This window comes from Elephas maximus, chromosome 2, assembly GCF_024166365.1.
Source record: "Elephas maximus indicus isolate mEleMax1 chromosome 2, mEleMax1 primary haplotype, whole genome shotgun sequence".
Taxonomy (NCBI): domain Eukaryota; kingdom Metazoa; phylum Chordata; class Mammalia; order Proboscidea; family Elephantidae; genus Elephas; species Elephas maximus.
In genome coordinates this window covers 26455196-26599374 of record NC_064820.1, presented here as the reverse complement: position 1 = coordinate 26599374, position 144179 = coordinate 26455196, and positions in this window count along the sequence as shown.

Here is a 144179-nt window from a genome sequence, read left to right as displayed (position 1 = left end):
GGAGAGGAAACCCTGGAGGTGTAGTGGTTAAGAGCTGGACTACTAACCAAAAGGTTGGCAGTTTGAATCCACCAGGTGCTCCTTGGAAACCTTATGGGGCAGTTGTAGTCTGTCCTACAGGGTCACTATGAGTCTGAATAGACTCCATGACAATGAGTTTAGTTTTTTTTTTTTTTTTTTAGTAAAGGAAGGAGAAGAAGACAAAGAAGAAGGAGGTGGTGGAGGCATGGACAGGAAAGAGGAAACAGGAGGAAGGGGAGCAGCAGCAGTAGGGTCAGGGGCAAGAGAAGAAGAAGCAGTTACATGTTCTAGCCTGCTCCCTGAGTGCACATAAATCCAGGGACATGAAAGAGGAGAGCTTCCAATATTCTGGTGACTGGCTTATTTATTTCTTCTAAATTGATAGTCAGATACCCTTTGTTGAGCCTTTGGGCATATTTATAAACTGAAACCCTACTCTCTAAAAAGAGTGATACTTGTTTTATGAACACTTGCGCAGCAACTAAATTGCTAAAACATAAAATTATAATACTGGCTCAATTACTACCTTTACTCATACGCTGAGAACCTGCTTGTTTGTTTTCTCCTAGTTTTATTATAGAAACAACATTAATAGTTCATACTGGGTTTTTAGAAGAAGGTAATGCAGACATGGAAGGTGCAATCTTCATATTCCTTCTAGAATATGAGCTAATAAAACCATTATAAGATAAAGGTGCATGAAAACCAATCTTACGACTGATACTTTTTGTCTATTGACACTTTTTCTTTTCTTTTTATTATTATTATTTTTGTATGATTGTCTTTCTGAAGAAGTGGATGGAAAAAATAGATGTTAAATATCCATTTAGAGAGAAAAATGTAAAGATAATAAATAATGACTGATGAGAAAAAGTCATAGATTTTAAGGCTTTCCTAATACCCCTAATACTGAGCCAAATGATACATGCTTCTATCCACGAGCTGGGTTATTATAAATGCTAATATATTTCAATACATTTAGAGTAGGTCCCTTGTGGTACTTGGGCATGCTAAAGTGATTACAGATGTTATATTTGAGAATACATTAGCGATGCAGTTTTGTAGTTCTAATTTACATTAGTTGTTCCGCTTAGAGAGTGAGTTGTTTTAGGTAAACAATCAGGTTTTCTTGGTCAGTAAAAGAAATTGTAAGCCTTGTCACAACTTCTTAAAAATACAGCTGCCTTCTTTGATAAGTATTATATAGATGATACTGAAAGATAGAAAAGAAATTTGGAATATTATCAGATCTTCAATGTGTTTTCTGCTACCTAGACAGAGATGTTAACAGTCTAATTTGCCTAAATTATCTCTTGGTGCTGAAGATACAATCTTATGCTCACCATTCCATTAACTGCCTATGATCTGTGGACTTGTTTACACTTTCTCTAGTTCCTTCTGGGCTGCCTCCTCACCTCAGCCTACACAGTCTGGAACTGCTTCAGGCTTATTACTGTGATGTAGGAAGTTATTAAAATATGTTAATTTACTTGACTGAGCCAACTTTAAATTAAGCCCTTATAAGTTCCTGCCTTCCAGGCTGTCCACAACTATATAACACCTGGAACAAGATATTATTCTGTGATGAAATAGTTACTTAGGAAAGAAAAAAAAAAATATGTATATATATATATACATATATATATATATATGGCTTTCTCTTGTAAGTGCCACCGTTCTTTCTGTATAGATTCTATAATTTAAGGAAAACCAGTGGTAGGTAACATGTACGGAAATGCTTGCTCCAGGTCAGGCACTGTCCTAGTTATGTTGCCTGTTCTGTGATTACTCCATCTTACTGGTGAGGGCTGACTGGTTGAATAATTTTGTGTTGTAGTAGTGCTAATCAGTATCAGAGCCCAGACTCCTCCCAGGCAGTCTGGCTCCATGTTCCATGCTCTCAGCCAATATAATATACAGCTGTTTAATTGTTATGACTGGTAGAAAAAATGAACATTTCTTCCATGTTTGAATGTTATTCTCTATTGGTCTCCTTTCCATGATTTTTCAGTATCAATACAATTGAGTAAATGTGATTCTAGTAAACTACAGGTAAAGGCTTAGTTTCGTTCCTTTGGAAAGTGAGGGGTAAGTGAACAATCACTTTAAGAAGTTAATGGTCTTGATCAGATTTCAGTTTTAGAAAGGGAACTGTGCTGTGGTGACTAGAAAAGGATTGGAAAGTGTACCTTAGAGCACATAATCTTAAAATCTCTCTACTCCAAATTCTCACCTCTATCCCCATCTTCTGTTTCCCAGTGTCCTCCCTCCCTGCTTTCTCAGTTACTCTTCTTTGAGGATATTGCTTAAAGGTGGTTCTGGGTTGTGCAAAGATTAATGTGCTTGGCTACTGAAAGGTTGGAAGTTCAAGTCCAACCAAATGTTCTTCAGAAGAAAAGCCTGATCATGTACCTCCAAAAACTCAGCCACTGAAAACCCTGTGGAGCAGAGTTCTACTCTTATGCACACGGGGTTTGCCACGAGTCAGAATTAACTCAACAGCAACTGGTTTATAAGGGCACTGGGTATGTCTTTATTCATCCTAATTTCTGTTGAAGAGGAAGACCCTCAGCGATATGGTTTGACAAGTGGCTGCAACAATGGGCTTAAGCATAGCAACAATTGTGAGGATGGAGCAGGACCAGGCAGCGTTTCATTCTGTTGTGCATAGGGTCTCTATGAGTTGGAACTGACTCGATGGCACCTAACAACAACAGCAACAATTCCTGGTGTGCTCTTCAAAATATCTAGTAAATGGTGGAAATAGGTGTTTGAGTTTCTAACACAAATGTGAAGTTTTCCTTCCCTACCCCACCCTTTCAGATTGCAGAAGTGTGCATGGACTGGCTCTCTGGGATATGGGAAAGGAGCCAATGGTGAAGTTTAGAGGCCAGGTGGCTGGACATGGCTGTCATCCATCAGGAAGTCTCCTGGCTTCAGGACTGTAGCAGGGTCCAAGATACCCCTGCTCTGGCAAGCATTATCTTTTAAGTTTGTGTATAGTAGAAGGAGGGATTTAGATTTATGTATAACAGAAGGAGGGGTATTCCCATGGAAACAAAGTGAAATCTGAACTTTTGGGGGCTCTGAGCTGTAGCTGTTTAACAAAATGTTAAGAAGTGTCTCAAAGCTACACAGACCCATAGAAGCTCAATATCAGTTCCATTTATATCTCTACTTCTGAGTGCACAAAAAGCAATCAGCAAACATTTACGGAAGGATAAAAAAGAAGAAGAGAAGGAGAGAGAGATGAAAAAGGAGGAAGAGAAATATTCTACCAAATTCCAAGAAATAAGGAATAAAAATGGCTCCATCAAATGCTTAAGCACAATGTCCATGAGTATAAAAGCATGCTAAAGACTGGCTCAGGTTCTTTATTTCTGCAGCTCCGTATTAATGCGAAGTCCCAGTTTTATTCTCCCTGCTCTGCCCCTTGGATGGACTGGGCCAGTATTTTGTTAACTATGAATGAATATAAATCTGGTTTTCAGAATTCTATAGCCACAGAAAACATTTTTTTTTCAAGTAAAATTTTATCTGAAATGTAAATATATCTGCTTTGAGTGCTTGTCTCTGGTTGCAAACACACTCTGACATATTGGGAATGTGAGGAATCCTTGGGTGGTGTTATGGATTGAATTGTTCCCCCACATAAGGTGTATGGAAGTTCTGTCCCCTGTACATGTAAATAGGAACCTGCTTGGAAATAAGGGTTTTCTTTTTTTTTTTAGTTATATTAGGATTCCGTAGGTGGCATAAAGGGTCAATGTGTTTAGATGCTAACTGAAACGTTGTTAGTTGGAATCCACCCAAAGACACCTCAGAAGAAAAGCCTGGGGATCCACTTCTGAAAAAAATCTACTCTTATACTCGTGGGATTGGCTTGAGTTGGAATCGGCCCTATTACAACTAGTTTAACTGGTTTTAGTTGTGTTAATGAGGTCATCCCTGAGGAAGGTCAATCTAAAACTTAAACACTTCTGAGTGGTTTGTTATAAAAAGAACAGAATAGACAGACACACACAGTGAAGACAAACACCATGTGAGAACTCATCTAAAGGCAAAAAAAAAAAAAAAAAGCCAAGGATTGTTGACAGACACCAGAAACTAAGAGAGAGACCCACTGAAGGAATTGACACAGCTGAGAACTTGAGTGGAACTTTTAGCCTCCGGATACACATTTATATTCTTTGAAGCCACTCACTTCTGATATTTTTTGTAAGTAAGACAAGTGTTGGGACATTAATGCCAGAAACTAGAATAAATATGGCAGAGCACACTGACTGTAAGAAATCATGTTTCTAGCCTGAGTTTGGGAAATGCATAGTATGATATTTTCACTCTACTTAGTAGCATTTGATCTAGTCAGACGGGAAATGAAAGTTAAAAGTAATCTCAGGAGGGCAACTCTAGGAAACCAAGATAAAGGCTTTTTAAGGAAACAAAATTTGGGAACACATATAATGGAAGAAATCCATTATACAGAATTTGAGATAAGACAGTATTTATCAATATTAATTCATTTTTTATAAAACATTAAAGAGAGAGAACCTACTGTGTGTTGAAGATACAGACTTAATAGACAAAGATGCTGTCTCTATGACATCTGCCTTCTGGATGGGAAGACAGACTGCATGGAGCTAAACCTAAATAATTTTCACAAGATAAAGTTGTAATACATTTTGTGAAGAAAACAATATTTAGAAAAATGGAAGGGGATATAAAATAAAAGCTAGAATTGTAAAGGGTGATGAACTTCAGAAAAGATGTCTATTAGATGCTTACAGTGGAAGTGACACTGGATCAGAGAAATGAAGACTACCATGAAGCACGTCAAGCAAAGATCCGGGAATAAGTAGAGAAAGTTAGCTGGGCATACCTGTCGAAGAGCAAGAGAGCCAATGTTGCTGGAAAAGAAAGAGCAAGGAGAAAGAAAGGAATGAGATCAGAAAATATACTATATGGCCTTCTGAATGACATTGTAAGGATTGATATTCTGATGAATGACTTCATTTAGATTGATGTTATTTTGAGACTGACAGGTTACCACTGTGTTTTGTAAATGTATCACACATGTATCCATAAGAATGTGACATTAAATGGTTCCAAAACCCTGCAAATTTTTCCTATGTAAATCCCTGTAGAATTACATTGTATATTTTTAAAATTTTCTAGTTATAGAAATGTATAAATAGGTTTATAATAGGCAATATATTATTAAATCCTCAAGTTAAAAGCAGTTCAAATTTGTATGTGGCACAAAATATGGATCATAGTGGAAAGTAATATTTTAAGTAGTGTTTAAATTCCTCTGTAGCCCATGGAAAAAAAACACTTCAACAAATATTCCCCTGAGAACACACACACACACACACACACACACACACACACACACTGCAGGGAAATGGTTTTCTCTTTTTATATGGCCTTTCTGGCCCTAGGTTTCTAGTTCTGCCAAGAAGATTTCTATACCACTGTCTTGCAAATGGATTTGACAATTTACTATGCAAATAAGATATGTAAGACTTGTGGGGATTGGTAGATTACTATGCAAATAAGGTGACTGTGGCCTAACTGGAAACCCTGGTGGCATAATGTTTAAGAGCTTGACTGCTAACCAAAGGTCAGCAATTCAAATCCACCAGCTGCTCATTGGAAACCCTATGGGGCAGTTCTACTCTGTCCTATAAGGTCATTATGAGTCGTAACCGACTCGACGGCAATGGGTTTTTTTAACGGGTCTCCTACCTAGGGAATTGGTCAGTTTTGCCACCCTGCTAGGCTTAAAAGGGCCAATCCCATAGAGGTTGAGGGGTTCCTCACAGCCATGATAAGGAAGAGCCAGGAGGGGAGCACATCCTTTGGATATGGAGCCCTGCACTGAGAACCTTCTAGACCCAGGAGACAGAGAGCTGTAACAATGCAGATGGCAGGAGATGATGAAAGATGGCATGCAATGGTGCAAGGTGTCATGTGCAGTGAGAACCAGGAGATCAGTACAAGATGGCTTTGGTGGGCTTTCTGGCCCACAGAGTGAGGTGGCTGCAGTAGGCTTGTGGACCCATGGAGTGAGACAGCTGAGTGCATTCAGGCAGGAGGCCTGATGGCAGGGTTGGGTGCCTCACTTGATGGTACCTGAAAGAGCTGTAACACTTGCCTGAGCAGGGCCTGGCAACAGAGGCCTGAGTACAGCCTGTCTGTGGGCACAGCCATGAAGGAGCTGAGAGCTCTTTTGTTGGAAGCTGTGATGATCGAGGAACTGTATCCTGTCACCTGAGTTCCTCTTACTTCCAAGTTGACCCTGATTTTGAACTATAGCCTGTTTAAAAAAAAAAAAAAAAAACAACCTGTTGCCTCAACAACTCGACTCATAGTGACCCCATAGGACAGGGTAGGACTACCCACAGGGTTTTCAAGGAGTGGCTGGTAGATTTGAACTGCTGACCTTTTGGTTAGTAGCCAAGCTCTTAACCTCTACACCACCAGCACTCCTTGTAACCTGTTACTTCCCTAATAGATACCATTATCCTGAGTATGGTCTGTGAGTTCTGTGTGGCCATTGCAACGAATTTTCAAACCCAAGAGAGTAGCAGGGAGTGCTTGGGCGGACACCTGGTGTCAGAATTGGTAAAAAGGTTGGAGAGTGGAAGTATGTCTGATCACCTCACAAGAATTAGCTTTGGGCTGATGTTGATTTCCTTACTTCCTCCTGAAGTCTGACGCCACTGTGTTATACACATACTCACACATGCACATAGTTCCTCCATATGTATTTAACACACTGTGAGTTGTATTTTGGAGTCTGTGAATAGCTCAAACAGTTAAGCACTCAACTACAAAACAGAAGGTTGGAGTTTTAAAATTCTTCAGAGGTACCTCTGAAGAAAGCCCGATGGTCTGCTTCTGAAAGGCCACAGTCTTGAAAACCTATGAAGTGTAGTTCTGCTCTACACACATGGGGTTGCCGTGCATTGAAATCAATGAGATGGCAGTGGGTGTGGTTGTCTGTTTGGTATTATAATTTATAATGGTCCATGCAATAAGGGACAACACTGATGATACTAAGAAGTTAATAAAATATGATTACTAAATGAAAAAGCAAAACAAAACGAAGATGGCCCCAGTCTAGCTAGGACCAGTCCAATGAAAAGTATAGGATAATGTATAGAAAAAGTAAATTTTGAATAGGAATTAATGAAAACCAGAATTGTGTTTATTCAGGAAGTTAGTAGGCTAAAGTGAGAACTTTTGTATTTTCTTTAATATTACAAAAGAGGTTTTTGGGGGGAAATGAGACTTGAACAATGTACTTAATTTTTAATGGAATTCCTGTTTTCTTGATATAATTTTAAATTCAAGGAATACTAATGCCTACAGGGTCGCTATGAGTTGGAATCGACTTGCTGGCACTGGGTTTGGTTTGGTTGTTTTTAATGCCCATCTGGAGCCCTGGTAGTGCAGTGGTTAAGCGTTTGTCTGCTAACCAAAAGATCGTCAGTTCGAATCCACCAACTGCTCCTTGGAAACCCTATGGGGCAGTCGTACTCTGTCCTATAGGGTCCCTAGAAGTCAGAATCGAATTGACGGCAAAGGGTTTTGTTTGGCTTAATGCCTATCTACAAGGCTTTCTGTGTGAGTAAGTAGAAAAACCAAGAAGTTTTTTTTTTTTTGACCCTTACCCCCTGCCCTTGACCTTGCATTCTTCCCTTGGGGATTGCTCCCTCTGAGGTCACAGCCAGTCTCTAAAGTTGTTTTTGATTCTGATTTGTGGAGGGAGGAGATGTTCACCAGGAAAAAAATTTAAAGCACAGCTTATAAAACTTCATTCAAATCTTACACAACAGAATCTAAACTTGTTTAGTCTTTTGCATTTCAAGGAGAGCTCGTGTGGCACAATATCATTGATGGTGACACTTAATTGAGTGCCTAGTGCTTTCTGAAGAGAAATTTGATTTCAGTGACTTAGATGGGGCCATACTGTGTCTTATAGCATGCACGCATTGATCCACCTTGGCCAAGTATACAAGTTCATGTTGGAAATTTCTGGAAGGGTAGGTATAATCCCTGGATTCAAGGAATTTACTAACATTCTGTTTATCAAGGATCATATGGAGTAAACATGCAGATTTTAAATAAAAATATCACAGCTTACAGCATTTGTGATGATAGTGTGTTAAAATAGAATTATATAATTTTATAATTAAAATGGACCTGAAGGAGAACAAAACACTTCTAGAACTGAACCTTTAATTTTAGAAGTGATTTATTATTATTTTTTTTTTTTAAGAAAGGCAATAAGAGTAAGCCCCATGCAAGGACAATATATTACTGGTCATTATTTTCATGTTTGTTTCTTTTTTTTCTTTCTTTAAATGTGTATTTTATCTTTTGTGAAATCAAACAGTGCTTTATAATTAGTTCTTGCTCAGTAAAGAAATTTAATGCAATTAATTTGTTAAATGTAGGGAAGTCTCCTCCAAAACCTGAATTCATAACATTCATGTTTTACCTAAAAATTTCTAGGAAGTCTCTAGTCTATGATACTTGGATAATTGGAATTAAATTATGTATGTTTATATAGGTATGTATGTATATATATATATACACACACACGTGTGTATATATATGTATATAATACATATGCATTTATATTATATCACATGTATATAATAAGCCTAGATACATAAATGTATAATTGTACAAATTAACAAGAGCACAATGTAATAATTTAAAAAAAAATTCTGAAAACAACCTGAGTTTCTTCTAGAGGAGCACTAAAACAGCTTTTAGTGGCTCACGTAGAAATACCTACCTGCTTGTCAGAAATACTACTGCATTTTTTTAATTCGGTACATGAGCCAAACAAGATATTTAATGAATCTTGGAGAGAGATGTTTTGTGCTGAGGAGGAATGAGTTACAATTTTGTACCCTCTGTTTTCATTGTTCAGTTGGAAAAAAAAAAAAAAATTGTATCTCAAAACTATGCCGACAGTCCTGTGGATGTAAAGTGTTGGTTTCACGTTCTGTTTTTCTGAGCAAGGACTGAGGTCAGTACTGAGTTCTGAAGTTTCTGGACTTGTCTAAAGACCATTTTAATAGAGCTCCCAATAAAATACAGTATAGTATAGTTCTTGAATCCACTTTTATTCTTTCGGTGAAAGTGAGGTAAAGCATTTATTTAAAAATAAGATGATAACAAGAATGTCCACACATTGTGAAGGATATAATTAGTGTCACCAAGCAACTTGTGTCAAAATTGTTGAACGGGAACCTAAACTGCTGTGTAAACCTTCAATGAAAACACAGTAAAATAGTATTAAAATAATAATATAAAAAAAAAAGACAAGAAGAAAACTGTTTATCCCTCACAGTATTCAATTTAAAAAATTATGTCTTCATATATATATATACACAGTAAAATAGTATTAAAATAATAATATAAAAAAAAGACAAGAAGAAAACTGTTTATCCCTCACAGTATTCAATTTAAAAAATTATGTCTTCATATATATATACACACACACATATATATGGAATTGATGTTAACCTGATACTTCTACAAATCCAATATACCAAACCTTGTTTTCTGCACAATTTTTAAATGAGTTCAGAGTAGAGATTTGAAAAGCTTGTTACTGTCTGGGAAAAAAAAATATATATATATATAATCCCCAGGGAAAAGAAATTAGAGGAAAAAGAAATTCTGTGCATAAAATCATGTTCCGCAAACTATTTTAGTGAAAGAAATGAAATAATATGGGATTTTCTTGTTGTATTTAAGTAGAGAGGATAAACAGTGACTTTCATTTAATTGACTAATACTGGTGTATTTCTGTCAGAAGAGTTCAAGGAAGGAAAATATTGACATCTTGTAGTCATTTAGGTATTAAATATTAAGGAAAAATACTTATTTTATTTTTCACACACATTAGGACTTTTTAGCAACTGAACTTTGACTTAACTAGTTAGAATCTCAGGACAAGACATAAGTTATATGCCATTTCCTTGATTTAGTTCCTCTGAGAGACAAGTTGTGTTTAAATTGTTAGAGATCCTAATTGGAGGACCTATTTAAAAAAAAAAAAAGTTTTCTCTAAAAGTTTTTCTATAACTCTCCATTGTCTATATAACTTATCAGTTATTAAATTTGGGTACTGACAGATTTACTATTTAGCCATAAAAATTAAATGCCATGTCAGAGAGGAGAGAGGTTATCTTCATTTCTTACAAATATTTGAAACAGTTTAAGTGCAAGAAAGCTGCAGGTGCAGGTCATAGAAATAGTATCTCATTCTCTCATTATGCTTAGTACACGTGCATACGATCACCAAGATGATCATACTTCTATACTAAAGAAAAATATTATTGTTGTTCTTGTTGTTGTTGCATGCCACCGAGTTGGTTCTGACTCATAGCGACCCTATGTACAACAGAAGGAAATACTGCCCGGTCCTGGGCCATGCTCACAATTGTCGTTATGTTTGAGCCCATTGTTGCAGCCAGTGTGTCAATCCATGTCTTTAAGGGTCTTCCTTTTTTTTTTTCTGGCCCCTTATTTTACCAAGCTCAATGTCCTTCTCCAGGGACTGATCACTCCTGATAGCATGTCCAAAGTACGTTAGATAAAATCTTGCCATCCTTGCTTCTACGGAGCAATCTCGCTGTATTTTTTCCAAGACAGATTTGTTTGTTCTTCTGTCAAAAAGCGTAAAACTCTTATAAATTCTTGGCTGGACACTCAAATAGCTGGTTGGGTCTCAAAGAAATGTAATAAATTCTAAAATAAGGTAAAGAGTGCATAAAATGAAAATTAAAATGCAAAGCATTTTTATTGTGCTTCTTTAATCTCATCCTGACCCCATAACAGGATTTTTATAGTGGTTTAGGTGTCTAAGGGCTATCAGGATTTATGTAGGATTCAAAGAGTCATTAGAATCTGGAGATAAATCCATTATTTTGATTTTTTTCCCCCAACATTGTAGTAATTAGTCAAAGCTTCCTGTATTAAACTAGCCATTTAACGTTTAAATATAAAATTAGATAGAAATAAAGTCACTTTCAAAATGGTATATTTTCTGGACACTGAAGAAGATAAACAGTGATAGTAAGTCTGTGTGGAGGAATGGGAACTTTTCACCCACGTAAGGTTAATACAGGACACAACTGGTGCTTCATGAAGAGATGAAGTAAGACACAGTATGTCCCAATCTAAGTCATCAAAATAGAATTCCTCTTCAGAAAGCACTAGCTACTAAGTGTCACAGTCAATAGTATTGTGGAGCACAAGCTCTCCTCGAGGTGCAAAAGACTAAATAAGTTTAGGGTCTGTTGTGTATCATTTTAGGGTCTATTCTATATCATTTTTTGGTTTATTAAGTGGAGTTGCCCTGATCAGCCCCACTTAATAAACCAAAAGAATATATAAAATCATGTGTCATAAGAAATGCACTTAACTATAGATAAAGATTGCTGACCCTATCCCCACATCTAATCACACCACACACACACACACACATTCACCAACCACCAATAGTCAATCAATAACTAATCCAAATTGTCCCAAATAGAATGGACTCAATCAATATTTTTGAAGTAAACTGAATTGATTCCACTTCTGCACTTGGGGGGGGAAAAAACCTTCATCCTTACACAAGTTCAGGATGTCTTTGATTATCTTAACTAAGGAGACTAAAACGTAATGAAAAACACCATCTCTCCATAAAGCACCAGTTAGTCCAATAATTTTCTAGGCTTTGATCTATAGTAGACATGCCTGTAAAAACGTGCCTGAACCATACGTGGTAGGACTTCAGAAACAGACATCAGTGGCAGCCCAGTCACAGAATCTCAACTTTTCCTGGTGTATTTTGTATTTGTTAAGCTACATTCCTATTTATGGATTCATAGACTTTATTCTTGTTGTTATGTTGCTGCTGTGTCTTGATAAAACAAACAACAAATGTAATTTAGAGTACCTCTAAGATAAATAACTAAGAGTATTAGTTTCTCAATTCCTGAAGATATTGGAGTAAGAATATAGATTACACCAAACTCGCTTGAAATTCCTCTTCTGTCTGTATGACATCATATTATGTTTATTATATTGTATTGTATTGTATTGTTATATTTATTATATTATATATTTTTTATATTTATTGCATTATATTTATTGTATTATATTTATTATATTATATTATATTTATTTTATTATATCAATCATATATCATATTGTGTTGTGTCATGTCATGTTTTGTCACATTGTGTTACATTGCATTACATTATATTATATGTGTATAAATACCTGTATTAGGTTCCTAGGGCTGCCATAGTAAAGTATCTCAAACTTGGTGGCTAAAAACAACAGAAATTTAACCTCTCACAGTTCAGGAAGCTAGAAGTGCAAAATCAGGTTGTAGGCAGGACCATGATTCCTTTGAGAATCTGGGTGGAATCCTTTCTTGCCTCTTCCTAGCTTCTAGTGGTGTCTGTCATTCCTTGGCATTTCTTGGTTTGCAAATGCATCATGGCATTTTCTGCCTTTGTACTCAAACAAGGTTCTTCCCTCTGATAACTTTTACGACACCTCTGGCTTAAGATCCGAAAGATCAGAAGGATGGTGAGACCACATTTTCATAGTCGATATCCATGCTGGAAATCAAGATCAAGTGAGCTTTTGCCCTTCTTCTCTACGGGAGGTTTCTGTCCTTCCTGAATTCACCTTAGGACAGCTATGTTACCTTTTGACAGGTGTACTCTTCCAATCAAACTTCCCGTCTGGCATTGTCTCTGGATCTGGTCACGCCCAGCTGCTACAACCTCATGCGTGGTGCTAGAAGCAAGGGTTCTACCAAGGTTGACTTGATCTTGAAATGACCATTGTCAACTTGATACAAAATGTCAGGGTGCTGTCACACTTGAGTGATATAGCATGTGTAAGTACCTCAAGGTGTGTTTTGCATACCATATGGGCTCATGAAGCCCTGGTGGTGAAGTGGTTAAGAGCTCGGCTACTAACCAAAAAGTCAGGAGTTTGAATCCACCAGCTGCTCCTTGGAAACCCTATGGGGCAATTCTGTTCTGTCCTATAGGGTCACTATGAGTTGGAATAAACTCATTGGGAGCTGGTTTTTTGGTATAGGCTCTTTAAACATTACTTTTCTTGCTTTACTTTCTTTTCCAAGGCAAATGAAAAACAGCCTGTTTGGGGCAACAAATGATTACATATAATTTACAGTTTGGAGGGCAGTTAATTTCTGAAATATTTTTCTTGTACACTAGCAAGCCTTAAAATTCGCTTATTAAAAGGAAATGAGTTAGTAAAAAAAAATATACAAATATGTGACAAATTAAGTAGCAATTCTGTTTTTTTTTAATGTCTTCTGGTGGTTTCTTTCATAATTTTAGAAAATGTGTATGCTCTATTTCTTATGTTCTAAATATTCAAAAATTATCAATTAAATCTGGCCTAGGAAAAATGTAAAGATTAATATCATTTCTTCTACCTATTTTCTTCTCTACACAATGTTTGATATTTATAATCAATCCTATTTTTGTATTGGTAACCTCTACAACTTCAAGTATATGCATGTAGACATTTGGTTGTTGTTATTGTTGTTTTATAAACTTCTGATGTCTTTTTTGAAATATCCACACTGTACGATGAGAGCACTGTAGTCCCTAGCTTTTTGTTCCAACTTTTTTTTACTCTTTAAATTTTGCCAGTTAGTCTTTTACAAAATTAATTTTATTAACATTTATACTCCTTGAAGCAACCTTAAGCATATGATCTAACCATGCCAAAAATATTAAAACAGCAACAACAGCAACAGAGGACATGATTATATTACTGTGTTTATGTGAATTGTTCCATTTTGGAAGAAAGAATGTAAGAAAATACATTTCTTTCTATACTAGCCCAATTTTGTGATCCCGGCAATAGTATGTTCTTTTACTCGGCCTTCTAGGAGGTTTCTCTGAGTTTAGTTTTTCCCTTCAATTCTTTAAAAAATTATATATATGTATGTATATGTGTATACATACATAAAGATATATATAAACCAAAACCCAGCCTGTTGCCATTTAGTCAATTCCTACTCATAGCGACCCTATAAGACAGAGTAGAACTGCCCCATAGGGTTTCCAAGGAATAGGTGGTGAATTTGAACTGGTGATCTTTTGGCCAGCAGTTGACCTCTTAACTACTGTGCTACCAGGGCTATATATATGTTTGTATATATGCATATATATACATGTATAATCCATTATATATATATATATACATATATATATATAATCCATTGTTGCTGTTGTTAGGTACCATCAAGTTGATTCCTACCTCATAGTGATGCTATGTACAACAGAATAAAACACTGCCTGATTCTGTGCCATCCACACAATCACAGTTATGCTAGAGCACGTTGTTGCAACTACTGTGTCAGTTCAACTCATTGAGAGTCTTCCTCTTTTTCAGTGATCCTCTACCCAGCATGCTGTCCTTCTCCAGGTCTTGATCCCTCCTGATAATATGTCCAAAGTATGCAAAATTAGGCCTTGCCATCCTTGCTTCCAAGGAGCACTCAGGCTGTACTTCTAGCCTCCACGACTATGAGAGAATAAAATTCTGTTTGTTGAAGCCATCCACTTGTGGTATTTCTATTGTGGCAGCACTAGATAACTAAGACTGAGATGATTATTCCATTCATTAGATTTTTTTCTTAAGTATTTCTTAATATAAGAATTAAAAAAAAGTGGTCTCTGTATTATTATTCTGTATTATCTCTCTTTCCTTTGGGGTCAATTTTTTTGTTTGCATACCTTGATATTTTCCTGGTGCTTCTGGATAATTCTTTCACATTAAAGAAGAAGGGCTATGTAAATGGCTTATCTTCCCTCTGCTAAGTGAAATCATTTTCTACTTTGATCTGTATATTGTTTGACTCTTTTCCTTTGCCTGTTACTTTCATAAGAAAAATAAAATCAATCCCATTTTGCAATTTCCAGAAAGTCTTCAATCTTTCACTTTCTTTGCTTATATGCCTTTTTTGTTTATTAAAAATCTGTGTACATTTCTTTCAAGCATTTTTGCCATACTTATTCAATATGTGTGCTTTAATCTGTATGCTGAGCAAATAATCTGAGAAGCTGGATTTAAGAGGAATAATGTGGCATCAAGATTGGAAGAAGACTCATTAACACCCAGTGATACACACAATCTTGTTGCTGAAAACCAAAAAGACCAGCACTTAATGATGAAGGTCAAAAACTACGGCATTCAGTATGGATTATACTTCAACATAAAGAAAACACAAATCCTCACAACTGGACCAATAAGCAACATCATGATAAACAAAGAAAAGATTGAAGTTGTCAAGGATTTCATTTTACTTGGGTCCACAAGTAACACCCATGTAAGCAGCAGTCAAGGAATCAAAGGATGTGTTGCAAATCTGCTGCAAAAGACTTCTCTAAAGTGCTGGACAATGAATAAGGAAGATTTAAGAAGCGATGCTTTTGAATTATGGTATTGGTGAATAATATTGAATATACTGTGGATTGCCAGAATGAATGAGAATGAATCTGTCTTGGCTGAAGTACAACCAGGAAGCTCCTTGGAAGCGAGGATAGTGAGAACTCTTCTCAAGTACTTTGGACATGTTGTCAGGAGGGACCAGTCCCTGGAGAAGGACATCATACTTGGTAAAGTAGAGAGTCAGCAAAGAAGAGAAAGATCCTCAATGAGATGAATTGACACAGGGGCTGCAACAATGGGCTCAACCATAAAAATGAATGTGAGGATGGTGCAGGACTGGGCAGTGTTTAGTGCTTTTATACATAGGATGCTATGAGTGGGAACCAGCTTGATGGCACCTAACAACATGCTTATTTTGTTGATTATCAGAAGAGTTAAAAAAGATAATTTTCTCTTTAGACAGGAAATAAGATTGGTCATGTCTTCATATATTTTGTTTCCTATTTTATCATATTCACCTCAATAAATAGACTTTATTTCTTTTTGATCCCCAGAACTTTTGTTTTTGCATCATCACCTCATTGGTTCATTTACATTATAATTATAAAAAATCTCTTTTTGCATTACTTATTCAGTCTTATAATTTGAATTTTAGAGGTGTTGCAATTATTACGTGCTCAGCTGCTAACCAAAATATTGTCAGTTGGAACTGACTAGCTGCTCTGGGGAAGAAAGATAGCAATCTGCTTCTGTAAAGACTTATGAAACCCTATGAGGCAGTTCTACTCTGTCCTGTAGGGTCACTATGAGGCAGAATTGGACTTGGTGGCAGTGGGTTTGGTTTTTTTGGTATATTTCCTTATTTTTCTCCAGTTAGAAAATCAATCCATTCATGTGTTTTTAATCCAAAGGTGTCTATACTTAATAAAGATTTAACCTTTATCAGTCATGATACTTTATACTAGAATTAGAGGAAGAAAAATTCCCATTTCCTAAATTGGAGTGGCTCACCCAGATGTGATTCTTATAAAATACTTGACAGAGTGCTATCTCAGATTGTGGCTCTCTCCATGTAATTTAGAGATCCTGTGTTCCAAATTCTATTTAGCTCCCTCTTGACTTCAGTTTCCTTTGGCAAAAACTGCTGCTCTCATCTTTTTATACAACTCACTTAACTCAAAGTTGAAAGTGAATTTTTGCCTGAATGTATTAAATAGCCTTCATATTCTGAGAACCTTCATGCATAATGTGAATCCCCAACAGATCAAAAAAAAAAAAAAAAAGGATGATGAAATAGTTCCAAATATTTCAGAGGGGGAAAAAAAGTCATCACAGATTTTATTCTCTTTTTTTTTTTTTTGGCAGAGATCTAACTTGTCCTATAAATAGGATGAAAATACATATACACACACACACACATATGTAAGTACATGTGTATATATATACACATATACATATACTCTCCTTTGCTAGGTTAGGATGTTTGAAGGGAAAATGGGATTTTTTTTATGCCTACATCTGGGTAAGGAGGAAGTGTTTTCCTGGCTGAATGTCCTTTGTCTAAGATATTTATGCTTTTATACAACTTAGCCCAAATAAACCACATTTTCTTGCTGTTTGACTGTTAAATGTCTCCAGATAGGACAGCGTTTACAGAAGTTAATTTGAAGCTCAAAAGAGTTATTAAAAAAATTGCCAAAGTGTTCAAAACATTTATTTTCAACCAAAGCTGTTTAGGAATTTAAAGTACATAGGCTTTCATCAATTGATGTTTCTTCTTTATTTTATATGCAAAGAGTTTTTTTTTCTTTATTTTATATGCAAAGAATGAGTTGAAATATGACAAACGGCACAAATATAAAGTGTTACCATCTTTGTGTCTCTTGTGGCAACAGAATATCAACTAGCCTGCACCAGTGCACCAGGTTGAAAACCGTTAGTTATGAGCAAAATAGCACTCTGCTCTAGCAAGCATACAATTCACTTTGCTGTTTAAGACTAAGGAGAGCAATTTGTTGATTCTTTGAAAATCCAGTTACATAAGTGTAGAAATCACCAGTTTTCTAAGATACTCTAATATAAAATAAATTAAACGTCTTTATAAAGGGGATTACCCAAAACATACTAACCTTTGAAAAACATTCATTTTTTTTTCCTAAATTACCTTCTTTTATAATAATTTTTGGTGGGATTGATTTCATTTTTCTTGTGCTTCTCAGGCAATACTAAATTTGTAATGATACTTTTTATTGTAGAATTCTTTTTACAACATTTAATTAATTATATAGCTTATGGGAAGAAAAATTACTCAGTTGTGTTTATATAAGTAGAGATAACTGAATTGATTTGTTTCCTTAAGTTAATTTAAAACTGACTATATCCATATGAATTATCACGGAAGCAAAGTTTTCTGTTGGCGATGACCATGGGTAATCATGAATTAATGCATTAGTACTAGGTCGGTATTTCCAAGATTAACTTTCTGAATTTAATATCTCAAAGGATCTATTTAATGCAAGCCAAAGAACCAAAAACATATTGAATGAGAAAAGAGAAGAAAACAAAACAAAACCTTACTTGGGGCTTAAAAGAGCTTTATAGATTATATCATATATGATGCAATATATAAAAAACTGGAAAGCTCCTTTGATTGACAACCTAGAGATATTTCGTAATCGAAGGTCAATAACACTTTATGAGAAACACCTTGCCAAAAACTGTAAGGAGCTACCAGTGGCAAGTGCTAGCCTTGCTTGCCTTTGAAATGTTTCCTTTGTGACTGTGTGCACAGCTGCCTTAACTTTCCAACTGTTAAAATTTGCAGAAGTGCTGAGAGGAAAACATGGAAATTTTTCCATGTTGAACATTACAAACAATTAAAAAGAGATAAAATCTAGCACCACCAAATGCCTCTCTTTTTGTAATGAGTGTTTGGTTGGCTCCTTTTAGTTTATTTATGTATTTATTTTAGAATAAAACAAAAGGATTCATAGCACCAGTCCAAAATGGTTTGTGTAAATTTGTGTTGAAAATATAGGTAGTTTGGGATATTTCTAATGTATCTTGATGGAGTAGAATGTAATCAAGATTTTTTTTTTTTTACTGTGGCTCTTATTTTCTTTTTTGTTATTTGGTATTTTATTGGTATTTCTGCACAATCTAGCTAGTGGTTTCTATGACCTTTGAGTTGTTTTGTGAGGAAAAATTACTTTTCTGCCAGTTTCACTATTAAGAGTAGAAGAATAATGAATCTACTCCTAGTTTCCCAGCACACAGGATTCGAGGCAATGACTTTAGAGGGAATGGGAGGAGAGAAGTAAGGAGGAGGAGGAAAGAAAGAGAACTGTGTAAGGCAGTTACATTAGCAGGGGGGAAAAAAAAAATAGAATACCTGGGAATGAACGGTCTTTGTTTTCACCTTTCCCATTACTGATTATCATTTCTTAAAAAGTTAATAATTTTATAATACTTTAGACATTGCCTGTTACTTTCCAGTCATATTAAATAAAGTCTCTCTCTTCCATCCTCTTTCCTTAAAAAAAAAAAAAATTACACACCTCATTTTATAAAATAAGGAAATAAGCACTCATTACATTACCTGTAGTTTCTGATTTTCAGACCTTTAACACTTTAATTGGATGTTCTTATTTTAATCCTGCAATATATTGTTTTCAAATGTTTCATATATATTAATGAGAGACTTTTAAATTTCTCTTCAGTTTCCTAAATCTTCATGATCTCCTTGAGCACTAGTTTTTGTTTCTTTACCTCTTTATTTTTACATTTTTTTTTTCATATTGCAGTTTTTTCTCCAATCATTAGTCATACTACGCTGTCTCTTCACATTTAGGAATAAAGCCACATAAAGTTTCACGCTTGCTGGGCAAGGCTTACTCCTGCAGTCTTCGCCTTGTAGTGGGCAGGTGAGGAGATGGATCGTACTGCTGGGTGTCTTCCCAAATGCCAGAAGACAAGGACTTTATGCCCAGTAACCAAAGCCAAACCAAATCTGTTGGCATCAAGTTGATTCCAACTCATGTTGACCCCAAGTGTTGCAGAGTAAAACTGAACTCCATAGGGTTTTCTTGGCTGTTACCTTTCAGAAGCAGATTACTAGGACTTTCTTCCATAGCCCCTCTGTGTGGGTTCAAACCACTAACTTTTAGGTTGCTGGTCAAATGCAAACTGTGTCACCCAAGGATTTTTACACACAGTAGCTACCTTATTTTCTCTAGATAATTCTTTTAACATATTTGTTGAACTTCTTTTTATTTATTTGAGGAAATGCTAGTCTACCTGCAATCAGAAATAAGAAGCATGATAGCTCCATATATTCACTTTAAATTAATCTTTCTCTTTTAGCACTACTGTCCATTCCCACTTTCCCTTATACTTGCTATGTCTGCCTCAAAAGCTGCGTTCAGTGCTTCTGTTCTACCTCCTTGTTTCTTGCGTAGTGCCTGGAGGCACGACGATTGGTCTCCATTCACCTGGAGCAATCAAGGAAGAGGGAGAGTCAGAAATACGAGAAGGATATGGAATGTGTGGCTAATTGCTTCTATAAACAGCTGCCTCCTTTTCCATGAGACCAGAAGAACTGATGGTACCTGGCTACCATCACTGAACATTTTGATCAAAGATTCTATAGAAAAATCATGATCGAATGGGGAAAACGCAGTACACAGTTTTGAATTGTCATGGACTTCAGACATTCTGGAGCCATGGAGGCTGCGTGAACCCCTGAAACTATTGCCTAAGGATACTTTTAACATTAAACCAAAATATCCCCTGAAGCCTTCTTAAAACCAAACAGTGCTTTAACTTAACTAGTAAAGAATGTCTACCTTGAGAATTGTATTCTTTCAAGACTGATCTGTATGGAAACAATCTGACAACAGCAACAAGAAAGATTAGATAAGAAACTTACTCAGGGGGCAGTGAGTTCATGTTAATGAGGGAGGAAAACTCAGAAAAAAGAGGGTGAGAGTGGTTGTGCATCTCAGAATGTAATCAGTGTCCCTGAGTTGAACATGTAGAAACTGTTGAATTGGTGTATATTTTGTTGTGTATGTTCTCAACAACAACAACAAAGTAAAAATAAATCAATAAAAGCCTTTCTGACTGTCTTCTCTGAAGCCGGCAACACTTTGTCTTTCTGGAAGAAGTGAAGAACTAAAGGTCGGATATTCTTCCCACACACCAATTTTTATGGTATTTTTAAAGAGATGACATTTTAATTTCAGTATACATAGTGCTGCCTTGATTGTGTGGTTGGCTTGACTGTGAATACGTGATGTAAATGGCAAATCCATGTAACAATTTAATTTGGAGCTGTTGAGTTTATTGATCTCTGGTTGTTTCCCTATGGAAACAATCATGGGTTTATGTTCTCTCCATTTATATTGTATAATTTTTGAAAGAATATATGAATTAGGTTATTTATGCCAATTTGAAGCCATAGAGTTTTCACTCTCTCTTTACCTGAAAGGAGTGAGAGGAGGTAGGAGTTATAAGATGTAGATAAGATTAAAGTGGGGAGTTGGGTAGCAAAGATGGTACATTGACTTCAGAGGCTAGCAATGGGGAATTTTGATTTAATCTGCTGAAACCAGCAGCACCCCATGCTAGGTAAAGTCATAAATCACCTATATAATTTTTTCAAGGTAAATGTGAATAAAATATGCTTTCTTTGGGTAAACAGTTTTTTTTGTTTGTTTTTAATTTTAATAATAGTGCTGTAATTCTATGATTAACAGCTCTTCTCAGGGTAATAGCTAGATAATGACAATTAACTCCATGTATTTAGAATTAAAGTCCTTGCTTGATTTCTGCTTTTATTTCTTCTCTGTGGTAAATGACTTATAGCACAGCATGAATATATAAAATAAATAAGGGAATATCGGCATGCAATTAAACAGAGCTGTTTTTTTGTAGCAACAGTTACTGTATACTAGTGGGCATTATTACATGGTTAAATAGCCTGTTACAGTAAGCATTCTTTTCTCAGACGACGATATACCAAAACCCATTGCCATCACGCCAATTCCGACTCATAGTGACCCTATAGGACAGAATAGAACTGCCCCATAGGGTTTCTGAGGAGCGGCTGGTGGATTCGAACTGCTGACCTTTTGGTTAGCAGCTGATCTCCTAACCATTGTGCAAGATATACTGGGTAGTAATGGCTGCTTTTAATGAGATGTCAGCTATCCAGTAGTTTCAGTCATTGAAATAACCTTCATATTATAATCATCTCTTTGTCAAGAATTAACTCACTGTATAAAGATATCAATGTACCTTTCATGTGCCAGACAGGGTACTAGGGTTTAGAGATGACTATAGGTCCGAAAACAATATCTTTTCTATTTTAGGATTCTTTATTCAGGATTATATACACATAGAAAATAGTGGTTGACGTCAAAATGTCTGACATCCAAAGGGAAAGAGAGATTATATGCAGATGGCAGTAAAACTGAAGATAAACTTGAACATATCTACTCTTTGAAAGTAATTACTTCTCGTACAAGTAGTGTTACATTGCTAAGAGATGAGTTTTCTAGTTTTTAAGTCATCATATTAAATATTGTAATGTCTTTAGGGTATTAGCTTAATGATGCCTTACCAAATTAGGAGAATTTAATTATACTTCAAGTTAAAATGTATAATATTAGAAAATATTTCCTGGTTTATCTTTTGTTTTTAGGCAAAAAGTTATATCTTTTTATAGGTTTTGTAAACATTTCTTTGAGAAAACAACAAATATAAATGCCTAGGCATTAAAAAATAAAAGGTAGCCAACAAGAAGAGACCAAGAAAAATATAAAATTTTAAAAATCAGAGGAAAAAATAGAAAAAAAACAAGTACATGTGTTTTTTCCCATGTTTTATCTTTTTTAGTTATTAGCTAAAAAAAAAAAAAATTTTAGCTACTCTGCTCTAAACCTTAATTTCAGAATCAACCCTGCTCTCTGCCTCTCTGTCTGTCTCTTTCTTCATCGCTCTCTCTTTTCTTTAATTATTATATACAAATTTTACTCACCCTCCAGTATATCACTAACCATGGGATAAGAAATCCATAAACATACATATTGGAATGCAATGGGATAAATGGCTATAAGCAATCTGTAAAAAATGTTAATCGAAAATGGAAGTGCGAGGGAATCTTTTCAGATGACTATTAAGGAGACCATTTGGTTTGCTAAGTAGTGAAAAGTGAGTAAATTAAAAAAAATAAGGGTATCTAATTCATGAAAATTTAGAATATAGAGCCTGGCATGTTCAAAAACAGCAAGGCATGTTGGGTGGAAAAACTTAAACCTGGAAGGATAAATTTGAAAATAATGTGAAACATCTTATAAACACTTCTCCCATTTGTATACTCAAAGTCCCTACATAATAAAATGACTATGACAGTTATTTACACCTGAAATGAAAGCTCAAATAACTGAGAGAGACACTGCTTCCTCCAGAAAATCACCTTGGGTTATGTCTGCGTCTGGGTGACCTGTGAATCCCAAGTTGTGTCCATAGGTGAATTAGTCACATTTTAGGAAAGAATGGCAAAGGACTACCAGAAGAAACTACAAAAAAGGCATAGTAGCAGTAATATTTGAAACATACATGTAATGTTAAGATTTTGATATCAAATAAAACTATCATAGAAATCCTGTTGATGAATATATTTGAAGTTATATTTTTGCAAAAATGTATCTCTGGCCTCAAATAAATGAATTGCCTTATCTAATGATGTCCATTCCATACTACTGTTGCTATTTTACGTAAATAACAATTTTTTTTATTATTATTACTGTTTTGTAATGGGCTAAGAAAGCAAATTCTCTCTTTGCAAAGGAGTTTGACCTTTGGTTGACTGTATGTGTCCCAGATGACTTATGAGGTCACGTGTTTTTTCTTGGCAACATTGTTTATAATAAATATGATCACTATTTGGGAAATTACATTTGGATTGACAGGATTGCCCTGACATGGGTTTATCTTAAAATAGGGACCCTTGTAAGCCACACAGCCCTTCTAGGGACCCTGGAAGCTCTGTCTCTGAAGTGGTTAAAAGAGATATTTGTTTCCGGGGGCCACGAAAATTTAGGGCAAGGCAATTCCCACATTTGCCCTTGAGTATTTGTATCCTTCCTCCTGAGCTGTTCTACCCATCTCTGTGGAGTAGAATCCAATTCATAGTGACCCTAGGAGTAGCTGGTGGATTCAAACTGCTGACCTCTTGGTTAGCAGCCGAGTTCTTAACCACTGAGCCACCAGGGCCCCTGGGATGTTCTATGGGGCATCTAATGTTGGTAAGCTGTGTTCCTGAGCTACACCTTCTGAACTGATGATGCCAAGTGTAACTAGAGAAGTCTTAGAAGCCTGAATATTTGGCTGAGCCCAAGAAGGTCCACCAAGGGTAGTGTTTAACAGTTTCACATTTGTAGCTTTCTGTAATGGTGATAATAAATTGTATCATCTTCAGGGGGTCTTGGCACCTTTATCGTTACGGTTTGATCTAAATCAGGTATTTACTACATGTCAGGACCTGTACTAAAATCTTTCCTTTGGTTTTTCAATTTAACCTTCACAACAATTCAAGCAAATCATCCTATTATTACCCTGACTTTGTTGTTGCTGGGTGCCAACAAGTTGATCTGTGACTTGCAGCATTCCCAGGTGAGAGAATAGAGCTGTCCCATAGGGTTTGCTAGGCTGTAAGCTTTGTGGCAGTGGATCACCAGGTGCTTCTCCTGCGGACCAGCTGAGTAGGTTTGAAACGCCATTCGGTTAGCAACAGATTGCTTAACCACTGCTTCACTAGGGCCCCTTATCTTTACGGTTTAGGAAACCAAGCCCCTAAACGTTGACTAATGTGCCCTAGCCTGCATGCCGGTATGTTGCACAGCCAGCATTTTTTTGTTATAAATGAGTTTACATTCAGGTGCAATTATCACCTAAAAGCGTTTGAACATCTAAGCATACATAAGCACTACCCACACGTATTAAAGAAGCAAGCTTAGATTTGTATGTCTTTGCCTTGATTACTTGAAATGCTGATGGAAATGGGGCTTAATACTGTTGAACACTGCTATGGTCTAGTCATTGTCTGCAGTATTCCAAGCGTTTAAATATATCAGCACAATTCTCACGGTAGGTATCTAAGGTAGTAGAAATAACTCCTTATTTACAAAATAGGAAACTGCAGTTTCAAGGTATCAAGAAACTAGCCCCAAATCACATAGAAAATGAGAGGCAGGCCTAGATTATTCATGTTAATTCATTCATTTATCAAAGATTTATTGACTATTATACTGGATAGTATAATCTAGATGTTTTTCTAGGTGTCAGGGACATCTGGCTGAAGCATAGTCAAGGGAGAATGGATAGAATGGTGGTGTGTGTATATATATATATATATATTCCAATCATTTATTACCAGTCTTCTAGAACTACATAGCAACTACTTGATTAATTGTAACTAATACATTGTTTCAGTATTTCCTTCTTCACTGGCAGACAGCTAATGTACAAAATTAATGGTTCATGTAACACTGTTTTCTTAGTTAACTTACAAACAAATCAGCTTTCTAGAAAAAAGAACAGCTGATACAAAAATTTTAATAAATATCTTGACTATGATGTATATTAATTGGGATTTGAGACTGTAAACATAACCACCTTGAGGGGGTCCAGTGACAGAGAGGTAAATTTATATATAATTTCACCTTTAGAATTGAGACCATATTCACAGGTGCTTAGGTTTGGGTTCCTCAAAAACAAACCCTGAGACATGTATTTGGTTTTTAATGGTTTTGGGGCAGGGAGGCAATTCCTGGTAGCACTATGGGGCACTAGAAAAGTGAGACAGGGAAGGGGGGCAGTCAGTGAAGCGTACTTTAATAAACAGATTATCACTATGAGAAACTGTGACTCGGTCTGCCTGGCAACCGTCTAAGAGACGTTGAGGAACTAGCTTCGTAATTTGCTAACTGAGGGACAAGTGTTCTGGGATATTTATTTACTCTCTCCTGCCTCTCAATGATTGCCCTATCCCAAAACTGAGTCAGATATGATGTAGGAAGATACACAAGAAGCATTCACTCTGGAGACTGTCGGAAAGTAACCCTTAAAGTAATTTAAGGAGCTATGGGAGAGACTCCTACAACTGGGCTACAACTGTTTAGTTCATCGATTCTACTATTATGATCTTTCACTTTATATACCCAGAACCCAGTCATAGTGACCCTATAGGGCAGAGTAGAACTGCCCCACAGAGTTTCCAAGGAGCGCCTGGCAGATTCGAGCTGCCTACCCTTTGGTTAGCAGCCGTAGCACTTAACCACTACGCCACCAGGGTTTCCTCACTTTGTATAGCAGATTGTTAATGAAAAAACAATCAAAATCAGCACCTCTAAATTACAAAGGGTTTTTGAACTTGAGAAGGGTTGGATATACTGCTTTGATTGTACATGGAGGAACACAGAAATACCCTGTGAAGTTTTAGACCACACGATCCAGGCAGAATATGGAAGAACTGTAGATGAGATATACTAAAGCAATACTTTCTACACATTCCAGTTTTATCTGCCGCTTTTATGGGGTGAGCCAAAATGAGACCAGTATATGTATGTAAATAAGCCTTGTCACCTATGTTAACATATTTTACACATTTTGGTCAATTGATATATTTTGTGTGTACCTGAGGTCTTTAAGGTTATTATGAGACTGTATTGAGTAACAGATTAAAAAGAAAATAATAAGTTGACCTATCATGTAGATTTTTTAATAAGTCATAGATTCAGAAGGGGACGTGGCATTTATTAAACAGGCTCAGAGAAGTTCAAATTGAAGATCAGATTAATTTTGCAAGTTGATCGACAGATAATTAAAAGAACCTATTTTTCAGTATTTGAATCCAATTTAGTTATTTGTCTGTAAAAACAACTTCGTGTTAGGTTAATACGGGGGATAGTTGTAAAGATTCAAAGGGAAAAGCGGTGCTGAAGAACCTGGTTTTCAGTCATCACATTATTTGTTGTTGCAATCCACCACGCAATGTTTTTTTCCACTGGATTATTTTTTCTGTGAATTCCCTTAATGCAGTCATAACAGTTACTTATTTTAAACACTGCATATACTATAATTGATGTTAATTAACATACTATCAAAACATATTGAACACAATTTGATGTATTAATTGATAAATTACAAAAAGGCATTTCTTTATTTTTATCCCATGATGCACTATTTGATAGCCCTAGAATATTTTGCCACATATTTTAATTTTCTCTCAAATTCGAAATGCTGTGCAAGTGGGAAAGACAAGTACAATTTACTAACATTATCTCATCAGTAAGATGCTATAGTTTACCAGCTATAAGAATAGTAGATTATCTGATAATGTCCTTTTGAAAACAAATCAGTTCTGCGCAGAGGAGAAACGAAACTGACAGATAATTAACACATTTGTTCTCTCATCATTCTGAATCTTCCATCAGTCATTGAGAAGGTGTGTTACTAGCTTCTCCAGAGAGATATTCTCCTGTATCTCGGTATTATCAATTTTGAGACCTAAGTGTGACTATGTAACAATTCTCTTGTTTGTATAACCAGCAGCTGTTGGCAAGTTGGTTCTGACTCATGGAAACCCCGCATGTTGCTAAGGAAAACTCTGGTCTATACAGTTATCAATAGTGTGATTTTTTGGAAGTGGATCATCAGATCTTTCTTCTAGGCACCTCTGGGTGGATTCGAACCATCAACCTTGGGTCATAGCCGAACACTTAACCAATTATAAAAAATTATACCACCCAGTAATTTCTCCTATTCAGTTTTGCTACATGATTTTGTCTTGACTTCTTAATTAAAACAGTTTTTTCTGAGTTGAACTTTCCTTAGGGCACTGTTTTCTGCCTCTGTTCAATAAGATAGCCCCAAAATAGACACGCACCATTTGAAATGAGTCAGTGTGATGTAAAATGCAAAACTTCTCTCCTAACGCACCACCATTCCAAGCACTTTACATTCCCATTTTCAAAAGAGATCTATGCTATAAACAGACAGATAGATAGATGGGTAGATAGATAGGCAGAAAGATAGGTAGGTAGATAGATTCTCAGATGGAGAGAGATTGATAGGTCGGGCAAATAATCAAATAGGTTAGCTTATTTGTTTTGTATTTGTTTGAGATCAAGGTAAGATAAATAGCCTTGCCTCTTGTAATACTTTGAAATATGCAAATGTTAAGATTATAAGTGGGGCTCTAGAAAATAAATTTACTTTCACACGCTATGCAGAGGCTTTCAGTGTGTTATTAAGTATGTGTTTACCTATGGATCGTAGGTTTTGTGTGTTTTCTCGCACAGCACATTGCACTTTCTTCCTTCTTGACTTCATGGAAGTTACCCTTTTACTAAATTGATATGTTCAGCTGCAACAGAATGTTATCTCATGTCATGTGCTCTGTGATTTATAACAGAATTCACTACAACGCTTGCCGAAAGTTAAAAGAAAAATGCTTTCTCTAGGTGTACGATCAAGGTGTCACAACGATTTTCCAGACAGGTTATTATATAATATTATCTAAATTAAGCTGTATGTATCTATAAAAGTCCTATGACTGGTTTATGCATATGTAAAACGTCATGAAATAAAATTATCTGAAAAATTTTCACAAATCTTTGTATTACTCTCCTCACAGTTGCTGTTGCTTGCATAATTGACGCACATTAATAAACACCCTTATTTCATTTACTTTAGAATGAACAGCATGAATATATCGAGCAAAATAGGAAATTTGTCGTTTTCTGACATAACGCATCTAGACAGTGTTTTACTGATCTTATTATGTAACTCACTTGTATATTTAATGAAACATAAATCTTCTAAATAATTTTTTACCAATAAGTTATTTTGTTGAGAAAATTCTTCCTGATCCTGTTTTCTTGTAATTTACCAGTTATATGTAAGTATGAAGAAGTCAAATAAATGAGAAAATAGAATGAGTTTAATTATATTTTACATATTATACATTGCTCTTGCACATAGAAAAGGCTATGTTTTATGGATCAAGACATAATTATTAAGGATTACGCATATGCTATCTCCTGGATAGATCCTTATTTTTTGCTATACTCACCAACTTGTCTAAATACATATGGTCTGAGAGTACAAATTATAGATGCTGTTACCCTTATTTCAATCTTAGTATAGAGTTTGCCGTGACCCTGTTATTACTGTTTCCCCTGAGTGTTCTGAATTATCTAGGGATCTATATTATAACGATTTTATCTGTCTTTCCCTCTCCCTACATGTCTGTTAGTATATTAGTTCTTGTCACACAGTTTCAAACAATTTCATGGCTCCAAGTGGCAAAAGCATGACCTGCCGTAACTAAAGCTAAAGATAGCTCTAGCTGATTAAATGCCGTTGCAGCGCTCGCTGTCTACATATTCAGGATAACCCAAGAACATTCTGTATAGGCAGAGTGGCTTCAGCATTGATGGGTATTGAGCTGCCACCGGATGATGGCTTCTTTAACTCCTTTGAACTACATTGCTCTAAGTGCCTCGTATAATAGCCTAATAAATTTAAGGTTAGGAATCCATCCTCCCACTTTACACACACATTCACCTCAAAGGTAGGGAGAAGCACCTTGTAAATCCACATCTGAGTCATATGTTTCACAAGAGGGTGAGTGACTGACAAATTTGAGCTGTATTTTGTGTGTGTCTATATGTGTGTGTATGTGTGTATGCAGATGAGCATAGGACTTTTGGCCACATCTTAGTAGAATGCAGTTTACATAGGCCCACCTCTACTCTAAAAAGGAAGGCCCCCTGTACCCTTTCCTTCCAAGGGGACACATAGGAGGCTCTGATCACTGTGATCACTCTGTGGGAGGAAAGAGAAGTTTTATAATACGTGACAGCACAGGATATACCCACTGGACTCAGTATGTAGACCAAAAATGAATGAGACGAGGCTCTAAATTTATGGATCCTATTTTACTTTTCATACAGAATGTGATGGGTCTTGACATTGTAGGAAAAGACCTGGCCTTGCTATAAAGTGAGAGGATCTGAAACCATTCTATGAAGTTAGCTGTTGGTATCAAGCAATTATATTTCATTTTGTGTGGAACTCATATATCTTCATCAGTTATCTTCATATCATTGTTTTGGCTGTTTAATTTTTCATTAAATTGTGAACTATAGGAATCATTGTTAGTGAACACTATCTAATTCCATGCTATACATTATTGGGGAGCCCTGGTGGTGCAGTGGTTAAGAGATTGACTGCTAACCAAAAGGTCAGCAGTTCAAATTCATCAGCTGCTTCTTGGAAACCCTATGGGGCAGTTCGACTCAGTCTTATAGTGTCACTATGAGTCGGAACGACAAGACAACAATAAGTTTTTTGTGTGTGTGTGTGTGTGGTGTGCATCATTGGAAGGTAGTCATGGTTAGTGGGGCACTACCTAGGGGAAGGAGAAACAAAAAGGCAATACTAGAAAAAGAAAGTGAAGCATCCATTTTGGCAGCAGGGCTTTGAACCAGTTGACTCTGAATTTGCTTTCCTAACAAGTTCCCTACTGAGAATTTACACTTCCACCCCAGATGTACTGTATCAGAATCTACATTTTAACAAGATCACTGGGTAATTCTTATGTATAACTTCCTGGGAACTTGTTAGAAATGCAAATTCTCAGTAGGGGTTTGAAGCAGAATGAACGTTGGAAGCCCCATTGGCAGGGCTCCATGTGCTGCAGAAATGAATGAAGTGGAAGCAGTTCCATTTTTGCCTCACTGTTGTTGTTTTTTTCTACTACTCCTTGATAACTTTGCTTTTTAATATTTTATATTTTGGATGGGAGAGAGGGACATCTTTATCTTTAGCACATTACAGGACTGCTCCAGGACTGAATACCAGGAGTTACTTACGACAAAAACAATGACAACAACAAAATATATATATATATACATGTATTTACACATATACATACATATATATGTCAATAACATAACTATATTGATTCATTTTATTTAAACAAAACTGGCCATATTGTATGAAATATGTTTATAGATATCAATATTGATACATAGAGAGAAAGAGAGAATCTCTTAGGATTAGATATTTGAACCATCATGAAATTGTAATTGATCCTAAAAATTGTTTAATTCAACATCTTTTTTTGAAGCTAGTGGCTCAGAGGTCCAGTTGGGTGAACTTACTTAGCGTGACAGAGCTAGGTTATAGCAGCCGTATGATGAGAACCTAGGTTGTCTGTGCGTCTTTTATTATCTCTCCTTGTATCTGTGGTTTCCCAGAGGCCAAGAATGTCACAACATTTACCCCTTGGATGTAATTTTAATAATAACTTTTATTTTTCTTCTGATAGTTCATTATTAGCAACACTACTGAACCCAGTGTCCATGCTCAATGAATATTCGTCTAAGGGATCTTAGTTTAATTTTTAACATAAATGATTGCTTTGAAATAGTCACCAAATATTCATAAATCAATCATTGATTGGTGCAGATTGACCTGAAAATTTTGAATTTTCGCTGTCCAATATCAATTTAATTTCTCAATTTATCAGGTTTTCTAGTGGGCTTTTTAAATAAATATTAATAGGAAAAATACATTACTGAATTCAAACAAACAAAGTGAAAGAAAACAAGACTAAACCTGCTGCCATGGAGTTGATTCCGACTCATAGCAGACAGAGTACAACTGCCACACAGGGAAGCAGACTGCAACGTCTTTCTCCCACAGAGCAGCTGGTCCCGACCCCTGACATTTAGGTTAGCAGCCAACTGCTTAACCACTGCACCACCGGAGCTGGTAAACTAAAAGTAGTGTGTGCGAAAACAGAAGAATGCCGATGTCACCTTACTGGAGTACGGTCCACCCAGGTTTAGTTATTGTCACAAATGTATAATTTCTTTTTTTTTATTTGAATAATATTAAAAAGTTTGTTAGTGTTTTACATATTTTGGGTGTATTATCTCATTTGACCCTTTTATAAACCCACTATTTAGTATGCAGTAGGCATTCTTATCCCCATTTGGTAATTCAGGGACAAGGGCTAAAGGCTAAGTTACTGACCTTAAGTTCCAAAGTTAACTAGATATAAACCAAAAATCAAACCATTGCTCTCAATTCTGACTCATACCGACTCTATAGGACAGACTAGAACTGCCCATAGGCTGGTGGATTCAAACTGCTGATTTTTGGGTTAGCAGCCAAGCTCTTAGTCACTGCACCACCAGGGATCCTAACTAGATACAGAGATTGAGAATGAACAAAATTCTCATGACTCCAATTTTAATGCTCTTTTCCCTTAATTGAGAAATTATGGAACTTATAGACAGGGATTTTTTTTTTTTTTAACTTACCGAATAAATTACTAATGAAATTACCTTCTTATCTAGGAAGACACACACAAGAAATACATTTTGAACCAAGCATACTCATTACTATTTGCATACCTAGATGCTACTATCAAAAATTTTCAATGCCAACGAACATAAAATTGAAGCCAAGTGTCTGTGAGTTGCACACAGACATTAGCAGAGTGCTGTAATCTGTGTCATAGGCATCATTAACCTAAGCAATTAAGTTCAATGTCCTAGTTTCTGTAGACAAGTGCTACTATTTTTGGAATTTTTCTTCATTTCTTGCATTGCTTGGTCACTCTTGCACCTCATGAGAAAAGAGAATCACATTTACGTTAATTCTTTCAAAGATTCCCCACTGCAACCAAAGGGTGATAAATGTGAACTGTCGCCGTAATTAAGTCAAAGTGCTCCTTTTAAAGAAGCTCCACTTTGAAAACGCCATTGCTAAAGGTGTTACTTGAAATCCAAACTGATCATTAACTTCAGGGCCATTTCTGGAGACTCTCCTAGTGATTACAAATCACTGAAATTGGTTTATGGCTACACTAATATACCCTAAAATAACTTAGTAGAAGTCATGATTGAACAGCCGCTTGGCAATCTGAGCCATTTTCTTTTTTCACACACTTATTTCCTACCCATTACACTCCAGGAGGTTATTTGTTGGATTTCAGTGACAACATGTATAATTTTTGACTCAATTTTTTCTTTTTTTTTTTTTTTTGCTTTTAGAAATAGGTGGAGTTTACACAGTATGAAGTTATGTCATCAGGACATCAGGGAAAAGATAGTAATATTATCTTTCCTTATTCTCAACCATAAATAAATATTATTCTGCACAGTTGCTAAGATAGTTTAAATATTATAAATTAAAACCATGACCAGAGGAGTACTGGTTCTTAAAAATAGTGTGGTAGTCAGTCTTCTAAGGCAAATACCACTTAGCCAAACTCAGCAAAGTCATCTGTACAAGAAACATGAGGGCAATAAAGCTCTTCTTTGGTGAGGTTGTACTCTAATTAAACAAAGAAAAGTAATGCCCATGAATCCATTGTGCTCACCTTAAAAGAAATGCACAAGTGAGTTATAGTGTTGACGCAGGCTGCAAGACCTAGAAGGGTCAGAAAAATCCTGGTTCTAGTCCTAATTTTGCCAGATGTGAATTTTAGAAAAAATTGAAACCTTAGATTCTAGATTACTTACTTGTCATTTGGAGGCATGTAGATCTTGAGATTCAGAGTTTTTAGGATTTTAAAATGATAAGAGGGCACGTACAAGGAAGATCCTCAATAAGATGGATTGACACAGTGGCTCCAACAATGGGCTCAAGGATAAAAAGGATTGTGAGGATGGCGCAGGACCGGGCAGTGTTTTGTTCTGTTGTACCTAGGGTGGCTATGAGTCAGAACCAACTTGATGGCACCTAACAACAACAACACAAAGTATCTTACAGAATATACAGTGGGCTGTGGGACAGCACCATTCAGCCAGATGCATTAACATTTCTGCAGTGAACCATGAGTAATCTCACTAAGGAGACACTTTTCACTCTGGAATGGCCTTACAATCAGGCTTTGCCAACAAATGAGTTCGTGTCAAATGTTGAAAATATCCTTTGGCCTTCAGGATGTTTGGGATATTAGAATTTTAGATAAAATATCGGTAGCCTGCACAATGCAGTTTGAGAATTCTAACATTGTGTCTATTTGAGATGCCAGAGCTCTGAATCATTTCATTGAACATTGGGCACTTCCTCTCATGCTTCATGGGTAAGTTACGAGGCAAAAAGCAGGAAATGAGTCTTTGGCAAACTGCCAAAGCCCTGCCGCAGCTGCATGTCCAGGTGGAATTTTATGGGGTTTTAACAGAAGAAGTGTCACACAAACATTGACACCATTGTCTTCTCCCTGCCAGAGGTGGGATAGTTGATGACTTAGTAGGCAAGATAGCTAAAATTAATCCTCCAGGCAGAAAAGGCTCTTGCACAGGACTTATTAGTCACTCTTCAATATGTATACCTAAATACCAGCAACCAAAGTCTTCCTAGGAGATCAAGAGATTGAGCAGTCGCTCTTCCTTACTAAGATAATGTTACCAGTAAGAGTGATCTCATGTTTTGCAAGTCAACTGACAAATATTTAATATGTGGACACAGCAGGTCATGAGTCCCAGGTATGAATAATTAATTGAAATATTGACAATAATATATGACACACACACATTTATGTAACTCATCCTAAGGTTTGCTTAACAGAATTAGCACTTTAAAAAAAAATTATGCATCTTTGTATCTTTTCATTAAGTAAGCTTCCTTGAAACCTAGTGGAGAGATAGATGTAAAGCTTATACGCTTGAGCCTGGCTTTACACAACAAATGTATTCTTCCAATTTGAGTGCATTTGGAATTGTATTTTAATTTTACCAGAGTAACAAGGTACTGAAAGTGATCTTGTGTGAATCGTTCTGCTCTTAATGCATATAACCACTCTGAAAGAACTGTAGACTTAGAATTTTACAAATGGATATATTTAAAAAAAAAAAGAGAGAGAGAGAATAGCGATTCCTGTATCAAAAAATAGCTTCAAAGGAAATTCTTTATACTCTATGGTGACTAAATGTGAAAGACAGCTGCTTTTATATTTTGGTAGATACATACTTCCTGTTCTTTTGTTCTAAAAACTGAGTATAACAAAACTGTTGCCGTCAAGTCGATTCCAACTCATGGCGACCCTATAGGACAGAGTTGAATTGCCATGCAGGGTTTTCAAGGAGCAGCTAGTGGATTAGAACTGCTGATCTTTTGGTTAGCAGCTGAATGCTACCCACTGCACTCCCAGGGCTCCAAAAAATTATTATTAGAGAAATGTAAATAGCCAAACCAAAACGTAATAAAACCCTTGAAAGTGGCTTATTTGAAATTAAGCTGAAATTATACTCCCTGCAATTTTATATAGTTTTCTACTGGAATTAGATAATTAATAAAGTGATATCAGATTAACTCCTATAAATGTACATACACTTTGGTATCTGATATCAGCATGTATGTATACATGGGCATATCCGTATTTCAACTACGTTGTGTGATAGTTTGATAATTTAAAATATAAACTTGCTCTAAGTTGACAAAATAAGTGTTTGGTCTTTGTCAATCAACACCCACATCTTTTGTAGTTCACTTGGAATATTGGCTTCAAAACAAGAACTCACGGTAGAACATCTCATTGACATTCAGGAGGAAAATAGTGCTGACAGAATGTTACAAGAACTAGAGTGGACCCAGGCCAAGAGAGTAAATTAAAAGCAGTCTGATGGCTGTCTTAACATTTTACAAGGCAAGCAATATGATCAAGTTGTTGAGCTGACATCATAAAGTCATTTGAAACCAAGACTAGGTTCTGTTTCAGACACACAATTTTTATAACCTTGCTACTTTGATTAAATGGTTCATCTCTGAAGCTTTAGAAAGTAGGGCATCTATATAGATTGCATACACACAGCCCACTCCTTCACTCACACAGACATCTCATATCAACCCTCAAGGACAAATGAGCAAACTTTTTCTGGAATTGAATTTCAGCACCGCCTCATTTATTTGGCCACTTATCTGGATCTTGGTTTATAAACATCACATATTTACACCAAACTGTGACATGTATTTTCCTACAATACATCATCTTGACAGCACAAAGTGTGTGGAGAAGCAAAGGATATGGCCAGCTCTGCCATTTTACACAGGAATATTTTTCAGCACCCTACTCTGGAAAAATCTTCTATTTCATCAATCCTTTATTCACTCATTTATTCATTCTTTAACTGATGACATGTTCAAAAAATGACTAATTCACTCTTTAACTCAGTGCACATTTATTATGCACTTGCTGTGTCCATAGGCCCCTTGCATGGCCATGTCCAGGCATGCCCTCTCCTCTTATGGAGCCCACTTCAGTGAAGTATCTCTTATTGAGATCACATACTTTATGTTTATTCAAGAACGAGGACTTCTAATTGTCCAATTCATGCCTTCACCTATTCATTCAACAAATATTTGTGTAGATGTTACATGTAAGGCCTTTTTGGTTAGCAGACTATCAATACCTATATGCATCATTTGTTCCTCTAATGACCTCCCTGAAAGTTTGTTTATGCAAGTTTTGCTTATACCTGTGCACAGATCTGCTTAGCACCTATGTGTTGTAATATTATTGTTATTGTCCACAGCCTTTATAGTTAACGCATTAGTCCAACTATTGACTGGACCAGTGCTCCTTCCCTGTAGCACGGTGCCTGGAGCTGTGCTGTTCCTCCAAAGTTTGGCTTTCTGAAAGCAACCTGATAAATATATCAATTGAACATCAGCATTGCATAAGTATATTTACAAAAGTACCAGTCTGTGATAGATTGGAATTAAAAGCAAACAAACAAACAAAAAAATGGATGCTTCACTAAAGATAGTTTGAGAAATACTGTTCTGGACTAGTGATTCTTAAATAGGTGTGATTTTACCCCCCCACCCAGGGACATTTCACAATGTTTGGAGACATTTTGGGTTATTGCAACATGGGAAGAATGCTCCTGGCATCTGGTGAATAGAGGCCAGTGGTGCTGCCAAACATTCTATAATATGCAAGGTAGTCCCACAACAAAGAATTATTGAGACTGCGTCTTACATACTTTGGACATGTTGTCAGGAGTGATCAGTCCCTGGAGAAGGACATCATGCTTGGCAAGGACATCAGGGTCAGTGGAAAAGAGGAAGACCCTTAATGAGGTGGATTGACACAGTGGCTGCAACAATGAGCTCAAGCATAACAACGATTGTAAGGATGGCTCAGGACCAGGCAGTGTTTCATTCTGTTGTGCATAGGGTTGCTCTGAGTCAGAACTGACTAGAGGGCATCTAACAACAACAACAACAACATGTTAATGGTGCCATGGTTGAAAAGCCGTTAGTGTAGACTACTAAACACAGCAGCCATTCCCAGCCTTAAAGTCTTAAGAAGTGATACCGCTGTATTAAATTCTTTTGAGACTTCATAAACACATTATTTTTTATTTAGAGTCAATCTTTCTCTTAACACAAGTGGAGTAAATTTAAGCTTGCTTCTTTTTCTCTTTAAGTATCGCTCTTCAGGGAATCTTCAATATGTCATCACAATGTGACAGTAAAATCCCCAACCAGTTGACAGTAAGATATAAAGATCATTTCTTTACCAATATTTAATCTCATTACATTTAAAGTTTTGCTTGATGTGCATATTACTAAAAGTTTCAGCCTGCCCTAATGCTCATTTTCTATTAATGAAACAGTAAGAAAATGTCTGTGTCTCAAGGTCATAATAAAAGGTACTGTTTTGGTCTCCATGATTCAGAAGGAAAGGCCTTTGGTATGTCAGCTCTGATGGGGTCAAAGCCCAAGGGTTAGGACTTTAATCTTTTTAATGAATTGTGAATATTCCTTTGAAAATGCAGTGTTATTTCTACAGGTCACACAAGAGGCCATTTAGATCATGAAAATCATAAAAAAGGAAAGCTAAGAAGTCTTTGTACAGTCAAGTGGATTCAGAACAGAGCTAAGCATTGGAATGTGTAGCTTAAAGTTCATACAATTAACCTTCAATGTAAATGAAAAAATAAAAAGGCAAGATTCTGGGATAAATTAAGCTTTTGCATGCTAATATGGTAATATTAGCTCTGCATGCTTTCTATATTCATATATTATGGTATATAGTCTATGTAGTTTCTAGGAAAGCGGGAGGGTTTAGGATGGGACTTTTGGTATAATTCATCCTTTATCAACATCATTTAGGATATTGGCTGGCACAACACACTAGCATCATTATCAACAAAATAACTGCTCTATCAGAAACTGTAAAACACCTTTAAAAGTATCTAGCTATGGAATTATCTCTGCTCTTGATAATAATAATGTTAATAATGATAATGACAACAACAATAATTGCTCACATTTCTGGACCACAGGCTATATGTTAATCACTATTTAATTTCGTATTACAGTCCTCATATCAATCATAAAAACTAGGTACTCTGAAAATCCTTTTTGTATGGAAAGAAACTTAAACACAGAATGATGAGATTGCTTACCCAAGATCAGAGCTAGTGCAAAGGTACTTAGGGTTAGGATGGGGGTAAAGTTCAAACTAAGCACGAAGCAAAATTGTCGCTTGAGAACCAAACCAGTTGTTGTCCAGTCAATTCCAATTCATGTGTTTCAGAGTAGAACTGTGCTCTGTAGGGTTTCATGGCTGTGACATTTTAGAAGCAGATCGCCAGACATTTCTTCTGAGGTGCCTCTGGGTAGAGGTGTTTTACAGGTTCTCATAAATTGGTTAATTTGTCGATAATGATGCTAATGGTCTTTTCTTTCTCTCCTGCTTTTTAATGAATTTTGCCTTCTTTATGTATGTTGTCCCGGATGTCATTCCGCAACTCACCTGGTCTAAGTCATTAGTGTTAAATGTGTCAAATCTATTCTTGAAATGGTCACCAAATTCAGAAGGAATATACTCAAGGTTGTACTTTGGCTCTCATGGCCTGGTTTTAATGTTCTTCAACTTCACCTTGAACTTACATATGAGCAACAAATGGTCTGTTCCACAGTAGGCCTCTAGCCTTGTTCTAATTGATGATACTGAGCTTTTTCCATTGTCTCTTTCCACAGATAAGTCTATTTGATTCCTGTCATTTCCATCTGGTGAGGTCTACATGCATAGTCACCATTTATGTTATTAAAAAAAGGTATTTGCAATGAAGAAGTCATTGGTCTTGCAAAATATGATCATGTGAGCTCTGGTGTCCTTTCAGTTACCAAAGTTCACTGTTCCAACTTTCAATCCTCCTTCTTTGTTTCCAGCTTTTGCATTCCAATCACCAGTAATTGTCAATGCATCTTGATTGTATGTTTGATCAATTTCAGGCTGCAGAAGTTGGTAAAAACCTTTAATTTCCTCCTATTTGACATTATTGGTTGGCCTATAAGTTTGAATAGCAGTTGTATTAAACAGTTGTACTAAAATGGTCTGGTTCGAAAGAATCATGAAATGTATATTATTAAAGTTAATAAAGATAATGAGAATATATAACAGTACAGTTTTAATGAAAAGTCCTTTCCCTTTTTTTGGTATTGTTATAGATTGAATTTTTTCCCCAAAAAATATCTGTCAACTTGGCTAAGCTATGATTCCCAGTACTGCGTGATTATCCTCCATTTTGTGATCTGATGTATTTATTCTATATGTTATAAATCCTAACCCCTATGATGTTAATGAGGCAGAACTAGAGGCTATTATGTTAATGAGGAAAGAAGAAATCTACAGGATTAGGTTGTAACTTCAGTCAATCTCTTTTGAAATATAAAAGAGAGAAGTGAGCAGAGAGGAGAGAATCTCTATCACCAAGAAGGATCCCTGCACTGAGAAACCCTTAGACCCATGAAGATTGATCACAAGGGCCTTCCCTCAGAGCCAACAGAGACAAAAAGCCTTCAATTGGAGCTGGCACCCTGAATTTGGACTTCTAGTCTCATAGACTGTGACAGAATAAATATCGGTTTGTTAAAGCCATCCACTTGTGGTATTTTTCTTATACCAGCACTAGATACCTAAGACAGAATTTGGTACCAGTAGAATATGGTGCTGTTCTGACAGATAACTACAATGTGGAAGCAGTTTTGGAATTGAGTAATATGTAGAGGCTGGAAGAATTTTTTAAGTGCCTAGATTGCCTTGAAGAAACTGTTGGTGGAACTATGGAATCAAGGGCAAGTGTGGTAAGAACTCAGAAGGAAGCAAAGAGAACTGTAACACTGGAGATGGCACAGATGGAGAGAAGTAGCAGCTTACAAGTGGCAGCAGCCAAACCAGGAAACCAGAGTGAGAGAGCCTGGGAGCCAGCCCACGGAAAAAGAGAACTGATGCCTTTGTACAAGAGGTTTCCTGGTGGAGTGGGGCGCCTCCGGGCACTAGTGGTTGGAGCTAAGCTTGCCAACCCAAGGAACAAGAGAGCTGAGTGACTTCTGGCTAAAGCTTACTGGGGGAGTGGGGTGCCTCCAGTTACTTATTGGTGGAGCTAAAGAGCTTTGGAGCACTTGCCCCAACAGTGCAGACTGCGGGCCAGCCCAAGAGTCCAAAGCAACAAAAGACCAAGGAACAAGAAAACAGACAATAAAGAGACAAGGAACACTAGGAACAGAGCTGCCTTAATCTCAAAGGGTAGAGCCATAACCTCTGAGGTCTCAAAGGGTAGAGCCATGGCCCCTGAGGCTTCAAAGAGTAGGGCCACAGCCTCCTAGGTTTCAAAGAGTCAGATCGTCACGAATATGCTTCTGGAATGTGGAGCTGTAGGTCATGAGTCCCAGCAGGGTGGGGCCAGATCCATTGCCCAAAGCTGAGGGGGCAGGGCTGTTATGCACAGGTGGCAAAAGAACGAGGCTTGCTGGGGGTGTGGGGACAGGGTCGGCACTCTAATGGTCTAGAAGAATGCTGCCAGCCAAATGTTAGGGAGCAGAGTTGTCGCTCTAGTGGGTTTGGAAGGCAGAGCTGAAGCTCAGGGCTGAGGGACTTCCACCCAGAATCTGGAGAGTGTGGCCAATACCCAGAATCTGCAGGGCAGGGCTGTTGTCTAAATGGTCTCAGAGAAGAGAGGATTATTTTCAAGCCTGGAGAGCTAATGTGTTCTGCTGACTTTCTTGGTGCCTTTTATCCCTTCTTTCCCTCCAATTTCACGTATTTGTAGTGGAAATGTTTAGCTTATGCCTGTTCCACTATTGTATATTGGAAGCAGCTAACTTGTATTCTAGATTTTACAGATAAAGAGGAATTTTGCCCCAGAATGGAATTTGTACTTGAGTTCATTCAAGACTTTTGGGTTGGTATGATTGGGTGAATGTGTTTTACATGTGGCAAGGACATGAATTTTGGAGGGGCAAAGGGTACAATGTTATGAATTGAGTTGTGTCCCTCCCAAAATGTGTGTCAACTTAACTAGGCTATGATTCCCAGTATTGTGTGATTGTCCTCCATTTTGTGATCTGATGTAATTATCGTATGTGTTGTAAATCCCAACCTCTATGATGTTAACGAGACAGAATTAGAGGTAGTTATGTTAATGAACCAGGAAGCTGTCTACAGGCTTAAGTTATGTTTTCAGTCAATCTTTTTTGAATTGTAAAGGAGAGTAGCAAGCAGAGAGAAGAGGGACCTCATATCAACAAGAAAGAAGAGCTGGGAGCAAAAGTGCCCTTTATACCCAAGGTCCCTGCACTGAGAATCTCCTAGACCAAGGGAAGATTGATGACAAGATTGATATCAAGGACCTTCCCCCAGAGCCTAATGAGAGAGAAAGCTTTCTGCTGCAGTTGGCATGCTGAATTCGGACTTCTAGACTCCTGAATACATTTCTCTTTGTTAAAGCCATCTACTTGTGGTATTTCTGTTATAGCAGCACTAGATAATGAAGACAGTTATTTAACTGTTAATTACCTTGTTTCAATTATCCGAAGTTCTGTGACAAACCACCCCAAAACTTAGTAGCTTAAAAGAGCAATAATTTATTATTTCTTAATTATTATGTGGATCTCATGATTCTATGACTAGAGAATTTAGGCAATGCTCAAAGGGGTAGATTTTATGTGACATGGGGTCTTGGTTTCATTCAAAAGCCAGGAACCTAATACTCCCCCCGCATGATTTGTCTTTCTCCTCTCTTTCTCCCCTACCCTCCAGCTTTCTCTCTACATGGTGTCTTATTCAGTAGCCTCTCTTGGAATTGCTGATAGCATGGTGGCTGGACTCTAAGAAGAGGAAGTAGAGGCTGCCACTTCTATTTAGGTTGTGCTCAGAAATCCCAGGATGTCAGTTCTGCTGCTATCTATTGCTCAAAAGTGACTTGGGAGGTCAGACTAGATTCAACAAGAAGGAAAATGGCTTCTGTTCCTTAACATAACAGCATATGCATATGCCATCTATTCAATGTTTTATAACAATTTTTAGAATCAATAATGAAGAACGGTTTAATGGTCTTGAACATGAATAAATTATGAGGAGAAGCAAGATAACTGAGAATTTCTATCACACATTTTATATATTACTTAGCTTGAAGAAATTTTTACAAAAGCAAGGACTAGAAATTGTTCAACTTCAAATATAAGAAATATGAATATTTCAGGAGGTAGCATGTAATCAAGAACTGATGGTACTGAAAGAAGAACTCCAGGCTTCATTGAAGGCATTGGTAAAAAATAAGGCTCCAGGAACTGAAAAAATACCAATTTAGATGTTTCTACAAATGAATGCAATACTGGAAGCATATACTCGTCTATGCCAAAAAAATTGGAAGATAACTCTCTGGCCAATCAACTGCAAGAGATCCATATTTATGCCTATTCCAAAGAAAGGCGAATTGAATGTGGAAATTATTGAACAATATCATGAGTATCATATGCAAGCAATATTTTGCTGAAGATAATTCAAAAATGGTTGCAGCAGTACCTTGACAGGAAACTTCTAGAAATTCAAGCCAGATTCAGATGAGGACATGGAATGAGAAATATCACCCCTGATGTCAAATGGATCTTGGCTGAAAACCGAGATGATGAGAAAGACGTTTACCTGGGGTTTATTGACTATGTAAAGGCATTCAACTTCATGGATCATAACAAATTATGAATAATGTTACAAAGAAAGGGAATTCCAGAACACTTAATTGTGCTCACGAAAAACCAGAGAAAGTAGTTTGAGCAGAACAAGGGGATACTGTGTGGTTTAAAGTTAGGAAGGTGTATTTCTGGGTTATACTCTTTCACCATACTTTTCAATTTGTATGCTGAGTGAAGAATTTGAGAAGCTGGACTATATGAAGAAGACTTTGGCATCAGGATTGAAGGAAGACTAATTTGCAACCTGTGATATGCAGGTGACACAACCTGGCTTGCTGAAAGCAAAAATGACTTGAAGCACTTACTGATGAAGATTAAAGAACACGGGATTACACCTGAACATAAAGAAAACAAAAATTCTTACAACTGGACCAATAAGTATCATGATAGAGAAAATTCTTGTCAAGGATTTTATTTCACATGGATCCACAATCCCATGGGAGCAACAGTCAAGAAATCAAATGACATATTCCATTGGGCAAATCTGGTGCAAAACACCTCTTTAAAGTGTTAAAAAGGAAAGACGTCACTTTAAGGACTAAGGTGCACCTGACTCAAGCCATGGTACTTTTAGTCACTTTGAGTGTATGAGAAAGCTGGACAGTGAATAGGGGAGACCAGAGAAGAACTGACACCTTTGAATTATGGTTCTGGTGAAGAATATTGACTATACCGTGAACTGCCAGAAGAACAAACAAATCTTTCTTGGAAGAAGTACAGCCAGTGTGCTCCTCAGAAGCAAGGATAGTTAGACATGGTCTCACTTACTTTGGGCATGTTATCAGGAGGGACCAGTCCCTGGAGAAGGACATCATGCTTGGTAAAGTAGGTAGTCAATGAAAATGAGGAAGTCCCTCAACAAGGTATTTTGACACAATGGCTGCAACAAGGAGCTCAAACATAGCAACTAATTGGCACAGAACCAGGCAGTGTTTTGTTCTGTTTTACATAGGGTCACTATGAGTCAGAACTAAATCAATGACATCTAACAAAAACAATATATGTATGTATATATTTTTGAAATATATACATACACATATATATGTGTAATAATATATATTAATCTAAATAAATGCCTGATCTGAATTTTAACTCTTAAAAGTTTTCCATAGTTTTTTTTTTTTTTTTTCCTCATGTATCTTGGAATATCCTAACAGCCCAGAGATTTTCAGCTGTACTCAGTATAACCCTTATGGTTTCTTGCAGTTAGCATAGGGGCTCCATTTTTGAATTCTAAACCAAACCTACATTTCCATGAGGGGACTATACCATCATCTTTTATATTTATTGGTTTTTCAATAAATATTTTCTTTTAATGAATTACTTACCTTTAAAAACATGGATAAAATCACATAACTTATACTTGGAGGGAGTTTTGGTGGTTTAGTGGTTAAGAGCTATGACTGCAAACTAAAAGGTAAACAGTTCAAATCCACCAGCTGCTCCTTGGGAAACCTACTGTGTCCTATAGGGTTGGTATGAGCCATCATTGACTCAAAGGCAACAAGTTTTTATACTTGAAGATGCTGAATTCTTGATATATTCCCTGATTTATCCCAAGTCAAATAGCAAGACCATAAGAAATATACAGAAAGCAAGTTTCTTGATTCTGAATTTTTTCATCTTCAAAACCATAAATTTTCTTTATTGTAACTGGTATATTATAACATTAGCAGTCTCGTAGAAGGAATCAATACTTGTAAGAATGATAAGAAGACATAGAACAGGGTTTCTCAGCCTTGGCACTACTGGTATTTTTGGCCAGATAACTGTTCTAGGGGGCTGTCTTGTGCACTGTGGGAGGTTTAGTGGCATCCCTGGCTTCTATACACTGGATTTTTGCAAGATCTCCCTTCTTGTTTTGACAAGTATCTCCAGACTTTGCTAAACATCCTCCTGGAGGTCAAAGTTGTCCCCAGGTGACAACCCCTGGTATGAAATGAGTAAATTTGAAAAAATAGTTAAGGGTTGAGGGAAAAAAAAAAAAGAAATGACAGTAGAAAGAGCACAATTCCCGTGAATATAAATTTCATTTAATAATTTAAATAGTAAAAGTATTCTCAGTGTAGACACTATTAGAGTTTCAAAGAACATAGTGATTTGCCCTGTATATTGTTGTACTATGATAATAATATTTTAATTTAATGGCTTTTTATCTTACTTTTTTTTGTTATTGAATTAAATAATGGCACTATGCAATACATAAGATATGCTTATTATTCAGTATTTGAAAACTTTAATTATTTACTTAGTTCTCCATCGATATAAACATGCTGCAGGGGCTTTGTGAAACTTTAGATTTACAGTTTCCAAGAATTCTAGCTCTTTGGAGTACCCGTTTAAGGTTTTAGCTATACCACGTTACTATCAAGTCACGTCTGAGACTTTGGAAACCAGAAGTCATCAAAAAAAAGTTAAGTCTAAGAAAGACTCAGCATACTATAGTTTTAAAAGTCAAAGCCAGGTCTATCCTTCCCCATGGTGAAATTAAACCAAGTCTTAATTCAGCAGAAATTTAAATTAGCCGAATTAGAGCTTAAATAAGTTATTTTTGAACTCTAGGAGGCCTACTTAAAAAAAAAAAAAAAGGAAGAAAGAAAAAAGTAAACTTTGTGTTTTCTAGCTTAGTTGAAACTAGATTTTTCAAATATTGCTACATTCTACTTATTAGAGACTTAAACTGTTGGGTCACAACATGATATGGAATATATATCATTTGACCATCACAGTTTTATGTATCAAAGAAAAACCAGACTGTAATTCCTCTATTGGAAACCCTGGTGGTGTAGTGGTTAGGTGCTACAGCTGCTAACCAAAGGTCAGCAGTTTGAATCTGCCAGGTGCTCCTTGGCAGATTCAAACTCTATAGGGCAGCTCTGGTCTGTCCTCTAGGGTCGCTACGAGTCAGAATAGACTCGACGGCACTGGGTTTAGTGTTTTGATTTTGGTTAACTCCTCTGTTGCATATGTCATCGTCAAACAAGTAACATCTTAGTATGAACAAAGGTAGCCTTGAGGACATACAGTAAGTGGGGACCATTTATAGAAGGTCAACATGTAATTGTGCCAGTGTGAGTCCAGCAGTGACAGTGGGATGTATGAGTAAATCACAGGTAATCTGTCCTCTTTTTTCTACCTTCTCTTATATTCTGTTTCTCATTATGCACTTCTAACCAGTTCTTTCTGATTTGTCTCTCAAAGCCCCTGAGCTATTGACCCCTTCTTGCACATTCGAGTACTCAGGAGATTCTCTCAATGGCCCCTGTTCTCAAGATACTTCCCAACCCTAAGCCTTACCAGGTGGCCCAGAATCCAGAGACTCTCTGTTGCAAAGTCTTCAGGGACATGGAGTTGCAAGCCTTGTGTCATTGGTAAAAAAAAAAAAAAAAAAAAAAAATTTTTTGGTGAGAGTAGGTTTATTCTTGACCAGGGAGACTCAGAGGGAATTACAGGTCTAGTTACTTCCCATACAGCTTTCAATTTTTCTTTTTTTTATACCTATATATATACTTACATTAGAACGTACCAGTTACCCCATCCTTGGGTCTTTTGGAGCTTCTTTGTCATGAGCTGGACTTCTTTTCATCTTCAGTATCTGCAGCCTCAGTATTATATTTCTTTTGTATGCTGAAACCTTTATCACTGCCCCATCTGTTTCCTAGGTTACCAGTGTTACTGTTTTCTTCTCCTCTTTCTGACCTGTGGGCTTATGTCCTTGTTTCATTTTACTAGTTTTTCAGGAGGAAGTAGAAATGAATATGTATTCATACAACCATGATTAATTGGAAATCTCCAAGAAAATTTGGAAGAGAATTGCAAAGGTTTATTTAAAGGGTTTTATAATTACATGATATTAGGTATGATTAGAGGTTTTTTGAAAGGCAGAACACAACTCAAAGGTCCTCACATAGATGAAAGAATTCTTTGTTACCTACACCTCTAAAAGAAAGAAGGCTGCCACACAGGGGCACACAGGAGTTTGCACTGTAGAACAGGGTGACAGCAAGCTGGAGTTGTAGGAGGCAGTTCATCTATGGTAAGAAAGATGGAGTTAGCTAGGTTTCAAGGACTTCCTGTGCATTGGATAGTTTGAATAATTTTCAGCCTCAGTGGTTAAGAGCTATGGCTGCTAACTAAAGGTCAGTAGTTCAAATCCACCAGCAGCTCCTTGGGAGCCCTTACGGTGTTGCGAATCGGAGTCAACTTGACTGCAACGAGTTTGGTCTTGGTTTTGGGTGGCATAGGAGCTTTTCCTAGTTGTTTGATAACTGGCCCCAGAGCAATTAGGGTGGTTGCAAAGTGGCCCCAGGGTGTGAGAATCCTATATATTAAATGGTTGAGATGTAGATTCCATCAGCTGCTGAAGAAGGGGAACTGACAGATTTTAGCTACAGCCTCAAAACTCGGTCAAGATTCCATAACAAAAACAAAACTATATTTCTTAAGTTAATATGACTTCTAACTTCAGTAGAAATTTACTCTTATGAGTATTTGAGCTTGGTTTTATTTTGGAATGTAAAGAAATTAAAGAAAATTAAGAAAGTTACTATTTGCTATGTTGATTGGCTCAGTTTAAAAAAAAAAATTGCCATTGGGTTGACTCCAACCCAGTTATCTTTTTCAATTTACATGATCTGTTACCAGTTTTTATAGCAACAATAATAGATACATATTTTATACTAATAATATATCGGTATTAATGCATCCTGATTGTATATTCGATCAATTCCAGACTGCAGAAATTGGTAAAAACCTTCAATTTCTTCATCTTTGGCCTTAGTGGTTGGTGCATACATTTGAGGAATGGTCGTATTAGCTGGTCTTCCTTGTAGACATATGGATATGATTCTATTACTGACAGCATTGTACTTCAGGATAGATGTTGAAAAGTTCATTTTTTTTTTAAATTAATTTTTATTAAGCTTCAAGTGAACATTTACCATTACAATCAGTCTGTCACATGTAAGTTTACATACATCTTACTCCCTTCTCCCACTTGCTCTCCCCCTATTGAGTCAGCCCTTTCAGTCTCTCGTTTCGTGCCAATTTTGCCATCTTCCCTCTCTCTCTATCTTCCCATCCCCCCTCCAGTCAAGAGTTGCCAACACAATCTCAAGTGTCCACCTGATATAATTAGCTCACTCTTCATCAGCATCTCTCTCCCCCCCGCTGACCAGTCCTTTTCATGCCTGATGAGTTGTCTTCGGGGATGGTTCCTGTCCTGTGCCATCAGAAGTTCTGGGGAGCATTGCCTCCGGGATTCCTCTAGTCGCAGTCATACTATTAAGTATGGTCTTTTTATGAGAATTTGGGGTCTGTATCCCATTGGTCTTCTGCTCCCTCAGGAGTTGTCTGTTGTGCTCCCTGATAGGGCAGACATCGATTGTGGCGGGGCACCAACTAGTTCTTCTGGTCTCAGGATAATGTAGGTCTCTGGTTCATGTGGCCCTTTCTGTTTCTTGGGTTCTTAGTTGTCGTGTGACCTTGGTGTTCTTCCTTTGCCTTTGCTCCAGGTGGGTTGAGACCAATTGATGTATCTTAGGTGGCCGCTTGTTGGCATTTAGGACCCCAGGCGCCACAATTCAAAGTGGGATGCAGAATGTTTTCATAATAGAATTGTTTTGCCCATTGACTTAGAAGTCCCCGCAAACCATGTTCCCCAGACCCCAGCCCCTGCTCCACTGATCTTTAAAGCTTTCATTTTATCCCGGAAACCTCTTTGCTTTTAATCCAGTCCAATTAGGCTGACCTTCCTTGTATTCAGTGTTGTCTTTCCCTTCACCCAAAGCAGTTCTTATCTACTAACTGATCAATAAAAAACTCTCTCCCTCCCTCCCTCCCTCCCCCCTTTGTAACCACAAAAGTATGTGTTCTTCTCCGTTTTTTCTATTTCTCAAGATCTTATAATAGTGGTCTTGTACAATATTTGTCCTTTTGGCTCTGACTCATTTCGCTCAGCACAATGCCTTCCAGATTCCTCCATGTTATGAAATGTTTCAGAGATTCGTCACTGTTCTTTATCGATGCGTAGTATTCCACTGTGTGAATATACCACAATTTATTTACCCATTCATCCGTTGATGGACACCTTGGTTGCTTCCAGCTTTTTGCTATTGTAAACAGAGCTGCAATAAACATGGGTGTGCATATATCTGTTTGTGTGAAGGCTCCTGTATCTCTAGGGTGTATTCCGAGGAGTGGGATTTCTGAGTTGTATGGTAGTTCTATTTCTAACTGTTTAAGATAATGCCAGATGGATTTCCAAAGTGGTTGTACCATTTTACAATCCCACCAGCAGTGTATGAGAGTTCCAATCTCTCCGCAGCCTCTCCAACATTTATTATTTTGTGTTTTTTGGATTAATGCCAGTCTAGTTGGTGTGAGATGCAATCTCATCGTAGTTTTAATTTGCATTTCTCTAATGGCTAATGATCGGGAGCATTTTCTCATGTGTCTGTTGGCTGCCTGAATATCTTCTTTAGTGAAATGTGTGTTCATATCCTTTGCCCACTTCTTGATTGGGTTGTTTGTCTTTTTGTGGTTGAGTTTTGACAGAATCATGTAGATTTTAGAGATCAGGCGCTGGTCTGAGATGTCATAGCTGAATATTCTTTCCCAGTCTGTAGGTGGTCTTTTTACTCTTTTGGTGAAGTCTTTAGATGAGCATAGGTGTTTGATTTTTAGGAGCTCCCAGTTACCTGGTTTCTCTTCATCATTTTTGGTAATGTTTTGTATTCTGTTTATGCCCTGTATAGGGCTCCTAGGGTTGTCCCTATTTTTTCTTCCATGATCTTTATCGTTTTAGTCTTTATGTTTAGGTCTTTGATCCACTTGGAGTTAGTTTTTATGCATGGTGTGAGGTATGGGTCCTGTTTCATTTTTTTGCAAATGGATATCCAGTTATGCCAGCACCATTTGTTAAAAAGACTATCATTTCCCCAATTGACTGACACTGGTCCTTTTTCAAATATCAGCTGCTCATACATGGATGGATTTATATCTGGGTTCTCAATTCTGTTCCATTGGTCTATGTGCCTGTTGTTGTACCAGTACCAGGCTGTTTTGACTACTGTAGCTGTATAATAGGTTCTGAAATCAGGTAGAGTGAGGCCTCCCACTTTCTTCTTCTTTTTCAGTAATGCTTTGCTTATCCGGGGGTTCTTTCCCTTCCATATGAAATTAGTGATTTGTTTCTCTATCCCCTTAAAATATGACATTGGTATTTGGATTGGAAGTGCATTATATGTATAGAGGGCTTTTGGTAGAATAGACATTTTTACTATGTTAAGTCTTCCTATCCATGAGCAGGGTATGTTTTTCCACTTAAGTATGTCCTTTTGAATTTCTTGTAGCAGAGTTTTATAGTTTTCTTTGTATAGGTCTTTAACATCCTTGGTAAGATTTATTCCTAAGTATTTTATCTTCTTGGGGGCTACTGTGAATGGTATTGATTTGGTTATTTCCTCTTCGGTGTTCTTTTTGTTGATGTAGAGGAATCCAAGTGATTTTTGTATGTTTATTTTATAACCTGAGACTCTGCCAAACTCTTCTATTAGTTTCAGTAGTTTTCTGGAGGATTCTTTAGGGTTTTCCACGTATACGATCATGTCATCTGCAAATAGTGATAGCTTTACTTCCTCCTTGCCCATCTGGATACCCTTTATTTCTTTGTCTAGCCTAATTGCCCTGGCTAGGACTTCAAGCACGATGTTGAATAAGAGTGGTGATAAAGGGCATCCTTGTCTGATTCCCGTTCTCAAGGGAAATGCTTTCAGGTTCTCTCCATTTAGAGTGATATTGGCTGTTGGCTTTGCATAGATGCCCTTTATTATGTTGAGAAATTTTCCTTCAGTTCCTATTTTGGTAAGAGTTTTTATCATAAATGGGTGTTGAATTTTGTCAAATGCCTTTTCTGCATCAATTGATAAGATCATGTGGTTTTTATCTTTTGTTTTATTTATGTGATGGATTACATTAATAGTTTTTCTGATATTAAACCAGCCTTGCATACCTGGTATAAATCCCACTTGATCAGGGTGAATTATTTTTTTGATGTGTTGTTGGATTCTATTGGCTAGAATTTTGTTGAGGATTTTTGCATCTATGTTCATGAGGGATATAAGTCTAAAATTTTCTTTTTTTGTAATGTCTTTACCTGGTTTTGGTATCAGGGAGATGGTAGCTTCATAGAATGAGTTGGGTAGTATTCTGTCTTTTTCTATGCTTTGAAATACCTTCAGTAGTAGTGGTGTTAAGTCTTCTCTGAAGGTTTGTTAGAACTCTGCAGTGAAGCCGTCCGGGCCAGGACTTTTTTTTTGTTGGAAGTTTTTTGATTACCGTTTCAATCTCTTTTTTTGTTATGGGTCTATTTAGTTGTTCTACTTCTGAATGTGTTAGTTTAGGTAGGTAGTATTTTTCCAAGAATTTATCCATTTCTTCTAGGTTTTCAAATTTGTTAGAGTACAATTTTTCATAGTAATCTGAAATGATTCTTTTAATTTCATTTGGCTCTGTTGTGATGTGGTCCTTCTCATTTCTTATTTGGGTTATTTGTTTCCTTTCCTGTATTTCTTTAGTCAGTCTAGCCAATGGTTTATCAATCTTGTTAATTTTTTCAAAGAACCAGCTTTTGGCTTTGTTAATTCTTTCAATTGTTTTTCTGTTCTCTAATTCATTTAGTTCAGCTCTAATTTTTATTATTTGTTTTCTTCTGGTGGCTGATGGGTTCTTTTGTTGCTCACTTTCTATTTGTTCAAGTTGTCAGGACAGTTCTCTGATTTTGGCTCTTTCTTCTTTTTGTATGTGTGCATTTATCGATATAAATTGGCCTTTGAGCACTGCTTTTGTTGTGTTCCAGAGGTTTTGATAGGAAGTATTTTCATTCTCGTTGCTTTCTAAAAATTTCCTTATTCCCTCCTTGATGTCTTCTACAACCCAGTCTTTTTTCAGGAGGGTATTGTTCATTTTCCAAGTATTTGATTTCTTTTCCCTAGTTTTTCTGTTATTGATTTCTAGCTTCATTGCCTTGTGGTCTGAGAAGATGCTTTGTAATATTTCGATGTTTTGGATTCTGCAAAGATTTGTTTTATGACCTAATATGTGGTCTATTCTAGAGAATGTTCCATGTGCACTAGAAAAAAAAGTATATTTTGCAGCAGTTGGGTGGAGGGTTCTGTATGAGTCAATGAGGTCAAGTTGGTTGATTGTTGTAAGTAGGTCTTCCGTGTCTCTATTGAGCTTCTTATTGGATGTCCTTTCCTTCTCCGAAAGTGGTGTGTTGAAGTCTCCTACTATAAATGTGGAGGTATCTATCTCGCTTTTCAATTCTGTTAAAATTTGATTTATGTATCTTGCAGCCCTGTCACTGGGTGCATAAATATTTAATATGGTTATGTCTTCCTGATCAATTGTCCCTTTTATCATTATATAGTGTCCTTCTTTATCCTTTGTGGAGGATTTAAGTCTAAAGTCTATTTTGTCAGAAATTAATATTGCTACTCCTCTTCTTTTTTGCTTATTGTTTGCTTGATATATTTTTTTCCATCCTTTGAGTTTTAGTTTGTTTGTGTCTCTAAGTCTAAGGTGTTTCTCTTGTAGGCAGCATATAGATGGATCGTGTTTCTTTATGCAGTCCATGACTCTCTGTCTCTTTATTGGTGCATTTAGTCCATTTACATTCAGTGTAATTATAGATAAATAAGTTTTTAGCACTGTCATTTTGATGCCTTTTCACGTGGGTTGTTGGCCATTTCATTTTTCCACATACTTTTTTGTGCTGAGACGGTTTTCTTAGTAGATTGTGAGATCCTCTTTTTCATAATGTTTAACTTTATGTTAGTTGAGTCATTACGTTTTTCTTGGCTTTTTTCTTGAGTTATGGAATTGATATTCCTTTTTGTGGTTACCTTTCTATTTACCCCTATTTTTCTAAGTAAAAACCTAACTTGTATCCTTCTATATCGCCTTGTATCACTCTCCATCTGGCAGTTCAATGCCTCCTATACTTAGTCCCTCTTTTTGATTATTGTGATCGTTTTTCTATTGATTTCCATGATTCCCTGTTATGTGTATTATTTTGTTTATTTATTTATTTATTAGAATTAATCTTAATTTGTTTGTTTTTGTGCTTTCCCTATTTGAGTTGTGTTGATATCAGGACGTTCTGTTTTGTGACCTTGTATTGTGCTGGTACCTGATATTATTGGTCATCCGGCCAAACAATCTCCTTTAGCATTTCTTGCAGTCTTGGTTTAGTTTTTGCAAATTCTCTAAACTTGTGTTTATCTGTAAATATCTTAATTTCTCCTTCATATTTCAGAGAGATTTTTGCTGTGTATATGATCCTTGGTTGGCAGTTTTTCTCCTTCAGTGCTCTGTATACGTCGTCCCATTCCCTTCTTGCCTGCATGGTTTCTGCTGAGTAGTCTGAACTTATTCTTATTGATTCTCCCTTGAAGGAAACCTTTCTTTTCTCCCTGGCTGCTTTTAAAATTTTCTCTTTATCTTTGGTTTTGCAAGTTTGATGATAATATGTCTTGGTGTTTTTCTTTTTGGATCAATCTTAAATGAGTTTCGATGAGCATCTTGGATAGATATCCTTTCGTCTTTCATGATGTCAGGGAAGTTTTGTGTCAGGAGTTCTTCAACTATTTTCTCTGTGTTTTCTGCCCCCCCTCCCTGTTCTGGGACTCCAATCACTCGCAAGTTATCCTTTTTGATAGAGTTCCACATGATTCTTAGGGTTTCTTCATTTTTTTTAATTCTTTTATCTGATTTTTTTTTCAGCTATGTTGGTGTTGATTCCCTGGTCCTCCAGAAATCCCAGTCTACATTCTAATTGCTCGAGTCTGCTCCTCTGACTTCCTATTGCATTGTCTAATTCTGTAATTTTATTGTTAATCTTTTGGATTTCTACATGCTGTCTCTCTATGGATTCTTGCAACTTATTAATTTTTCCACTATGTTCTTGAATAATCTTTTTGAGTTCTTCAACAGTTTTATCAGTGTGTTCCTTGGCTTTTTCTGCATTTATCCTAATTTCATTTGTGATGTCTTTAAGCATTCTGTAAATTAGTTTTTTATATTCTGTATCTGATAATTCCAAGATTGTATCTTCATTTGGGAAAGATTTTGATTCTTTTGTTTGGGGGGTTGGAGAAGCTGTCATGGTCTGTTTCTTTATGTGGTTTGATATGGACTGCTGTCTCCGAGCCATCACTGGGAAACTAGTTTTTCCAGGTAATCAGCTAAAAAAAAAATGCAGTCGGATCCCTATCTGAATTCTCCCTCTGGCTCAGGGTATTCGGATGTTAATGGAGCCGCCTGGGGAGGGTGGGGGAGGGATCAGAGAGCTAGGAGTGTAGCACCTCAGAATATAGAGCTGATTCCCGCGTTCACGCTCCACCCCGCGCCTGCCAATATCCAGGCGGGACGGCTCCCTGGCTGGGACGCTGCTCTCCCTGCTCCAAGACCAGTCACTTCCTCCCGGGGACTTCTCCCTCTGGTGCGCCGCACCACTTACGTGAACTGGGTGGGTGTCACCCGCACGAACAGCTGGGCCCGCCCCCGGGGTCGCTTTAGGGAAATATAGCTGATCCCCACGCTCATGCCACGCCAGCTTCCCGCCAAACTCCCGGCGGGACCGCTCCCCGGCTGGGACGCTGCTCTCCCCGCTCCAAGATCAGTCACTGCCTGCCGGGTGCTTCTCCTACTGGGTGCGCCAGCCCACGCCAACCAGCTAGGCTCCCTCCCGGGATGAGTTCGGGGGGTAGGGCTGGGCCCCTTGTCTGTGCCGTCTGCCCCCCTGGGCTCTGCCCCAGATCGGGCTCTGAAGTTCACCTGCCTGGTACGCTGGCTCCTGGTTCTGAAAACGATCGCTGTCTGCCCGTATTTGTTTGTTCTCCGTCTCTAAGTCTGTGTTTGTTGTTCAGAGTTCGTAGATTGTTATGAGATCGATTCACTTGTTTTTCCGAGTCTTCGTTGCAAGAGGGATCCACAGTAGCGTCCACCTAGTCCGCCATCTTGGCCCCCTGAAAAGTTCATTTTGATGATGAATGCAACACCACTCCTTTTTGAGTTTTCATCCTGGCATAGTAGGCTCTATGATCGTCTAATTCAAAATGACCAAATACCAGTCCATTTCAGCTGACTAATGCCTAGGATATAGATCAGTGTTAATATTAGCACCTAGGGAAATAGTGACAATTATGATAATAATGGAAACCCTGGTGGTGTAATGGTTAAGATCTACAGCTGCTAACCAAAAGGTCGGCAGTTCAAATTCACCAGGTGCTCCGTGGAAACTCTATGGGGCAGTTCTACTCTATCCTATAGGGTTGCTATGAGTCAAAAACGACTCGATGGCAGTGGGTTGTTTTTTTTTTTTTATGATAATACTATTATAAATCAAATAATCTTTTACGCACATAATGCATCTTCTAGAGCCCTGGTGGCACAGTGTTTAAAAGAGTGGCTGCTAACCAAAAGATGGGCAGTTCAAATACATCAGGTGCTTCTTGGAAACTCTATGGGGTCAGCTGTACTGGGTCCTATAAAGTCACTACGAGTCGGAATCCACTCCACGGCAATGGATTAATGGGTAATGTATATTCTAATTTCAGGGTGGTATCTCCCCAGGTACATCTCATGTTTTGCCTATGAATGTACTGAGGATTAGAGTACAAATATTCAGTAGATATATGTTAATGAATGTCAACATCTATATTAATGAATGTAGTGTCTACAACAGACATTCAAATCTAAAGTATTTAAAACTTGCAGTGCAATTGATTTGTCCTCCTTTCATAGTTTATAGGCTATTGCTATATTGGTATCAGATTAAGGAATCATCTTGTTTTCTCAAGTCTATCTTTCAGTTGTAGGAATATAAGATGGAAAACACTGATGAATACTAAAGAGATATGTACTAAGATGACACTGTAACATCCATAACAGCCCTCATTCCCCTAAAGAAGTTCAACTTCCAGAAAACTATTGTATAGATCATGGTGTGATTAGACAGGAAAATAGAATTGAATTGAAACTATTTGTCTTTAACACATATGGCCAATCACTTTTATGTAATGGGAGACACAGACGTAATAGGGAAGAAAAAATAAGAGTGAAAATATTAAAGGGCTACAGGTAATTTTCTAAAACAGATACATTCACAAAAATTTTCACAAAATGTACATGTGAATCCATTTAAAAACACTCCAGGAGAAATATTAAAATTCTGTCAAGAAGAAAATAATTGTTAACAACAATTTTAACTGGGATTAAAAAAGAAAAGAGCCCTGGTGGAGCAGTGGTTAAAGTGCTTGGCTGCTAGTTGAAAAGTCAGCAGCTCAAAGCCCCACCATGGGAGAAAGATGTGGCAGTCTGCTTCCATAAAGTTTACAGCCTTGGAAACCCTATGGGGCAGTTCTACTGCAAACTATAGGGTCTCTATAAGTCAGAACCAACTCAGTGGCAATGGGTTTTTGTTGTGGTTGTTGTTGTTCAGAAAAAAAAAAAAAAATTAATTACTTTGATAACCTGGTAATAAATATGCCTATAGATTAACAAAAACAAACAAAACAAACCAAACCTGTTGCTGTCAAGTCGACTCCAGCTCATAGTGACTCTATAGGACAGAGTAGAACTACCCCATAGAATTTCCAAGGAGCTGCTGGTGGATCTGAACTGCTGACTTTTTAGTTAGCAGTGTGGCTCTTAAACACTATGCCACCAGGGTTTCCATCTATAAATTATCATGGGGTAATTAAAAAGCTCGAGAGGGACTACTTAATGCTTTATTTCCACGACCACAAATATTAGCAAAATGCAAGTGTCTTTTTCTCACTGGTAATAGAACTTTGAATTTGAAAGTGTATTCTTATTTTTATCACCAATGTTAGTTTTAAAATACTTAAGAAAACCACTCATCCATGTCTGCCAAAGTTCAATTTATGCCATTAAACCTAGCTATTTTTCACTACAAAAGGAATTGCATTTTAAAGTTCAAATTTAGCAAACTGAGCATTTTAATGAAGCAGGCATTTCTAGTGGGCCAAGTTTCTTCAAAGAAAGAATATTTCTATGCTCTTAGCAAAATATTAGACATCTTTCAACTCTGCCCTTCTCAAAACATCTGAAGACAATATATTTTAATGGACTTGAAAACAATTTCCTGTCTTTCCTTTCAAAGGAGTCCATTTAAAGTGTCTCTACCTAATGTGTAAGTTAAGCATATAGAAAAAAGAATTGGGACAAAATGAAAAGCCTATATGCTCTCATCATTACTTTTCTAATGCTACCCATTTCTACAGTTGCATTTCCTGGAATAAAGATGAGTTACTTACAAATTCAGGTTTTTATTTATGACCCCATGCCCACAAGGCAAGACCCATCCTTCAGAAGGAACTTACTGTTTGGTGGTTTGATTTTTATGTAAAACTGCTTTAACATGCATCTTTGTTTAGTAACACCTAATAATTTGAAGCAGGGATGACAGCATTCTAGTTTGAAAGAGTAAGTGTTATGGATTGAATTGTGTCCCACCAAAATACCTGTTTGAATCCTAACCCCTATACCTACAGATATAATTCCATTTGGGAATAGAGTTTTCTTTGTTAAGTTAATGGATCCACAGGGAGTGGGAGCAGGGTGTGTCCTAAACCTAATCACTTCTGAGTTATAAAAAAAGCAGAGTAGACACAGAGATAAGCACAAATTGGGGTGGGGGGAATGATAGATGCTGCTTGAAGATTGCTAAGGAACCCAGGAAAGCTGAGACTACAGGGCTGAGACAAGGATCTTACCTCAAAGCTGACAGAGAGCTTTCACCTAGAGCCAGTGCCCTGAATTCCGACTTCTAGCCTTCTAAACTTGAGAACATACTTTTCTGCTCTTTAGGGTAGCTGTGAGTCAAAATTGACTCAAGGGCATCTTTTTTTTTTTTTTTTAAATAGCCACCTGCTTGTGATATTTCTGTTATAACAGCCCTAAGAACTAAGAGAGCCACTTCTACAAGTGATACAGAAATTGAAACCTAACAGCTTAATAGAATATTTCTTTTTGTGTGTGTGTGTATGTGTGCATGTGTATGTGTGTTTCATCTTGTCTTTGAGGTGTCCCAGTTACTTTTGCCTAGAACTTTCTCCAGGTAATGGGTTTCACAGTCAGCAATCTATGAGTCAGTGGAGGGTTTTTCCCTCTGACTTTGTGTTGTTAAATCCTGAGATAGAATGATGTTTTTGCAATAAAATGGAGAGCAACGACTTTTCTTCCTTAATCCTGGTTTATATAAGCAGATGAAGCACAGGTGCCAGCAGACAGTTTGACTGGTGCTGAGAAAAGATGTTCAGTGTCTCTAATGGAACACCCGGGTCTAAAGGAGGATAAGGTTTTTCATAAACTTTCCCTCAAATTCAAGCTCACTCAATCTTCAGTTTGTTGAGTGGGGCTGGGACTGCCTTCTGGATCCTTTCTTGTGCCCTTTGTGGTTAATAATGGTCATGAAGATGTTTGGTTTCTCAAGTTCTTTCTTAATAAAAAATAAGTAATTGGTGTAGATAAAAATAACATATTGAGTCAATGGCATATAAAATTAAAGTTTACGATTGCTTAAAAACCCTTTGACATTCTGGTCATTTCATTTTTGAACTTTATATTATGTCGAACTCAGTGGATAAGCCTCTTACTTCTACTTGAGAATGAGAATAATATTCAGCATATATATGAATAATTATTGACTTGGCTTATAAAAAGTTATGAATGTGTGATTTATCTGGAGGAGGACTATAGTGAAATATCAAGTTATTTTCTATAATTTGTTACTAACTTTATAATTTTAGCAAAAGATTTGTATATATATATATAAATACAAACATATGCATATACACATAAACAAACACATATATACATATATAGAATATAAAATATGAATTTGAAGTACCTGTAAAAGGATCTATAAAAACTATAAAATTCAATGGTTCACAAAATACGCAAGCCTTTATTTCTCTGAACAGGTTCTAAGCTGTACATAATACACATTTTTATGGACAGATGATTAAATATGGCAGTCAACATAAAATAAGATTATTATCTAAATCCGAAAGCTGTTTTTATGAGTGAATGGTGTAAGTTGACATTTTATTTTGGAGTATTTTTTTTTATTCCTGAAGTGTTTTTTTTGCATTTCTTTTTGTAAACAAAGCTTGTATTTTGCAAATTTTTTAAGATCAAACTTGTATATAAAATACAAATTATAGATTAACACATACTAGACAATTTTTTTTTTTTTTTTTTTTTTTAGAATTAATGAAGGAATGAGTAAAGGGCTCCTTGGCTTTGAAAAAGAGAGATTTATGTGGGCCACTAGAAGGACCCTAGGGTATACATATGGAATGGAACTTAGAATAGAAACGGGCTCTATCACCAATAGTTTAAAAAAAAAAAAATTCTGTCCATTTGCTTGGATTTTATCTAGATTATGGATGGCTAATTCTCACAACATCCAAGAATCTGTAGTCCAGAGGGAATTTATTTTTGACTTAACTACGTATGCTCACTCTCTTAGGCTGGGTTCTCTAGAAAACAAAACCATAAAGCATATAAATATATATAGAGAGAGATTTACATAAAGGAAAGGGCTCATGTGATTGTAGAGGCTGGAGCATCCTAAGACCGTGGAGCAGGATAGAGGCTCCTCCTGCATCACACAGCTGCAGGGACTGGCAAACCCAAGATCAACAGGTGGGAGAGAAAGGCTCTTGCTCATAGGCTGTGAAGATTGAAGAATTCCAAGCTCAGCAGGCAAAACTGCAAGGCTGCAAGACTTCTCCTGATTCACATAGCTGCAGGGGCTGGCAAACCGAAGATTTGCAGATTGGAGAGCAGAAGCCAGCTGTAGGATCCAGAGCAGGCAAAAGCCAAAATGTCTACTTATATTCGGAGGTAGGCCACACACTCAAGGAAATTCCCTTTCAACAGATTGACTAGTCAGTGCAGATCCCACCATGGTGGTGATCACATATAAACACAGAATCATGGCACAACCAAGTTGGTGCACAATCTTAACCATCACTCACCAACCCTGGGTAATTACCTTTAACACTGGTTTTGGACAGTCTCCTCTTAGGCTAGATCAGATGCAATACCTCACCTTTCCATACCCAGTCTAAGCTCTACCCATTATCTAGACAGAAGCCAAGCCAAGCCTGATGTGGGGCCTATAGTCAGAGAAAGTTTAATAAAGTAAGAAAGACAGAGAAAGAGAGAGTGGTAGAGAGAAGGGAAGTGGGAAATGTAGAGAGCGATGATAACTGGCATGTATAATATAATGGCCTTAGTCATATCTGAGAACATCTTTCATGTACTCTTCTAACTACCTATTCTCCAAAAACCATACCATTAGCCCATTTAATTAGAAACCAGCTTCTCAAGGTCATGCTGTTGTTTATTGATTCCTGATGTGGATGGCTTAATTTTTAAACCAATATTCCCTGCCTCTCTTACCAAGTTTTGGCCATGTGATTTACTTCGTACCATAAAATATGTAATGCAGCATGTGTCACTGTGTGGACATGTAATATGGGCAAGATGTCTTGAGGTCAGAAATAACTGTAATTTGAAGACCTTTGTTACTGCAATATAGCCTGGTATATTTTGACTGACACTGGAGCATTGCTGCCTTTTCCAGGTTTCTCATGTGACTCAATACTCTCAGTTCAATATAAAGACAAATCAATTGTCCTTTTACACTCTATCTCAAAAAAGGAAAAATTCATTGAGTATTTAAAATATACAATGCACTTGTTTACATGTTGCATGGTGAATAAAGCAGAGTTTGGCATTCACTTTAAAATACATTAGAAAATATTAGATGACAAAGCACAGACATAGCATGAGATGCACAAAGTGGTGATTCCAAAGGCAAACAGATTGTATCCAACTGGGGAATTATAGAGAAAGGAATCACAGAGGAGCTAAAACTTGGCATGGGTAATGAAGGACAGGGGAAATTTTTAAGTGCTATAAATCATAAACCCCGTGTGTGTGTTTGTTGTACTGTGGGGGCTTGTGTGTTGCTGTGATGCTGGAAGCTATGCCACTGGTATTCAGATACCAGCAGGGTCACCCATGGAGGACAGGTTTCAGCTGAGCTTCAAGACTAAGACAGGCTAGGAGAAGGACCTGGCAGTCTACTTCTGAAAAGCATTAGCCAGTGAAAACCTCATGAATAGCAGTGGAACATTGTCTGATATAGTGCTGGAAGATGAGCCCCCCAGGTTGGAAGACACTCAAAAGATGACTGGGGAAGAGCTGCCTCCTCAAAGTAGAGTTGACCTTAATGATGTCGATGGAGTAAAGATTTCAGAACCTTCATAGCTAATGTGGCACGACTCAAATGAGAGTCGTGCCACAGCTGCAAACATCCATTAATAATCAGAACCTGGAATGTACAAAGTATGAATCTAGGAAAATTGGAAATTATCAAAAATGAAATGGAATGCATAAACATTGATATCCTAGGCATTAGTGAGCTGAAATGGACTGGTATTGGCCATTTTGAATTGGACTATCATATAGTCTATTATGCTGGGAATGACAACTCAAAGAGGAATGGTGTCACATTCATCATCAAAAAGAACATTTCAAGATCTATTCTGAAGTACAATGCTGTCAGTGATAGGATAATATCTATACACCTACAAGGAAGACCAGTTAATACGACTATTATTCAAATTTACGCACCAACCACTAAGGCCAAAAATAAAGAAATAGAAGATTTTTATCAGCTGCTGCAGTCTGAATTTGATCGAACACACAATCAAGATGCATATTACTGGTGATTGGAATGTGAAAGTTGGAAACAAAGAAGAAGGATCAGTAGTTGGAAAATATGGCCTAGGTGATAGAAACAATGCTGGAGATCGAATGACAAAATTTTGCAAGACCAGCGACTTCTTCATTGCAAAGACCTTCTTTCACCAACATAAACGGTGACTGTACACATGGGCCTTACCAGATGGAACGCACAGAAATCAAATTGACTACATCTGTGGAAAAAGATGATGGAAAAGCTCAATATCATCAGTCAGAACAAGGCCAGGGGCCAACTATGGAACAGACCATCAATTGCTCATATGCAAGTTCAAGCTGAAACTGAAGAAAATCAGAGCAAGTCCAGGAGAGCCAAAATATGACCTTGAGTATATCACACCTGGTTTTAGAGACCATCTAAACAACAGATTTGACACATTGAACAGTAGTGACCGAAGACCAAACGAGTTGTGGAATGACATCAAGGACATCATCCATGAAGAAAGTAAGAGGTCATTGAAAAGACAGAAAAGAAAGAAAAGACCAAGATGGATGTCAGAGGATACTCTGAAACTTGCTCTTGAGCATCGAGCAGCTAAAGCAAAAGGAAGAACTGATGAAGTAAAAGAACTGAACAGAAGATTTCAAAGAGCCTTTCGAGAAGACAAAGTATTATAATGACATGTGCAAAGAGCTGGAGGTGGAAAACCAAAAGGGAAGAACACTCTCAGTGTTTCTTAAGCTGAAAGAACTGAAGAACAAAACTCAAGCCTCGAGTTGCAATTGTGAAGGATTCCATGGGGAAAATATTAAACGATGCAGAAAGCATCAAAAGAAGATGGAAGGAATACACAGAGTCATTATACCAAAAAGAATTAGTCGATACTCAACCATTTCAAGAGGTGACATATGATCAGGAACCGATGGTACTGAAGGAAGAAGTCCAAGCTGCTCTGAAGGCATTGGTGAAAAACAAGGCTCCAGGAATTGATGGAATATCAATTGAGAGGTTTCAACAAACAGATGCAGCACTGGAGGTGCTCACTCGACTATGCCAAGAAATATGGAAGACAGCTTCCTGGCCAACTGACTGGAAGAGACCCATATTTATGCCTATTCCCAAGAAAGGTGACCCAACCAAATGTGGAAATTATAGAACAACATCATTAATATTACACGCAAGCAAAATTTTGCTGAAGATCATTCAAAAGTGGCTGCAGCAGTATATCAACAGGGAACTGTCAGAAAATCAGGCTGGTTTCAGAAGAGGACGTGGAACCAGGGATATCTTTGCTGATGTCAGATGGATCCTGGCTGAAAGCAGAGAATACCAGAAGGATGTTTACTTGTGTTTTACTGACTATGCAAAGACATTTGACTGTGTGAATCATAACAAACTATGGATAACACTGTGAAGAATGGGAATTCCAGAACACTTTATTGTGCTCATGAGGAACCTTTACATAGATCAAGAGGCAGTTGTTCGGACAGAACAAGGGGATACCTATTGGTTTAAATTCAGGAAAGGTGTGCGTCAGGGTTGTATTCTTTCACCATACCTATTTAATCTGTATGCTGAACAAATAACCCGAGAAGCTGGACTATATGAAGAAGAACGGGGCATCAGGATTGGAGGAAGACTCATTAACAACCTGCATTATGCAGATGACACAACCTTGCTTGCTGAAAGTGAAGAGGACCTGCAGCACTTACTAATGAAGGTCAAAGACCACAGCCTTCAGTATGGATTGCACCTCAACATAAAGAAAACCAAAATCCTCACAACTGGACCAATGAGCAACATCATGATAAACGGAGAAAAGACTGAAGTTGTCAAGGATTTCATTTTAGTTGGATCCACAATCAACAACCATGGAAGCAGCAGTCAAGAAATCAAAAGACGCATTGCATTGGGTAAATCTGCTGCAAAGGACCTCTTTAAAGTGTTGGAAAGCAAAGATGTCACCCTGAAGACTAAGGTGCACCTGACCCAAGCCCTGGTATATTCGATCACATCTTATGCATGTGAAAGCTGGACAATGAATAAGGAAGACAGAAGAAGAGTTGATGGTTTTGAATTGTGGTGTTGGCAAAGAATATTGAATATACCATGGACTGCCAGAAGAACAAACAAATCTGTCTTGGAAGAAGTGCGACCAGAATGCTCCTTAGGGGCAAGGATGGCGAAACTGCATCTTACATACTTTGGACATGTTGTCAGAAGGGATCAGTCCCTGGAGAAGGACATCATGCTTGGCAGAGTACAGGGCCAGCAGAAAAGTGGAAGACCCTGAACCAGCTGGATTGACACAGTGGTTGCAACAATGAGTTCAAGCATAACAGCGATTGTAAGGATGGCGCAGGACCGGGCAGTGTTTCGTTCTGTTGTGCATGGGGTCGCTATGAGTCTGAACTGACTCGACGGCACCTAACAACAACAACAAGTCATAAAGGATGCATAGAACATTTTGGGTGACGGAAACAATGAGAACAAATTTTAGAAATGAGGTAGTATAGCTCACTTCAGCTTGAGAGTGATGAGTCTTAAAAATAAAATCGAGCTTGTAATCTAGGACATAAGCTAGACAGACATAGACATCAGACAAGAAGAGAATACATGTAGTCCCTGATTTTTGTTGGGATTCCGTTCCCAACTCTGTCTTAAGTTGGTTCTGACGTAAGTTGAATACTTAATTTTCTTGTAGTTTTCATTATTATTGCCATTTATTATCAGTATCTTTATAAATCTGATCTTTATTTGTCTTTGGCAGTTGACATGAGAATAATAACATTAGCACATTATGAGCAGCAATATTATTTGAAGTACATAATACTAAAAATAAGACGTACCAAAAAGAAAGAAAACTTAGAAAGTAGTAAATGCAGTTCATAAGTCATGTTACGTCATAAGTCAAGAACTGCTTGTATTTAATTAAATAGAATAATAAGACAATAAAAAACAATTGAGGGAAAGAGAGTTAATATGATGAGAACTAAAATTGAAGAACATAATATGATAGTCCTATTTAGAATGGCTTAATTGTTAAAAGTGGAGAGAAACGTGAAGAGGGTAATAGAGTTGATAGTAAAATGGGTGTCATTAGGACTGACCTACAGAAGCAATAGGGGATGAAAGGAGACATTAAATACGGATGATATTTTACAGTGCAGCATACATTATTTGACATTTGGGAAATTAAAATATGAGAAAGGGTGAGACAAGGAAAAGAAAGAGAGGCAGAGAGAGAGAGAGAAAAAATAACAGCTTAAGATAACTGAAATTTAATCCATGGGTGATTATAAAAATTTGGTTCCCTTAGTGGGTATGTTTGGGGTGAGTTTGTGTTAGGTCATATCGTGTTTCAATGGATAGTCATGTATTCAGGGAGAGATGTCAAACAGCCTGTTGACCATGGAAGGAAGAGAGAGAAGCTGAAGCACATAGAGCATATAAAGCATATATAGAATCCGCTTAGAATAAACAATATTCTAATATATGGAAGTAGTTGAGATTCCCAGGACAGAAAGTATAAAGAGAAAACAAATATGACATAAAGTCAGCAGTAGACACTACTGCAAAAGAAAGCAGAAATTAAAAGGGAGCAGCCACTGAAGGAGTTCAGGAAAAGGACAAAGGAAAAGCAAGGTCAAGAAAGAGTGTTGCGAATCAAAAAGGGGAGTGACAAGATGACTTGCCACAGAGATATTCAGGAGAACAAGTGCTAAGGCCTATCAAGAGGGATTTTCCCCAAAATTTCTGGGAACTCTTGAGAAATCAATTTCAGTATACAAATGCTGGCAGAAGCTAGGGGTATATGGGTCATGATGTGTGAGTGGACAGTATAGTTGCTCCAAGGCATAGACTAATTTTTCAAGAGATTTTTCATTAGAAGAAATGGGTTGTTGTTGTTATTGTTAGTTTCGGTTGAGTTGATTCTGACTTTTGGAGACCCCTTGTGTGCAGAATAGAACTGTTCCTAAGGGTTATCAAGGCTGTGACCATGCAGAAGCAGATCGCCAGACCTGTCTTCTGAGGTGCCTCTGGGTGGGTTTGAACCACCAACCATTTGATTAACAGTAGTAGTCCAGTGCTATTTGTGCCACCCAGGGGCTTCTGAAGAAATGGGGAACAACTGGAAAATAATATGAGGGATTAGAGGGTTAAAATCAGGCTAGAAGAGATCAATCTGTGTGTGTAGTCTGAGAACAAGAAACCAGCAGAGTGGGAGAAACATAACCATGGTTTTACTATGATCCTGGGGGTAGTGGGTTAGAATCAAGAAGGCTGTACAGGTGGCTTGAGGAAGCAGAAGCGAGATTGTTTAGGAGAGAAGACAAAAGTAGGTAAGGAATAAAACAATTCAAAGCTATCTGAGGTGAGAAGGAGTGAAGTTAAAAATAGTTATCTAAGATGGTTTTATCGTTCAGTGATTTTTTTTTTTTTACTGATGGCACTGGGGTGGGGTACACTGCTGAGGCTAAGGGGGGCTTGGAGAAAAGCTGAGTTTGGAAAACAGTGGAAATGAAATATAGAGAATGCTAACTAGTTGGAATCGACTTGACGGCACTGGGTTTTTTTTGTTGTTTGTTTTTTAACTAGCTGTAGGAAACACTGGTGGCTTAGTGGTTAAGTGCTACAGCTGCTAACTAAAGGGCCGGCAGTTTGAACCCACCAGGTGCTCCTTGGAAACTCTATGAGGCAGTTCTGCTCTGTCCTACAGGGTCACTATGAGTCAGAATCAACTCCACGGCACTGGGTTTGTTTTTTTTTTTTTAACTAGCTGTGAGAGCAAACTCAAGGTAAGCAGCAGAAATTGACAGCAGCTGCAAATAGCAAGTAGCTTTCCCAGGCAATGCTTGAGTAGACTAGGAACAGTATTCAACAATGTACCTAGTTGAGTAGTATGTAGGGAAAACACACAGACTATGGAATCAGAGTTAAAATTGATATCTGTTCATCCAATTTAATTTACAACCAGTGTGACCTTGGTCAGTTTATGTATTCTTGCTGAACTTCAGGTTCCAAATCTGTAAACTGGGGATAATACTTCCATCCTTGTGTGCTTGTTTTACTATCACTGAATATGAGTAAAAGACCTACAACTATAGTGCTAGTCTAATATTTAGTCATCTTCAAATGGCAACTGTGTCTTATCATAACTCAAAAGAATGACTCTATAATTGTGAAATCTTTAGTAGTTCAGGCAGTTGATAGCAAGGGTAATTTGGAGAATGTCGCACTTTCTCGATTCACTTAAGGACACACCACATTAATTATTGTTAGTTACAACTAATAGGCAATCTTGGACTATAAATATCAAGTCCTTCCCAGCAACTTCCTGCCAATTTTGTTGTGTTCTATGAAATTAACTTTTGAGTAATGCATCCTTAAAATTAGTCTTAAGTTGGCAAAAGACCCAATTCTGAAGACATTAAGTTCACTCTAGCTCAGAAGTTTGCAATCTGCAACCTGTAGGACGATCGCACTGGCAATGTCTTTTTGTAAGTAAAGTTTCACTGGAACGTAGCCAGGCTCCTCATTTAAGCATCATCTACAGTTGCTTTCACACTACGACAGCGGAGTGGATTAGTTGCAAAAGAGACTGTATGGCTTGTGAAGCCTAAAATATTTAATATCTGCTTCTTTACAGAAAGGTTGATTGAGTCCTGCTCTGGGTAATAAGTTAATATTGCTATTAAAATAGTGTTAAAAGGTCATAGGTCACCATTCTAATAGATACCATTTATATTTATTCTTGAGACATTCATACCCATTTTTAGTGTGCTATATAATACATGGATCTTTTTTATTCACCTGGAAGTTGATTGAGGGTGTGTGTTACATGTCCTTTGCATATTTTTTAAAAAATAATTGATCATAAATACAGATTTCAAAATGTGAATATTGCTCCTATTTCTTTTTTGCTTATTACATTCAAAGAAGAAAATGTTAAACATTATATACACAAACTTGAGAACTACCATGAGACTAACAAAAAGATATGTTTAAAAATGTAATTTATATGTATTATCAATAGAAAGTATTATTAAATATTAACATAAGCAAATACTAATTTCTATACAAAAATGGTTTCCCTCACACACTTGATTCAATTGCCCATTAAGTCACAAACAAAAATGAAGTTTGAAATACTAACTGATAAAAGTGGAAACAGAACACTTACTACAGGCAGTTTTCTTTTTAATGAGCTCTCTGTTACCGGAAGCGTATTTGGGACATGAATAACATCATCGTCTCTCATTCCCCTACCTCCTCTCAAGATAGAGAACTACTATCTGTTAAAGGGAATATGCTCTGGTAAGAAAGAGCAAGGATAAGGATAGCAGGTTAGTTGGTCCCACAAATAATACAACAAAGTCAAATGTACGTAAAGGATAGACAAGAGAATTTCACCGTAAATAACACAAACCAAGTGCTTTCCTTTTTTTTATAATAAGACAGGAAATCCTGGTGGTGCAGTGTTTAAGAGCTATGGCTGCTAACCAAAAGACTGGCAGTTCAAATCCACCAGGTGTCCCTTGGAAACTTTATGGGGTAATTCTACTCTGTCCTATAGGGTCACTATGAGTCAGAATTGACTCGAAGGCAATGGGTTTTTTAATAACAAAACAACACAGAACCTGGTGGCGCAGTGGTTAAGAGCTCAGCTGCTAACCAAAAGGTTAGCAATTCAAACCCATGCCTCTCCTTGGAAACCCAATGTCCTATAGGGTCACTATGAGTCAGAATAGACTTGATGGTAATGTTTTGTTTTGTTTTCATAATCTAGTTCATGCTTATCTGTCAGATATTCATTATATACCTTAGTCACACATGCAATTATCTACAAATAACTACAACGGACTGGTGAAAACACAGACTAAGAAGTCTTGTTTGCTTAGTATGAGGATCACAGGTGAGTCACACATTTTACTCACTGTTCAGTTGACATTATTAACTAAAGCCCTGCCGTGTTGAGTTCCTACACACATCTGTACATGTTCTCTCCCTTTCTCTCTTTGTAAATAATAATTCTCCAGCAAATAAATGTGACTCGATATGTTTTTCTATGCTTTAAGCCAGCCAGGGAATATATTAAGCTGCATGACTTCATTATTCATACAAGCATTCATGCAATGCGATGTAAATTGTTTTCTTAATGGAACCTCCATAATTGTTCTTAGGGTTAGCTGAATCTAGCTTATTTTTTCCTTATAATAGATGTCCTTATGCATAATGTCTAAAAAAAATCAGTTTCATTGCAAAATGTCACATGCTTATTTAGCTATTTCTGTTCACCTATGGAATTATAATCTGTAGATATACCAATCCCTGCCTAATGAAAATGTTATGACTCCATAATATGAATGCAAATTGGATATAGGTGAAAAAAAGAAAATGCCATGTAATCAGATGAAGGCTATATAGCATCATATCTATTTGCATTGTGGGTTTTGCTTTTCTGGGACAGTCTGAGCTTTCCTTCCTCATTCAGAGGCTTGCTTAAGTGTTTTTAATCTATGGACAGACCAATGTTTCTTCCCCTAAATCACATGACTAAAATGTAATTTAATATCCTTTGTTCGTAACCCTTTTTTCATCATATAAGGTAAACTGTAACAAAATATTTTTATCTTTCTTCAACACAAAGAAGAAAAAAGCATGGGCAGTATTGTATAAGGACAATTACATTATACTTTGAGCCAGATTCAGAAGAGGACGTGGAAGGAGAAATATCATGGTGACGTCAGATAGATCATGGCTGAATGCAGAATACCAGAAAGATACTTACCTCGGTTTTATCAACTACACAAAAAGCATTTGACTCTGTGAATCATAACAAATTATGGATAACATTACAAAGAATGGGAATTTCAGAACACTTAATCATGTTCATATGGAACCTGTACATGGATCAAGAGGCAGTAATTTGAACAGAACAAGTGGGTACTGCATGGTTTAAAATTGGAAAACACGTGTTGAAGGCTTGTATCCTTTCACCTTACTTATTCAATCTGTATGCTGAGCAAGTTATCCAAGAAGAACAATGTAAAGAAGAACATAGCATCAGAATTAGAAGGCTCATTAACACCATGCATTATGCAGATGACACAATCTTGCTTGCTGAAAGTAAAAACAATTTGAAGCACTTACAGATGAAGGTCAAAGGATATAGCTTTCAATATGGATTATTCTGGAACATGATTAGCACAAAAATCCACATAAATGGACCAACTTCATAATAAATAGTGCAGAAACGGAAGTTGTCGAGGATTTCGTTCAACTTTGATCAACAATCAATGCCCATGGAAGCAGCAGTCATGAAATTCAACAACATATTGCATTGGGAAAATTTGCTGCAAAAGACCTTTTTAAAGTATTAAAAAAGCAAAGATGACAACTAAGATGCACCTGATCCAAGCCATGATCTTTTTCAGTTGCCTCATATTTATGTGAAAACTGGACAATGAAAAGTGAAGATCAAAGGAGAACTTATATATTTGAATTGTTTTGTTGGAGAAAAATTTCGAATATACCTGAACTGCCAGAAGAACAAACAAATCTGTCTCAAAGGAAGTACAGACAAAATGCTCCTTAGAAGTGAGACTGATGAGGCTTCATCTTGCATACTTTGGACACATCATCAGGAAAGGCAAATCACTAGAGAATGACATCATGTTTGATAAAGTCAAAGATCAGCAAAAACAAGAGGAAACATCCATGAGATGGATTGAGAAGGTGGCTGCAACAATGGGCTCAGACAAACCAAAGATTGTGAAGATGGTGCAGGACTGGGGAATGCCTTGTTCTGTTATACCTAAAGTGGCCATGAGTCGAAGCAGACTTAATGACAACTAACAGCAGCATAATGTGTCGAGTGTTCTATATTCAAGGCATCCTAATTTACAAACATTCTGTTGCACTCAAGCCTTACCACAACTGCGTGAACTATATAATATATCCATTTTATACAGAAGGAAAATGAGATTTGAGCTATACAGTAAAGTATTGTTGATTTGCAATTGAATTACAGTTTTATGTAACATTAAACACTGTGCTTCAAGACAGTCTATTATTCTGACTTCAAATTTCACTACTGCCATATTTTTTTGAAGGGAATCAAAAACAATTATGGGTACAGAGAAGTCTGTAAGTTGGAGATGATGTTGGTAAGTGGAAGATGAGTGGAAATAGAAGAATTCCTCTACATATCATCAGTATTCACACTAATTTAGAAATTTTTGTTGTTGTTTTTAGGTGCCATTGAGTCAGTTCCAACTTATAGCTACCCCATGTATAATAGAACAACAACAACAAAATGCCCAGCCCTGCACCATCCTCACAATTGTTGCTATGCTTGAGTCCACTGTTGCAGCCATTGTGTCAGTCCATCTCATTGAGGGTCTTCCTCTTTTTCGATGACTCTTCCCCTTACCAAGCATGATGTCCTCCAATATAGAACTTTACATGCATTATAATGAATAAAAATGTTAATGATGAAGATATAGAACTTAAATAAAAAACAAGTTCAACTGAGCAGCACTGCCCTTTAGGCCTTGTCAAGTGGGGTCCCTGTCCTAGACCCTAGGGCTCACATGGCCTCTTCCAGTGCCTGAGTCCAGCTGAGGTTGGAAGTATGTCAGAACAGGGTACTGCAGGTCTGGTCCCACATAAATCCCAGTCACAAAAAGCATCTACCTCAAAGTTTTCTGTCTCTTTGGTGGGATGCACCTCTTGACGCTGGCACCCAGGATGATCACCCCATGTCCTCTGCAGGGTTCAGGCCTCATGTCAGACCGTTCTTCTTCTTCTCCAAGGATGTACACTATTACTCAATGATACCAATCTTTCTCTTTCTTTCTATCAATGTAGTGGTAACATGCTACCCTGAACTTTTCTTAAATTATCCTGAACAGGAGGTTAGGCCAATGAGACTGCTCTTGCTCTATCACACGCCTTACCCACCCTTCCCTTACGTTGTACAGTGCAGAAGGCGAGGATGATGTCGACACTGAAAAAGATCACTTTCTAGGAACGCAGCACCTATGGGCTAAAGAGTCCAAGTAAAAGCAGAGCTGGAAGATACATTGTTCTTAGTCTGTGCTATAAAATTCCAAACAGTAAATTTTATATGACCAGAAAAAAAAAAAAAAAAAGATCTTTCACGTTTTCTTACATATTCTGGGGGAGACTTGAATTCATGGTTATCATAATCAAAGCACAGAAGTAAGTTTGGAGACAGCCATGGGAATTCAGTATTCATGGAAAGCACAATGGATGAGGAATGATATCACTTGCATTAAATCAATGACATTAGGGAAATGCAGACAAAACATGTATATTACTTTAATACCAACAAGTTCCAAAGAGCCATGTCATTGTGAGTAATGCAGGTTTTTGTTTTTTCTTCTTGAGGGGCAACAAATGAAATTAACCACGAATGACGCATTTAGCAATAAGGAACACAAAAACATGATTCCTGGACCTGAACAGAAAGCAGTGATGCCTGGAAAGTAGGAAGAACCTTCACATGCTCTGGTTGTTCAATAAACGAATACATTAATACCCCTTCTCTAACCTAAATCATCATCAGCAAATCACAATACCTCAGATGAGCCCATGGATTTTGTAGTATAATTATTAATCAAATTGTTTATGTAGACCTGAACCCCGCATAAATACCTGTCTGGTTGCTTTACACCCTAGGGGCAGCCCTATGAAGCAGTCGCTGTGGGAAATGACCATGAAAGCTGATTGAAATATGAAATATTTGCTGGGCAGCATGGAGACCTGGTTGAGGTTGGAGAGCAGGCATTTGTAATAGCGCCAGTCTTAGAAATTTGTGAGGTATTTTCTCCTCCAGCTTCCAGCTGTTTGGTTACTGCAATAGGAAAGCCTCATATTTGGATAGGTCAAATGTAGAAATTTCCTAGGAAAATGCAAATGGAGAAGCAAAAATCAAGGAAGTAGATGGTAGAGAGAAGAGAGTAGTTAACTCATGACCTGTGATGCTATGACTAATCAGGGAAAATAATAAACTCAAGAAAAATTAAATGGTCTGGTATCCTCTGCAAAATGTGGCAGCTGACAGGGGCTTTTTATTTTGATTTGGCTTTGCAGATCACCACTTCATTTTGCAATGTTTCAGCAGCCACATGGCTTCAGGCAAACCATGTAGCATCACTCCCTGTCTGGTATTCCGGTGTTTGTGTTGAAGCCACTCCCAGACCTCAGAGCAAGTCTTCATTTCCATACTTTTGACCATCTTAGTCCTTCATTCTAAAATCTACTCCCATTTTTCTCCTCTCTCTAAAAAACACTGCCTTTTAAGATTTACTTCAAATGTTTCGACATTTTGTAAAAAATTGAATTCCATTTGCTGTGTCATAGTTAATTTTTTCACCCTTTGTATCTCTATTAAAACCCATTGCCATGGAGTCAGTTTCAACTCCTGGGGACCCCGTGTGTGCGGACTGGAACTATACACCATAGGATTTTCAAGGCTGTGACCTTTGGGAAGCAGATTGCTAGGCCTTTCTTTTGAAGCACCTCTGGGTGGGTTCAAACTGATAACCTTTTGGTTAGTAGTTGAGAACTTAGCCATTTACACCACACAGGGACTCCTTAATCTTCTAGAATCTCCATTATAGGCTTGCAGTGTTGTGTTTCACATATTTGCCTATGCATCAATTTTATCTTACATTTTGTGGTTTCCCTGAGGACAGATATTATGTCTAATTCATTTCCCTATTTCATGTCCCCTCTGTATTAAATAGTTTGCTGAATGATTAAATAAATGAATAATGAAAGTAATACATGAAGAACAAACACAAAAGAATCTTCTCTCTCTATGGCTTATGCTTCTTTTATTAAATAAGAGGATAGAGCTGGATGGAAGCTACTGTGTCTTAATGTATTAATAAGTATTAATGTATGATTTGAAATATATGCTCTTTTAAAGTCCACATAACTTTCCAGAAATACATACGAGTAAAACAATAAAACACAATGAATATCATACTTTTATGCAAATAACACATAGCCTCTGCATTTGTATGCCAACCACTCCATAAGCATGCTATGCTAATTTTTTTACAAGACCATAAAAACTGAAATAATGGGTAACTATAATTTTATAGAATTCAATCCTATTAAACTTGTTGTTAATTTCATAGATTTAAAGAGGTTTTTAATTTTAATAGATTATTTTATCCATGTACAGTGTTTCAAAATCATTTAGTTTAGCAAAGTTTTCTACAGTTTCATGGCTGATGACATTAACATTTTACAAATGCACCTTAATATTTGTTATTATAAGGCTTTTCATGTAAATATAATATAACGTGTTATCACACTGATAAATGAAAAAGCATAGAACTTAATTCTATGGATTTTCTAGGGAATTAAATGTTACAGTTGTATACAGCAAATTTTTAAATATATTTTTGGCTGTTAGGTGCCTGCGAGTTGATTCCAACTCGTAGTGACCTTATGGAAAACAGAACAAAACACTACATGGTCCTTTGCCATCCTCACATTCACTGCTATGTTTGAGCCCATTGTTGCAGCCACTGTTTTAGTTCATCTTGTTGAGGATCTTCCTCTTTTTCACCAACAAGCTGCCAAAAACATTATTTCTCTCCAGGGACTGGTCCCTCCTAATATCAGGTCCGAAATAAGTGACAAGAAGCCTTGCCATTCTCACTTCTAAAGAGCATTCTGGCTCTACTTCTTCCAAGACAGATTTGTTCATTCTTCTGGAGGTCCATGGTATAGTCAGTGTTCTTCACCAGCACCATAATTCAAAGGCATCAATTCTTCTTCGATCTTCCTTATTCATTGTCTAGCTTTTGCATGTGTATGAGGCCATAGAGGATACCCTGACTTAGGTCAGCCATACCTTATTCCTCAAGGTGACATCTTAGGTTCTTAAAGCTTTAAAGAGGTCTTTTGCAGCAGATTTGCTCAATGCAATATGTCATTTGATTTCTTGACTGATGCTTCCATGGGTGTTAATTGTGGATCCAACTGAAATGAAACCTTGACAACTTCAATTTTTTTTTTTTACTGTTTATCATGATGTTGCTTATTGGTTCAGTTGTGATGATTATTGTTTTCTTTATGTAGAGGTGCAAATCATACTGAAGGCCGTAATCTTTGATCTTCATCAGTAAGTGCTTCAATCCCTCTTTACTTTGAGCAAACAAGGTTGTTTCATTTGCATATCAAAGGTTGTTAGCGAGTCTTCCTCCAATTCTGATGCTGCTTTCTTCTTCATACAGTCCATGTTCTTAGAGTATTTGTTCAGCATAGAGATCGAATAAGTGTGGTGAAAGGATACAACCCTGGTACATGCCTTTCCTGTTTTTAAGCCACACAGTATGCCCTTGTTCTGTTTGAAAATGACCTCTTGGTCTATGTACAGGTGCCTCATGAGCATAATTAAGTGTTTTCAATGTTGTACATAATTTGTTATAATCCACCCAGTGGAACGCCTTTATATAGTCACTAAAGCACAAGTAAACATCTTTCTGGCACTCTTTACTTTCAGCCCAGATCCATCTGACATCAGCGATCATATCCCTGGTTCCATGTCTTCTTCTGAATATAGCTTGAATTTCTGACAGTTCCTTGTCAATGTACTACTGCAACAATTGAATTATCTTCAGCAAAATTTTGCTTGCATGTGATTTTAATGATATATTTTTCAATAATTTCTACATTCTGTTCCACCTTTCTTTGAAATGGGCCCAAATATGGATCTTTTCCAGTCCATTGGCCAGGTAGCTGTCTTCCAAATTGCTTGATATAGATGAGTGAGTACTTCCAGCACCGCATCTCTTTGTTGAATCATCTCATTTGGTATTCCATCAATTCCTGAAGCCTTGTTTTTGACCAGTGACTTCAGAGCAGCTTGGACTTCTTCCTTCAATACCATTGGTTGTTGATCATATGCTACCTCCTGAAATGGCTGAATATCAAACAATTTCTTTGGGTACAGTGACTTTGTGTATTCTAACCATCTTCTTTTGATGGTTCCAGTGACGTTCAATATTTTTCTCTTAGAATCTTTCAGTATTGCAACTCATGGCTTGGATTTTTTCCTCAATTCTTTCAGCCTGAGATATGCTGAGTGTGTTCTAGGTTTTCTAACTCCAAATCTCTGCACATTTCATTATAATCTTTTATCTTCTCAAGCCACCCTTTAAAATCTTCTGTTCAGCTCTTTTACTTCATCATTTGCTTTAGATACTGTAGTTTCTGTTTTCTTAGTGATATCTCATACATTGCTTTTCTGATTATTAGTGGAAGTTTTTCAGTTGTTTCTTCCCATTTTGAGTGGTGCCACATCAACTGATGAAGCTCCTGAAAGCTTGACTCCACCCAAGCACGTCATCAAGGTTGACTCTACTTTGAGGAGGCAACTCTTCCCCAGTGGAATTTTGAGGGCCTTCTAACCTGAGGGACTCGTGTTCTGGCACTATATCAGACAATATTTTACTACTATTCATAAGATTATCACTGGCCAACTTTTTCAGAAGTAAGCCACCAGATTCTTCTTCCTAGTATGTCTTATTCTGGAACCTCTGCTAACCTGTCCACCATGGGTGACTCTGTTATTTGAAATACCATTGACACAGCTTCCAACATCACGGCAACACACAAGCAGCTACATTACAACAAATTGATTGAGAAGACAAAATATTTAAGCAATTTGTACAATTACAAATATTATCTCTTTTTGTATGCATTTTAAAAGAAATATTCCCCAAAATTTATATTTTTATTTAGAAAATATGAAGTATTTTAAAATAATTTTAGATTTAGTGACTTTATCTTTCCATCTGTATATAGCACTAATACTGTTTTATGATATATATATTTGAATATTTTCCCTACTGTTATGTAATTTTACTAAGGTCATTTTAGAAAATAAAAATACATTTTAAAATTACCCATAATTCAATGGCCAAACAGCATATTTTATCTTTCTGTAGTATGATTGATATTGTGCAAGTGGTTATGCGCTTGATTAACAGCTGGAAGGTTGGCAGCTCAAACCTACCAAAAATCTCCTTGAAAGACAGCCCCTGGCAATGTGCTTCTGCAGGGTCGTAGCCTTGAAAACAATGTAGAGCAGTTCTACTCTGCACACATGGGGTCACCATGAGTAAGAATCAACAGAACAGAAAAAACAGCAACATAACATTTTTACTCTCATGTATCTTTTTTTTTTTTTTCTGTCCATTTAACTTGAATGCCTTCTTGATGTTTCTCTTAGCGTCTGTCTTCAGAGGCCTAGTGAAGGGGTGACAGAGGGTGACATGTATCCCTGGGTGCAAGTCAAACAGGGTGCCAGATAACGCACAGAATGACATTCTGAAGTACCACAAATATGAAAGGCAGCTGATTGAGGCAACTGAACCAGAGAGGGGAAGGTGATTCTGTGGACCTGTTCCCGCTACCAATATCTATTCATCTTCAAATTGGAGGGAGTGCAGCTTAAAATTGCCCCTGGGCACTCAAATTGAGATAGACACAGCTTAGAAATAGCTCCTGAGTGCTGATTACCCTCACTACACCTCTATCTTTCTTTATATTCTGCCTTCCACTTTCACATTTTTGTAGTTAATTTAGTGACTATACCAAAGTTCCAACTTTATTAATATTACCTGATGTGTTTACAGTTCTAAAATATAGTTTTGTAATTAGCAATATCCAGATTTAAAATATAAAAATAAAATGCTTCCTATTAAGTAGGAAATACCATTTTTCTACTTCCTGGATATTAATATAATTGTTGCTGTGCGCCCTCCAGTCGATTCCAACTCATAGTGACTCATAAGGTTTCCAAGAGACAGATGGTGGATTAGAACTGCTGACCCTTTTGTTTGCAGACTGAGCTCTTAACCACTTTGCCACCAGGGCATCATATATCTTAATATAATAGTGCCATTTTTTCTTTTCCCTTTCACAATTTCTGTATCTGTTTATAGAAATATCTGTAATTTTTGTCCTTAAGTGTTTGATTTGTTTGGTTTATGCCTAGGAATCGGAGTGTTGGGTTTTCTGATAAGCATGATAATTCACGTTTTTGGAATAGTGCTAAATTATTTGCAGGAGAGTTGAAACAGTTTGTATTTTCTCCAGTATGGTATGAGTGTTCAAATTTTGCCCCACATTCTCAACACTAGCTATTTTAGACATTTTATTTTTGCCAACCAAAGTGATAAAAATTAGCCCCTGGGTGGTGCAAAGATGGTCTTAAAGTGCATTGATTTTATATACCAATAAGCCTGAGGGTCTTAAAGTAGATTTTAAAGCTATTATTTTTAATTTGTGTTTCCTTTTTTTCTTATGACAGTTCATGCCTTTTGACCATTTTCTTACTAAATTGTTTTTATTTTTCATATCGTTTTGTAGAATTAGTTCATATAATCTAGATAATAATTATTTGACATATCTCTGACAAATATTGTTCTCTAACCTGAACCTGTGGCTTAGCTTTTTATTATATTACACATGTTGATGAACAAAAGATTTTAATTGTATTTGTAATTTATCAGACTGTGTTTATATGGGCAGTATATTTTAGTCCTTTTCTAATAATTTTCTATTCTAAGTTAAGCAAAAATTTTATTCTAATTTGTATCAAAAGTTTTATATTTTGGCCTTTCTCACTTAAATGTTTAATTTACTTAGAATTAATTTTTGTGCATGGACTGAAATAGGGATATACCCATTGCCATCAAGTCAATTCTGACTCATAGTAACCTTATAGGACAGAGTAGAGCTGCCACATAGGGTATCCAAGGAGTGACTGGTGGATTTGAACTGCAGACCTTTTGATTAGTAGCCAAGCTCTTAACCACTGTGATATCAGGACTCCAACTAGGGATATAGTATTTTCAAAACAGAGATAATCAAATTTCTAAATACTACTTATTATATAGTCTATCGTTCTTTACTAATATTTCCCATCATCTCTGTTGTATATTCCTGCATGTCTGTCAGTTTGTCGTAGTGTGGGGGCTTGGATGTTGCTGTGAGAATGGAAGCCATGCCACCGGTATTTCATATACCAGCAGGGTCTCCCATGATGGACAGTTTCAACTGAGCTTCCAGACTAAGACAGACTAGGAAGAGGGCCTGGCAGTTTATTTTGGAAAAAAATAGCTAGAGAGAACCATATGAATAGCAGCAGAACACTGTCTGATATACTGCCAGAAGATGAGCCCCTCAGGTTGGTAGCCACTCAAAATATGACTGGGGAGGGGCTGCCTCCCCAAAGCTGAGTTGACTTTAATAATGTGAATGGAGTCAAGTTTTCAGGACCTTCATCTGCTGGTGTAACATGACTCAAAATGAGAAGAAATAGCTACAAGCATCAATTAATAATAGGAACATGGAACATACAACGTATGAAGCTAAGAAAATTGAAAGTTGTCAAAAATGAAATGCAACACCTAAACATTGATATTCAAGGCATTAGTGAGCAAAAATGGACTGGTATTGACCATTTTTATTCAGATGACCACGTGGCATTCTATGCCAGGAGTGACAAATTGAAGAGGCATGGCATCGTATTCATCGTCAAAAAGAACATTGCAAGGTCTATCCTGAAGTACAATCCTGTCAGAGATAGGATAATATCCATATATCCACAAGGAAGACCAGTTAATATCACTATTCTTCAAATTTATGCACCAACCACTAAAGTCAAAGATGAGAAAATTGAAAATTTTCACCAACTTCTGCATTCTGAAATTCATCAAACATGCAATCAGGATGCATTGATAATTGCTGGTGATTGAAATGCAAAAGTTGGAAACAAAAGGAACAGTAGTCGGAATGTATTGGCTTGGTGATAAAAATGTTGCCAGTGATCATGTAATACAGTTTTGCAAGATTAATACCTTCTTTGTTGCAAATATCTTCTTTTCACCAACCTAAACAACAATTATACAGTGGACCTGGCTTGATGGAATGCACAGGAATCAAATCAACTACATCTGTGGAAAGAGACCATGGAAAACCTTGATATCATCAGTCAGAACAAGGCCAGGGCCAACTGTGGAACAGACCATCAACTGCTCGTATGCAAGTTCAAGCTGAAGCTGAAGAAAATTAAAGCAAGTCCATGAGAGCCAAAGTATGACCTTGAGTATATTCCACCTGAATTTAGAGACTATTTCAAGAATAGACTTGGGGCGTTGAACAATAATGACCGAAACCCAGATGAGTTGTGGAATGACATCAAGGACATCATACATGAAGAAAGCAAAAGGCCATTAAAAGAAGGAGAAGAAAGAAAAGACCAAAATGGGTGTCAGAAGAGACTCTGAAACTTGCTTTTGAACGTCGAGTAGCTAAAGCAAAAGGAAGAAATGATGAAGTAAAAGAGCTGAACAGAAGATTCAAAAGGGCAGCTTGAGAAGACAAAGTAAAGTATTAAAATGAAATGTGCAAAGACCTAGAGTTAGAAAACCAAAAGGAAAGAACGCATCAGACATACATCAAGTTGAAAGAACTGAGGAAAAAAGTCATGCCTAGAATTGCAATAAAGAAGGATTCTATGGGGAAAAGATTAAAAGATGCAGGAAGCATCAAAAGAAAATGGGAGGAATACAGAGACATTGGTTGACATTTACTATTTCAGGAGGTAGTATATGACCAAGAACTGATGTTACTGAAGGAAGAAGTCCAAGCTGAACTGAAGGCATTGGCAAAAAACAGGGCTCCAGGAATTGACAGAATACCAAATGAGATATTTTAATAAACATGTGCAGCACTGAAAGCACTCTATCACCTATGACAATAAATTTGGAAGACATCTACCTAGCCAATGGACTGGAAGAGATACATATTTGTGCCCATTTCAAAGAAAAGTTAGCCAACAGAATGTGGAAATTATCAAACAATGTCATTAGTATCACACATAAGTAAAATTTTGCTGAAGGTCATCCAACAGTGCTTGCAGCAGCACATCAAGAGGGAACTGCCAGAAATTCAGGCTGGATTCTGGAGAGGACATGGAATCAGGGATATCACTGCTGATGTCAGATTGATCTTGGCTGAAAGCAGAGAATAGCAAAAAGACGTTTACCTGTGTTTTATTGACTATGCAAAGGCATTCAACTGTGTGGATCATAACAAATTATGCACAACATTGCAAAGAATGAGAATTCCAGGACACTTAATTGTGTTCATGAGGAACCCATACGTAGGCCAAGTGGCAGTCCTTTGAACTAAAGGATAATGTGTAGTTTAAAATCAGGAAAGACATGCATCAGGGTTTTGTCCTTTCACCGTAATTATTCAATATGTATGCTGAGCAAATAATTAGAGAAAAAGAAATATATGAAGAAGAAATCTGCATCAGGATTGGAGGAACACGCATTATCGACTTGCAGTATGCAGATGACACAAGCTTGCTTGCTGAAAATGAAGAAGACTTTAAACACTTACTGATAAAGATCAAAGACTACAGCCTTCAATATGGATAACAACATAAAGAAAACAAAAAATCCTCACAACTGGACCAATAAACAACATCATGGTAAAAGGGGAAAAGATTGAAGTTGTCAGGAATTTCATTTTACTTGGATCCATAATCAACGCCCATGGAAGAAGCAGTCAGGAAATCAAACAATGTATTGCATTGGGCAAATCTGCTGCAAAAAGAATTCTTTAAAGTGTTAAAAAAGAAAGATGTCACTTTAAGGACTAAGGTGCCCTGAACCAAGCCATGATGTTTTCAGTCACCTTGTAAGCATGCAAAATCTTGAGAATGAATAAAGGAGCCTAAAGAAGAATTGATACCTTTGAATTATGGTGTTGGTGAAGAATGTTGAATATACCATGGACTGCCAGAGGAACGAATACATCTATCTTGGAAGAAGTACAACCAGAATGCTCCTTAGAAGCAAGGATGGTGAGACTGTACATGGACCAGAGACCAGTCCATGGAGAAGGATATCATGGTTGGTAAAGTACAGGGTTAGCAAAAAAGAGGAAGTCCCTCAACGAGATGGATTGACACAGTGGCTGCAACAGTGGCTCAAGTATAACAACTATAGTGAGAATGATGCAGGACTGGGCAGTGTTTCATTCCATTGTACATAGGGTTACTATGAGTCGGAACCAATTGGAAGTCACCTAACACATACACACAGACTGTTATGTATCAAATTTTCACATGTGTGAGTGTGTGTATGTTGTGTTTGAAGGCTTTCTCTTCTGTCACATTGAGTAATTTTTCTTCCTAGTAGCCCATATCACGCTTTTTAATTAATGATTTTATAAATCTTACTATTAAATTACTGTTAGACCTCCTCCGTTTTGCTTCTTTATTAATGTCTTAACTATTCTCAACCTTTAGTCTTTCCATATCATTCAGGATAGGTTTTAGAAGTTCCATGGGAAAAATTTTTATTTCTTTTGCCCTGAATTTTTTGATAGGTCCTTAAAACACTTATACTTTATTCAATGAACAGGATCTCTCTCTAGAGTCTTATTTTTTGTCATTCAAGTTTTGCATTGGCCTCCATAAAGGTATTATTATTTTTTTAATCAACTTATTTATTTATTGTGCTTTAAGTGGACGTTTACAAATCAGGTCATTCTTTCATCCAAAAATTATGCACACCTTGCTATGTACTCCTAGCTGCTCTTCCCCTAATGAGAAACCACATTCCTCCTCTCCTGCATCCATTCAACCAACTCGTGTCCCCCTCTGCCTTCTCATCTTGTCTCCAGATAGAAGTTGCCCACAGAGTCTCATGTGTCTAGTTGAGCCAAGAAGCTCAGTTCTCACCAGTATCATTATGTATCTTATAGTCCAGTTCAATCCCTGTCTGGAGAGTTGGCTTTGGGAATGGTTCCACTCTTGGGCTAACAAAAGGTCTGGAGATCATGTCCTCCAGGGTCCCTCTAGCCTCAGTCAGACCATTAGGCCTGGTCTTTTTACAAGAATTTAAGATCTTATCCCACCGTTCTTCTGCTCCATCAGGGATTCTGTTGCTTCCCATTCAGGGCAGTGATAGGTGGTTGTTGGGCACCACCTAGTTCTTCTGGTCTCAGGCTGATGGAACCTCTGATTTATGTGGCCTTTTCTGTCTCTTGGACTCATCTTTACCATATGTCTTTGGTGTTCTTCATTCTCCTTTGCTCCAGGTGGGTTACAGACCAATAGGTACATCTTAGATGGACATTTGCTAGCATTAAAGACCCCAGATGCCTCTCACCAAAGTGGGATGCAGAACGTTTTCTTAATACATTTTGCTATGCCAATTGACCTAGATGTCCCTTGAAACCATGGTCCCCAAAGCTTTGTCCCTGCTGCTCTGCCTTTTGAAGTGTTCAGTTGTATTCAGGAAACTTCTTCACTTTTGGTTTAGTCCAGTTGTGCTGACCTCTCCTGTATTGTATGTTTTCTTTCCCTTTACCTAAAATTGTTCTAGCCTACTATCTAATTAGTAAATACTCCTTTCCCTCCCTCTCCACCCTTGTAACTACCAAAGAATATTTTCTTCCATGTTTAAACTTTTTCTAGAGTTCTTGTAATAGTGGTCTTATGCAATATTTGTCCTTTTGCAACTGATTAATTTCACTCAGCATAACACCTTCCATGTTCCTCCATGTTATGAGATGTTTCTCAGATTGATGGTTTTTCTTAATCCTTGAGTAGTATTCCATCATGTGAATATAGCATAATTTATGTATCCATTCATCTGTTGATGGGCACCTTCATTGTTTCCATCTTTTTTCTATTGTGAACCATGCTAAAATGAATATGGGTGTGTACATATGTGTTTCTGTGAAAGCTCTTATTTCTCTAGGGTATATTTCAAGTAATGGAATTGATGGATCATATGGTACTTCTATTGCTAGCTTTTTAAGGAAGTGCAAATCAATTTCCAAAGTGGTTGTACCATTTTACATTCCCTCCAGCAGTGTATAAGTGTTCCGGTCATTCCACAACATCTCCAACATTTATTATTTTGTGTTTTTGGATTGGCAGCCTTGTTGAGGTGAGATGGTATCTCACTGTAGTTTTGATTTGCATTTCTCTAATGGCTAATGATCATGGGCATTTCCTCATGTTTCTGTTAGCTGCCTGAATGTTTTCTTTGGTGAAGCACCTGTTCATATTATTTGCCCATTTTTTAATAGGGTCATTTGTCTTTTTTGTTGTTGAGTTTTGCAGTATCATGTAGCTTTTAGAGGGCAGACGCTAATCAGAAATGTTTTAGCTAAAAACTTTTTCCAGTGTGTAGGTAATCCTTTTGATGAAGTCTTTGGATGAACATAGCTATTTGATTTTTAGGCGCTCCCAGTTACCTATTTTCTCTTCTGGTGTTTGTCCATTATTAGTAATGTTTTATATACTGTTTATGCCATGTGCTAGGTCTGCTAGCATTGACCCTATTTTTTCTTCCATAGTCTTTATCGTTTTAGATTTTATATTTAGGTCTTTGATCCATTTTAAGTTAGTTTTTGTATACGGTGTGAGGTAAGGGTCTTGTTTCATTTTTTTCCCGATGGTATCCAGTTAGGCCAACACCATTTGTTAAAGAGACTGTCTTTTCCTCATTTAATTGACTTGGGCCATTTGTCAAATATCAGCTGCTTGTAGGTGAATGAATTTGTATCTGGATCCTGAATTCTGTTCCGATGGTCTATGTATCTGCTTTTGTATGAGTACCAGGCTGTTTTGGCTACTGGGTATTACACATTTTTTGTTAAATTAATTCAAAGATTCCATTAATAATTATTAAAAAGATTGTTTGAATATTGCACTGTTTTACTCTTTTGCAGATCTATTCAAATGCAATTCTTTAAACATTGATCTTATGTTCAAAAAACTTGGCAAAATCTTAAATTAATTGTAAAAGTATGTGAGAGAATGGTTTGGATTTTCAAGGAAAAATATAATCATATCACCAAATAATCACTGTTGAGGTTTTTCCTTCAAGATCCTTATCTTTGCTATTTGTTCTTCGATTTCTGAACTATCTAAGACATCCAATAAGCTTTGTGGCACTGGACTGGAACTTATTGAATTTTTGGAACATGAGTTTAGTTACCTAGGGCTACCAAAATACCACAATGTGAGTGGCTCTAAGGAACATAGATTTTTACAGTTCTGGAGGCTAGGAAATCCAAATTCAGGGTGTTAGTGGGAGGATAAGTTCTCTCTCTGTCACCTCTAGGAGAAGATCCTTCCTTGTCTCTTGGAACTTTGGTGGCCTTGGGAATTTATCGTTGTCTCTTGGCTTGCAGACAAATCTACACATGTTGTTTTCCTCCCTTATGTGACAATCTGTCCATGTCTCTCCTGTTTTATAAAACACCATTAGGGAGTGATTTGGATTAGGAAACATCCTACTCCACTTTTACTTAACTGATAACAACTGCAAAGAAAACTCCTGTTATTCAAATAAGGTTACATTTCACAGTGCAGGGGTTAGGATTTCGACATATCTTTTTGGAGGACACAATTTAATTAATAAGAGAACTCTAACTCCAAAAAAGATTGCGTGATGAGTTATGAACGCTTTTCTTCAGAGATTATTCATATAGTCATATAGATGCAATTACATACCCCAATCCACTTTAATTTCACTATTTGTATGAGGGGTTTGAATGAAAAATAAAATAATTCCCCAGACTCAGAGGAGAGCCTGCCACTGGCCATGAATCCTTGGGGAAGACTTCTCCTTCCCCCCTAAAAAAATTGTTCGAAGCAACAATAAAGTTTCCTTGTTTGCTATGTTAGCAATGCCATTTTCCTGGTAGCATGGCCTTCCTGGGGACCAGTTGTTTCTGCTGTTTTCTCCAATCTACTTCCAGCCCTAAGCCAATTCAAAGCTTTCACCCACAGAGGCTGCCAGCTTCTTAGAGGCACAAATACTCTAGTGTCTTCAGTGTTCATTTATTTCCCGATACTTATGCTTCAACTTTGCTACTGACTTTAAAGCATCTTTTACTTTATTTCTGAATTATTATTTCATTTTAAAAAGTGTTTGTCTGAGTCTGCATGTGCATATGCTTTTTTTTTAACCAACGTGTTCATATATTGGTAATAAAATCTCTAGTCTTCCATTTTATGAAAACACTTTTATGTTATTTTAAGGCTTATGATGCTATAGTTGCATTAATTCAGACAGACATATATTTGACTTATTCTACTGTTTTAACAACTTTTAGATTTGTTTCATTTGTTTCATAGTTTCATTTTATTGAATACAAAGACACATGCTTCTTTAAAATTTATCTTCCTTCACTTTAGTACCTTGTTTTCTCAATATGTTTTGCATATTAAGTTCTCATTAGCATCGTTACATAGTGAACATTTTTTCAACGACTTACATAATACTTTGAATAAAGAGATACCAAGTCAAGCCTAGTGCTCATCATAAAAATCAACAAATTTCTCTTTGATCCCTGTTGTATATATGTAGATGATACCTGAATATGCTAGGATCTGAAATTAGAAAGCTGGTTGCTATGATATTCATTGTCTATTCAGTGTTCAGTGGAATTGGGGTGAAACCAAGGTGCTGGAGAGTGGTTTCAGGGGAAAACCTGTCACCACATTATCTTTGCTGCACCAGTTACCGGCTTTGCACATCTGGTGGCCCAGTAATACTTGGCTGTATCAGGAGAGAATTTTGCCACCTGCATACGTCCCTTTGGCTCTCATTGTGGTTGCCAGTGTCCCTCACACTACAAGTTCTTGAAACACAGCCTTTAAAAGTATTCTGAATGCAGTGCTCAACAGATGAACTTTATTCCCTCAATCTTTCAATTCAAGAGTATAGGTGGGATTTTACCAGGAGTATCCTATCAATATCCTTCTATATTTTTGTTTTTTTGTAAGAAAATTATCATGATAATCTTGATATTAGTCTTGAAGTTAGCACCATCTCCCTTTTTTTCCCTTATATGTGGCAGAAATTTGTCTCTGATTCCTTTCCTTACTTTCCAGTATTAATACAGGTTTTACTTTTTTTCCCCCAATTCTTTTAATTATATTAGGGGCATTCAAAATGGAATATATGTCCACGTTCACGTTAGAATTTTAGCAGAGTTCTCTTGCCTCACTTCAGATCACTAGTCTTCCTCAGCTCATATCAGCCCTGAGTTTTCTTACCTTAGCTGAAAGAGCCTCAAGAACTGTGCCTTTGCTGTTTGTATGTATGCTGAACTAGTGCTGTGGATCTTGTTGAAACATGGCTACTACCTCTTTTTTTTGTCATTTTCCTCCTCTTACATTGTTCTGGTGCCATTCATTTTTATTGCTGTACTTCTTTACTGATACCCCACAGAGAAATAGGTTAGCTATTAATTATAAGGGGATTTATCTTTATGTCCAAACTGGGTAGAAGAAAACATGCCAAAGGGAATCTAATCCTTTAATACAGCCTTTTTAATGATAAAATGAGTCTTTTGTCTTGTCTCTTCTTGGTCTGAGTGCTTTTCCTAGGTGTGGTATTTCTCCTCAGTATAATTCCTTCTTTATTAACTTTCACGCTGCTGGCTCTCTGAATTTACAAATATTTGTGGGTTTATAACTCATTTTAATAATGCTAATATGATTTTGTGATTGTTCTCCTTGACCAAGTTAGGTATGCTATTCTTAATTGTGACTATCATATAACAAAGCAAACTGGAATCTCCTTCTCTGACAATTATCATACATACTTAATACTCACACACACAAGACCCCTTACACACAATAATATACACACACACTATGTGGATTAAACAGTTAAAAAAATTATAATAAATTGCAAGTAAAAAAAAGTATGAATTTATTAGTTGAAAGAGTTATGTAAGCAATTTGTTTTATTTGCATTGGTCATTTATCAGATGCCTTTAAAACTTCAATTTTTTTTTTTTTTTTAGAAATTTGAACAAAATTACAGTCCTTATGTGTATTTTTCTGTGTACATGTGCAAGACTTCTTCTAGCATGTACATATGGTAGTGGAATTGTTGGGATGTAGACTGCACATATCTTCATCTTTGTTTACTTAACAGTTGCCGTTATGTCAACTCTAACTCGTGGTGACCCTATGTATGTCAGAGTAGAATGGGGTCCACAGGGATTTCAATGACTGAGTTTTTGAAAGTAGATCACCAGGTCTTTGTTTTTTGGCGGGGGGAGGTGAGGCTCTGGGTAGACTTAAACCTCCAACATTTTGGTACGAGCTGAGAGCATAAATCATTTGCACCACCTAGGGACTCATCATCTTTAGTAGATATTTCCAAATGGTTCTTCAAAGTATTTATCTGAGCACTCACTACCAACAATATTGTATGAAAGTTTCTATGAGTCCACATCTTTGTCAGTTGTTACTATATTCACACTTTGTTATTATACTAGTGTTTTTTCCTTCCCAATCTAATTGGTTGTGAAATGATAAGGCATAGTTTTACTTTGTATTTTTCTGAAAATGTGTGATGCGGTCTTTTTTGTATGTGTATTTTTTTTTTATTATTATTTATAGTGCAGTCTCTCTTTTCATTAATTTCAATTTATAACCTTATAAATGCAACACTTTTCAATGGATTGTCAATATTCTTAATATAATCTATACCCTAAACGCTGTTGCATGAGTTCCAAATATCTTGTCAAAGGCTATTACATCGTTTTTCTTATTGTTTATAAAATTTAAATTTGAACACAGCTTTCAATTTTGATGGGAATTTATCAGTATTTTGACTTGCGCTTTTAATGCCTTCTTTAAATAAACATACTTTATTATTGTTTTATAAAAATATCCTATATTTTCTTTTAAACGTTTAAGGCTTTGTCTCTCACACGTATGGAAGTTGTTTCTGTGCGTGATACAATGCAAGAAAACTAGTTTTGTTTAGTGCATCTGCATAATAAGCTGTTCCAGCTCTATTTGTTTAATAATCTGGCTTTCTCTCACTAAATCGTAGAGGAATCTCAGCGCTGCATCAAGTTTCCATAAAAGTGTCGGTTTGTTTCTTAGCTCTCTTTCCTGTTGCAGTTGAGCTCTATCTGTACTAATAGCATACAATCTTTATTTTTACATTTTTATCATAATTTGTGAGAGTTGAGAAGATGATTTTTTTTCTTTTTTTTCTGAACTACTTTGTACAGTTCTTGGTGTTTGTTCATCCAAAGAAATATTAAGATTAGCTAGACATTATCCGAAATACTCTCTAGGGCAATTTCAATAGCTTTTTTTTTTTTTTGAATTTGCTTATTATTTTTTTTTCCCAAATGACATGTGTTACCTTGTTTCCTTTCTTTCTTTTAACTCTGAAGACTTTTAATGCGTTGTATATCTCTTACAGATTATCGTATTATTTCTGTCTCCTAAGATACAATTGTCTGTTTCACTGCTTCTGCTGAATTTCATTCAATGTTTGCTTTTTCTTACTTTCTTCTTCCCCATTATGACAATCCAGTGTATAGACTGTGAAAGAATGTCTTTAAGATGTGATTGTATTTGCTTTACTGAAGCTCTGTTGGTTTCAGCAGTGTCCTATTATGCTTAATGTTAAAATTTTGGGTCTTAGTTCCCATACCATATGTGTGCGAATCTGGACCTCATGCATGCATGGTGCGAGCTTGCAATTCTGCTTTCTCAAGGAAGACCTCTATCGCTGTCCAGGGCAGATTGAGGAGACATCAGAGTAAATGCAACATGGTATCCAAGAACGCAAAGAGGCCCTTTGAGGAAAAACTAATAAAATCAGATTAATAGATCAATACTGATAGTTCATGCACTATATCACAAATTCTGACAAATACTCCACAACAATGTCCAGAACCAAAGAAACCAAACCCATTGCTGTTGAGTCAATTCCAACTCATAGCGACCCTGTAGGACAGAGTACAACTCCCTGTAAGGTTTCCAAGGAGCGCCTAGTGCATTTGAACTGCTGACCTTTTGGTTAGCATTGATAGTTCTTAACCACTATGCCACCAGGGCTTCCATAACAATGTCAAGTATTAAAAATAGTAGGAAATAATGAGATCTACAGGAACTCTATTTTGCAACTGTATAGTAAATCAAAACTATTGTAAAGTATAAATGTTTATATAAAATAAAAAAGGCTGATATATATAATATATATATTTATATATATAATATATATATTTATATATATAATATATATATTTATATATATAATATATATATTTATATATAATATATATATTTATATATATAATATATATATTTATATATATAATATATATATTTATATATATAATATATATATTTATATATATATGAAAATAGTTGGCATTAATATTTTGTACATGCTTGTCTTTCCAGCTCTATTACCTAACTGGTTGACTCTATTTGGGAACACAGTCAAGTGGGAACCCAAAAGCGTTTTGAAGCTGTAAAAGATGCCAGCCTTTTTAAAGGTAGGAAATATTTAAACAATGTGACAATAACTGTTTTTAACCTCTTAACTAATACTTTGAAATCCATATTCTATTAAAACATATTTACTTTTAAAATATATATCTCATTGGAAATCAGAATATTCAAATATTTATGTATTTAGAGACAGTAGTTGACAAACACAGGGCAAAATGGTGAAACTTGAACAAGTAACTATTTATTTTGGCAAGAGTTCTATGCATATTTTTTTCTCCTTTATTGTATTTTTCTCAGACTTTCAATTTACATGCAGATTTGAGAAGACCTGGTGGCTATGTGCCTCCTAAAGAACGGAAATTGATTTTCTCTTTTTATATTCTATTTTTATGACACTTTTTTTGCCTTACTCCCTCATAATTAGTGGGTATTACTTCTGTTAAATTGGATACATCTCATTTCAAAGGCAAGTCTCAGAAAAAGCCCTCACATAGGGAATAAAGAAACAATGTCACAAATTTTCTTGCCTTTATTAATATTAATATGACACAGTCTAGTTCAATTGTTCTTTGTGCCAGCAGTTGTAGGCTGCTTTTCTTTGGCTGATGACAAGAATCTAAACCCTGAAATTTAGACACTTAATAGTAAACCCTCCTGGAGGCAAGCAATTAAATTGCCGCCCTGATGCTCTCTTTTTGTCGATAGTAGAATCTATTCTTAGCTTATAGTCAAAACAAGCTTGATATTCTTAGTTCCCAATCAGTGATCAATTAAGATTAATCATTGATAGCATAACTGAGAAAGAAAAGCTTAAAGAGATAAAGCAAACAGGTAATTAAACTCACTTGGCATTCTGGATCTTTCTTTGATGTTCGTTCGAATTCTCTGTGCATGCTCATATTTAATAAGTAGAAAATTTAAGTCTTTCCTTTTTGTTATCAATGTTCTTTCACCAGAGTTCCATATTCCTAAAATGTTAGGCTTTACCCAGGCTTGATTACATTACCAATTAATTTTCATGTGTTAGCTTTGGAAAAATAGTGCTAATTTTTGCTAAAATATTTTAAGCATGTAAGTTTGAAATGAAATTAACCATTTTATGTCTCAAATACTAGATTCCTGATGTCTATTGTCGTCCACTTCAAATTTCAGTTTGTTCTCAATGATATTAAGAACTACTGTGTGGAAAATATATTTATTTACTTCACTTTGTAATTTTTTTTGCATTTTTATATAAAAATTATTTAGTTTTTAAATAACAGATCCTGAATGATTTTGGGGTAGGGGTTCATACCAGATCTGATACTTGGATTGGTAGGCTAAGAGAGTGTAATACTTAACATATGTTCTTTATAATAGGCAACTTGTCCATCTTAAACACAAAAACAAACAAACATTAGAACGACATAAATATTATCTGTGATACAAATATGAGTAATAAAACATAATACCAACTCATTTACTAATGCAGGACTTTGGGTCGATTTCTTTAAGCTTAATAAAGCATCAAAACACCCAAGGATCCAAATAGAAGAGAAGCACTTCTCAACCATTTTTGGGTTCTCACTATCCTACAACCAAAGAGAAAGAAATTTATAGGCTTTTGGTGATCATTTTTACATAAGAATGATTTAAAGATAATAAGTTCAGAAAGGGTAAATTTAAAGAAATCAGGATATTCACTTGTCCTCATTCAAGAGGGAATTCCTATCAATGCAAAAGACATTTAAAGGTAATGAATGACTCGACACCATTTTCTTTTAATGTAAGGGTCTTCATAAACTTTCCATATGAAAATAGACCTGAAAATAATCTCAATGGAATGATATACTGAGTAAATTCCAAGAACACTTAAGTTAAAAGTGCCAGGCCAAACAAACCAGGGATTACAACGTTTGCTTTCATTAATTTATTTTGAATGGAGTAATGCTTGGGGGGTCTGTAACATTGCCATCACTTCCTTTCTTAAATTCTTTGATGAGCAACTAAAGAAAGAACAATCTATTTCTCCTTTAAAATTTTACAAAACTTACTGCTTGTTCTTCTCACTTGTCACATATTCATGATTGCCTAGTAATTAGTCTGATTTATTATACATCAAGAAAAACGATAGGACAGAAACCACTCTTTTTTTTTTTTTAATAATTTTTATTGTGCTTTAAGTGAAGGTTTACAAATCAAGTCAGTCTCTCACACAAAAACCCGTATACACCTTGCTACACACTCCCAATTTACTCTCCCCCAATGAGATTTTGTTTTTTTAATGAGATAGCCCCCTTTCTCCCTCCACTCTCTCTTTTCATGTCCATTTCACCAGCTTCTAACCCCCTCCACCTTCTCATCTCCCCTCCAGGTGGGAGATGCCAACATGGTCTCAAGTGTCCACCTGACCCAAGAAGCTCACTCCTCACCAGCATCCCTCTCCAACCCATTGTCCAGTCCAATCCATGTCTAAAGAGTTGGCTTCGGGAATGGTTCCTGTCCTGGGCCAACAGAAGGTCTGGGGGCCATGACCATGAGGGTCCCTCTAGTCTCGGTCAGACCATTAATTCTGGTCTTATGAGAATTTGGGGTCTGCATCCCACTGCTCTCCTGCTCCCTCAGGGGTTCTCTGTTGTGTTCCCTGTCAGGGCAGTCATTGGTTGTAGCCAGGTGCCATCTAGTTCTTCTGGTCTCAGGATGATGTAGTCGCTGGTTCATGTGGCCCTTTCTGTCTCTTGGGCTTGTAATCAATCGCCTTGTGTCCTTGGTGTTTTTCATTCTCCTTTGATCCAGGTGGGTTGCGCCCAATTGATGCATCTTAGATGGCTGCTTGCTAGCATTTAAGGCCCCAGACGCCACTCTTCAAAGTGGGTTGCAGAATGTTTTCTTAGTAGATTTTATTATGCCAATTGACTTAGATGTCCCCTGAAACCCTGGTCCCCAGACCCCTGCCTCTGCTACGCTGGCCTTCAAAGCATTAAGTTTATTCAGTTTATTTGGACTTCTTTGCTTTTGATTTAGTCCAATTGTGCTGACCTCCCCTGTATTGTGTGCTTTCTTTCCCTTCACCTCAAGTAGTTGTTATCTACTATCTAATAAGTGAATGTCCCTCGCCCACCCTCCCTCCCTCCCTGCTCTTGTAACCACAAAAGAATGTTTTCCTCTCAGTTTAAACTATTTCTCAAGTTCTTATAATAGTGGTCTTATACAATATTTGTTCTTTTGCAACTGACTAATTTCACTCAGCATAATGCCTTCCAGGTTCCTCCATGTTATGAAATGTTTCGCAGAGCCCTCACTGTTCTTTATCAATGCATAGTATTCCATTGTGTGAATATACCATAATTTATTTATCCATTCTTCCATTGATGGGCACCTTGGTTCCTTCCATGTTTTTGCTATTGTAAACAGTGCTGCAGTAAACATGGGTGTGTATATATCTGTTTGTGTAAAGGCTCTTATTTCTCTAGGATATATTACAAGGAGTGCGATTGCTGGATCATATGGTATTTCTATTTCTAGCTTTTTAAGGAAGTGCCAAGTGGATTTCCAAAGTGGTTGTACCATTTGACATTCCCACCAGCAGTGTAGAAGTGTTCCATTCTCTCCACAGCCTCTCTAACATTTGTTATTTTGTGTTTTTTGGATTAATGCCAGCCTTGTTGGAGTGAGATGAAATCTCATTGTAGTTTTGATCTGCATTTCTCTAATGGCTAATGATCGTGACCATCTCCTCATATATCTGTTAGCTACCTGAATGTCTTTTTTAGTGAAGTGTCTATTCATATCTTTTGCCTATTTTTAAATTGGGTTATTTGTCTTTTTGCAGTTGAGTTTTTGCAGTATCATGTAGATTTTAGAGATCAGGCGCTGATCAGAAATGTCATAGCTAAAAACTTTTTCCCAATCTGTAGGTAGTCTTTCTATTCTTCTGGTGAAGTTTTTGGATGAGCATAGGTGTTTGATTTTTAGGAGCTTCCAGTTATCTAGTTTTTCTTCTACATTCTTTATAGTGTTTTGTATACTGTTTATGCCATGTATTAGGGCTCCTAACATTGTGCCTATTTTTTCTTCCACGACCTTTATCATTTTAGATTTTATATTTAGGTCTTTGATCCATTTTGAGTTAGTTTTTGTGCATGGAGTGAGGTATGGGTCTTGTTTCATTTTTTTGCAGATGAATATCTAGTTATGCCAGCACCATTTGTTGAAAAGACTGTCTTTTCCCCATTTAACTGTTTTGGGGCCTTTGTCAAATATCAACTGCCCATATGTGGATGGATTTCTGTCTGGATTCTCAATTCTGTTCCATTGGTCCATGTATCTGTTGTTGTACCAGTACCAGGCTGTTTTGACTACTGTGGCTGTATAATAGGTTCTAAAATCAGGTAAAGTAAAGCCTCCCAGTTTGTTCTTCTTTTTCGGTAATGTCTTATGTATCCGGGGCCTCTTTCCCTTCCACATGAAATTGTTTATTTGAGAAACCACTCTCTTTTTATATAGTCAGATAGCATGCTTTGATCATTTATTGAAAACTTGTCATGTTCTAGTATGAGAAATTCTGTGGTTGCGGAGAAGAATTTGGAATTTCTTCTGTATGTTATGGTTGGGAAAGAATAGAGAAAGCTTCACAGAAGAAGCAATATCTGGACTTTAGAGAGAAGTTGAGAAATATGCATAAAAAATAGAGAATAGGTATAAAAAAAGGCATGAAGAGTTGTGCTCTGATTTCATATTTGGTGATTTGATCAATTTTAAACAATTTGGAGAGGTAGAGAACACAATGTGTGTGAAATGTGAGGAAGCTGGGAATAAATCTAGAAGAATAGGCCCGGATGAGGAAGAACTTTGCATGGAATTTCAAAACAGGCTTTGGACCTTATTTATTTACTTGTAATTGAGATGTGAGGCCTTTTTTTTTTTTTAATGTTGTCTAATATCCTGATCAGGTATGTATGTGTGTGCATGTGTGTGCTGGCACGTTTGTATGTTTTTAAGATGATTGCTGGCAACATGCTGAGGGTTATGTTTTTATGTGTGTTTGTCTGATCTTTTGGAAGCACCAAATTAATATTGTTTCCTTTTACCTCCTATAACTTCTTAGACCATGACTTGTGTGTAGTACTCAAGAGACGCTTCTTTTTTTACAGATATATGTAGATAGTAAACCCTGGTTGCATAGTGGTAAAGTGCTACGGCTGCTAACCAAAGGGTCGGCAGTTCAAATCCGCCAGGCGCTCCTTGGAAACTCAATGGGGCAGTTCTACTCTGTCCTTTAGGGTGGCTATGAGTTGGAATTGACTCGACGGCATTGGGTTTTTTATACGTAGATAGTTTAGAGTTTTAATTAAGTAAAATCTTTCAGGATTCCTTGAAAACTTCATTTTACAAAGGTGAGGCAGCAGAGTGTTCTGGCAAAAGGAAAGTTTTAGAAATAGAAAATTTGCTGACACAGAGCCAAAACAGACCTTGAATCTAGCTTTAAAAGAGTCTTTAGGGCATTGGTATGAATGTCAGGTCTTGCCAAGCAGGGATACCGCCTCTCGCCTCTTGGCAGTGATAAGTTGAAACAGAAGCTGACAGGAATGCTGGGGCAGCAACAGATCTGCTCAGCCAGGAGTGGCTTTGGGCATTTCTGGTTTTAGTGCTCACGACATCCTGCTGAGCTGACAATCGGGTTCAAAAAATAAATTGCAGAGCCATCTGTTTTAAAAAAGTATACTTTGTAAGGTATTACCAGAAATCATTTTGTAAATGTTTCTAGTGTATTTTTTCCCTGATGGGTTATTGTTTAACTTGCAATTAGCACATCTGAAGAAAATAAATGCAAGGATACTTCTAATTTGGGGTCATGGGCAAAGGTTAATAATTTGAGAAATGCTTGTTAGGATTTCGAGATGAGCTTGTCATTGGGAATTATGATTCATCGTTTACACAGAACAACAAGCCCAGAAAAGGAAGAAAAGTACAGTTTACTATTTCAACTTAGTCTTTTTGTTCAGAAGCTTCGGTTGTTCCAATGGCTATAATCACTGTAAACCTCCAGGATTATTAAATCGGATTGACTGCAAGCAGCATCAATACAAAGAAAAAAAAAAATCCAAATCATATATCCCAATCATCCGTGCGTTTCCCTTAACATAACTTCCTATTTCTTTGCTCAATATTTAGTTTAAAGTGCTACAGGCCACAGGATGCTCTTAAATCTTGCACAGTTAGAAATACGAAGGCCGTTTACAATGTCTTTTTTTTTTTTTTTTTTTAAGACACATATTTTCAATTAATTTTAAAGGTCACTTGCCCCTGTTGGAGATGGTATTCTTTAAATAAAGTGGAAAGATCTTGTGTGCGTGTGTGTATGTGTGTGTGTGCACGCACACGTGTTTTGTTTCCCACTGTCTTTGAAGTAATCGCGTTTATATGTCGTGCCGCTTTGATTTTACACACCAAGGCATAATCCAGGCCTGTGCTATTGCTCAGGCTAGCTTAAAATATCCTCAGTACACAAACAAGTAAGAATGTACATGCTCTTTGTTCTAATCAAAGAAATGCTGCAGGAGAGATGGAAGGAATATGTGGTTATGGTCTATGGGTAACAGTCCATACTTTGCAGATGTCTGGGTAATTTAAGCAGCAGACAAAACAACGATATGGTTGTAGCAGCTTTGGGGAAGGGGTACCAAGAGGCTCATAAATCATGGTAAGGATTAAATGCAATGAGCATTCATCTTCTTAACCTCGTAAGGCAATGTTGGAAAGCCAAGGATTAGAACATACACAGCCTGGAATCTGTGAGCAGGGATAAAGGGTGTCAGAGTTTTTAAGGGCTCTCTCAATTAGCATGGACCTGCCATTTACATGTAAGTGGGGAATAATTTTAAAGTTGATTAAAAAGAGGTCCCTACCACATTAAAATAAATTGGTTAAGTAATAAGCTATATTTCTAGGATATAGTAAAGGGAAGTCAAATCATAGGGCAACACTATTCATTTTCTTTGATTGATATATGTTTCTTTTTGGCAGTATCTGGAAGATAACTTTGCAGATATCTAATCCAGGAGACCTTTGTATTTAGCTGAACATTTTCTAAATGGTTGAAATATCATGAGAAAAGTCAAACCTCTGAATAGTCATGTGAAGGCGCTACAGACAGCTGGGTGTCTCCTCTAACATTTTGTAAATAAATGGCCTGTTACTAATTGTTTATATTTGAAAAATTCTTCTAATCAAAGGTCTTTGGATAAAATGAATGCATAATACACAATGAAAGAAGTTTTATTTTTAGTGGAAGATAGGAACTTTAATCAAATTTAAAGCTTTTAAAAATATTAGTTTGTTGGCTTCACAGTATTCTTTAAATCAGGTTTATGATACAACTGAATTTGCTTATATTCTAAGAACACCAGGTTAGAGCATAGAATGGTAAAATCACTTAGTCAAGGACAATTATGAGCCTGTGAAGGAAACACACATAGATTCTGGTGTCTGAGTTTCAAGTTTAGCATCAAGTGTCCCTGGGTAGTGATTTCTTTTAATGCAGCCAATAGTTAATGATCTGTTTTTAGTTAGGAGGGCTGTGAAGTAGTTAATCCAGAGTGGAAGATAATTAAAAAAAAAACATATTTGGCATTGGAAATGGATTTGTGTTTATATTTAACGTGATTTAATTTGACATTTTTCTGTCACAACTGCCCTATCTTTGAAAATAACCAGAATAACCTGCCAAATATTGTTATTTGGGTTACTTCTGCACTGGGTGTACCCTATTCTTTTGAAAAGAGTCATTCTTTTGACTTGGCTGGTGATAATCTACTAGTCTATTTTAGCTTAAATACTTTTTAGTTACCAGTTTCCTTCCTCAGAACGGTGGTTAAGCATCGTATGCTTTGCTACAAGCTTGTATAGTGATTTTAGAGTGAAACGGTATTGTTGTATTGTGGATCATTGCAACTACTTTTTCTTGTATCTGTTTTCTAACTACAGTGTTCTGCATTTTTTTTAAGGAGTCATTTTTGAAAAAGGGAAGATGAAACTTTGGGAATTGGCTTGGCTTCTGTGCCAAATAGACTAAACCTAGGCACTAAGAGAAATGGGACATTGTCTCATGTACTTTGAACATGTTACCAGGAGGAACCAGTTCCTGAAAAAGGACATCACACTTGGTAAAGCAGAGGGTCAGCTAAAAAGAGGAAGAACGTCAACGAAGATGAATTGACACAGTGACTACACCAATGGGCTCAAATATAGCAATGATTGTGAGAATAGAGCAGGACCAAGTAGTGTTTTGTTCTGTTGTACATCACATATTTATGAATCAGAACTGACTCACGACACCTTACAACAACAACAATGGGGAAACAAAGTATATTTTGGAATGAAAATAGAATAAATAACTTTTGACTTAGTAATCACTTCTTTTCCAGCATCTACCAATACACTACCACTTTTATGAATTAATAAACTACCATAGGTCTAAAAAAGAGCAAATCATTTAACTCCATGTTTACATATTTGAATTATTTAAAAAAAAAAAAAAAAGAAGTTATTCACTGGAGAGAAAACAGCAGAGCTAAATAATAAAAAAAATAACAGCATATGTTAAATGTATTTTATTAGCATTCTTAAATGTTCTTTTATATTCGAATACCTCTGTAAAGTGGGCACGCTAAAGACAAAAAATAATTCATGTTTCTCCTTTATTTTATCCTTAAGAATTTCTCCCTAGTCCACATAAGGGGCCCTGGTGGTGTAGTAGTTAAGTACTACAGCTACTGCAGCTAGAGTCCACCAGCAGTTCCCTGGAAACCCTATGGGGCAGTTCTATTCTGTCCTATAGGGTCGCTATGAGTCAGAATTGACAGAACGGCAAAGCATCCACATGCTTTGCAGGGAAGGGGTGAACTATAGATTCATGGATTTCTTTACTCAAAAGTAGTTACTGAGGATTTAATATGTATTACTTGTGCCAAGAATTCTTCTCTGGGTTGAGGATAAATGAGAGAATAATACCATTAAAAATCACTCACCATTTTGGTGCTTACTTCTAGTACAAAGAATTAAAATAAATAAAAAAGTTATATAATGTTTAAATTATAGATGAATAAGTTTATAGAGAATGATAAATATTTTACAGAGGATAAGCAGGGAAGCATGATAAGAAGTGCCTGTGTTGGGAAAGAAGTGGAATCCTTAGTTTGCAAATTTTAAAAACATGCTTGGAGAAAGTCTTTCTAATAAAATAATATTTAAAAAAAATATGAAGGAGATGTGAGAGTAAGCCATGGGAGGAACTGAGGAAGAGCATTACAAAGTAAACCATGAGTTCCAACTCCACAAGATGAGATCTATTTGATGTGTAAAATCAAAACCCAGCAAGACTAGTGTGTCTGAAGCTGGGAGAAATTGGGGGAGAATTGCAGGAAATGAGATCTGACAAGCAGCAGGGCCTTGTAGGGCAGTGTAAGGACTTTTCTTTTCCTTCTGTGTGACACAGGAAACCATTGGATACACCTGAACAAACCAGTGTCATGCTGCATTTTAACTTTTAGTAGGACTACTCCATCAGATGTGTTGGTAAAGCCCTATAGAGGAGCAGGAGTGGGACCAGGGAATCCTACTTAAGGCCCACATGATTATGATGCTGTGTGGGAACAGGAAGACAGTAGAACAAGTGATTAGAAGTAGGAAGACTGAGGCAATATGATTTAGTGATACATATGAAGAAGGAAGCAAAACGTTATTAAAAAGACAGGAAAGAAAGAAAAGATTAAAATGGATGTCAGAAGAGACTCTGAAACTAGCTCTTGAACATAGAGTAGCAAAAGTGAATGGAAGAAACAAGGAAGTAAAAGAACTAAAAAGATTTCAGAAGACAGCCCGAGACCACTAAATATAGTATTATAAAGAAATGTGTAAAGACCTAGAGGTAGAAAGCCAAAAGGGAAGAACACACTTGGCATTTCTCAAGCTGAGAGAACTGAAGGAAAAAAAAAAAAAATTCAAGCCTTGAACTGCAGTATTGAAGTATTCTATAGGCAAAATCTTGAAAGATGCAGGAAGCATCAAAAGAAGATGGAAGGAATACATAGAGTCACTGTACCAAAAAGAATAGGTCAATGTTCATCTATTTCAGTAGGTAGAATATGACGAAGAAGTCCAAATTACACTGAATGCATTGGAGAAAAACAAGGCTCCAGGAATCGACATAATACCAATTTCAACAAATGGATGCAATGATGGAAGCACTTACCAGCCTATGCCCAGATATTTGGAAGAGAGCTACTTGGTCAGCTGAATGGAAAAGATCAAAATTTGTTCCCATTCCAAAGAAAGGCGACCCAATAGAATACAGAAATAATTGAACAATATCATTAATATCACACACATGTAAAGTTTTGCTGTAGTTAATTAAAAAATGGCTCCAGCAGTACATTAACAGTAACTGCCAGAAATTCAAGCAGATTTCAGAAGAGGACATGGAGGCAAAGTTATCGCTGCTGATGTCAGATGGATCTTGGCTAAAAGCAGAGAACACCAGGAAGAAGTTTCTCTGCATTATATTGACTATGCAATGGCATTCACTGTATGGATCATGAAAATCCTGGTGGCGCAGTGGTTAAGAGCTATGACTACTAACCAAAAGGTCAGCAGCTCGAATCCACCTGCTGCTCCTTGGGAACCCTATGGGGGAATTCTACTCTGTCCTATAGGGTCAGTATGAGCTGGAATCGACTTGACAGCAAGGGGTTTGGGTTTTTTGTGTTTTTTTGCGGGGGCGGGGAGGGTATAGATCATAACCAATTACAGATAACATTGTGAAGAAGGGAAATTTCAGAACACTTAATTGTGTTCATGTGGAAGAGAATGAACACATCTGTTCATTGGAGTAAGTATAGCTGGCATGCTCCTTAGAAGTGAGGATGGTAAGACAAAGATGGTGAGACTTTGTCTCAAGTACTTCAGACATGTTATTAGGAGGGACTAGTTTTTTTTTTTTTTTTTTAGTCCCTAGAGAAAGACATCATTCTTAGTAACGTATAGGGTCAGTGAAAGATAAGAAGACCCTCAGTGAGATGGACTGACACAGAGACTGCAACAATGGGCTCAAACATAGCAACGATCATGAGGATAGCACAGGACAGGGCAGCATTTCTTTCTGTTGTGTACAGGTGTTGTTATGAGTTGGAACCGGCCCTATGACACCTAACAACAAAACAACAACAGCAGCTATTTTAACTTCATCCTCATAGCAATCCTTTATGTTAGGCCTTATTAACATCATTTTGCAGATTATGAATATGAGATTCGGGGTGTAAAGTTCCTAAAATCACATAGTTCCTAAGTAACAGAACTGGTTTTCAAACCCAGGCAGTTTAGATCTAGAGTCCATACTTTTAGCCACTATTCTATGCTTCTATTAAAATGGTTTTAAAATACTTGATACTGGATTAAATCACTAATGGAGTAAGTTTACACAAGAATAGAGGTTCAAGATCTAGGATCTGGGTAACATCAATAAAAAGAAGTCAGAGAATAGAGGAAGAAAAAGGGGAGACCTAAAAGAGATGCCCGGTGCAGGAGGAGGAAAGCGAAGAGCAGTGTCCTAAAACCAAGAGAAGAAAGTGTTTTGACTACTGATGAATGAAAAAAGATCAGGATTGAGAATGGACCACTGGAATTCACAATGTGGATTCCATTCTTTGCATTGACAAGGCTAATGTGAATGCAGTAATGCTTGACATACATTGGTGTTGGTGGACTGGTGAGCAGAATTTGATTAGAGAGCTATAGAAACAAAATAAAAACAAAGTTAACTTGCAACATCAAGCTAAAATCTTAAAAGGCATTGCTGAGAAAGAATAGATTTTCTAATTATCTTAGCTCCCTTTTAGCACGTTACAGTGTATAGTGGATGAAATCATAATATTTCTCTACTACTTGTCAGACTTTTTTCATATACATACTCCATAGCAAGATATCACTGCACTATGGAAGTTCTACTTAACCTGTGGACAGACTGGTAGCCCCGACTTATGACACATTGGAGTTACCACGCATGCACTTATGACAATTTGTTTTTTTTTTTTTTTTTTTTTTACCTCTTATCATGAGTAATGTATACTATATATAATGTTGCAGTGCATAATTGGTGGATATTATCATTCTCATATGTTTACTCACAGATGTTTGGTGTTATAATTTACTGTTCAAAACACTGCCATATAGCAGGCAATATTGAAAACTAAAAAAAAAAAAAATATGACAAAAAAAAGTACAGGCAGTCCTCCTAACCCCTACTCACAACAGATTGTTCATCATTATCACTTTCACTTGCTGCAAGTGCAGCTTTTAAATCATGGAAAAGGCTTTGAGCCTTTTCTTGCACTAAAATAAAGGTTAATAAGAACTGTATGCACCTGATCCGACTTACCTACACATTCTTAAAACCTTCAGGGACAGATCTCATTCGTAACCCAGAGACTACCTGTATTCGATTATGTCAGAACCAACTAATGATGGAATTGTTGGAATGCAACTCCATCGTAAGTCAGGGACTACCTGTAATTTTGATAGAACAAATTTAGTTGTATCACCCTGTTAATTGCAATAGTACCTACAGAAATACGTTTTCAATTTCTTCTGTTTAATATTTTTTTCTCCACACATAGCCTACTAGCATAATCGATCTTCAAAGATTCTCAATGAAAATTTTTAAAGAAATCCTCCTATGAATAGCAATAGGTTTCTTTAAATACTTGTGACATCTGATAAAACAGATGGAGAAATCCACATTTTTAAGTATGCTATTTATTCCACTTTTCCATCTTGTGTGTAATCTATTCCTTCTCTTGCCCCTGAGGAATGCATCTAAGGACATGTTTGAAACAAGATAGAAAGCATATGTTTTGTATGTCCCTTGGGTCTGACAAAAGGAGTAAAATATAGAATAACTGTTCTTCAATTGAACAAAAGGGAGTTTCCTTTGTATGATTGGTATTCCTTCCACAGTGCAAGACACTGTATTGTAAGCCTTCTGATAGTTTAATTAACATCACATTTTATGTCAAAATAATGTGGATCTTATTAAATGTAGGTAATATTGAAGCTTCACATAAATGTTTTAGAGGTATCATCATTCCTTAAATTGAATTTCCAGCTCTATCATAGAATATCCCATGTGTTTGCAGAGAAACTATAAGTCCTGGTGATAAATTTATCCTAACCTTATATGGCTTACAAGGCTGTTCCTGGTGGTTTTCACAAGCTTACTGTCTACTGAGAACCATCTTCCTGTTCTGTCTACATACATACCTTCTTCTCCACAACCTGGGACATCTCACTGAACACAACTTCTACATGACTGTGTCTTTTAAACCTCCACTGTTCCCTGAATCTATGTCATGTTCTCCTTGTTTTGTCGATTTCATCATGGTGCTTTATTGGTTGTTTATATATTCAGAAGAGAATATGGAATAAGGGATATCATAGCTGATGTCAGACGAGTCTTGGCTGAAAGCAGAGAATACCAGAAAGATATTTACTTGTGTTTTATTGACTATGCAAAGGCATTCAACTGTGTGTATCATAACACATTATGGTTAACTTTGCAAGGAATGTGAATTCAAGAGTACTTATTCGTGCTCATGAAGAGCCTGTACATAGACCAAGAGGCAGTCTTTCAAACAGAGCAAGGAGATACTGTATGATTTAAAATCAGGAAAGGTGTGTGTCAGGGTTATATCCTTTCACATTTCTTATTCAATCTGAAAGCTAAGCAAATAATTCAAGTAGATGTACTATATGAAGAAGAATGCAGCATCAGGATTGGAGGAAAACTTATTAACAACCTGCAATGCAGATGACCCAACCTTGCTTGAAGAAAGTGAAGAGGATTTGAAGCACTTACTTATGATGATCAAAGACTATATTCTTCAGTATGGATTGCACCTCAACATCAACCCATTGTTGTCAATTCTGATAAACAATATCAGGATAAAGGGAAAAATGATTGAAGTTGTCAAGAATTTCATTTTACTTGGATCCACAATCAACACCTATGGAAGGAGAAGTCAAGAAATCAAATGACATATTGCACTGGGAAAATCTGCTGCAAAAGACCTCTTTAAAGTGCTAAAAAGCAAAGATGTCACTTTGAGGACTAAGGTGCACCTGACTAAAGCCATAGTATTTTCAATCGCCCGATATGCATTAGAAAGTTGAACAATGAATAGGGAAGACTGAAGGAGAATTGATGCCTTTGGATTATGGTGCTGGTGAAGAATATTGGCTATACCATGGACTACCAGAAGAATGCACAAGTCTGTCTTGGAAGGAGTACAGCCAGAATGTTCATTAGAAATGAGGATGGCGAGACTTCATCTCATGTACTTTGGACATGTCATCTGGATGGACCAGTCCCTGAAGAAGGACATCATGCTTCATAAATTAGAGGATCAGCAAATGAGAGGAAGACCCTTAATGAGATGGATCGACACAGTGGCTGCAGTGATGAGCTCAAGCATAGAAATGATTGTGAGGATGATACAGGACTGGACAATGTTTTATTCTCTTGTACATTAGTTATTAGTTGGAACCAACTCAATGACACCCAACAACCACATATATCTGTAAAAAGTTGACATTAAATTATAGGTTTCTAGGTTTTCTGACCTCATCTCAGGCCCCATCCTCGCTCTGCTCAACTGTCCATTTTCACCCTGGTGTATTTCTGTCACACAGATCTTCCAGCCTTCTTTCAGTTTCTCAGCCTTTCCTCTCACTTTGGGATACATCTTTAATGGAACAGATTTGTCTCCTCTCCTCCAAAGTTATCTTGAAAAATTCTACCCAACCTTCAGGTTATCTTATTGGACACTTTTTCAAGGTAGCTTTCCTATATTTATCTTGAAAGTAAATACATAAGACACATCTGGCAAGTTTTATAAGATGAGGCACCATTGAAACTAAATCATAAGTAGCAATTACAATGCATTAACTCTTCAGCTTATAACATGGGTTTAGAGGTATGGCCATCAGTACCTTAGGTACCCAGAATTAGATATAATTTAGAAGTATATTTGAAGACTCCATAGCACTTGAAGTGGGGACCAGAATAGTCAATCATATAAAATCAGACATCGTGTCACTGCAAGATAATGAAATGATGGAGATGAATTGAGTCTGCTTTGAAAGGTAGGAGTGATTGCCATTCACATTAACACAAGACTATTTTATGGAAGGAAGAATTACCATGCTGCTTCATTCTAAGTCAGTTGGAAAAAGCAGAAATCATTATTTTTATCAGAAAGTGGTTTATTACAGAAAAGTATATGTTTAAAAAAATGTTTGAGAGAGTTAGAGGAGCAGAAGTGATTTGGACACCTGGGAAAGAGGCCCAGAACTTCACTAAAAGAATTGGCCTCTCAGACACATTACTACCTTGAGTTCAGTAAGGAGTCTAAGCAACAAGCATAAGACCAGTTCCAGGACTATACCGCCTTAGTCACAATCCAAGGATCAAGAATCTGCCCTAGTAACTGTTAGCTCCAGGAACATACCACCTTCACTGCAACATTCACTGCCAGGAAGCTGCCACTGGAACACCTGGCTTAGAACCATGCCTCACCAGCCAGATCTGCAGCAGTGAAATGGAGGATTTGGCATTGCCCTCTCTCTTTCTGCTTAGCTTTTTCTCAGCTGAATTCAGTGTCTTAGAGCACTTCTCATTTCCAGAAGAAAAATCACTGCAAGTCCTAGTTTAAACAAAATCTGGAAAGCAAAGCTTTACTTTTTAAAATCTGTCAGACTTAAAGCAACACCTGAAAGAAATTGAAATAGCTGCTCAATGACCATGTTCCACACTGGTATTTAGCATTAAAGATGACAACAACAGCAAACCTTTGGAAGTTTTAAGGTGAGCCATTTTAAATTCACATATTTTTTGAGCAAAATGAATGAACATCAGGAATTTTATGTAATGCAAACAATATAAACTACACAGTCATCTGAATCATCGGTTAGTGACAATGTTAATACTGAAAAGTTGGTATTAATAAGTCCTTAATTTACACTCTGTGGAAATATAAATTATTCTCACAAAGAAAGTATTCATACAATTTAAAATAGATCAAATAGCTGTGGTGATATGTTCGTATATTACAAAATGTGAGCATAAAAGAATGATACTTTAAAAGTATAGTATTATTATCCATAAAATTATCTTCAAATTTCTCTTGTAAAAAATATTGTATACTGTACCATATTTTAGAAGGAGCCCTGGCAGTGCAGTGGTTAAGCAATTGGCAGCTAACTGAAAGGTCAGTGGTTGAACCTGCCAGCAGCTACTGGGGAGAATAACATGGGATTTTGCTTCCATAAATATTTACAGCCTTGGAAACCCCATGAGGCAGTTCTACTCTGTCCTATAAGGTCTCTATGAGTCAGAATCAACTTGATAGCGATGGGTTTGATATGGTTTATGGGATCATTTTTTTTTTAATTTAAAATTAAAATTAAGTAACATTAAATGAAATTAAAAATTTGGGTTCTCAGTTTTAATAGCCATTTTTCAAGTGCTCAGTAACCACACCCCCATGTGTCTGTCATTTTTTCATAGTGTGGGGGCTTGAGTATTTCTGTGATGCTGGAACCTATTCCACCGGTATTCAGATACCAACAGTGTCACCTATTGCAGACAGCTTTTAGGTGAGCTTCTAGACTATAAGACTAAAAAGAAGGACCCAGCAGTCTACTCCTGAAAAGAATTAGCCAGTGAAAACCTTATGAGTAGCAGTGGAACATTGTCTGATATAGTGCCCGAAGATGACCCCTCAGGTTGGAAGGCACTCAACAGACAGCTTGGGAAGAGCTGCCTCCTCAAAATAGAGTCAACTTTAATGATGTGGATAGAATCAAGTTTTGGGGACCTTCATTTGCTGATGTGGAATGATTCAAAATGAGAACAAATGGCACAAACATCTATTAATTATCAGAATGTGGACCGTAAGAAGTATGAATCTAGAAAAATTGGAAATTGTCAAAAATGAAATGGAATACATAAACTTCAATAACCTAGCATTAGTGAGCTGAAATGGACTGGTATTGGCATTTTGAATCGGACAATCATATGGTCTAATATGCCGGGAATGACAATTTGAAGAGGAATGGCATTGCATTTATCATCAAAAAGAACATTTCAAGATCTATCCTGAAGTATAACTCTGTCAGTGATAGGATAATATCCATACAAGGAAGACCAGTTAATATGACTATTATTCATATTTACTCACCAACTGCTAAAACCAAAGATGAGGAAACTGAAGATTTATACCAACTTTTGCAGTCTAAAATTGATCAGGATGCATTGATGCATTGACAATTACTGGTGAATGGAATGCAAAAGCTGGAAACAAAGAAGAAAGATCACTACTTCGAAAACATGGCCTTGGTGATAGAAACAATGCTGGAGATGGGATGATAGAATTTTGCAAGACCAATGACTTCTTCATTGCAAATACTTTTTTTCACCAACATAAACAGTGACTATACACATGGACCTTGCCAGATGGAATACACAGGAATCAAACTGACTACCTTTGTAGAAACAGACAATGGAAAAGCACAATATCATCAGCTAGAAGAAGGCCAGGGGCCAGCCATGAAATAGACCATCAATTGCTCATCTGCAAGTTCAAGCTGAAACTGAAAAAAATTAGAACAAGTCAATGAGAGCCAAAGTACGACCTTGAGTGTATCCCACCTGAATTTAGAGACCATCTCAAGAATAGATATGGTGTGTTGACTAATGACCAAAGACCTGATGAGTTGCAGAATGACATCAAGGACATCATATATGAAGAAAGCAAGAGGTCATGAAAAACACAGGGAATAAAGAAAGACCAGAATGGTTGTCAGAAGAGACTCTGAAACTTGCTCTTGAATGTTGAGTAGCTAAAGCAAAAGGAAGAAATGATGAAGTAGAAGAAATGAACAATGGATTTCAAAGTGCAGCTCAAGAAGGCAAAGTAAAGTATTACAATGACATGTGCAAAGAGCTGGAGATAGCAAACAAAAGGGGAGAATGTGCTTGGCATTTCTTAAACTCAAGCCTTGAGTTGCAATAATGAAGGATTCTATGGGGAAAAAATTAAATGATGCAGGAAGCATCATAAGAAGTTGGAAGGAATACACAGAGTCATTATACCAAAAAGAGCTGGTCAATGTTCAACCATTTCAAGAGGTAACCTAGGATCAGAAACCAATGGTACTGAAGAAGTCCAGGCTGCGCTGAAGGCATTGGCCAAAAACAAGTCTTCAGGAATTGACAGAACAGCAACTGAGATGTTTCAACAAACAGTTTCAGGCCTGGGAGTGCTCACTTGTCTGTTCCAAGAAATCTGGAAGACAGCACCTGGCCAACTAACTGGAAAAGATCCATATTTATGCCTATTTCCAAGAAAAGTGATCCAACCAAATGTGGAAATTATCGAACTATATCATTAATATCGCAAGTAAACAAAATTTTGCTGAAGATCATTCAACAGTGGCTGCAGCCATATATTGACAGGGAATGCCAGAAATTCAGCTCGCTTCAGGAGAGGACATGGAACCAGGGATATCGTTGCTGACGTCAAATGGATCCTGGCTGAAAGCAGAGAATACCAGAAGGATGTTTACCTGTGTTTTATTGACTAAGCAAAGGCATTCCACTGTGTGGATCATAACAAATTATGGATAACTTTGCCAAGAAAGAGAATTCCAGAACACTTAGTTGTGCTCATGAGGAACCTGTGCATAGATTAAGAGGCAGTTATTCGAACAGAACAAGGGAACACTGTGTGGCTTAAATCAGGAAAGGTGTGTGTCAGGTTTGTATCCTTTCACCATACCTGTTCAATCTGTATGCTGAGGAAACATCCAAGAAGCTAGACTATATGCAGAAGAACGGGGCATCAGGATTGGAGAAAGACTGATTAACAACCTGCGTTATGCAGATGACACAACCTTGCTTGCTGAAAGTGAAGAAGACTTGAAACACTTACTAATGAGGATCAAAGACTGCAGCCTTCAGTATGGATTACACCTCAACATAGAGAAAACAAAAATCCTCACAACTGGACCAATAAGCAACATCATGATAAATGGAGAAAAGATTGAAGTTGTCAAGGACTTCATTTTACTTGGATCCACAATCAACAGCCATGGAAGCAGCAGTCAAGAAATCAAAAGACACATACATTGGGCAAATCTGCTGCAAAAGACCTCTTTAAAGTGTTGAAAAGCAAAGATGTCACCTTGAAGACTAAGGTGTGCCTGACACAAGCCGTGGTATTTTCAATTGCCTAATATGCATGTGAAAGCTGGACAATGAATAAGGAAGACCAAAGAAGAGTTGACACATTTGAATTATGGTGTTGGGGAAGAATAATGAATATACCATGGATTGCCAAAAGAATGCACAAATCTGTTTTGGAGGAAGTACAACCAGAATGCTCCTTGGAAGCAAGGATGGTGAGACTGCCTCTTACAAAATTTGGCCAAGTTGTCAGGAGAGATCCGTCCCTGGAGAAGGACATCACGCTTGGTAAAATACAGGGTCAGTGAAAGAGGAGACCCTCAATAAGATGAATTGACACAGTGCCTACAATAATGGGCTCAAACAGGACACATTGTGAGCATGGTGCAGGGTCAGGCAGTGTTTCGTTCTGTAGTCCATGGGGTCGCTATGAGTCAGAAGCAACTGATGGAACTTAACAACAACAGTAACCACATACATACGCCCTCTGAGCACTGCATAGAATGCCATTTTAGATAAAGAAATCAACACTCAAAAAGTTAGTTCTTACCCCAAAGAAAGCAGAGACCACAACTTGCTTCCAAACTAGCTGAGACAATCAGATACCTGTATTTCTTGTTGCAAATTGTATGCCTAGCTTAGAGGTATTGAAATAGATAATTCCCTACAAGAGAGGATATTGGAGGGAACACAGGCATATGTCAGTGCAAGTTAGAATTATGGAAAAAAAAAAAGTGAGATGAAGTCCAAAATTTAATTTGTTTTCTACCAATTTTAAAAAAAGTAATTTTATATTCAATAATAGTTGCATTTTTAAAATAATGTGTTCTCTTCTTAAACCCATTCTTAGTGCCGAGTAAGGAGCTCAGCATATATTCATGCATGTCTGAATAAAATGTGTAATAGTCATTCACCCACTGATTTGTGCACTTATTCAACATTTCTCCCTGACTTATTTGAAACACAGGTTTGGGTACCTTAATAGACCTGATATATTTCTTTTCTCTTTGAGTTTATATTGTGGTTGAAGGTGACAAAAAATAAGTAAATTTTCAAATATTAAAGGAATCACTAGAGAACATAAGTACAATTAAAAAAAAAAAAAATCAAACAAGCTGATGTATTAAACCAAGACTGAGAGTTCACGTCGGATTGACTATCAGAGAAACAACCTCTGAGATGAAGTAGGTTGAGCCAAGACATGAATGTCCGGGACGAATCTGATGAGATCACATGAAAGGACAATTTAACAGAAAGACATAAAGAGCTAGCAGAAAGATCTGATTTAGAACAAGCTTGTCGTATTCGAGGAACAACAACAACAAAAAAGTAATCCTAGAGTGTCTGGTGCTAGCGACAAAAAGGAAGAGCATGCAGATGTGGTCCAAGAGGTTTTCAGGAGCCCAGTATTGCAGGCACTGTTTGCTTGGATCTTCTGTGTGTGATCAGCAGTCAAATCAATGTGATGGGCAAGGGAATGATATGATTCTAAAACACAGAATTATTTGATAATTGCTGAGGAAAGCATACTTTCCATACCTGAGGGGATGAGGTGCATACAATAATGACAACCTAGAGGAGCAAACCTTTGAGACAACTCTTGAAGGACAGGCAATATGTTGGTAAATGAAGAGATGAACTGTATAATAGTACAGAAATGGAAAAATGAAGAAAGTTTTAGGAAATGGAAAATCATTTGGAATATGTGAATCATAGGCTTAGAGTGGTCTCTTTGTCCAGAAGGAAGACTGGCAAGGTAAATCGGGTCTCCTATTGTTATCTTCACTGGATTTCTCTTCATTAGAGTACTTGTTCTGCTCCTTATCTTTTGTGTACCCCATAAACTAAACTCTGGAAGTGAGAGGAAAGTATTTATGACACTGCTGTCTCAGCTGCTGCTGAGGTCTGTCTTGATCATGGCTTCTCATAATCAGGGATGAGATAGCCATGAATGTTTGTTAACTCATGACAAAGGTTCATCTGTTTAAATGGGCTCTGGGTAGTTTCATATGCAAGAGGAAGAAAGCCTATTTGAACAGAGCTGTTATCACTTCGCTGGTCCAAAATACAAGTCCTTGACAGTTTACTGCTCTTCCACAAAAGCTGTAAATTTGTCTGACCAAAGGTGTTCTGTCTTTCCTGTGTTTTTGTTACAAAAAATGAGTTTGTTTGCAGAGGGAATAATTTAAGTCATTGATAGTTTTATGGAGTTTATTGAAAATGTTTGTATTTAGTAGATAAAAGCTGGCAAGCCAACAATCATCCTCGAATTTTTAAGAGATGACTAAGGAAATCCCAATGTTGAGAAATTGCAGAGGGCCATACTTTTCTTTTTTTTCTCTAAGTATTTTCTGTTTCTATGGAATCCCCTCTTAAGAATTTAAACAAAAACAAAACTCGTTGCCATCGAGTTGAAGTATTTTTTTTAGGACTTGTGCTTTCTCAGTTCTCGTGTTGTCTGACCTATATTCTAGGACTAGATGTCTTGTTACACAGGGGTTTCTTGGTTTGTTTAGCCTATTATTGCTCACTTTAGCAAGGAAAGTGAATGGAATCTATACAAAACGGATTGCTTTGAATATGGGACAGCCCAACTGGAATCATTAGGGAAGGAATAGAAGGCAGTGTTGTGGGAGAATAAATACTAACTTTATTTATTTATTTATCTATGGAAACCCTGGTAGCGTAGTGGTTAAGTACTATGGCTGCTAACCAAGAGGCTGGCAGTTCAATCTGCCAGGTGCTCCTTGGAAACTCTATGGGGCAGTTCTACTCTGTCCTATAGGGTCACTATGAGTCGGAATCAACTCGACAGCAGTGGGTTTGGTTTTGGTTTATGTATCTATATTTTTATCTGTTTCTTTTACTGCAGCCAAGTTCCACTTGAAATTAGTAGTGCAAACATTTCCTTTGAGTGCTCAGCAGAACATCACAATACGAAAAGATTATCAGAGCTCCAAGGTCAAAAATTCTTTTTTGTTGTTGTTCCAGGTGTAAGTATAAAGAAATAGTAAAAACAATATATTTGTCGTTATTGGTCCGGCCATTAGGACTGTACTAATATTAAGAATATAATTTAGAATCATGCCTTGTCTATCTCTACATACAAACTCATACAGAACAATATGAAATTAGAACTTGATGTATATTTTGGTGGAAGTGTTTTGCTGTGCGTGAAGGGTCATGAAGTAGTCTTTAAATGTTAACTCTACATTTGCAACGTCACAATTATAGCTTATGCTGCTAAAGTTTTTAACATGGTAATGGCCAATTAAAACCAAACTCCTTGAATTTTTTTGATAGTCATTTCTTGAATATTCAAATTCTACCTTCAAATATATCAGTAGCAGAAATGTCATTTTAATTCTAATACCATTATCAATCAAAATAATCAGTTGATTATTCTCTTATCAAGTATCGTTTATTTTTAAGATTTAATAGAAACACAGTATTTAGTTGATTTCCTTTACTGTAAGCGTAATTTTAAATCTAAATTTTATTATATTGTCAACTTGGAGGAGAAATAAATACATTTGAATAATAAAGTAAATGAGCTCCAGTAGAATAAATCTTCCTTTTATTTTGGGCTTTAGAAGCTATAAAGAAGATATCCATTTATGCTTTAACTTGTTAAGTCACTTTTGCTGCATAATTTAAAAGTAACAAAGGAGAAGCAGACAAAGAATATTGTCAGATTGTGTTTGAAGACTTACTTAGCTGTCAGTTTCAGTAATTTTCTATATCAGGTGTGTCAGATCATGTTAAATCAGAACACTACAATTGCACGCTTCTTTGTTACAAAGAAGTTGCTTCTCAGTTACACCGTTCCCATCTCTAGCATTTATTACATGATTTTTGATTTTGCCTTTAATACTTGATTTGACGGATGTAGTATCAAAATAAGTTATTGAATTCAGTTGACATTTATATCATCATACATGTCTGCTACGTAAAATAGTATGATGGATTTATGTAACTAGCCAAGCATAGAATTTTATTAAAAGTGAAACTTTAGTATCCAGGTTTTCATGCCAATATTGAATGCTGTTCTCAGGTGCTCATATACTGCCAATCGTAGTGCGAGGTGTTTGCTTGTGTGTGTGTGTGTGTGTGTGTGTATGCACATCTAAATATTGGTATTTGTTTGGCTTTGTTACCCCAAATGGAAGTAGTTTTTGCCTTTTCAAAGTTTTTTCTGATTTTCAACCATTAACCCAAAGGAAGAAGAGATGTTTCTTAAGATATTTTTCTCATCTCTATTGTATATTCTCCACTTGCAAATTTTGTACAATTCTAAAATCAATATTGAGAACTACTTTGTTTTTATCTTTTTAACTGTTCATTGAATGTATTTCCTCATAGCTCTTGCTTTCTGTGTCCTCAAACTTTATTTTCTTTCATATGAAAACATAATTACAGCAATTTTATCAGATTCAGATTCATGACACCCTGCTCTGTTCTTCTATCATTTATTGTCAGTCTATGTAATTTACATTTCAACTCTATTTTTCACTCTAATTGTCCATTATATACTGTTTTAATGGTCATTATTCTTTCTTGTTTTTCTATTTTGATTTAAAGAAGTATGCAATATCATCAGCGTGTGTTTAATCTTAATAATTTTCATTCATTCTATCTTAATTACCTATCTAGAGCTGCTGTAACAGAAATACCACAAGAGGATGGCCTTAACAAACAGAAGTTTATTCTTTCACAGCCTAGTAGGATAGAAGTCTAAATTCAGGGTGTCAGCTCCAGGGGAAGGCTTTCTCTGTTGGCTCTGGTTGGCTCTGAGAAAAGTTCTTGTCATCAATCTTCCCCTGGACTAGGAGCATCTCTGCACAGGAACCCCAGGTCCAGGAGACATGCTTTGCTCCCTGAGCTGCTTTCTTGGTGGTATGAGGTGCCCAACTCTCTGCTCACTTCCCATTCCTTGTATCTCTTGTAAGATAAAAGGTGGTGCAGGCCACACACCAGGGAAACTCTGTTTATATCGCATCAAGGATGTGAACTTAGTAAGGGTGTTACAATCCCCCACTAATCCTCTTTAACAAAGGTCACAAAATGGAGTACAATCACACAGTACTAGGGATAATGGCCTAACCAATTTGACACATATTTTTGGGGGACAAAATTCAATCCATGACACATAGTTTGTCTACACACGTGGCACTTTCTGACACCAAAATGAGGTCAGAAGACCCTTGAAAGTACTTTTGCTGAAATTTAATGTATGGTTTTGAAGAAAATGGCCATCTCACTGTAACTCACAATTATGCATTTGTTTTAATTATCTATAGTCACTATTTCTGGTTTTCAGTAAGGCTTTGCAAATATGGGCTATAAGAGTTATTGGTCAAAATTGTAAATCACCACTTCTCATTCTTTTGCCACCTTGCAACTCAAAGCCCATTTCAACTTGTATTAACTTAGATTATGAAAAGATGAAATGGGATTTTTTTTTTTAAGGCAAATAAAGTGATAAATAGGCTTAAACATATCAACAATTATGAAGATAGAACAGAACCGGGCAGTGTCTCATTCTCTTGTACATAGGGTCACTGTGAATGGGAACCTTCTTGATGGTGCCGAACAACAACAATAAAGTGATAAAATTGGTCAGTGGATGATGAAAGTTAAATCTAGGGGCACAATGCCCTGAAGGAACTAGTGACAGAGAATAAAGGAGACAAGTTCAAGGACTATAACTAGTACTAGGTTTCAGAGAAGGAAAGGTTGACATGAAGACATAAGTATGAAGAGGGAGATCGTGAGAAAGAACCAGAAATCTGAGTCAGACTGACAGTAGAAGAGGTCTAATGAAGAGAGGCTGAGGGCAGGTTTTAAGGCAGTGTTTGTGTGAAGCTGGTAGTGGGTGGGACAGCATTGTTGTCCTGAAGGTGCTCCGTAAAACTTCTCTGACACAAAAGTTCCCTAAGACAAGGCAGTATTGAAACAGAAGTGCTTGAAACCTATTGCTATTCTTGAGCCTCATATCCTTGCTACTGTAATTCCCTCTTTGCAAAATGCTTCTTGACAAAAAGAATAGAAACATATGAGTAAATAAAGAAAATGGAAAGGTGAATATTATCGTCATTATTTTTATAAGATTGATTTATCCCTTTCAATACTATATGACTGATTTATCCCTTTTAACAAAGGTTTTTCCTTTATTTCTTGGAAAATCTTAAAGCTCAATTTCTTACATGATATAAGTGTTTCCTCAGTCCATGTGAATATATAAGATAAGCTAAAATCTAACTTAATGCTACCTTTAAAATTATGACTAAAGACATCAAGAAAGAAAATGGAAAATAAAATGACAAAGATAAAAAACCAAAAACCAAACCCTTTGCTGTCGAGTTGATACCAATTCATAGTGACCCTATAGGACAGAGTAGAACTGCCCCACCATGTTTCATAGGGGCACCTGGTGGATTTGAACTGCCAACTTTTTGGTTAGTGGCTGAACTCTTAACCACTAAGCCACCAGGGTTTCTGAATTTATCTAATCAAACCTTGAAAAAAGTATTTGTAAATATAAAAAAATGCTAGAATTTGTGCTATTTTTTGAGAAACTCATATGTGTCAGGAGTAGCCTTGATGACAATATGTTTGTCTTTCCTGATTCTCTGTGTTTATATTGTTCTTTGAAGTTTGGTTGTCTTGACATATCCTTCCCAACTAAGCCTATATGTTTTCTGGGCCGGGGGCAGGGGGGAGAAGCTTGTGTTTATCTTTAGTCTCTGAAATCTTTACAAGTTTGAAGAACTGATATACATCTTAGTGCTTTCTAGTCCATGCTGCCAGTGGTTATCTACTCTTCCAAATTGAAAGTTCGTTGTCAACACACCCATTAGACAATTTCCAGCCTGCTTTCAATATCTTTTATGTGTCTCAAGCAGAATGACCAGGGCATGATAAAGGAAGTGTGTTGGGGGAAAGACTACAGATTCAAATATAGCTAGAGCTGGGCCTATTCTATGTAACACCTCAGCCCAATTCCCCCCAAATTACTATCTTTCAAATAAATCTGATATGATAAATATGCTTTTTAAACCTACCTGTGGAATCTTTGGAAACCCTGGTGGCGTAGTGGTTAAGTGCTATGGCTGCTAACCAAAAGGTCAGCAGTTCAAATCCACCAGGCACTCCTTTAAAACTCTATGGGCCAGTTCTACTCTGTCCAGTAGGATCGCTATGAGTCAGAATCGACTCAATGGGAAAAAGTTTGGTTTTTTGGGTTTTGGTGGAATCTTTTAGTTTCAAGAAAATGATTTTTGACAGGAGGTCAGGAGTTAAATGTTGGTAGCATAAAATGATTTTTTTAGTATATAATTTTACTTTTAAGTAAATTAGAGATATTATTTTTTTAATGAAAAACAACAACATTCAATATTTTGATGTGTGGTTTTTCTCCATTGTTGACTATTTTTAAGTGTAGCAATATTACATTCCATCATTTAGATAAGTCATGACTTATTTCAATAATTTCTTGTGATTGGACAATATTTGTTTCTGAATTATTGCAGCGACTAGCCTTATACAATCTCTAGCATATCTTACTATCACTCATTTCTCACTTTCTATGCCCAAGCCTTGCTTCCCTCCTGCTTGAACATGAGCCAATCAAGTTCACTCCTGCGCTGCTAAGGGTTCTGCATGACTGTTCCCTCTGCCAGCAAATTTACAGCAGGTGTTCACAAATCTCATTCCCTCACTGTATTTAGATCTCTGTTCCCGTGTCCCCTTGTCACAGGGGCCTCCTGTCACCATGCAGGCTTAGAGCTGCAAGCCCAGCCATTTTCCATTCCCTGACATCATGTTGCTAGTTTTTTTTTGTATGGTTTGTCTTATATCTATATAAAAGGAGAATACTTATCGTATTATTTCCAATACAAGTAAACATTCAATAAATAATGCCTAAAACAATAAATAAACATGTATTCCTATTTATTGTAGTTTTCCTTATTTATCTAAGCCTTATTTCTCCAACTAGATTATATAAAATTTGAGGACAGCAATAGTATGAAATTATTTTGATATCTCCTTCCATACTTAAAAGGAAGAATTGACATGACAATATTTCAAAATGGCATAGTTTAATCAATAGTTACATTTTTAAAGAACTTTCTCTTATACAGTTTGTATTCCTTTTCTGTGATGATTAATCAAAAAAAATACACTTTTGCATTCAAAGGAGCAAAGAGAAGATACAGGATGGTAGTTGGAGATGAGGGAAAAATGTGAATGTCTCTCTGTATAACTTCTGAAAGTCACTAGGTAATTTTTAAAGAAAGTTGAGCAAAGTACTAGCTAAGCAAATGAAGCATTAAATTGTCAGAGGATGTCCATCACTGAAAGAACACTCTGGCCATATGGATGAACTGACCACCTTCATTAGGAAATTTTATGATGGATATATATCAATCCATCATCTTCCAAGGTGAATGGTATTTGTTGGGAAAATCCCTAACGTGATTATATTTATCACCTCGGTAGCAATTTGGTGATGGTGTATAAAGTTAACATGGCATAAGCTATAAGAAGAAGGAATATAAGGCATATTTAGGGTAATTGTTATAATAGATTGATAGGAAACAAATAATACAGCTATCTCTTTTAGAAAAGATTAACCCTTAACAACATTCTAAAAAAAAAAAAATGCCTAAGCTGTGTTCCATTAAAAAACATTGTGGAATATGTGGAAGTATGGTTGTCACAGATGCTTCTATTAGAAAATAAATAAATTCAGATATACATAGGATAAGCTTGAAATGTTTGATAAATTTACTTTCAAGGATGATGTTTTCCTCTGGTTTTAACTAAGTCTGTATGAGTTGGAATGGACTTGATGGCAACTTTTTTTTTTTTTTTTTGGTGTTGTTCCATAGGGGTAAAGAGCCCTGGTAGTGCAGTGGCTAAAGGGCTCGTTGCTAACCAAAATGTTGGTGATTCAAAGTCACTAGTGGCTCAATTGGAGGAAGTTGTGGCAGTCTACTTCTGCAAAGAATATAGCCTTGGAAACCCTATGGAGAAGTTCTACCCTGTCCTTTTACAAAGAACATGCAAAGTTCTCTGGAGTATGAATCACGGACCTTGGTACTTTCTGAACTTGGTTTTCTCATCCATAATAGGAAAGCTTCAGAAATAACCTATAAAGTCCTCGTCACAGCTGTGGTAGTGCAATGGTTAAGTACTCAGCTGCCAACTGAAAGGTTGGCAAATCGAACCTACCCAGCAATCCCACAGGAGAAAGACCTGGCAATCTGCTCCCTTAAAGATTACAACCTAGAAAATCCCATGGGACAGATTTACCCTGTCACATGGGGTCACTATGAGTTTAAATTAACTAACAGGTGCCCAACAATAACAAAAACAACAGCATTCTATAATTTTGCCATTCGTGAACTCTTAAGTACACACTGCCCCAAATAGAAATGAGAGTTTTAGGGATAATTGTTGTTTATGAAACTTACGGAGGTCTCATTGATTTTATTATTTTAATTATGGCAATTGCTGTTGTTAGGTGCCATCAAGTCAGTTCCACCCCATAGTGACCCTACATACAACAAAATGAAACACTATCTGGTCCTGTGCTATCCTCACAATCGTTGTTATGCTTGAGCCCATTATTGCAGCCATTGTGTCCATCTATCTTGTGGAAGGTCTTCCTTTTTTCTCTGACCTACTTTACCAAGTATGATGTCCTCCTCTAGGGACTGACCCCTCCTGAAAATGTGTTCGTAGTATGTGAGACAAAGTTTTGCCATCCTTGATTCTGAACAGCATTCTGGCTATACTTCTTCTGAGACAGATTTGTTCATTCTTCTAACAGTCCATGGAATATTCGATATTCTTTGCCAATACCATAAGGCAAAGGCATCAATTCCTCTTCCATCTTCTTTATTCATTGACTACTTTGCATGCATATGAGGTGATTGAAAACACCATGGCTTGGATCAGGCACACTTTAATCCTTAAAGTGACACCTTTGCTTTTAAACACTTTAAAGAGATCTTTTGTAGATTTGGAAACCCGATGTTGTAGTGGTTAAGTGCTACGGCTGTGAACCAAAGGGTTGGCAGCTCGAATCTGCCAGGTGCTCCTTGGAAACTCTATGGGGCAGTTCTATTCTGTCCTATAGGGTCACTATGAGTCAGAATGCACTCGATGGCGCTGGGTTTGGTTTTTTTGATTTGCAGATTTGCCCAGTGCAATGTGTCATTTGATTTCTTGACTGCAGCTTCCCTGGGGATTGCTTACAGATCCAAGTAAAATGAAATCCAAGTAATTATGGCAATTAAAGATAATAAATATGCTGAAAATACAATGATCAAATATGCACATGAGGAATATTAAGAGTTTTTATCTGCAAAATCTTAATAAAACAGCTTTCATTTTTATAAAACTGAGTAATCAACAAAGACTAAATAACATGTTTTATTTTGATTGCTAGAAAATAGGAAACCCTGGTAGCATAGTGCTTAAGAGCCATGGCTGCTAATCAAAAGGTCGGCAGCTTGAATCTACCAGGTGCTCCTTGGAAACCATACGGGACAGTTCTACTCTGTCCTATAGGGTCGCTATGAGTCGGAATCGACGGCAAAGGGTTTGGTTTTGGTTTTTTGTCTAGAAAATAATTCAAAAGGAAATATTCCATAAATGCTCCTTTCTGGGGGGAAAATTGCATTTTTTATGACATTGAGCTTCCAAATAATTTATACCCATTTGCAAATACTAATAATCTATTTTGCAATTTTAAAGAAGAAATTAAAAAAAAAACATAAATGTGTGCCATGAGGTGCAAGGCCCATCCCTCTGCATGTCCACCCTGGCACAAGCATATTCATAGTGGAACACCCTACAGAAGCTCCCTCAAGTTATCAGCAGTATCTTAGAAATTGTGCTTTCTGGAAAAGCTAGTGCACTTTTGTTAGGTTTAAGTTTGCTCACGCTGGGCACTAATTCATAAAATTGAATACCAAAACATATTTGAAGCGTACTTAGTGTTTCTGGTGATGTCCAATGAAAAAGCAAAACAATTTTTCGAAAGAAAATCTGATGTTATGAAAAGAAGCAAACAAGGTCATAGCAGCAAGATCATTTTGAATAATTCACTTTTGCTTATAATGTGTGCATGTGGTTTGCCCATGAGAACAAAAACATCAGAAAAATATCATTGTTAGTGCAAAGTTGACTCTTGATTCAAAAGCCTGGCATTTTTGAGAGTTGTCTAATATGATAGAGTCAATGAGTTACCTTATTTTTTAATGGAACACTCATGTTTTTTTTTTTTCCCCCAATTACTGAAAAATAAGGTCATAGAAGATTTAGTAATTTTTCTGAGCATATTTAATTTTTAGAAAAGTCATGGTATATAGAAAGTTTAATTTGTTTGTTGGCTTTTTGGTTTTGTGTCGGTTTCGCATAATGAACCAATTTTATTTCTTTTTTAATTGCATGATGGCCAGTAAGCACATATAATAAGCCATAAAAATTAAAAACAAACATAAGCAAATGTGCATGCTAACTCCAAATATCAACCTTTGACAAATTTTAATGGATGATTATAATGTTTACTGAAATGTGTCTTTGTATTTCCTATGACAGATTTATGTTATCATCCATTTTTCCATAAAAAGATATTGATTTAGTTGCTGTTTCAAATGTTTATAGTTAGCCCAAAAAAACTTTTAGGTAAAACCACGAAGTCTTTGCTCTGGATATCAATTAAGATCAACAAACTGGTGGGCTTTCCTCCACGCTGTAGGCTTCAACTTAAATATTGTTTTCTCAGAGAAGCCATCTCTGCTGTTTCTTCCTTGTGAACATGCTTTTCCTGTGGATTGGAGTTACATAACAAGTCTAACTAGTATGCCGTATATATTTATTTCTTCCCTTTTCTGATGACTTTGTTCCCCACTAAAGAGATAACTCCATTAGCTAGGAGCCATATACCTTTTGCTTACTATTTTATATGAGATCATTAGCACAGTTGCAGGACACTTAGTAGGGGGCCAGTAATTTTTCTTTTTTTAAACACATTGAAGGAACATTTATTTTAGTTTACCAGGAACTATTAGAAAAATTAATACTGTAAAGAGTGGAGACACCAGGTGTTCAGGTGTCTTTTATTTTGTAATGAGGAAAAGAATAAACAAGTATTTAAATAAGGAAACTGAGACAAAGTTTACATTTTGGTCAGTGAAGAAGAGTAAGGCCCTCAAGGAGATGGATTGACAGAGTGGCTGCAACACATGGGCTCAAGTATAACAACGATTGTGTTCGTTATGAGTCGGAGCTGACTCGATGGTGCCTAACAGCAACAACAACAATTAAGGCATTTCTCTGTTAAATGTTGGCTGAGGTGGTGGAGAAGGAAGGCAAATCAGTCATTAAAATCATAGGATAAATATAAGTTACAAGGAATGTTGTGAACTGATGCTATAGGTCCTGATGTTTGGAATATGAATCTATTACGTACTGTTTCTTTCTTTTTCATGTATAGAGATAATGACCTCTAAATCTCTCACTGGATAATAAGAACTCAGCATATAAACAAGCTGGAATATTTCAAAAGATTAATATGTTTGATTGAATTTCCAGTATCATTCCCTATGATAAAGAGCAAACAAAACTTTTTCCTCTATTTTCCTTCTTCAATCACATGAGAAAAGGCCTTTCAAAATGATCTAAATGAGAGTATTTATTCATTAACATTTTTTAGAAAAAAGAAAAACACAACACACAGGTAAGGATTTATAATACATAGAATTGAAATATGTTAATAAATAGATGCAACTTGGTGATTTTAAATCCATAATTAACAACAAATGGAATTTTCTTTTCCCTATCAATTTAGTCTTTCTAATAATTAGACATTTAAGACAAAGCCAGGCTTTTCAGCTCTAAGGACAGATGCCAACGCACCATCACAGTAAAATACTTGCTATTAATATTGTTTTCTATTAAAAAAAAAGATTGATTGAAATATTATTTCTCAATTTGTATTTGAGGTGTAAATACAAAAAAAAATATTTTTATACTTTACAAGTTTAAAATAAAAAGTGAAATTTGCCTTTAAACTGATCCCTCCCTCATGAGGAACACATAACAAGGAAATACTGTGTCCCTCAGTGTACATAATAGTTAAATCCACTGCTTGAATTAAAAGTGCCTCTTCCTGTTAAAAGTGATATTGTCTGATTTAGAAAATGCCAAATGACACAGCTGACAATGGGAAGGTTAACTCATTATTACCCTTACCAGAGAGCTAAGATTTCTTACTCCGGTAGGTTTGTAGATGTGTCTTGAGAACTGAAACTTGTACATAGGCTCTGTAGCACCATTTATTGTAACTAGTAGTGTAGATGACAACTCTTGAAAGGGACTTTCGTTGCCAAAAAAATGACTCAGCAGAAAAAGTGATAGCCCTAGGAATTGGCATACCTGGGTGACCAACTCTGCTGCTCATGAGTGTTCTGTTTGTTCTGTTTTTGTTTTGCTTTTTGGCACTGAAGGTAGTCCCACAGAGCTGTAACTGTCCCAGAAGCAGCTTGAGTGCGTGCGAGCATGCGTGTGTACACCCTTACTTGCCAGAGGAGTGGATAGGTGGATAAAGCTTAATGATTCTCCAGGTGAAATGAAGAAGGCCTCCAGCTGGGTCTTAGGGTAGATTTTGATAATCCATCCCAATAGGGTGACTCCACTACTGTGTGTTCACCACATTCTCAAATTATATGGAAAAAAAAAAAAAATTAGGAATGTCTGGAAATTTGAAACTAAAGATTGTATCATCCGTAACACACCATATCATTCTAAATGTATAGTACAGCGCACCTCTTGTAAGAAAAAAAACAAACATTGCCATTGAGTGGATTCTCACTCACAGACACCCTATAGGATAAAGTAGAACTACCTTACAGGGTTTCCAGGGCTGTAAACCTTTACAGAAGCAGCCTGCCATATCTTTCTCCCCGGCAGTGGCTGGTGTGTTCTAATCGCCAACTTTTCAGTTAGCAGCTGAGTGCTTTAACCACTGCACCACTAGGGCTCCTTACACTTTCCTGTACGAAAAACTCATTGTAGTCAAGTCAGCTCTGACTCATAGTGACTCTATAGGATGGAGTAGAATTGCCCCCATAGGGTTTCCAAAGCTGTCACCTTTATAGAAGCAGACTGCCACATCTTCAGAAAGGCTGGTGGGTTCAAACCACAGACTTTCAGTTAATAGCCAAGTACTTAAACACTGCATCGCCAGGACTCCTTACACCTCCTATAAAAACCCAACTAAAGCCGTAGCTCTTGAGTCAGTTCTGACTGATATTGACCCTATAGGATGAGGTAGAACTGCCCCATAAGGTTCCCAAGCAGAGCCTGGTGGCTTTGAAATACCAAACTTTTTTGGTTAGCACCTGTAGCTCTTAACCATTACGCCACCAGGGTTTCCACACCCTAGTGGCATAGTGGCTAAGAGTTCAGCTGCTAACCAAAAGGTCGACAATTTGAATCCACCAGGCACCGCTTGGAAACCCAATGGGTAGCTCTATACTGTCTTATAGGGTCACTATAACTCAAAATCAACTCATCGGCAATGGGTTTTGTTATATATAGTTTTAACATACAAAGTAGAAGATACATCTATGAACTAAATTTTAGAGTTGCTTAAATATATTAATCTGCTTTTGGGTAGAATGTTATATAATTAATATATCAATTACTTATGGTATGACTAAACAACATTTATGGTTAATTTAAACCTATCATTTTCAATGATATTAAATGTATTTAGGAAATAAGGAGGGCAGCAACAGGGTAGAGAGTGAGGTGGGTAGGATGCAGAAATTTCACAGGTGCCATTAACAGTCTTAATGACTTATTAATTTGGGGGAGGGATGGAAGAGAAGAGCCCTGGTTGATTTTTTTTTTTCCCCCAAAATGTATGAAGTCTTTAAGTTACTCAAGACATGAAACTGATATTTAATTAGCATTATGTCTTAAAAATCAATTTAATTATACTATTATGACATACACCATTTAATAAGTAAAGTCAGAATCTACTTGATGGCAACAGGTATGGTTTTTTGTTTTAAACCATTTTATGGAGACTTGGTGGTGTAATGGTTAAGAACTCAGCTGCTAACAATTAGATCCGCAGTTGGAATCCACCAGAAGCTGTATGGGGCAGTCCTACTCTATCCTATACGGTCACTAAGAGTCAGAATTGACTTGATGGCAGTGAGTTTGGATTTTTGGAAACCATGTTTTTTTTTTTTCCTTAAATCAAATTGATTTAAAGGTATTAAAATCAAGTAATTTGTATCGTAAAACTAAACTTTTAAAAATTCTGATAAACAAATTTTACCAATCCATTAATATAAGTATAGAACCATGTACAAATTAATACCTTAATTAATGAAAAATAAGCAGAATTTCCAAACAAGGTGAGTAGACAGCTTGACAGTCGCACCACTAAATGCAGAATAAGTCAAGCACATTTTAGCTCAAATTTCTACAAAGATAGATAAATAGAATAGTTAGTGAAAGGGAGACATAAATTGGAAAACAATTATATGGGTGAATTCTTAAATTTTTTTATGACATATAGTAGATATACATTTACCATACAGTGGGAGGCAGCTTTTTCATTACTATTTTTTAATAGCATATTGATGGCTCAGAGGAGGAAAGTAACTTCTAGGAAATTTTGAAAGTGATTTATGAAATCTTATTTTTTTTTTACAAGGCTATATAAATTACAGCTAATACAACTTCTGGTATTTAAAAGCGATTTGAATTTACATTTAAAATATCTCGTTTCTTTACCAATATTACAGTACTTGGATTTTTTTTTCAACTATGACGTATGTCTTTAAAGATTAAAATGAAATTTCTCAGTTTTGGAAGAAAGATATTTTTGGAAAGAAGGATGAAAAATTTTAAAGGAAAGAATTCTAGAGACTTCATTGTAGTATGTTTAACATCTTCTTTTATATACTAAAATGGGTGTTTAAATTTTTACCTTTAGATTTAACCTCAGCTGAGTTCATTTTCATTTGAGTCATAGTGAATTTAATATCAACAAAAAACTTATTTTCTTGTTAAATACAGTATTTATAGTCATCTTCTATGCCTGACATATATTAATATAGTCAACATTTTAATGTCCATCCACTCTGTTAGTTTCATAATATTCTCTTATGCTTGTCACTGAAAATTATAAATTAGAGGTCCATAAAATGTATATTAAATAGTTTGCTATTCATGGATGGGTTATTTCTCTTCTGTGGTATGTAAAATTAAAGTGCATAGTTTTCCGTCTGTAGTATAAAGGTTTTTCTTCTGAATAAAACTGAAGTGATACAAAATAATACAAATAAGAAAGTTAAAATCTTTCTAGATCACAATTCCCAAGTGAAAACGCTGTGAAAATTTCCTGTACATCAATTTGACCATATCACTTTGAGATTCAGGCAGGAGGGTCACCGTCCTAGCTTAGGTCCACCTCTGACCGTGTCTCTCTCCTAGAAGGGGATGAATTCAGGGATTAAACCAAAAGTGCCTAGCAGGTATCCAAACATCCTCTTAGCATTCAGTAATTTCCGACCAAAAAAAAAAAAAATCACAGCCTGCTTCCCTGGCATGCACAATGGCAGAGATGGGATTCCTTCTAAATCTAACCTGGGCTTCCAGGACTATATAAAGGTTTAATCATTGAGGTAGAAAAATAGGACATATTTAATGGTCTGTTAGCTTGATTCATTAGCTTTGACTATCAAGACAGGAACTAAACTGATGTTCACTTATACTTTCTCCAGGGCCTTGCAAATATCAGAGGTGAGCCTTCTTTGGGGGCGTTTTCTGTGCCAGTGTACATACGCAGCACAATAACTAAAAATACTTTCTCTGTGATGATATAGTATCCACATATTGATCTATTTATGATATGTATACATTAATACATTAATAACCTGATGTTTTATTATATTATCTTAGTTTTATTATGTGTTTTTTTTTTCCTGTCAAGTAGATCATGTTCCCACTTATTTAACATGCCCGCAATGTAAATAATCTTTATTCTTCACTGTGACTCTACCATATTATTTCCCTTCCCAAGATTTCTTTAATTATTAGTTGCCTATCATTTTTGCAAACACTTGATGCATTTCTTCTGGTTACTTTTTCATTGCCCTCCTAGTTTTTTTACTGCCATGCTGACATCTTCAGAACTCAACTGTATTTACCTTTTTATTCTTTATCATGCCACTTCGGATAAGAATTCCTCTCTTCTTTCTGATTTCTGCACTGGTTCATGGATGATTCTTCCGATCTCATGCCTTCCCTTCTCCAGTTCATCAGTGAAGATTATGAGTTAAAACTATTGGAGAACACAGTTGGAAACATCACCTTTTCATGTGGGGTCTTGCTGAAATTATGGTTCTTCTCTTTCTCAGCTAACTGCAGCCCTTCCACCCTCTGACCAGGTCATCAATATTATCATTCTTTCTCCATTTTCAGGAAACATACATGAAAAAATAAACAATCCTATCCAAATCACACTCTGCCTCACGCCTCCTTGCTGCTATGTCTTTATTTAAATGACTCAACTACCTAGCAATGGCTTGTATTATCTAAAAAGATGAACTCTGAAATCAGGGAAATTCTGGATTATGATTTCATTATTTCAATGGGGTTAATAGGTGTGAACTTGTGGGCCAATTATTCAAATTCTCTATGACTAAGGCCATGATGTCTCCTCATCCTTTTCTTCAAATCTATGGGTCTTTATCACATATCTTGATTAAATTCCAGGTTTGGGGATCTTGGAATAGTGCAGTACTATTGAAAAGAAGATAGAGAGGTAGAAACCTAAGTCTCAGGTTCTATACATACTATATCAGTTTTGCCATTCATAAACCTTATAAATTAACAATAACAAAATCCACGCTTATATACTAATTTAGGAAGGATTTCGATGAAGGTAGTCACATTAAACCAAAACCAAACCCATTGCCGTCGAGTCAATTATAACTCATAGCAACCGTATAGGACAGAGTAGGACTGCCCCCAAAGAATTTTGAAGAAGAGCCTAGTTGGTTTGAACTGCCAACCTTTTGTTTACCAGCCATAGCTTTTAATTACTGTATTACCAGGTTTTCTGGCAGTCACATTAGTTGGGGCATAAATTCTCCTTTAATGCTAAAAAAAATTTGACAAATTACAGTGTTTTTGCTCTACTTTATGCAATTAATAAAAAGTAGATCTAGTTTTACACCATCTTCTCACTCCAAGTTCAATAATACCATTCTGATTCAAAAGTTCTATCCCCGTGACTTCCTATCTACTTTCCATACACGTATGTATCTACTTTCCATACACGTATGTATGTGTGTGTGTGTGTGTGTGTATATATATATATATCAGATGAATATTTTATACATTTTCATCCATCCAATAGTATGGATGGTAATTTTCAAGTGCTGGGATAGAACAATGAACAACAACAAAGTAAACAGTGAAAATGCCTCTTCTAATTTAACTTATATTCTAGAAACAGCGGCAGAAAAATAATAGTAAATAACTATAACCAACCATCTAGTGTATGTCAATAGGTGTTAAGTGGTAGAAAGGTTATAAATCAGGGAAGTAGACCAAGAGTGGTGGTGCAGTATGAAGGTCTCTTTACATGCAGTGTTTGGGGAAAGCTTCTTGATTAAGGTGATATGTGGACACAGAATATACCACGGACTGCCAGAAGAAGGAAAAAATCTGTCTTGGAAGAAGTACAGCCAGAATGTTCCTCACAAGGGAGAATAGTGAGACTTTGTCTCACTTTCTTCGGAAATGTTATCAGATGGAACCAGTCCCTGGTGAAGGACATCATGCCTGGTGAAATAGAGGGCTAGCAAAAAAGATGAAAACCTTCATCAAGAAGGATTGACATAGTGGCTGCAACAATGGGCTCAAACATAACAAGTGTGAGGATGGTGCAGTATCGAGCAGTGTTTTATTCTGTGGTACACAGGGTCACTATGATTAGAAAGTCATTTGACAGCATCTAATAACAACAACAAAAAAAAATTTAATAACAACAACAAACAATGGGCAGAGATGTAATTTAAATGAGGAAATGAGGGGAAATGAGGCATATCCATAACTAAGGGAAGCTATTGGGAAAGGGAGTATCCAGTGCAAAGGCCTGGGTGTGGGAGTGTGCTTAAAGTGTTCAAAAGTCATGAGTCATTGTAGCTGTAGCTAAATGAAAAATTTATTTTATAAGGATCGGCTCCAAAGCTGGTTCTTCTGAGGCAGAGGTTAATGATGTCCCAAATGTACAACTTTTCCAAACTGCTGTGCCGCTCCATCATCTCTAACATCAAGTACTCTTCCTCCCCTCCGCACTCTCCCTCCCACCTTTGGGTCCATAGTTAGCTGCAACATCTCACAGAGCTCATGAACTATATAAAGAAAATGACTCATGTGGTCGTGAACGCTGGCAAGTCCCAAATCTGAGGGTCAGGCATAGGCTTCTTCTGACCCACATGACAGCAGGGGCTGATGAATCCAAACTGGCAGGTCAGACCAAGGACTACTAGCTCACAAGACTGAAGAAACTGGCAAATGAGGTCAGATGATGAGCTGCTGGCCCATGGGGCTGTGGAAGTAGGCAAATCCCACAATCAGCAGGTCAGATGGCAGGATTCTGGCTCAAGTCCAAAGAACTGGAGGTTAGATGATTACAAACAAGAAGTGGGATCCTGATACAGAGAGAGAGAGCCCAGCCAAGGCACTCATGTACCTTGGATGCAGGCCACACCCCAGAGAAGGGCCTAACTTGAGTAAGGATGGGCCTTGAGTCACACCCTCCTACAAGGCTATGACTCAAGATACACCCCACACCAATCCTGCCTTATTAACATGTACAGCTTAGGATTTACAACACATAAAATGGAGGACAACCATACAATACTGGGAATCGTGGCCTAGCCAAGTTGATGCATAACTCAAACTATCACAACTTCTATATATTTTTATAGTCCAACACAATCATTGTGTATGAGTCACAAAGACCATGGCTAGAAAAACTGTATTAAGTAATTCACTGTACCACAGGCCAACCCCTGGCACTTCTAGCCATTGACCCTTTCATATTTGAAGGATTAACTCCTACTCTCAATCATTTTACCATTCCAAAACAGTCATCAACAATTAGTCCTTCAGTAGGGAAAAGAGTCCTAAGGGTGATGTTACTCAGGTACTAGCAAATCAGGCCTGCTGCAGGTGTCCATCTGATGTGGTCAGGTTCTCCATTAGCTCGTCTTGTCTTCACTCTTTCTGGCCTCTCATGAAATGGAACACAGAGATTATTCCCTTGCTCTGAGTCTTAAGGTAACAGCAGAATGATAGACTTCTCCCACTGCATAACCAATTTATTCATTCCTTTACCTTCAGCTATTATTTCACCTTCCTTTCATTTGTCATTTATTTTTACCCAAACTTTTCCACCTTGGAAAGGGACATCAGGTTCAGCTGCTTTGTTAGTACAGATTCCTGGTAGAAAGACCAGCTTAGCAAGGGCTTCCCACTCAGTCCACTCCCACTCCTGCTGGGTAGGGTTACATAGGTACAACACTAAAGGGTTATCTTGCCCACTATGTAATATGGAAATATTCAGTGTCAACCCCAATTTCTCCATATGGGATGGAGGTACAATCCATCCCATCAGGCCCTTGGAAATTCTGGCATACATGTTCAGGCGTATAGTTACAATGGCACCAGCATCTTCCCTAACCCCCTTTTCCCCAGATCCCTCTGAGAAGCGTAGGAATCTGTTCAGTGGTGATCCTTCCTTTGTCCCCCTCATGTTAAATGTAAGCACACACTCATAAACCCATGTAAGACAGCCCTTCATGTCTTTATCTTCCCCATTTTAGATAGCAAATGTTTCAACTATCCATTCCAATTCTCTATCAAACCATTACTCTGAGGGCAGTATTCAACATGGTATGTCCATTTAATATGATGTTTCTTAGTCCATTGCTGTGCCCTGTGGGCTGTAAAGTAAGTTCTTTGTTCAGACGGCCCAAATTGGTACAGTATCTTTTGTTCAAATCCCTTAATGGTGTTTTTGGCATTTGCATCTGTAATGGGATATGCAAAGTCTAGTCCAGAGTAAGTATATATTCCTGTGAGGACCCATTAGTAGCAACCTGGCACCACTGGTGTCACTGGTCCAATATAATCAACTTGCCAGTTAAATGCAGGACCTTCTCCCAAGGGAATCTGCCTCATAGCCATCTGAAACTTCTGTCTTTCTTGCTGGTAAATAGAGCAGTTCTTTTAGGCAACACATGCCTGAGAGGGTGCAAAGGGGATGTGTCTAGATTTAGTCCATCTCTGCAATGTGCAGCATTCCCATGTCTGCCCATTTCATGGACCCATATGGCCACCTCAGATGAGTGTGCCAACAGGTCCATTTGCTGATTCCAATTGCCTTCCAATCCAGGAAGGGGATTTTTCTGATGGGCATTGACATGTCCTACTCCAATGTACTCTGAATTCCGAGTCTTTTCCATAGATTCCCTACATTGATGTCCTCTTAATAGTCCAATTTTCCATCACCTATTTGCCTGACCTTAAAGCCAGGCTGTTGGCCACTGCTCTTGAACTGGTAAAAATCTAAACAGGGATTCTCACCATTGTGCAATTCTATCATCGCAGCTAAGAAGACAGCATGCACTTCGGCCCATTGAGTGGACCTGTTTTTACCTCCTTCAATCAGAGTCTTTCCATCTGCTGGTCTAAATGCAGCAGCTTTCCATATCACATGTTGTCCCTGTACCCTGGAACTACCATCCATGCACAAAGCAGTCTTCTGCTGATCAGTAGAAATTTGTTCATAGGGCACTGTCCATGTTGCAATGGGCTCTTGCATCTTCTCAGGTGGTTCCAGGGTAGAGCCTATATGAAAGAGTCTACCTGATTGTGGATACAATGGACACAATGTATGCCTCCCTGTGACCCCTCAATAGCTTGTTCTTGTATGGGCCATTTCCATTTGATTATGCAACTATTTGGGGCACAACCTTCCTTACTAGAGTGTTTCTCTGCCATTGCCTAAGACATTATGGGTGTTTCAGGTCTCATAATGATTTTATATCCTTCTGTCATCAAGGCAGTCTCAACACCAAATAGCAGACAAGTAATTGCCTTTCAAATGGCGTGTATCTACTGTAGCATCTGGTAACTTTTCAGTCCAGAACCTCAGTGATCATCAGAGGGTAGTATTCTCAGGTTTTTGCCATAAGCTCCAGTCTGCATAAGCACATAGCAGAACAAACACCTACAAAGTCAAGTCTGAATGTGGATCATACAGGCCTAAAGGCAGGGAGAGTGAGACTGCTTTCTTATAGCCTGCTACTGTTCTGGCCCCCATTTGAATGCAGTTTTCTTTCGAGTGGTTTTATGGATCCCAGTAAACCCAGTGCCGATTTTATGGATGGGGCCAGCAATGTTCCCAGATGTGGAATATGCATTCTCCAAAATCCAAATAAACCAACCAAATGTTGGGCCTTCTGCTTCGTCTTGGAGGTAGGTAGCAGCAACAACTTATTCTTAGTTGCCTGCAGAATGTGACGGGTGGTTCTTGTCCAAGTTACTCCCAAGAATTTCACCTTTTAGGCAGGGCCTTGGACTTTTGCTGGATTTATTAACTAGACTCTGTTGGTCATGTAGGCCACCACTGTATTCAAGTCAGCCATAGCCTGTTCTTCAGTGTTTGATATTAACATAATGTTGTCAATGTGTATCATTAGCAATTGAGATGGCACCAAGTCTAAGTCTCTTCTAACTAAATTATAACAGTAAGCTCGTGAATTCAGGTAGCCCTGTGACAATGTACTGAAAGTAAGTTGGGATCCCTCCTATATGAAAGCAAACTGGAGCTGGTTCTTTTATGAGATTGAGATGGAGAAAAAGGCATTTGCAAGATCAGTCACTGAATACCAGTCTCCTTTAGCCTGCTATATTTTCTGCACCACTAATACCATGTCTGGAACAGCTGAAGCCACAGGTGGCACTACTTTATTTAGGCCTCCATAGTCTACTGACAGCCTCCATAAACCATCTGCCTTCTTTCACAGGCCATACAGGGCTGTTATACAGAGACTTTTGGCACCAAGACTCCAGCCTTTAGCATGTCTTTAATCAAACCAGTCATCTCCTTTTGCCTACCAGGTATCCTATATTGTTTCATATTAACAACCTGAGTGGGTCTGGGTAATTCTAATGGTTCCCATTTAACATGTGAAACTGATACTAGCCTAAGGGCAGACTTATATGCCTTCAGTTTTACAATATCAAGTGAAGGAAGTGTTCCCCAATTAGACATAGTATCTATCCATACTGTTTTAGTTATCCAGTTCTGTTGTAACTGAAATAAAGAGAAATTTATTCTCTCAAGTCAGAAGTCCAAATTCAGGGTGACAGCTCCAGGGTAAAGCTTTCTTTCTCTGTCAGCTCTGGGGGAAAGTCATTTTCATCAATTTTTCCTGGTCAAGGAGTTTCTCAGCTCAAGAGCCCTGAGTTCAAAGCACACACTATTCTCCTGGCTCTTGTTTCTTGGTGGTATGAGGTCCCCATGTCTCTCTGTTTGCTTCTCTCTTTTATATCTCAAAAGAGATTGGCTTAAAACATAACCTAATCTTGTAGATTGAGTTCTGCCTCATTAAAGTAACTGTCACTAATCCCATTTCATTAACATCATAGAGACAGAATTTACATCACATAGGAAAATCATATCAGATGCCAAATGGTGGACAATCACACAATACTGGGAAGCATGGCCTAGCCAAGTTGACAGATATTTTGGGGGGACAAAATTCAATCCATAACTTGTACCAATAATACATTTAGTTAAGAGAGATGCAACTACTTCATACAAGATCAGTTTAAATTTTCCAATTCTCATCCAAATTTTCACTTCAGTACCATCAACTATTGTATCTCCATATCCCCCCAGTCTAAAATCACCTGGCTTCAAGATTTTATTGACAAGTTTTGAGATTACAGTACATTGTGCTCTTGTATCCAGGAGCCCCAAGAATATTTCTTCCTCACCCCCTAGCCATTTCGCCCACACATGTGCATGTGATCTTGAGTCCCCTGCTGGGGGATGGACTAGAAGACCTAGCCCCCTTGTCAATCCTTATCTTGATCAACTAGATGAGCCTCTACTTCAAACAGTCCTGGGTGGGAATTTCCATCATTAAATACCTCCCAGCTGGGGTGAATAGAACAGACTTTAGGCTTCTTTAACACTGGGGATCAACTGGAGTTTCCACTGGCCCACCCAACCTTCTGTAGAGCTGCATTAGAACCTTTGTCTTAACTCCATTAATGTCCACTATAGTCATCCCATTTCTTAGTAACCATCTAAAAATTTCTGTCACGCTGGGGTAAATTCTTTCCCCATCACCTCTTTCCATTCTCCTATGAATTACCTTTATGTTTCTTGCGTCTGTAAAACCCATGTAGGGAAGCTGTACCAACAGATCCAACAAGGCTTCTCAGATTATTGCTTTGTTTCACGATATTAAGGTTACATGGGGTGGCCATGTAGAAGAGGCTCACTTGATGACCATATTTGCCGTGACCTGTGTAAGAGGCCTACTCGTTGGTTGAATATCTCAATTACCATAAAGCCATTCCACCATGGCTTGCATAATTATGCAGCACATCCGTTGCTTCCTCTGGATTTTTCATTAGGGTATTTAGAGAGGGAGAGAGACAGTTTCTCTTCTTAGGGGAATCAAAATCTCACTGCAAATTTTATCCAGTCCCCTAGACTGGTGTCCCCCTCTGGATTACCCTACTGTGTAGCTGGATCTTATACCATCATTTGTGACTGTTGAATAGTGAGTTGTATGTCTTACAAGAACCCATATATACTCTTGGATTCTTCAGCATTCAGAACTAAAGACACTGCCCCTAAATTAGCCGTTGTCACAATCCATTTTAGTAAACATTCTTTAGGAAGCTGACGATGTTGTTGTTAGGCACCATAGAGTTGGTTCTGACTCATAGCGACCCTATGCACAACAGAACGAAACACTACCTGGTCCTGTGCCATCCTCAGAATCACTGTTATGCTTGAGCCCATTGTTGCAGCCACAGTGTCAATCCATTTCATTGAGGATCTTCCTATTTTTTGCTGACAAAGCATGAAGTCCTTCTCCAGGGACTGATCCCTCCTGATAACATGTCCAAAGTATGTGAGAAACAGTCTTTCCATCCTTGCTTCTAAGGAGTATTCTGGTTGTACTTCTTCCAAGACAGATTTGTTCATTCTTTTGGCAGTCCATGGTATATTCAATATTCTTCACCAACACAATTCAAAGGCATCAATTCTTTCAGTCTTTAATTATTGTCCAGGTTTTGCATGCATATGACGTGATTGAAAACACCATGGCTTGTGTCAGACACACCTTAGTCTTCAAGGTGACATCCTTGCTTTTTAGCACTTTAAAGAGATCTTTTGCAACAGGTTTCCCTAATTCAATGCGTCGTTTGATTTCTTAACTGCTGCTTCCACAGGTGTTGATTGCGGAAACAAGCAAAATAAAATCCTTGACAACTTCGATCTCTTCTCCATTTATCATGATGTTAGTTATTGGCCCACTTGTGAGGTTTTTTTTTTCTTCTTCTTTATGTTGAGGTGTAAGCCATACTGAAGGCTGTGATCTTTGATCTCCATCAGTAAGTACTTCAAGTCCTCTTCACTTTCAGTAAGCAATGTTGTGTCAATAAAACACAGGTAAACATCTTTCTGATATTGTCTGCTTTCAACCAGAATTCATCTGACACCAGCACTGATATCCCTGGTTCCACGTCCTCTGCTGAATCTTGCTTGAGTTTCTGACAGTTCACTGTCAATGTACTGCCACAGTCAAATTTGAATAATCTTCAGGTTGTTAATGAACCTTCCTCTAATACTGATGTCCCTTTCTCCTTTATATAGTCCAGCTTCTTGGATTATTTGCTCAGCATACAGATTGAATAAGTATGGTAGAAACATACAACCAAGATCCACAATTTTTCTGACTTTGAACCACACAGTATTCATTTGTTTTGTTCAAAGTCCTGCATGTTGATCTATGTACAGTTTCCTCATGAGTCCAATTAAGCGTTCTGGAATTTCCATTCTTAGCAATGTTATCCATAATTTGTTATGATCCACACAGTCGAATGCCCTTGCATAGTCAATAAAACACAGGTAAACATCTTTCTGATATTGTCTGCTTTCAACTAGGATCCATCTGACATCAGCACTGATATCCCTGGTTCTATGTCCTCTGCTGAATCTTGCTTGAGTTTCTGGCACTTCCCTGTCAATGTACTGCTGCAGTTAAATTTGAATAATCTTCAGCAAAATTTTACTTGCATGTGATACTAATGTATAAATTGAAGCATTTCCTTTAAACTATCTTTTGGTTTCTATAGTTTCTTGGTTTTGCCCATTTCCCTCTCAGACTGCCTTGGCAGCCAATGGTCTTAGGAGAATATCTTATTTAGTGTTGCTATGACAGAAATACCACAAGTGGATGCTATTAAAAGGAGAAATTTTTTCACTCTTGGTGTAGGAGTCTAGAAGTCTGAATTCAGGGCGCCAGTTCCACGGAAGGCTTTCTCTCTGTAGGCTCATTGTCATCAATCTTTCCTTGATAGAGGAGCTTCTCAGTGCAGGGAATCCAGGTGCAAAGGACACACTATGCCCTCAGTGCTTCTTTCTTGATGGTCCCCATGTCTCTCTGCTCACTTCTTTCTTTTATATCTCAAAAGAGATTGACTTAAGACAAAATGTAATCTTGTAGATTGAGCCTTGCCTCATTAACATAACTGCCTCTAATCCTGCCTCATTAATATCATAGAGGAAAATCACATCAGAAAACAAAATGGTTGACAATCACACAATACTGAGAATCATGGCCAAGCCAAGGTGACACACATTTTTGGGGGGCACAATTCAATTCATAACATGGAACTTCCAGTTGTTCCAACATGATTTTTCCTTTCTGAGTGACCCTGAGACTAGCAGTTGCACCTTTGACTGCACCAGATCTGGGCTTGGTTAAGTGCAAAAATTGGCCCCTGTATTCTTTTCTCCTGCCATTTCAACTACTATTGGCAACAGAAACCAAGGAATTGTTATTTTTCACCCTTTCTTTATCACTCTGTGTTTTCATATGCATCCAGCTAGCCAATGTCTCCGGAGTCAGATCCACCATTCCCAAATCCCATGAGTAGATTTTGCCTTGTATAACAATTACAACATAACAGCTGCTTTAACCCATGAGTGTTTTTTTTTTTTTTTTTTTATCCCATATAGAAATCAAAAGTTTCCCATTCTCTTGTTTATGCACTGTTTTCCAAAACCACATAATTCGGTGAATCTGGGCCTTTGCAGAGAAACCCATCCACCTTTTGACACCAACTAAATGAGTAATTTATTTTATAAGAATCAGCATAAAGCTGGTTCCTATGAGGTGGAGGTTAAAGACATCCCACATGTCAACTGTTTCCAAATTGCTGTACCACTCCATCATCTGAAACATCAACTACTCCTCCTTTACTCAGAATTCTCCTTCCCATCTTTGGGTTCCATAATTTTCTGCAGTGTCTCACAGAACACATGACTTGTATCAGAGAAGTGGCTCACGTAGTTGTGAAGGCTGGCAAGTCCCAAATCCATGAATCAGGTGTAGGCTTCTCCTGATCCCATGTGGCTGCAGGGGCCGATGAAACCAAACCAGCATGTAGGTCAGACCAAAGGCTGCTGGCTCACAAGGCTGCAGAAGCTGGCAAATCAGGTCAGAGGATAGGCCGCCGGCCCATAGGGCTGTGGAGGCTGGTGAGTCCCACAATCAACAAGTCAGATGGCAGGCCTCTGGATCAAGTCCCAAAAACCAGAAGTTAGATGATAATGAACTGGAAGTTGGATCCAGATGCAGTGAGAGAGAGCCCTGCCAGGGCACTCACATATGTAACTGGATACAAGCCACACACCCTAGGGAAGGGCCTAACTTGAAAAATGTTGGAATTTGAGTCATGCCGTCTTGCAAGGCTGTGACTCAAGGTACATGCCACACAAATCCTGCCTCATTAACATGTAGACGTTAGGTTTTACAACACATAAAGTGGAGGACAACCAAAGAATACTGGGAATCATGAGCTAGCCCAGTTGACACGTAACCCCAACCATCACAATTTCCATGTATCTTATTGTCATAGTCTCACTCAATCATTGGGTGTGAGTCACAAAGACCATGGCTAGAAGGGCCGTATTAAGTGACTCACTGCACCACAGTAGCACAGTACTGAAGGAGAGAAATGCATGAGTTAAGGGTAGAGAACTCCAAGGACAGATTATATAGGGCCTCAGATGTCATGGTAAGGGGCTTGGATTTTATTCCAAAGATCCTAGTAAAATGGTAAATTATTGAAAGTTATTGAGCAGAAGAATAGCATTACTCTGGTTTCTGAATGAAAAATATAAGAGGGCAAATATACAGAAAGGAGACTTGTTAGAAGGCTAATACCATGAACTCAGATTGCCAACTACATGTGGTGAAATTTTGGATTTATTTTGAAGACAGAGCTTGGTGGATTAAATGTAGGGTAGAAAGAAAGAAAAGAATCAAGAATTAAATGTGATTTATTGAGATGCAGAACACTGAAAGCACAGTGGTTGGTTTAGGGAAGAAGATATAAGGTGGGATTTAGAGATATTAATTAAGGTGGAAATTCCTGTATCTAACCCAATTAGAGATATCTAGTGGACACTTGTATATCCATGTCTGAAGTTTAGGGGAGAGATGACAGCTTAGAAATAAAAAAGGAAACTCATGGAATGTAGGTGGAATTAAGTCAGGGACTTGATCAGATCACCTATGGAGAGAGAAGAAGAAGAGCCTAAAGACTAAGTCCTGGGCATTTTGTAATTCAGAACTTGGTAAAAAAAAAAAAAAAAAGAAAGAAAGAAAATGGTATGGATCTAGCACACACACAAAAAAATGAGATGGTGCAATCTACCAAGTTGGGGAAGAAACCAAAGAGAATAATACTCTGGAGAGTGGTGCCCTGGAAGACGAATAAAGAGAGCATTTCAGAAAATAGGGAGTGATTGAATTGTGTCATATGTTGCTATTAAAGCAAGGTAATGACTAAGAACTGCTGGTAATGTGAAGTGATTGGTGACCTTGAGTAGAACCTGACCTGAAGGAATGGCGGCAAAAGTTTATTTGGAATTTGCTCTAGAGAAAATGACAAGAGATGAATTGGATACAGCAGATAAAGATCCCCCCGCCACAGGAGTTTTATCAAATATAGTAATACAAATATAGTCTTGTATGTGCAGTGGAGCATGGGACCAAGAAAATATTTACTTTAAGATGGCATATATTATTGCAGAATATTGTATATTTCTGTCAGTGATTCAAAAGGAATTAAATAAAGTAATGGTGAAAAAAATACATAAGACTGTTGTTTAAGAGTAGAGTGCTTCGGTAGGAGAAAGGATATGGGGTGCCACACACAAGGGGACAGAGAAGTATTGGACTTAGAACAGAGCATGAGAAGTTCTTCCATTTTAAAAGTTCTTACATTTAATAAGTATATATGTATATATATTTATATACTCATACACACACAAACACACCCACTTGCACACACATACAGGACATTTGTAGATTGGGAGTTGGGAAAAAGTGAAAATTTTTTCTGAATGTTTCTAGTTTTTTAAGAAGTTCATCAGCTAAGAATGAGAAAAATATGTAGGAAGTTTGATAAGAGAAGAAATATTGATTTCTTTCCTTAGTCAGCAGAAGGGGAATTGATTAAAGAAATATAATTGGATGCCAAGAGCCCTGGAAGGAGATGCTTATGAATTAAAAGTGAGAACAGTCACCTAATTTTTTAGTTCTCTATACTCAAAATTTATTTGTTCAGATGCAGATGCTGTGTAAAAGGGAGTGTTGGATAAAACAAGAGTTAGAGTTTGTCTAGTAACTATCAGGGAGGGAAAAAGAAATAAGGAAATCAAGAATCCAGAAATAACCTGCATTTTAGTAATTCTAACATAGAGATATTTTCTCCTCATATGTATCAAGTAATCTGATGATCATTACCTATCAACATATAAAGGAAAAATGGTATCAATTACAAAATGGAAAATGAAGGGAAAGCAGAATAAAAAGCTTAAAATATGAATAACAGAAATACAATTAAATTGAGAAAAGTTTGTTGCAATACCCATAAACCTCACCATCCATTTTCTTTGGAGATAATTACGTAAAATGAAAATTTAAGAATCTAATACTTGCATTCTCAAGGTGTTTGATTATCAAATAAGGGTCCTTGTGCAACTCGAGATTCCTATACCATCCGCATCAGAGCTGGGTGCTTAGCAGCAGCAGATTGTGCTCTCAGGTGTTCATCAATTATTCATTGTGACAAAAGACTCCATGCCAGAAAGTGTTCCCTTGTCTTTAACCTCTTCACCTCTGCCAGGGTTAACCCAGCAGTTTTCACTCTCTCTTCCTTAGGTGCCTGCTTTTTGTTTCCTGTAAAGAGGACATAGAGATTCACTTGTTTATGTCAAATGGGAAAGGCGGAACATGACAGGGCTTTGCGGAATTACCTCAACTCTGAAATTCTGGCAGAAACAAATTAGAGACTTCTCAGTAAGATTGCACAGTAAGGATTTTTTGTGCTTCTTATCCAAGAAAGTATTTTGATACCTTGACCTTGTGTCACGAAGTTGGATGATGCACGTATGTGATTCATAATGAACAAGGGATGAAATTTAGAACAAAAAGAAGCGTTAGATATATACCTATTAATAATTATTAAAATTAACTATGAATAATACTGGAAAATTAATATTTGCCATTGAACCAATTTAATTTTCAGTTGAAAAAGTTTGTTTTATTTCTCCAAGTGCACAGGATATTTTAGGCACTCGGTAGAGTGACATGCCATCTGGCAGTTCTCCTACTTGTTTGCTGACAATTATCCCAGACCCCATTCTAACAAGATTTTGATCCAGTGGGTCCAAACTGGGGCCAAAGAAGGCAATTAGGCAATCTTGATCACCAGGGCTAGGGATACCGTAATTTACAGGAAGTATATTAAAAAAAAAAATTTTTTTATATTAGTAAGGTAAACAGTTACAGAAATTTTGTATATGTGAGAGCGATGCACGATACGTAAAAAGGACATCTCCATCTAAAAATGCATTTATGTCTGTAGCTAACTAATTATATGTAGTATGTCTGTATTCCTTTATACCTACCTCTTTATAAACACAGGTACAGATTTTATGATCAAAACAGGTAAGATACTTATTTGCTCAAATGTATTATTTTACATTAAAAATAAGAATGGAGATCAAAATACTTTATAGGTTCAAAACTATGTACATAGTACTAAACATTCATTAGTATCTAAAACAAAAATACTGAGAACAATAGAGATACTCTCATAAAAATCTTAATGAAAGTGAAATGAGTGCTATTTTCCTGAAGGGGGTAGGTATATAATTAATTAATCATGATAACTATTGAGATTTCTTACTGGCCTTTTCCAAATGCTGAACGTTATATTTGGAGAGTGATTTACCTGCAAATTGAAGTACAAAAATTGTTTATATGTTTAACTATTTTAGGTTGTCTATCAAGAGAATATTTGGAAGCTCCATTATTAAATATATGTATTTTTAAAGATATGCAACAGTAAAGGAAGCAAACCAAACCTGTGGCCATCAAGTCAATTCCAGCTCATGGCGAACCCAGATGTGACACAGTAGAATTGCTCTGTAGAGTTTTCTTGTCTGTAATCTTTACAGAGGGCTATTGTCAGGCCTTTCTTTTATGGTGCCACTGGGTGGGTTCATTCTACCAACCTTCAGATTAATAGCTGATCACAAACTGCTTGTGCCACCTAAGGACCACCATGCGTGACTACAAAATCAATTATCACAGGTCACAACTCTTATTGAGTACTGTCTTTCTGCAAGTATGGTTGTATGGTTACTAAGACACAGAGGTCTAATTTGCTGAATGAATTTTTAGATATCAATTAGTTGTAGTTCTGTGAACCTGGAATACACAACCTAGTTTTATTCACAAGAGTCAAGAACTCTTCTTCTTGTGAGAATCTGTAGTTAGTGGACAGTATAGTAGTAAGGAACTTGACTTCTAATTCATGGATGAAGTAAGGACATTTCATCCTGAAGACTAATACTAAAATTAGAAAATTCTAATCTAATTTATAAATACAGATTTGATAATAGAAACAGGTAAGACATTTATTTGATCAATATATATTGTGGAGGTCTAGAACACAAGTCTGAGAAATCTGACCATTTCCCTCAAAGAATTACAAACCAAACAAAACCAAAATTAAACTAAATTCTTGAAAACTTTTCAGGGGTAAAGAGACCTGATCACATCAACGATTTGAAAAAGTGAGCCTTGTGGTGTTTTATAGACTGTGTTGCAGTGATGGGGGAAACTAGTTACAGAGGCATAATTTAGGCATTGTATTTATTTTTTTTTCATTTGACCAAAATTTATAGAGAAACTACTATAAGCCAGATACTGTTCTAAGCAGTATATGGTGTGATTACGGGAGGCCAAGTCCCTGTCCTTCTTGTACTTACATGGTAGTGCAGGACTTAGAAAATTAAAACCCTAAAATATTTTTTAATATAATGTAAGACCCCTCCCCCCCCAAAAAAGACTCATTTCGACCCTATGGGACAAAATAGAACTGCCCCTTGGGGTTTCCAAGGAGCCCATTCGTGGATTTGAACTGCCAACCTTTTGGTTAGCAGCTGAGTTCTTAACCACTGCACCACCAGGGGTCCATAAGGGCAGACAGGGTGCATGAATCTATACGTAAAGCAAGATAAGCAGATACACAGTGACAGAGGAAGTGAGAGAAGGACTCTTAAACAGACTCATCAGGGAAGATATCTCAGAAGAAGTATGATTTGAGAGGATTTGTGATAAGCTCTAGGGGACTGTCACCCCAGGGAACTGTTGTCAGGCCGGGGGCTTCCAATGAAGTCATGCTCTCACATGCTGGGCCACTGGTGTAAGAATAAAAATGAAGGATCCAATGCTACCTGTCTAAATATTTAAAATTTTAACACAGGTATACCCATGGCCTGTCAGGGCTCCCACCCAGAGCCCTTCTCACCTCAGGGCACCCTGAGCCTGAGGGGTGCATGGACCTGCAGGTCCAAGGATCAAGCTCTTCTGAACCTCAACGGCCCTGCCAAACTCCCGAGGGAGCTTCCTCATGTCTCATTTTTCTCATTCAGTATTTCCAAACTGTTCTACATGTCATTAAAATGACACCAAATTAACAGGGTTGAAGAAATAAGAGACACTAGACACTTTTTTGGGGGTCCACTTTGTGTGCTAGACACCTATTTTAATTAATTAAATTATGAAAACTTAATGCAAATATTCTGAAAACTATTTTTATATGGAGTGTTGTAGTCTACCTAGATTTCCTACCTAACATTACAACCTTTTACTTTGATTGGTTTGGCCACTCATTCATTTGTTCATGTATTTAACAAGTATTTTTCAGCTATTACCCACCAGTAAGTTGGATATTACTATATGTTATTACGGAGTTTGTATAAATATTATTTTTCAGAAATCAAACAAGAATACACTGGGTGTCTCAGGCTTAATAATCACACTGATTATATATACTTTTATTTATATAAATTGCCCCATATTGTGACACAGTGTTTTTATACATGGTACTACAATGAATGCATTTGAATTTACAAGGCATTTCAAATTTAGTATAATTTTCAGTACATAGGCCCTCAGAAAAGAAATGAATAAATCAGCCATTGATTATTTATGGCTCTATATGAACACTGACCTAACACACGTCTGTTAGTTTGTCATACGATGGTGGCTTGAATGTTGCTGTGATGCCGGAAGCTACATCAATGGTATTTCAAATACCAGCAGGGTCACCGCTGGTGGACAGAATTCAGCAGAGCTTTCAGACTGAGCCAGTCTAAGAAGAAGGGCCTGGCAATCTACTTCTAAATAAATTGGCAAGTGAAAACGGTATGAATAACACCAGAATATACTGCTGGAAGATGGTCCCTTCAGGTTGGAAGACACTCAAAACACAACTGGAGAGGAGTTGCCTCCTTGAAGTAGAGTTGACCTTAATGATGTGGCTGTAGTATAGTTTTCTCAGGACCTTCATTTGCTGATATGACATGACTCAAAATGAGAAGAAACAATTGCAAACATCCATTCCATTAATAATTGATACGTGGAATGTATGGATTATGAACTTAGGAAAATTGGAAGTTGTAAAAAATGAAATGGAATACTTGAAGATAAATATCCTAGGCTTCAGTGAGCTGTAAAGGACTGATACTGGCCATTTTGAATCAGATAATCATATGGTCTTCTATGCTGGGAATGACAAATTGAAGAGGAACAACATCACATTCCTTGTCAGAAAGAACATTTTGAGATCTATGCTGAAATACAACACTTTCAGTGATAGGATAATATCTATAAGCCTACAAGGAAGACCCGTTAGTAGGACCATTATTCAAAGTTACACACGATCACTAACGCCAAAGATGAAGAAACTGAAGATTTTTACCAACTTATACAGTCTGAAATCTATTGAAATTGCATATGCATTGATAATTACTAGTGATTGGACTAAGAAAGTTGGAAATGAAAAAGAATGATCAGTACTTAGAAAACATGGCCTTGGTGGTAGAAAAGATACCAGTGATAGCATGATAAAATTTTGCAAGATCAACAACTTATTCATTGAAAATACCTTTTTTCAACAACATAAATGATGACTATACACTGACCTCACGAGATGAAATACACAGCAAAAAAAATTGACTACTTCTGTGGAAAGAGATGATGGAGAAGCTCAGTATCATCAGTCAGAAGAAGGCCAGGGGCCAGCCATGAAATAGACCATCAATTGCTCATCTGCAAGTTCAAGTTGAAGCTGAGGAAAATTAAAACAAGTTAATGAGAGTAAAAGTACGACCCTAAGTAGATCCCACCTGAGTT